We start from the raw sequence: 144179 nt of genomic DNA, 5'->3' as shown, positions 1-144179 counted from the left end.
TGTGTAGATTGTCATAGGGAAACACTGCCTAAACAATTCTGATCTTTGTAGTTACGGCCACATCCATGCATCTGAAAAACTTTCTAAAGTCTTAAATGTTTTTCTCAGTGCTAGTCTATAGCAGATTTCTTGACTGTTGAGTCCTTTATTATACATTACTTTATGTATCAGCTTTAAAAGTCAAAGTTACAGGATTAGATTCTTACTGCAAAACACCTGAAAAGAAACATTTCTCATTTCTATTTCTGTGCCTTTTTCAGTCAGGACCAGCAATCCTGTGATTGCCCACCCTCTCTGATGTTTCATTTAGATTTTGTTGCCTTCACTTTTTAAAGCATTTGTTTTACTTTTCATGTGCAGTATTCAGTATATCAATCATTTTGTTGCTTCCCTATTTTGCTCTGTGTAAATTAAGGTGTCTGTAGTTTCTACAGCAGTTTTGACCCAACATGTCATAATGCAAGAATAAGTTCTTTGTCTCTGAATTCTTCCAGTGGATGAGTAAATAATATGCATTGCGGAAGGAACACTAGTGTAGCATAGATGTGGGATTGACTTAAGTAGGACAATGAAGAATCAGTAGCATTGCCATCTGGCTCAAGCTTTTTGTTTAGATGTTTAGTTCATCATTAGTTGCAGTCTGCTAAGGTGGTCTTGGTGTTTTGGTTTTACCAAATCTATCTTCTGCCCTTGTTGCCTCCACTGAAGATCTTAGGAATTGCAATATTTGGACTTCTTAAGTGACTATTAATCCTATGATATGGTGCCTGGCAAGGGATATTGGATCCTGGTAAGGGAATGGGAGATGAATTTGGTCCACAGGATATGCTCTGCCAGGAAATTCTCTTATCTAAGTCCCACTGCAAGGAATGGAAGGGGCATGATGGCTCAACAGTTTAAAGACTCTGAGCATGTCAGCTGCAAAGCTGACAGTCCGGATTTGAGACCCGAGTGCCATGCAACGGGGTGAGCTCCCATTACTTGCACCAGCTCCTGCCCAGCCAGCAGTTTGAAAGCATGCAAATGTGTGAGTAGATAAATAGATAACACTTCGGCGGGAAGGTAACAGTGTTCTGTGCTCTTTGGCATAAAGTCATGCTGGCTACATGACCACAGAAGCATCTTCGGATAACGCAGGCTCCTTCAGTAAAAAAACAGAGATGAGCACCACCCTGTACAGCTGGACACAGGAGCGCAGTGGCTCACATGGTTAGGATGTTGGGTTGGAGATTAACAAGCCTGTGTTCGAGACCTGAGTGCTGCTGCATGACGGGGGGGAGCTCCCATCATTTGCTCCAGCTCCTTGACAGGGACATGAAAGGAGCCACCACAGGCGTCCCCCGACAGTGGTGATGTCACCATCTAATCCTTTCAACCCAGAAGCCCCTTAAAACAGTGCCTCCGACGTGAACTGAACCCTTTACTGCAAGGAATAAAGTGCTTCCACTTCTTCCTATAGGGCTGGGGTGATGAACCTATGGCATGCATGCCACAGGTGGCACGCAGAGCCTCTCTGTGGGACATGCACTGTTGCCCCAGTCCTAGGCCTTCAGCTGGGTTTTATAAAACCTTTTCACTTTAGGCCTCGGCTGCCGTGTGCAAAAAAAAAAGTTTCAATCAATCAATTTCAACTTCTCGTGGGGAAAAAAAGATCTCGCAAAGTTGGAATCAATTGAACTTTTTAGTCCCACCCAGTCTGCCATTACTACCGCAGCCACACCCACCCAATGGGCCACGCCCACCTAGCACCCAACGATACATAAGTGAGTTTTGGGTTGCAGTTTGGGCACTCGGTCTCTAAAAGGTTTGCCATCACTGCTATAGGACTCCTGCTGGATAATTCCTGATGGATTGTACTCAATTTTAATTGGCAGATATTATGTTGTTGTCCACCTCAGCTATCAAAATAGCTGTTCCAGTGTCAGCTATCTAATGCCCTATGCACCTAGATTTTCTTCCCAAGAAAATACTTTTCTCCAGTGTCCTTCTTCCAAGGCAGGCAGGAATAGTGCCTGGATAAATTTGCCCTGCTGGCAATTTCAGTGCTTGTTAATTTGCCTTTCCAGAATTTCCCTTGCAAGGGATTTCCCCCTCCTCTCTTGGAGCCCTGTTTCCTTAAAATATACACTCAGTGAACTCAGCACAGGCCAATCACTGGCAAGTAGCTGTACTGGGCAGACCTATGGGTTTATGGAGTAGTTTTAGAAAACATTAAAGAAGTGTGGCTACAAAAATGCAGAAAGGAAGAAGTCAATATTTATAGAAATGTCTTTTTTAAAAAAATTCCCTCAAGGGAGTGCCAAGTTTTATATCCCCCCCCTGCAAAGGGAGTTTTAATTAAGAGGAGGGAGTAAGCTGAGTGGTTTTTTTTAGGCAAACGGTGATGGCAGTCAGCCAGGTCTCCTGGATCTCTTTTGCTTTGTTGAACCAAGTGGAATATCATTACAGGAAGTTGCTTTAGGCCAAATCAGACTATTCATTTATCTAGCCTATTATAATCCACTTTGACTGTTGGAGGCTCTCCTGGGTCTCAGACATGGGTTTCCTCTGTCACCTGCTCCCTGTGCCGTTTAGATTTTAGACTTTTTTAAAAAAGAATCCCTCTTTTATTAGTTTTATAGATAACTCAAGATAGCAAACCTACCAAATATTATTTCCTCCTCCTCCTCCTTTCCCCACAACAACCGTTCTGCGAGGTGAATTGGGCTGAGAGAGTGATTGGCCCAAAGTCACCCAGCCACTTTCATGCCTCAGGCAGGACTAAAACATCCTTTCAAAAGGATGTCTGACACTAAATCTGGAATACAAGACAAGGCTGGGGCTTTTCCATTTTTCTTCTATATTTTTTTATTAAGGCTTTTAAACACAAAGGTAAAAATTGACAGAAACTAATACTAAGTAAGGCTTTAGATCTTGACAGGCCCAGGCCTAGCTTCATCTCAATGGCTGTTGAAAACTGTCATGCGGTTACAGTAAGTCTTCTAAGACTGAGATGTTTCATCCAAAAACCCAAGAAGAACTGAATGGTATCCTTTATTAGGATGATCAAAATTTTGAAATAGTACATTCATTAATGGAATGCAATGATCAACAGAGCTAAGGAGCCTTGTGGCATATCATATGTAGATCATAGGTAGAAGTGTTAAAATCCAAACCTCTTAAAAATTATATTAAAATAACCTGAACCTTATGCCAGAGAAGTGTTATGTGCACGTGTACAGTTCTTGCTGGTATTTCTTAATCCCTTCAGCTTCAGCCAAGCATAGGAAAAGCCATTCTTCACTTCCCACTGTATCTGTTCTGGCCTGAAGTTTCTTCTCACAGACACTGTATACAGCTGCAAAGAGTAGAACTCTGTCTAAACTCCATTAACTATGACTTCATTTCCTGTTTTAATTTCCTAATCCAAGTCTTACCCCTAACTCCCAACTATGCCATAATCCTAAAACTACCCAACATTCCCTGAAGGGTAAAGATCCTCCTTTCAGTAGACCTTTTCCCACCTAAATTGCTTTCTGTACGAACTATAGTGTGACTTGCCTTATCTGGTTTCTGTACTTCTGGCTCTGACTGTCCCTTGTGAGTTGAGATGTGCATTGTACCTTCTAAGTTCTCAGCTTCTTCAGATGGGATAAAGTCCAAACCACGCATAAGGCCTTTCCACTCCGTTTGAGTTGAAGGATGGTCATCCTTGGGACATCAGAAAACTATACTAGAATGAAATTAGCTGTTGCTGATTCCTGCTGCTTCTATTGGCTCTGTTTTCAGGCACTTGCAATGACTTCCATCCAAGTCTAACTTGCAGCTCTTCAACAGACAGCAAGGGGCAAACTGGTCCTTTAACCTTGGTATTACTAAGGACAATTGAAGGCTCTTTTCAGTCATGAATTGCTGGGAATGAAATGAAGGCATTTCTCTATTACTGTTTTTCTCCCTTTGCCACCTTTTTCCCCATTCCCCAGCCTCCCCTCCAAAACTGGTCTTCTCATCAGCAGATAATGTGAATCACTGTCTCACAACACTAGTTATCGAATCATGACCAGGTCAGTTTTGCTTTATTCTACACTCCTAAGATGTTAATTTAACCTTGATAAGTTATACATATACAAACAGGAAATGTGGAATATCTTTTTTTCTAAATGTGGGTGACTTCCTGGGATCTCTACAAATACATGGAATTATCTTGATTAGACTAGAATGTAATCAATTTCAGTACAAAGAAAAAATTCAAATAAGAAAATTACTCTGGAATAATACAGGCGGTTGCATTGTGTACAGTATGTTTATGTATCTGTGTATATGCTTGAAACTTAATTTTCAGACTATTGTTAAACACCTATACGAGCAGTCATGAAACAACTGATTTCCTTGGTCATTAACTAGAACATCAATCACAATGATCATACATGTTCAAACACTTAAAAAAATACTGTAATTGTAATGCCTTGCTTCATTTCTGCAGTTTACACCTTGGTATCCTCTAAAAAAAATCAGATTGCCCAAAGTTTTTATGTTTATACCATAAAATTAGTAGCTATAAAATGTTTTTATATAAAACAAAATAAAACTTCCCCACATCTATCTTTCTTAATAATTTTTGGTCTGATAAGCATATTTAGTAGCATTTCCCTGTCTGGTCAACTATTTAGTTCAAGTAACTTCGCAAGTGAGTGTGCAGGAGAGGAGCCAGGACAGGAAATAACAATGGCAGGATGTCTATCATGTCTTCCATCTGAAAACTAACTGTGCACATGCCTTTTGACACAGGGAAATCCATGCTCCACATGAAGACAGCTCTTAGATTTTCTATAGTAGCATACCTATAGGAAAATCAAACCTTTCTGAACCGTTTTCCAATTTTCTCCATGAATTTGTCTAGTAGGCATAACTAAGAAGCCCTCCCACATTTTCTTTTTCTGCTCATCTTACATATCTGGTCACTGATCAGGAAGTGGCGATGGCTGGGAAATCAGTTCTTAAATCCTGAACCCTGTACTTGGATTAGCCTAGCAGTCTCCCAAGTAAATTGTAGTAAAGGTGGTGTGCCTCGTTTTTTCTGCACATTTCTTTTAGGTTCCTTCACTCCTCTTTGGATGCATATACTGTACCAGAGAGTAAGCCAGTTCAGGAAGGCCCAAGGGGGAATAAAAGAGAAGAACTGCTGCTCCTGCAGCCACAGATGTCTTTGGAGAGGTCCCCTTCCCTACCGGGAGGCTGAAAGCAATACTGTACTGTAGTCCCACCTCCAGCAACAGACTGTCAAAAGAGGGTGGGAGGGCTCTTCTCTGGAAACTGCAGCTCCTTGGCCTTCCTGATGTCTGCTGGGATGACAGATTTCTGCAGGAGAGGTGACAGGAGGGGAAGGACACCAAACCAGAGCTTAGACCTGTCTCTTAGAAGACCTACACATTGGCACGTATAGGTGTTCCAGTGGATTCACCAGAAGCCAGGGTTATGTGTAATAAGTTAGAAAATGAGGTCTTCCCCGGGCTTTAAATGTTGACCTGTAGCAAAAAGAGCCAGGGAAGGCAGGTGCTGGGTTTCCTCTCCCAAGCCTTCCCTGGCCATTCAGGAATTTGGCACCCTACGTTTAGGTGAAATTTCTGCTGGCCATTTTGTCAATGAAGCCCATGATTCCGTGACAAAAAAAAAATAAGGTCATCTTTATTTTTTCCATTTTCTTGCTTCTGTATTTGCTCTGTTTGCACTCAGAGGAAAGATTCACATTTTAAATAATTCACTTTTTGAAGCATATATCTCTCACTCAGTGCTTTTTAATTGAGCAGTTTCCTTTTTTTGTATTTTTTTTAAAGTTTTACAAAGAAGAAAAAAGCTAACCCATACCAATAAAGAAGAAAGGAAAAAGAGATGTCTGCAGAGGTGCGGGATAAAAGAATAAAAAGAAATAGAAAAGAGAAGCTTCTAATTTCCTTTGCAGAAAATATAAGTAAAATTAGAAAATAAGTACTTAACTGAGCAAAAGTTAAATAGAGAAAATATTTGCATAAATTAGGGTGTTGCAAAATAAATGTATTTAGTACAGTAATGTTTTATTAATGCTGGGGCAATTTGTGCAAACATAATTTCAGATTGAACTCAGTTTTATTTTTAGAGACATAACCAGGATTTAACAGCAGCATAAAAATAAGGCCTATCTAATATGTTAATTCAAATTGCTGTAGATGTACAGATGCTAAGACCCATTGGATTTAATGGGTCTCGGAAACATATTTCAAAATCCTTCTGTACATGGCATAATTTAATAAATAATTCACATTGAATTAACAGATTTCCTATGGAGGAATAAAACTCACAACTAGGAAAGTAAGGTTAGAAATACTGAGATTTAAATAATAGAAGCAATGGCTAGAATGATACTCAGAAATCCTCTTAAAAATGTGTACGTAAGATTAGCTGTTCTGTTGCAGAAATTAACCCACAATATCAGAAAGCAATAAATATCAAGATATAATATCAAAATGTAACTTCCTTTTATTATGTTTTCCATCAAACAAACATGCTTTTCTGGTCCATGGTCCATTTCTCTTTTAGGAGAGCTACATTCTAGGACTGAAGAGCTGAAAGAAAAGAGATCTGATAGAGATCCAATCTCCCCCCCCCTCCTCCTCCTCCCGCCCCCCCGTCCCCCCTTAGCTATATGCATTTGTAGCAAACAGGTTAATCTAGCAGGAACAGCATCCAGCAACCATACCGGTATTTCCATTAACAATATCAAGAATATGGAACAGAGTAAATGGTCTCTAAACATGAATAAGCCTTTGATTGTGTGGATCATAACAAACTCTGGCAAGTCCTTAAAGAGATGGGCATACCAGACCATCTTATTTGTCTCTTGAGAAATCTATATGCGGGCCAAGAAGCAACAGTGAGAACTGGACACGGAACCACTGATTGGTTCAAAATTGGGAAAGGAGTCTGGCAAAGCTGTATACTGTCGCCTTGCCTATTTAACTTATATGCAGAGCACATCATGAGAAAGGCAGGGCTAGATGAATCAAAAGTTGAAATTAAGATTGCCGGAAGAAACATCAACAACCTAAGATATGCAGATGATACCACTCTAATGGCAGAAAGTGAAGAAGAACTAAAGAGCCTCTTGTTGCGGGTGAAGAAGGAGAGTGCAAAACTTGGGTTGAAACTAAACATTAAGAAAACCAAGATCATGGCATTGGCCCTCTCAATTCCTGGCAAATAGATGGGGAAGAAATGGAGGTAGTGACAGATTTTATTTTCCTGGGCTCCAAGATCACTGCAGATGGGGACTGTAGCCAAGAAATTAAAAGACGCTCCTTGGGAGGAAAGCCATGGCAAATCTAGACAGCACACTAAAAAGCAGAGACATCACCCTGTCAACAAAAGTGCGTATAATCAAGGCTATGGTCTTCCCAGTTGCAATGTAGGCAGTGAAAGCTGGACCATAAGAACTGAGGCCTTTGAACTATGGTGCTGGAGAAGACTCCTGCGAGTTCCTTGGACTGCAAGGCGATCAAACCGGTCAGTCCTAGAGGAAATTGACCCTAACTGCTCTTTAGAAGGCCAGATCCTGAAGCTAAAACTCAAATACTTTGGCCACCTAATGAGAAAGAAGGACTCACTGGAGAAGAGCCTAATGCTGGGAAAGATTGAGGGCAATAGAAGAAGGGGATGACAGAGAATGAGGTGGCTGGATGGAGTCACTGAAGCAGTAGGCGTGAGCCTAGATGGACTCCAGAAGGTGGTAGAGGACAGGAAGGCCTGGAGGAACATTGTCCATAGGGTCGCGATGGGTCAGACACGACTTCGCAACTAACAACAACAACAACAAACATGAATAATTTTACCACAACACGAATGCTATCAACTTACATCCAAATGCTTATAATAAACCTCATATGGGCAATCCTTGATTTTTATTTATAGAGAATCTTCCACAGGGGGACAAGACAATTTAGAGGTAACTGATATATAAATACATTGAATAATTAGATTTAAAGCCCAGCTTTCATTCAAAACTCCTATATCTCTTTTGTACCTTCATAACTACAGTTTCTACGTGGTAGGTGGGGCTGGGAGAGAATGACTAGCTCAAAGTCACCCAGTGAGTTTCCAAGATGGGTCTGAACCTCTGTTTCCCTGCCCCTAGTCTATCCCCTTAACTATGATGCCACCCTGCCTCTCATTGAATGAATGGGTGCACATTTAACCCTTGGATTCTTTATATTTTGCTGCCTTCCAGCAAATTCTTTGCACTTTGTTGGGTATCTAATGTGCAATTGCAATGATGCAGTTTTAGAAGTGCCTATCTAAACAATGAAAGAAGGAAATGCTTGCTACTGAACACAACAAGAATCACACTGGGATTCTAGTTAAAGACTGGGTCAGTTGATGTTTCCTGTCAGTAGACATTTGATGCAAAGAAAACCTAGGTTTTCTGTGGTTGATGAAACAAAATGCCCTCAGAATCCTTGATGCTTCATTTTTGGAAGATTTCTATTTGTAATAGGAAAACAGCAGATTATATAATGCACAAAGAGCTGTTGTGAAACCTTGCACTTCCAAGTCATTGGAAATAACCGATGAGGGTAAGACGCTTCAGACAAAGCATCTTCCCAAGCATTACGTGAAAAAAGCATATAAGATTTGACAACCTCCCTAGGCAATTTGTTACATTGCTGAATTGCTCATCCAAATGACAACTTCCCCCTACCTGCACCCATCCCCATCTGTTGGCATTAAGCTAAAGGTAGGCTTGAATTAGAATGGTTTGATCACCTTTTTTTTTCTTTTTCCAAAGAAGAAAATATCTTTGAAGAGGAATGTGTGCAGGCCAGAATTTATTTATTTTTTCTTTAAATGTTGTATCGTTGGAAACATATAACAAAAAATGGTACCGCATAATGTCTAGCCCTGTGTTTTTCAATCTTGGCGACTTCAATTCCCAAAATTCCCATGGTGGCTGGAGACTTCTGAGAGTTGAAGTCTACATATCTTTAAGTTGCCAAGGTTGAAAAACACTGGAGTAGTCATTTATCTTCTCTTGGCTTCTGTTCTGAATGTCCTAGTGGATAATCACTTAAATATGAGCCAGCAGTGTGCAGCAACAGCCAAAAAAGCCAACACAGTGCTAGGCTGCATTAACAGAGGGATAGAATCAAGATCACATGAAATGTTAGTACTGCTTTATAGTGTTTTGGTAAGAGCACACTTAGAATACTGCATCCAGTTTTAGTTACCCCAATATAAAAAAGATGTTGAGAATCTGGAAAAAGTGCAGAAAAGAACAACAAAGATGATTAGGGGGCTGGTTCCAGGAATTGGGTAGAGTCTAGAGAAAAGAAGGACCAGGGGTGACATGATAGCAGTGTTCCAATATGTGGGGGGGGGGGGGTCAACCTATTTTCTAAAGCACCAGAAGGCAGGACAAGAAGCAATGGATGGACACAAATCAAGGAGAGAAGCAACCTAGAACTAAGGAGAAATTTCCTAATGGTGAGTACAATTAACCAGTGGAATGGCTTGCTTTCAGAATTAGTGGATGCTCCATCACTGGAGGCTTTCAAAAAGAGACTGGACAGCCACTTGTCTGGAATGGTACGGGGTCTCCTACTTGATCAGGAGATTGGGCTAGAAGACCTCCAAGGTCCCTTCCAACTCTGTTATTCTGTATATTGTTTCTCTGACCCAGTTAAAATAATACTAACCCAAAAATAAGATTGTGGTGAAGATTTGGGAGTTGTAGAGGATCTGGAAAGAAACCTGGAGCTCATCTGATGCAATCCTCTGCTCGGGGCAAGAATATAAATTAGCAAGACCCGTGAACCCTGCGGAGTTTTCCAGAGTATTCAGTATATGCTGGGACTTCCTAATGGAAACTTAAAAGCAGTTTAAAAAGAATTCTGCTGGGCTTTCCTTGATGGATATATTTGTTTCTTTTGTTCCCCCTGTCATCCTTGGCGGTGGAAGTTTATGAAATAAAGGAACAGAGGAAGCTGCTCGCTAGAAGCACAATTTGGGGGATCACATACAGCAACACTTTCCCCTCTTTTTTGCAGTTTCACGAAAGGTGCGAAAAGTTGGGGATGGCCGTCGTTGATTTTAGCTGCACGTTTACCGCCAGGAAAGGGGAGCTGTTCTTCCTCCAGTGTCAAAATAACCCGTTGGCTGGGCCTCTGGCACCTTGACTTTGAAATGAGGGAGGCGGTTTGCCCTTCCGCCTGAGGCGGGTGCAGCAGACGATGTCTGGAGCTGGCTCCTAGTCTCCCGCGAGCAACTGCAGGCTCCTTTCAGTTCAAGGGCAGTTTCTGCTCCTGGCTGGGTTCCAGCAAGGCGGCTTCCCTATTGCTTCCACGAATACCCCATGCCCCGATAGTCAGGCCCAGGGAAACGGTGCCCAGTGCTGCAGCTCCCCAGCCTCTATTCCCCCCTCCTCCTCCTCCTCCTCCTCCTCCTCCTCCTCCTCCTCCTCCTCCTCCTCCTCCTCCTCCTCCTCCTCCTCCTCTCCAGGCTCCCTGGGATTAGGGGGCCTGCTTGAAACTGGGGCACAGAGTTGCTTTGCTTTCTTAAGCTCCTTACTCCCTTTCTAATTTGTTGCCGGGGCTGAATACATTCCCAGAGATGGCTGTCAGCAGAATGGCCAAATGCTAGGCAGGGGGGCTGGTCCCCTGCTGATTAATCCCGAGCGGGTCTCCTGAATCCCTGCTCTTAATTCAGGCCATGCTAAGCAGAGACCTCCCCCCCCCCTGCTCCACATGCTACAGGCAGAATTTTTCTCTGTGTATGCATGCAAATGAATTCCTTGCTGGCATATTAAAAGGAACAGCCGAAGTTCAGCAGAGCCTCAAAGCGGCAGCTCAGAAAGTCTGACACCTGAGAACGGATTCTTCCAATCAATGAGGAAGGTATGGGAGGGAATTGGGGAGCTGCTGGGGGCTCCCCCTCAAGTCTTTTGGAGCCAGGAAGAAGAGGTGGAGGAAGGACTGAAGCTCTATGGGGTGGCCGGCTTAAGGAAAACAGAGCAGGCAACTGAATGTTGTATATTATTCTGTGCTATTTGGGGATCAAAGGTTAAAGTGAAATTTGCTTCTTGCTTTATATGCAGGTTTTCCCCACTTCACACTCACTGGGGAGCGGGAGGGAGACAAGGTAGCCGTTCAAAACGATTTAGTGCTACTTGGAACACACATGAGCTGCACAGAGCTTAGATTATCCTGCAGCTCTTTTAGACACTCTTTTAGACACCAACAGTACAATCGTATAAATGGGCATACAAAGGCATTCTTGCAGACTCAGAAATTAAACTTCATTGAGATCAGTAGACTCCATTCCAGATAACTGGATAAAGGATTTCATCCTGAAACAGGTATGGGTCTTTTTCTCTCTCTTAGAAGCTTTTCCCCAAATAGCTTCCATTCTTTTAGTGTGCCGGAAAAACTTTAAAAGATTCCTCTAAATGGCAATGATTTGCCGAGTAAATTTTAGGCACGCTAAATGGTTGAGGACTTAGAGAGGGGTAAACAAGTTGTGTTGCTACAGATCTTGCTCAGCCCACAATGGCCTTGCCAGCACTGGGAATTGTAGTCCAGCAATTTTTAGAATGGACACAGGTCACCTATTCTTACTAAGAATTTGGTAGAAAACTACACTCCCCCACCCCAGCATTTGGTTGGGAGATGCATTATAATGGTATGTATGACAATGTACAGAATCTGCATGTTAGAACAAAAATAATTTGAAATGACACAAGAAGAACCTTTGAGCTCCAAGGAGATAGGAAATATTGATGGGAAAATTCTAAACTAATCACATTTGGGGGGGGGAGAAGGAATTATCAAATTCACTTTAAAGGCCACAGATAGAAACTATGGTTGTTATCTTTCTGGGAAATGCAAGTAAGAAATAGGGCACTCTGCTTCTCAAGTGTTTCCCTCAGACCCCAGATTCCTTCTTTGATTTTTTTATGAACTTCTATCACTTTCCCCAACATGGGGGGTGGCAAGGGGAAAGCAAGAAGTGTGGAAAACTGACATATATTTGACTGGTTCAGGAACATTTGAGACACAAAATGTTACAGCATCTTCAACTGAAAAAAAGGAGTGAGAAATGGAGGCGGAAAAGCAATTAGCTTCTTTGGGGGAGTAATTAGAGCTTGGAGGATGTGTATCATAAGGTTATTTTTGTTAACACCTTTTGTTGTTTGTTAACATTTTAGGAGGGAAGAAAAGAAGGATAGCTCTTCTCTTTGCCATTCTCCTCCCTCAAAAAAAAAATGTTAGGTATCAAATGCCGGGATTTTGAACTGGCCACCGAGGCCCACTCTGAACCCAGGGCAGAAGGCTTCAGGTGCATTGTGTGGGAGGGGTGAGGCTCCTGTTTTCCCTCTTCTCCATCTCCCACCTGAGCCTGAATGGCAGTTCACAAGATTCCTGCTGGGGGTTGAGGGGATACACTGCAAAGTTTTCTGGCTGCCACAGCTTATTACATCCCCTTACCGTTATCTTGCATATTTGGCCACAGGCTGCAAAAAGTTAAGAGAATTAAATTGCAGGGTGCGTGCCTGTGCGTGTGCGTGCGTGTTAATACAGGGTTTTGTTGCTGCAGCCTGGCTGTGTCTAGACAGCTGCTCTCCACCTACCCGCCCCCACATGCTATTCCTTCTCATTCATTTTCTGACGGGACTTCAGGTTACAAAGTGAACCCGCAGCTGGCCTGGAAAGACTGAAAGGCCATTGGCATCTCTTTCATCTATCTTTTGATTTTTCTCTTTGACCTTCTTTTCTTTCCTCTCCTATTCTCTCCTGCCTTCCCTCTTCTCTGAAGCAACACGTAAAAGGTCCTGGGTACTTTGCTCCTTCTAACAGTGTCTCATTTCCAGGTGTATGGTTAGTTCTTCCTTTTTTTTTTCAAAAGCAAGGTTTTAAAATAAAAAAATGCTGTCCTCAATCTTGTTGTGTTCTGTTCCCCCCCCCTTTTTTAAAATGGAGTCTAGATTATATGTTTTCTTTCTTTTCACAAAAACAATTGCTGAATTGGTCAGAGTGAACAATAGTGGCTTGCGTCGCGCTGACTCATAAGGCTAGATTTTGAGATAGTGTGTTGTATGAACTCACCTGTTACTTTTTTAATATATAGCTTAGCTTAGCATGTTGTACAAATCCAGCTAGTTGTGACCCACAAGGAAAGTTGATTAAGTTGAGCTGCACAGATTTTTTTTTCCATTTCCCGCTGCTGCATGATGTCCACCATTCTGGAGATTTGAAGTGGAGGGTCATCGTGATGCTGGTAACACTCAGCTCCCGCTCTCTTATCCCCCTGGATCAAAAGAAGCTGATTAGTTGCATGGAGGTACTGAGACAAACATAACAAAATAGTAAAATGTCAATATGGTAAATAACAACCTATAAACTAAGACACAACCATAATACCATCCTGATCTGGAGAGACTAAAATGTCTCCCTCAGCCCCTCCTTTTATAAAAGGCTAATGGATTTGGGGTTCCCCCTGATATCAAGGGGAGTGCTGTTCCAGAAAAGAGTTCAGTGACTGATCAAGCCTTACCTGGGGTCCCCGCAGAGCCATCCATCCCCTTAGGGATGTGACTCAGATGGAGCCTACTCTTCTGAAGGACAGGCAGAGACTGCTAGAAGAGGGCAGACTCATAGATATCTATGTTGGGAATTAGGTAAAGGTTGTAAAAATGACAAACAGAACCTTGAGCTCATCCAGAAACAAAATGCTCAACTAGTGCAGTGTATGAAAGAGTGGGGTTACATGGGGAAATGAGCAGTTAGGGGCTCAAGTGACTGTACTCTGGATCTGGTGCAGTTTTCTGATATCTTTCAAAGGTAGCCACCTGTAAGTGCTTTACAGTAATGTGAGCATAGGGACCAAGGCATGATTCACAGTGCAACTTATTTATGGGAAGACAAATGCTCTAGAAACCTGCTATCTCTTTAGACAGAAATTTTTAAAATGAACCTTTGAATGTTATTGTATGTTTTAGAAATGTACACTTGTAGGATTTATTGCTTGTGGTTTTAAGGTGCCTCTTATTGTTCTTTTGCAAACTCCCCAGAGTTCTCCAAGAGAAAGTGAAAAAGAGCCTCAGAAGAGCCCTGCTGGATCAGGCCATAATCCATCTAGTCCAAAACTCAGCGTCACGCTGTATTTTTGGGAAGTTACTAGTCTGGACTGCTAGTCAATGCAAGTACTACTTGGCTTACGCCCATAACTGGAACCAGAATTTCTGTTGGTAAGGGAGTCGTTGAGTGAGTCGAGGCTGATTTTATGACCTTTTTTCCATAAAGCAACTCACTAGTTATTAAGCGAATCACACAGTTGTTAAACAAATTCAGCTTTCCCCATTGAGTTTGCTTATTGAAAGCCAGCTAGGAAGGTTGCAGATGATGAGCACATGATCCTGCAACCATCATAAATACATTGCCAAGTGCCTGAATTTTGATCATGTGAACCTAGGAGAGCTTTGATGGTTGTAAATGCGACGACCAGTTGTAATCAATTTTTTCAGTGCAATTGTAACTTTGGAAGGTCATTAAGCAAATGGTTGTAAGTCGAGGACTGTAGCCCTCTTCTGTCACTTCTCAGCTACCAACATTTAAGACATTCAAATGAAAAATAAGTAATTGTACAAATCAAGACTGTTAGTGCAATGTGTAACAAACACCGATCACTGGTGTTTTTTATAACAAAATAGGGGTTTGAATTTCTGTCTCCCCATGTCTCTTCCATGGTGGTCGATAGTTTCCCACTATGAAATGTTTTCAGTGTTGTAACAATTAGAGTGAAATTTAGCTGGATTCCCCATAAGCACTTCTTTATCTCCCCATCAAGAGATACAGCAGGGACATGACGACTATGAATTTGATGGCAAACTTCTTGATCCAGGTTCAGAAGATTTGACTTTTCAAAATTTTTGTTTTTCCCATGTTAGTAGAACATTAAAATGTCCCAATAAGGAATCAGTAGCATCTAAGGGACCTAAACTCTTTTCTGTATAGTTTGATGGGTTATTTTCTGAGTGAGTTCACATATGTTAAGCCAGAGATCCCCAACCTTTTGGGCACCAGGGACCGGTTCTGTGGAGAGAGGTTTTTCCGCAGACCGGAGGATGCGTGGTTTTGTGTGCTGCCTGCATCCCGTGAATGGGCCTTTGCTTGTTTGTGTGTGCTGGTTGCTGGCATGCTGCAGCCTGGTACTGGTCCACATGGTTTATTTATTCAGGAAACCACAACGGCTGGTCTTATGTAATACGCTAAGCCACAGTCAGGAAACTGCATTGTAGCATAACCTATGAGTCCAATTATGAGTAGACAAATATCATCTGCTCTAATTGCTCCTGGGCAGGGAGATTTTCTGCAGGTAGAGCCCATGCTTCGCTTCTGAGCCATGGCTGCAGACTTTTCAGGATTTCTTGCACTTGTTCGATCAAGGGCCCTCTGCTCTGCACAGCAAGTATGGCCACTTTGGTTCTGAGGCTCTGCTCCCTGACCTTCAAAAGACTTGGCCTCCCTATTACAGAACTATGAGAATTGATAGGTCATCTTCTGTTCAAAAAAGAGTCATTTGAAAGCTCTATTTATTTGCATCACCCACCATATATATTTTTTTGCACTAATATTTTAGCCAAGCGTAAAGTGATTCCAACCTAGATTCAAAACTTGCATCACACTGTATGGCAGTTTCATTTCATTTCATTTCATTTATTATATTTGTATACCGCCCTTCTCCCGAAGGACTCAGGGCGGTGAACAGGGCACATAAAAAATACAGAATACAAAAATTAAAAAAGAATTAAATAAGAGCCCAAGCTAAAAACAGTAGAATAATAAAAATCCCCAATAAAAACCCCAGCACATCCCCCATCAGGCCAGGCCGGCTTGCTCAAATAGGTAGGTCTTCAGACCGCGTCGGAAGGAGCGGAGGTCAGGTGCCATCCGTAGCTCGACCGGCAGCTGATTCCATAAAGCCGGGGCGCCCACAGAGAAGGCCCTCCCCCTGGGGGCCACCAGACGACATTCTCTGACCGGTGGCACCCTGAGGAGGCCCTCTCTGTGGGAACGCACAGGGCGGAGGGAAGTTGACGCCGGCAGCAGGTGATCCCCGAGGTACTCCGGACCCATGCCATGTAGGGCCTTAAAAACCATTACCAAAACCTTGAACCTCACCCGGAAGACAACTGGTAACCAGTGCAGCTCGCGGAGCAAAGGTGTAACATGGGAGTACCGGGAAACTCCCAAGACAACTCTCGCGGCTGCATTCTGTACCAGCTGGAGCCTCCGAGTGGTCTTCAAGGGAAGCCCCATGTAGAGAGCGTTGCAGTAGTCCAGACAAGAGGTCACGAGCGCATGAGTGACCGTACACAGGGTATCCCGGTCTAGTTGATGTTACTTTTTAAATTTTGACTAAAGTAGAGGAGCCAGTGGAGATCCATCAGTCAGGCATCTACCACAAGCTCCTTGCAGGAGCTGGGGAAGAACCTCCTATTCTCAAAGACCTTAGAGCAATGGTGGCGAACTTATGGCACACGTGCCAGAGGCGGCTCTCAGAGCCCTCTTTGTGGGCACACATCATGCCCCAGAGATGGCAACCATCCCTCTTCAACCAGCTGCCCAAGGTTCCATGTGGCCGGATGCATCCCGGCATGGTTGGTTTCCCTCCCCGCCATCCCGTCCCTCCTGGCCTCGCATGCTCTCCTTTTCCTGGGCACAACTCACTGCACTGCCTACTCAGCTGTCAGCCAGCTGTCCAGCTCAGAGGCAGCTTCTCTGAACTGCTGGCGGTGGGCTGCAGAGCTCCAGAGTGCACCGGTCAAGGAGCCGGCAGGCTCTGGCTACTGACGGACATTGTCAGGCCCCATGCGCTCGCTGGCCTCTGTGTGCGGGGGCAGTGGTGTCAGGCAGCAGCTGCCTTGGCCCCTGCCTCGCCTTGCCCCGTGGCAATGGCACCCCCATCCTGCTTCACCTCACCTCGCAGTACGAGCCTCCTGCCCATCACCCCACCTACCAGAGACCCCATGGATGTCACCCAACCCTGTCCGGCCCCCTCGGGCGTCCCTCCCATGAGCAACATCAAGGTGACCATGCCCACTTTGGCCACACCCACTGTCTGCCATGACCACCACAGCCACGCCCACCCAGTGGGCCACATCCCACCTGGCCATTACTACCGCAGCCACGCCCACCCAATGGGCCACGCCCACCCAGCACCCAACGATAAATAAGTGGGTTTTGGGTTGCAGCTTGGGCACTCGGTCTCTACAAGGTTTGCCATCACTGCCTTAGAGAATTGTTGTTGCCAACCAGTATAAACAATGGAGCTTGCAATGTTTCAAATTCATGCAAATTTAGCATATGTCTGTTTAAGCAGCAACATGTTTTTCCTGACTAGAGATGCTGCTGCTACTGCTGTACAGTCTAAAGAAGAGACTCATTTGCTTCAAAAAGGCAAGGATAGGAGTCCCTGTATGTTCTAAAGCAGGGGTGTCAAACTTGCAACATCACGTGACATGTTGCGACGTATCGTGACTTTTTTCCATTGACGGCAATGGGGTAAGCACGGTTTTGCCATCACGCATCCAGCCCTCAGACTGGCAGTTTGACATCCCTATTCTAAAGCATGTTTTCTACACAATCTGGAGAGGTAATGTTGAGCTACTTAGACTAACTAGTTAACCTGGTGCAGTATAAGGGAGTTCTTAGGATACCTGCAACTGAGATAAGAGGAAGAAATATCTAAGATGTTGGAAGGCAGGACTTTACAGAGCTAGTGTAAAATTAACTTAACCTTAGTATTGGAGTAAATCTTGAAGTTCAAGATCTCGCCAAGACTCTTAAAGTTGCAACCATAAGAAGGGTCTCCAAAAATCAGACAGATTGATAAGAAAAGTCTCCTTCAAGATGAACTTGATTCTAACTACATGCAGTCTTCTTGGCCCACAATAGATACAGGCCAAAGAAAGCAGCTACAGGATCTAGCTCAATACCTACTTTCACAGCCAGAGGAAAGCAAAGTACCAGGCATCACTCCCTTTCATTCTGGCTCCACTACGTTACTCATCTGCATGAACTCTGTTGCTGAATCTTTGCCTATAACTATTAAAAGAAGCAACATCCCTAATTTGGGGAGTGGGGGCAGAATTGCCATGGCAGATCCAGAGGCCAGGATTCTGCAATCTGCTATTGACGCATTCACCTTGAGAGTTTCCAGTAAATCCGTACATCTTTACATGAACTTAAACTTCCTTCGACCATTTTTCCATTTAAGCCATTGAATGCTGAGGCTGGCAACTGCCATCTGTTGGCCAAACTGCGTAATACTGATGGGGAACAATGGCAAAGAGCTGGTCTTCATCACGCTCCATTGCCTTGTTGTGATTCAGTTGCTTTTGAATCTTTGTGACATGATGGATAACATTTTGTCAGATTGCTATTTGTGTTTTTAAAAGTTCACGTTTGTGATATCAATGGTGTTTGCCAGTCATCTTGTCTTCTGCTGGCTTCTTCTGTTGCCTTTACTTTTTTTCATCCATCACATCTTCTCCAAAGACTCTGCTTCCTGTATTATGTGTTCAAAATACTTAAGTTTTAGCTTCACTATTAGTTATTCCAGCGAGGTTCTGGTTTTATTACCTCTAGGATTGAATGATTAGTTCTGGCAGTCCAAGGTTCTTTCAACAATTTTCTCTTGCACTGCAATTCCTAGAATATACATTCTTCCTTGTTTACCCCTTTGGGTGATGCAACTATGACTTGTAAATGGGAAGGACATGGCCTTATCACTAGATACTTCTGTTGGCAACGTAATGCCTCTGCACTGAATACTTGGTGTACAACTCCATTTGAGTAAAACTTCTGTTTCATAGCTGCAGGATTCTAGATAAATGCTCCCAGCTCTTCTGAGCCCAGAAGAAGTGCTGATCAGCTGGACTGTTGCAGCATCTCCAGGGTCTTCTGATTTACATTCAGATGCTTGGCAACTGATTCATATTTATGACACTCACAGTGTCCCAGGTTCATGTGAAGTGACCAAAACCTACTGCAACCACCCAGCAGACTGGGGGAATAAAAACCAAACACACCCACCCCCACTGCCAATCCTCAACAGAAATCTTCACAACAATAAAAACCTCGGACAGGAGGAAGAGCGCCGCCGGGCAGGCAGGTGTCTTGCTTGGCTGTGGCTTGGGGGCACTTTTTCAGTGCCATTGTAACTTCGAACAGTGCCTAAGCGAACTGTTGTAAGCTGAGGACTACCTGTACTTCGTCACTTTTTCCTCTTTTTTTTTGGTCATCAAGTTTTTGACACCTTGCTAGGCGACTGGTGGTACTCAGTTGTTGCCATATCCTAAAAGTGGTACAGTGGGTGAAAAGGTTGAAAAGCCCTGTGCTAGATGACAGTCAAGATACTGTATACAGTACTGAAGGCTTAATATTTTGGCTGTCTAATGGATTTCTTCAGGTCAGATATGCTGGCCCTGCTTTTTACCATCAATTTTTATTTAAAATGCGAATAAGTAGTAAAAGGCAAATGAAGTGGTACCAAAGTAAAACATTGAACATGGGATGATTCTGGACAGTTACTTTTAAGAAAAAACTGGACAGCTACTTGTCTAGAACGGTACAGAGTCTCCTGCCTGAGCAGGGAGCTGGACTAAAAGATCTCCAAGATCCCTTCCAACTGTGTTATTCTGTTACAGTTGGTTATTATTTTTTAATTCTTACATAAAGTAGTTATTGAAAAAAGATAGTATTTTTTTAATGTTGAAAAAGCATTTGATGATTAAATACTACCTGGATGTTATCTATTTATTGTAGTCCAGCAGAAATGAGAATTCTTCAGGGGATGACTGTATGGATAGGTATCCACAGGGAGATGGAGAAAATGACAAAATGTTCATCATGTTGCCCTGATATAGCTCTGTGATGCAAGCAGAGAGGGGTTTTATGTAAACTAAATTTGCTTTACTTAAACCCTGTTTATCAGTGATTGTATGACCTCTGTAGATGCCATGCACTAAATAAATAAGCCGAGAAAGGCGGGATTTGTCTCATGATGACATCTCAGCAACATCTGTTTGCATGCTTTAGTATTATCTCTCAACTGTACATACTGCACATTTGGGAATCTGGAAAGGAGGGTGATAGAATGAATGAAGTCTGCTGGGGGTTTCATTCACTCAATAAAAGGACAGGAAAGACACCAGAAGGTACCATTTCAGGAAGGCATATAACTGTGATTGGATTTGCTATTGCCAGTGGGATTAAATTAGACTGATTAATGACAGGCATTTTTGTCATCTTCAGTAGATCTCTGCGCTTGGCTACATATCTAGTAAATTTCAGTTGCTTTGAGGTAGGCAGTAGAGAAGAGTTGCTTATTCCAGAACTCTAATTGCCAAGGATAAGGAATCAGATGTTGGCCTTAAATAAAGCTTTAGTCTTTCCTGAAATTCTTAGGATTTCTGGATTTTCAGTTCACAACTCTTAAGACACTGAACTTGTGCCCCATTTGGGTAACCAGCCTTCTAGCCCCATGTAGAAATCACAAATACAAAGGTTCTGTCCCAGTGTTACGCTGCCATTGGATAGGGCACACTGATAGGCAGGACTGACAAACCAGGCAGAAGTGGATTGAAGTTTGAACCAATTTCAAGGTATTTTACTCCTTCTAAGAAGTGCCTCCAGGACAGGGGTGCCCATCACACGGAGTAATCCTCTTTCTCCCACACTGCCCATCATTGTTCAGTTTTGTAAAATTTTTGGGAGGTGTAAGTGCAGGGCTGCCGCTGCCCACTTTCATTTTCCTGTAGCAGGACCGCTCCAACAGCCACGTCACTCACATTGGCTTATATAGGCATTGTCTTCATTGGGTCAGGTGCTTCAAAACTGGCTCGGCTGCAAACAAGCGCTTGAGCTTCTCAAATGTGGCTTGGCATTCCACTGATTACTTAAGTGGCTGACTAGGTTTGGGTTTGTCCCCCCGCCTTTTGTATTGAGTAAGTTCATAATGGGAAGAGCTATTTGGGCGAATGAAGGGATAAGTTGCCAGTAAAAAATTGCAAACCCTAGAAAGCTTTTTAGTTGCTTCCTGGGGCGGGGTGGCGCCCAATCCAACACAGCTCTGACTTTTTCAGGGTCCATCTCAATCCCTTCATGCAAGATGTGGTAGCCAAGATAGTCTATCTTACTTTGGTGGAACTCGCATTTAGAAAGTTTGGCGTACAGCTTGGCTGCTTGTAGTTTTTGGAGGACCACTCTCACGAGTTTCACATGCTCTACTTTGGTCTCAGTGTAGATTAAAATGTCACCATTTTATACATGCTCATGCAGGACCTCATTGATCAATTGCATAAACAGAGCTGGGGCTCCCTGCAATCCAAATGGCAGTACTTTGAATTGGAAACAAACCAGCGGGCAATTGAAAGCAGTTTTCCACTCATCCCCTTCTCTGATTCTCACAAAGTAATATGCCTCCCGCAAGTCCAGTTTGGTTAAGGTTTTTCCTTTGGAAAGGTGGGCCAGCATATCTTTCATCAGAGGTAGGGGGTACATTTTCTCCATGGATACCATGTTTAATCCTCTATAGTCCACAGATAGATCAAAGGTCCCATCTTTTTTTTCTTGGAACAGGACTGGGGCCACCAATTGTGGCTGTGCTGGCTGAACGAAGCCTTGGGCTAGTTTTTTAATTAATGAATAACCGGAGTTCTTCTGGGAATCATTGAGTATAGCTTCAGCTTTGGCAATTTGGCACCGGGCAGGATTTCTATAGTGCAGTCAGTAGATGTACAGGGGGGGGATTCATCCAAGCTCTTCTCATTAAACACTTCTTGGAGGTATCGATACTCTTTGGGGAATCCTTCCCTTGCATGACTGCCCCTGGTTCATGCTTTAGGATAGTCCCCTTAATAGGTTCCTTTCAGGTTTGGGAGGAACAGTTTATTTGAAACTTTAGCAGTCCTTTTATCCGGTTCACATAAGGGTTCCACTTTTTTAGCCAAGTAGCCCTAGAACTAGGGGTCTCTCCATCCTGGGTGCTACTAAGAAGCTCATAACTTCTGAATGCACCTCCATCTGCATTCCTATGGGTTCAGTGGCAAAAGTGGCTGGGATGCTCCCCACAACCAAACTGTCAAGTTGACAAAACACCACTGGGACTTTTAACTGCCTCAGTTGAATTTCCAGCTTCTTGACCAGTGCTGGATTTACTAAGCATCTGGTGCAACCCAAATCTGGCAGGGCTTTGAGGTTAGCCTTCAACCTGGACCCAGGGAAGCTCAGTTCTATAGAGACCATCACTGGTGTGATCGGGTCACTTATCAGGGTGCCAGAGTCAGTGTCCATGAACCCCTGGCTATCTTCTGGTGGGATTGGAGTTCCCTTGGCTCTTTTAGGTGAGGGGGGTGAACTCCATGACCTCCACTCTTTTCAGCGCCGTCTTTGGCCCGTGGTTGCACTTCAGTGGGTTTCCCCATGGGTTTTGGGCTGGTCTTCTTGGCTGGATGGCCAGTTTTGTATTCTGCGGCTTGATGCCCCTCTTGCCCACATTTGAAGTAGGCTGTCGATCTGGCTTGCGAAGATTGAGGTTTTTCCATTTCTTCTCTGGAGGGGATTTCTTCCAGGACCTTGCCGCACGGTATTTGTTACGGGCTTGGTCAATTTCCGCGTCTGCAGAAAGCACACACCAGCTGTACAAGGTCGCAGAGGCTCCTCTTGCCAGACAAGTATTGTATAGGTCATCGTTCAGCCCATCTTTGAAACAGCTGATGAGGATGTCAGTCTGGTCAGCATACCAGGTCGTGGAACTCTTCGTTGTACTCCACCAAGGCTCTGCGTCCTTGCCTCTCAGTTTTGAGGTGATCTCTGATTTTTTTGGTCATTGAAAAGGTCCTCAAACTGACAATGGAGAGCGGTCATAAAACGATCAAAGTTCCTCAACTCAGGATCATTTGCATTCTGCTCCTTCCAAAGCCAATGTAACACACTTCACTTTGGCACCTTTGTTAGGGATATCTGGTCTGTACTCCTGGATGTAGGTCAGGATGTGGGCCAGGAAGAACCCCAGTTGCTGGGAGTCCCCATCAAACTTCACATCCAATGGTGGGGCTTTTCTTCTTCGTGGGTTGCAGCAGCTCCAGTGCCCCGTGTGGTGGTTCTGGCACACACCCTTGTGTTGCTCCCAAAGTGCAGCTGCCCTGGCTGGTGTCGCTGAGACTCCCACCATGGTGTCTAGTGGTGAGGCTCTCCTGCCATCCTCCTCCTCCTCTCAAATTTGACAGGTATCCCCAGAGGCCGTCCTGGCTAGGGTCTTGTGCACCTTGAGGCTCTGGAATGCTTCCATCATGGTGCACGTGGCTTGCCTCATGAGGCAGTTGGCACTTTCTTCCTCTTCCAGCTCTTCCACAGCTCTGCTTGCCATTCGCATCATCAGCTGCCTTGGGTGAGAGTCACTCCTTTAGTTCTCCCTTCCCAGTTGTCCTTCTGCCTGACACCAATGGACCACCTGTGGTTTGATGAATCTCCCAGGCTGGTGACCTCTTCTGTCCATCTGGAGAGTTCCATCCTGGGGTTAGCCTTGGCAGGGGCTCCGCCCTCAGCATTCAGCTTCCTCTTGGTTGCTGCCTTGTGCAGACATTCCTTGCACAGTCCCCATGGTAGAGGTGGGTGCCTCTCCGGGATGACCACTATTGCAGATTCCACTTAATGTAAGGACCTGCCCCAACTGGCCCTCTCAGGAAAGGACAACTCTTGACACCATGTAGTTAAACAAAAGCACTTTTACTGAAAGACAGTGGTTGCAGTAAGGTCAAGCAGAATCTAACATTCCCGCACCAAGCACCAAGCTAATCTTCCCACTTTGAAACCCAACCCCCCCTGATCAGTCCACCAGCAGCCAATACAATGCTGCAAAGTTAATTTTGAGAACACTGAAGCATAGGACAGATATCAGGTCATCTTCAGGGTGCAATGGCCTTGGAGTCAGGTGGAACTGGCTGGAAGTCTGTTCTGTCTCCGAAGATGATCCCCTCCCCATCCCTTTTTGCATTACAGCAAAAGCAAAAGCATGCAAAGAATGCTGTCCCAAAGCGTCCTCCTTCCCCCTTCACCAGAATGGCCAGGCACCCAAAAAAGGGGACCTGACAAGGAATTAGCTTTCATTTTTTATATTGGATACATGATGTAATTCTTGTAAACTCTGATTTAATTATCTAATAGCAGCTCTATAAAGTATTTATTTGGTGGATGTCTCTAGGACTTGAAGAAATACAATGTTAATGTTAGAAGTGGGCTGCATAACTTCTTCAGATTGCTAACTTTACAAGTCATTTGAGAAACAAGGTGCTTGAATATTCTTTGTGAATTTATTTATTTTCCACTTAAGAAAATGTTGGCTACTATGTTGTGATGGAAGAAATGTCTTCATCATGGTTCAGTCCAAGCCAGCATATCCTTAGCAGATGGATGTTCAACAGTGCCTGAAGTTCTTCAGTATTGGAGTGTCCCTCCATTCCTTAGATACTTGGTTCTGTTTATAGAGTTGCTCATAGAACTGATTTAGCTTTTGTATTCAACAAGCTGCAGTAAATAAATGATATCATTACCATCTTAATTCATCGTTGCTGTGGATTAAATTTGCCTTTTGTTTCTCTTTGCAGGTTCTTCTGGGTCTTCCTGACCAGCTGTCTCTTGCATGCAAACCATCCTCTGGGGAGTTGGCATGACAAGCTTGAAGCCAAAGCATCAGTGGAATTGCAAAGGATGGGAGTAAGGCTCTAGAAGCAGCCCGGCTGTTTGCTAACTTCTCTCTCTGCCTGGATGTTTTGCATTTTTCTCCTTGCATCTGGTGGGAAGATCAATGACTAGCCAGCCTTAAAGAATCTGAAAGACTGATTCCTTCTCTTCTAGTCGGAAAAAGACTATAGAATCAGCAGGAATAATACCCTAGATTGGCAGTGCCAGTCAGAATAGTGAAACACAACATTTTTCTCTTGGGAATTCATGAGCAAGGAAATCAATTCCGTACTACAACCATTACCACTCCCTCATCCCTCAAAAACCAGACTACAATTGGCTACAATCATCTTCACAGAAGGCATGATGTATTAAATGTTAACTCTGAGAATTCCCACCAGAGGGAGGAGGGAGAAGCTTTTCCTTCCAATGTTTCAAAAAAAAAGGGAAAAACTAGATTAGCTGTAATTTTACATACCCCACAGCAGAGTTAATAATCAACTTGGTTCCCAGATTGTGCTGATGGAAAAGGCCTACAACTAAATGTTTTACACTACTTTAAAGCTTTAGAATGCTTTAAATAGTAGGGGAATATCCCTTGTATAATTGGGTAGGGGACTCTTTCTACAAGCAGAATTTATTTTTTAAAATGGCAATTTACTTTTTGTAGTTTGGAGACTTTTGTTAAATTTGTAGCATAGATTCATAGCATGGAAACATGCATCCAATCATAACAATTTTTCTTTTGTTAGTAGATTAACTCTCTTAAGTGAAAAGACATTGGCCAGAAATGGGTTAATACTTTTTCACATCTATCATATCCTGATCAGTATCATGACAGAAGCTGAAGTGAATCTATAGCGATTATCCCAGGATAATTAAAAATGAGTTTTTCCACACTAGGGATGTTAGTTTTCAGTCCTGTTTCAATTTATATATTTGTGTTCCCTGTGGTTATTTCCAACAACATTTTTAGGCAGGTATTCTAGAAAAACCCACAAATACATTGTACAAGCCTCAGCTTTCACCCTGATTTTAATTTTTTCATAGTGATTTGGCTATCCCTTCCTGCCCCACCACAATTCTCAGGAATTCTGTATCCTTTAAGAGACATCAAGAAGGAATTCAATACAGGTAGTCTTTGAATGAGAACCATTTGTTTAGTGACCGTTCAAAGTTACAACAGCACTGAAAAAAGTGACCAGTTTTCACATTTGATTGTTGTTGTGTCCCCATGGTCACATGATTAAAAATTCAGGCACTTGGTAGTTGGCATATATTACGGCAGTTGCCCTGTCCCAGGGTCATGTGATCACCATTTGTCACCTCCCTAGCCAGCTTCTGACAAGCAAAGTCAATGGGGGAAGCCAGATTTATTTAATACCACAGGATTCACTTATCAACTGCAGCAATTCATTTAACAACAGTAGCAAAATGGTCATAAAATGAGGCAAAACTCACTCAACGGAAATGTTGGGCTCAGTTATGGTTGTAAACTGAGGACTACCTGTAGTTGAAGACTTTCTTGAACTAGAGTATTGAAGATGAATCACATCAGCCAAAACAAAAACCAAAAACCAAACACATTTGTGTAGTAGGAGATATGTCTACAGCAGGGGTCTTCAAACTTGGCCCTTTTATAACTTGTGGACTTCAACTCCCAGAATTCCTCAGCCAGGCAACAGGAACTATTGTAATTATTATTATTTATTTATTTATTTATTAAAAGTTGTCCATTCCAGTCTTTTATACATTGGCACATGTAACAAATAGTGCTGGTGAGAATTCAAGTCAGCTCTAATCATTTTCTATATATAGTTCTTTGTATCTCATCATCATATCTGTCCCTCTTTTGCCACAAACTCTCCTGCTACTTATTTTTGCCATATTTATGCATTTTCCCACCCTCTTTCACCCTACTGCTCATACCACCATAACCACTTAACTACTAAACATTGTCCTTAACTAGAAAATCATTGCCATATTTAGACTAACATTGTGGGGTCCTTGGTGGTCTCTGAGCTTGGTTGTTTTCTTGGAGACGTTTAATTAGCCAACTAGGTAATATCATCAGTGCTAGAAGGGAGTATGTCCTCTGTTTATATGCAAGTTGCTTGCCCTTTCAGCATTGGTGAGAGTGTTGTTTTCTTCTTGCAGATTCCTAAAACGGGGTACAGTTTACTGCTTGATTATTCATCTGGTATTAATCCTGGCATTAGTTTCATTTTTCTGGGTGCTGATTGCTGATGAGGTGTTTTTAGTGTTTTTGTTAGTTTTTTTAGCCTTTTGAATGGTATGTTGTTTATCTCTATGTGTCCGTTGATGGCTGATTTGACATAAACCCCACCAGATGATAGTACTGAACAAGAGTGTGTACCTCTCTGCAGCCATCTAGTAGTTGTCCAGATTTTTATTCTCCAGCTCTGGTAACCCTTATTGAGAAAAGAATGGTGGATGAGTTCCATAGCTGTTCATTCCATTCTATATTATGCATTGTCTCCCTTTCATTCAAAACAGGGGGCAATAGAAAACCAACTGCTAGGTGAACCAATGGGCAAACTAAGATATTTTGACATTGATGCAGTAGTTCCTAATCAGAGGGAATAGTTCCAATCCAGCAAAATGTTAGTATTGCCATTAGTGCATTACCGTATCCATCCACCAGCCAGCGGCTGTTGGTTGGAAGGATGCACATTTGACAACAAGCCGATGATCAACTGTTCCTCAGTAGAAACAGCAGCTGTTGTTTCAGCTTTTCTGATTACACAGAGCAGCTTGCTTGGCACAAAAGGCACATATAAGTAGATTCAGTTATGATTTTTTTAGCGACTACTCTGCTTTAACTCCATTTTTTGTTTGTTGCTATGTGACAGACAAAGTCAGCAGGTGAAGGTGTTCACTACTGAACTTTGTGTATTAATTTTACCAGCTTAGCAGTATCTGTATTTGTGTTGCTTTATCTATTCTTTAGCTCTCCAAATCACAGAATCTCTGTCCAAAAATGGATTGAGCAGATAACTTTCCAATCTGCAAAGGAACAAGACATATGTTTACTAATTGGAGATACCACAATTATGCAAGAAGAATAAAAGGTAGTTTTCTCCTTTTTTATTTCACAGGATGGGGTACTGGTGCTAGGAGAGCCTTTCAACATCCTGCAAAATCCAGTGGGCTGAATTGGAATTCCCATTGTCTCATGGCTACAGATGATGGTATTGTGGTCCAAAAAATATTGAGGGCAGTGCACCAAGGATTTTGTGGGTAGTGTGGGAGAATGCTAAACAACTGCTTCACTGACATTCTTCTCTCTCTCTCTCTTTCTCTCCCCACAACTGATAAAAGTTCTCGGGGAACATTCAACGCTGTCGGTGAGTTTTGTCAGTGAGGTCAAACCATCGACTGTTGAGTGTACCCTGCGGCCTTTGCAGACACTGGAAGTGAAATCACTTCACTGAAGGACCACCACATTGCTGGAGTAAATTAGTGGCTTGCTCCCATCAGCATGTCACACTTCTGTGCCAGACTTTTCCAGTGTGACTTGTTTTGCCTCCTTGCAGCCCAGTGCAAACCGGCAAGCTTTAATCCTCCTTAACTCTCTCCCCCACCCACACTTTGCTGGGAAGGTTAAATTCTTTCTGGGAAACCATTGCTGGAAGAATCTTCTACCTACTGGGCAAAAGTCTCCAAAAGTAAAAAGTCACAATCAACATTCATTCTGTCGGTGGGTTGTTATGCTGGAGGAGAAGCTCACTGATCAGTGAATGCAACTGTGGCTGGAAAAAAACACTTGGCCAGCGGGTGGATTTCCCTTTTATTTCTACTCTGTCTAGTTTGCAATGTTTTAAGAGGACAGATCCTTTATACCATAACTGTTAGGGTTACTCAATTGTCTTTCATGAGGTTTGTTTTTTTTTTTTAAAAAGTATACAATGACACTTTTCTTGTGTGGCGTTTCTATCAGTCCTAATGACAAAATGTGGATTTTGATAGTTTAGAAATGTTTTATGGCCCCTCATCTTACATGTGAATTCTGGGAGGTTAGCAATAGAAAACAAAAGGGATATAATGAAATCTCTACTACTCAGATAAACATTAAAATAACATTAAAATAATCACAGGATGGAAACAGCAAAATTCAGTGTCACATACTAGTTAGATTGGAGTTATTTAGCATCCTGGCTCAATACTTTGAAGAAAAGCCATGTCTTTGTGACAGCCTTCTGGATCTCAGGGGAGGCTGTGACACAGGGCAGGCACCCTGGCAGACAAGGCACCATCCCTTTTTTCCTTTTTCAGACAGTGGCTGATAGAATGAACACCAAAATCCAGTCATCTCTTCCTCCCTCTCCACATTTTATTGCGTTTGCTCTATTAGAGGGGAAAACAATATAAAGTGCTGCTACCTTTCAATCTAAATATTTTTTTTATAAAAAACAACTTTTATTAAAAGATTGTACATAGTTAATGAAAAATACATCCAAAGAAAGGAAAAATATTTCAAAATAAAAGTGGAAAAGAAAGGAAACAGATGAATATAAAGATCAAAGAGAACAAAGAAAATAGAAAAAAGAAAAAATGAACAGAAAACACAAGTACACACACACACACCTATCTTCATGTTGGTAATTATACATAAAATTCTAATCAAGCCACACTCTCCCGAGAATTCATCATTTCCTTTCTTTCTGTAACCTTTCTCATCAGCAAACCATTAGTCACCAAATTATTTTCTTTCTTGCACAAAAAGTCCATAAGGGGTCTCCCAGTCATGGATGAATGTTAGCAATGACCTTTCTCTAACCAAAGAAGTCTTTTATGCAGACCCAACATTCACAAAGGCATCTTCTGTTAGCTGCTGTCAATCAGGAATGGGACTTCAATGAGACAAGTGATGATGGATTTATAGAATCCTGTGATCACAACAAAATTGCAACAAATATGTAAATCCCATTCATTTAGTGCAGACATGTCAAACACAAGGCCCGGGGGCCAGATCCGGCCTGTGAAGTGGTTTCATGCGGCCCACGAAGCCATCCTGGAAACAGTGAGGGAACGGCCCCCACTGCCTTGGCCCTGGCCCAGAGACTCTCCTTCTGCCAGAGACCCTCAGATCTGTCCCACTCCTGCCCAGGCCCCCATAGGCACCCTTGATGCGAACAATGTAGAGCTGGCCACGCCCACCCAGTAGGCCATACGCACTCTAGCCACGCCCACCCAGTAGGCCACACTCACCCAGTAGGCCACGTCCACCCAGGCCACACCCACCTGCCCCCCTGAGGGCAACCACAGTGCTGATGCGGCCCTCAATGAAATTGAGTTTGACACCCCTGATTTAGTGGAACCTATGTGAAGCTGGAGAGGAGAAACACAGGAGCCTTCCATCTAGTCACGTTTGTGTAGTTACTGAAGGATAGTGAATTCCCATAGGAGGGACCCACAGCCCTGGTTTTCTCAAAATACCCCAGCCCCGCGACTCCCTAGGGCCTAGGATGTTCAGTATGTGATCCTCAGCCATAAATCAAACTGACGACTTCATTAGTTGCACGAGAAATAAGTATACTACTTAATTTTTATGATTACATTTTAATCTATAAGGCTAGCAACAGTGATAGAAGTTTAAAAAGTTTATACCGGTAAAATTGGACCATCTAATTGGAAAGAAACAAAAAAGAGAACTGATACAACTTAAAACCATATTTAAATGGGAAAGATTAACTTGATTCTCCTTGCATAATGACTGAAATCGAGGTTTCTTTTTGAGAACAGCCACTTTCATTCACCAGTCAAAAAGGAGGAGGGGTGGAAATGTTGTTTCTTTTAAACTTTTTTCAAATGCCACAACTTTCAAAGCTCTGGTCCATCCAGGGCAGCTGCACTGATATAATCATTACAGCCCATTTCTTTCCCTTCTAGCCTCCTGGTGCTGATAAATCACTCCCACTGCATTCTCACAGCCTCCCTCTCTCATACTGTAACCCCCTTTTACAGAAAAGATTCGTGTCAGTAATTGCTTGGCACAGCTTTGAAAGGCAAGCAAGCAAGAAAACCCCTACTTCCTTTGGTTTGCATTCATTATGCTTTGACATCAAATGGGTGAGTTTGCTGGAAAAGGACTCAAAGGTGCTTTTTGATGACTACTCTCGGAGAAACTGTCATAATCCATTTATATTTCATTTCTAACTGTCTCTTCTGTGCAAAACCCAAATCTCACCTTTCCCTGGATTCTGCCATTCCCAAGGAGGAGGGAACAAGCATGGGACTTTATTACTTTCATTTCCTTAATTGTAACCTTTGTGTATTCCCCTGCCTGCTATCCATCACAATATAACCAATTACCAGGCATTCCCCTCTTGCGGACACCTAAGAAAGGGGGTGGAAAGTGAGGAAGGATTGTTTCTCCTATGAAATGTGAGGGGGTTGGAATGATCCTATTTGTCCCACGAGGGGCTTGCCACCTGGAGCTTGGCTGATAACGAACTGAGGAATAAACTGTGGGGTGGGGCTTGCTTGGGGACATTTAAAAATATCAATCTGTGAAGGGATTTCTCAGATCCTGTTTATTATGCCTGCTATCTCCTATTTCTTAGTAAAAGTTCCTGCTTGGATAACCTTATCTCCAACAGTCCTCCTTTCCTAAGATGTGGGCTGAAGTGGGTTTTGACATTAGACAGGATCTGCATTAAGAGTCAACCTGGAAGGAAGAACCTTACCAGGGGACTTTGCAAAAAATACAAGGAAGGAGGGAAGCCCCATGGAAAGGGAGCTTCCCCCCTCCCCGACTGAAATCCCACCAACTATCAGGAGCCTAAGCATCATATTCCTCCAGGGAAGAGGCGGTGGAGACGTGCAACCACAAACCACAAAGAGCCTTGTTGGAGCAGTGGACTAATGCCTCCTTAAGTAACACCAGCTGCCTGCAATTAGTGCAGGTTCGAGTCCCACCAGGCTCAAGGTTGACTCAGTCTTCCATCCTTCCAAGGTAGGTAAAATGAGGACCCAAATTGTTGGGGGCAATTAAGCTGACTTTGTAATAATGCCGCTTGGGGGGGGGGGCAAAAGCCCTAATAAGCAGGCATATACATAGAATGAAGGCTATTGCTAAGCACATTGATTTGTGCTTTAGATTGTAAGCCGCCCTGAGTCTTCGGAGAAGGGCGGGATATAAATGGGATTAAAACAAAAAACAAAAAAAACCTGCGGTGGTCGATGGGTGTTGGAAGGAAAAGTGGGAAAAGGCATCAAGGAAAGTGACCCTGAGATGGGGCGGCCACCAACCAGGATGGAAGCAAGAGATGGAGAGCTCCCTGCACGTCAGCAAAGAGGACGGGAGTTATGCACCACACGCAGATTGGATCCTAGAGAAAGCTATTGACCTGATGAAAAAAAACCTTGGGTCTCTAAGGGAGGAGAAACCTGAGCCCCGCGGCCGCACCAGCAGCTGGAGCTGCAGCTAGAGAGACAGTGGGGGGGATCCAGAACCTGTTAGCGCCGGGCCGTCCGCTGAACCCAGAGCTACCACCTCAGCAGCACCCAACCCCCACAGATGGGGATCAGGATGGGGAGCAATACCGCCAGAGGCAAAGGCACCGATCCATTCAAAGACTCACATCTCTGAAAGCAAAATTCAGGGGGGATCCGCCACACTTGGGGGTTTTCCTAACTCAAATCTTCAGTTATATGGAAGAATATGGACAGGACATCCCCAGCGACAAAGCCCGCATCTGCATTGTACAATCTGCCCTGGACAGACTGGCCGCAGACTGGGTGGTGAACCTGCATGACTCCAACGCCCAAGAACTCAACGACTACAACCGGTTCATGTCATCCTTGAGGAAGCGATTCGAGGATCCTTTGGCTGATCGCAAGGCCCGGGAGAGAATCAAAACAGTAAGGCAGGGCAGATGGCCGGTAGCTGAATATACACAAGAATTCTGGGCCATTGCCAACAAGCTGAACTGGCCAGAAGACATCCTCCTTAGCCATTTCAAAGACGGCCTAAACTATGACCTATATGATGGTTGCCTGCCTTGAGGGGACCCACACCACCTTGATGACTGGTACATCCTGGCAGAGAAGGCGGAGACAGACCTACTGAAGAGGCACCACCAAGGAAAACCATGGGGCCACCCGCTCCCCGAGCAGACGCGTGAGCCAGCAAAGCTACTGGCTATGGCTAAAAGGTCAACGGGCTGTTTCAAATGCGGGAGAGAGGGCCACTGCACCACAGAATGCCGCTTAAAAGCCCCTCAGTGCAAATCAGACCCATCACTTGGCCAGGAGATCAGGGAAGTCCCCAGCCAAACCAAAAAAACCTGCCATGAGGGAAATAGAGGCTGTAGAGTCCCCAACCCCTGCCAAGGAATGGGAGGAGACTTCAGCCTACACCACAGGGGTGGTGGACACCTCGGAGGATAGCTCAGAGGGCAAGTAAGTGGTAAGTGGATCCATTCCACCCATCCTTAAGACAGTGACTATATTAGCTTCCTCCATGCCTGAAGCCGTCAAAGTAAAAGCCCTAATAGACTCTGGCTGCACCCGCTGCCTCATTAGCCCAACACTAATCGCATATCCCCACAGGGCATCGAAATGGACCATGAGAAAGTAAGGGCAGTATTAGAATGGGTACCACCCCGCACAAGGAAGCAATTGCAAAGTTTCCTGGGGTTTGCAAACTTCTACCACCAATTCATCCCTTCATTTGCCCAAATAGCCCTGTCCCTCACAAACTTGTTGAAAACCAGAGGGGGGGCAGTGAAACCCAGCCAGCCCCTGAAGTGGACAATGGAATGTCAAGCAGCATTTGAGAGGCTAAAGAGGCTTTTTTCTGCCGAACCTGTACTGAGACACCCAGATCCCGATAAACCTTTCGTAATACAGGCAGATGCGAGCGATGTGACGGTGGGAGCTGTATTATTACAGGAAAATGATGAGGGGGCATTGCAACCGTGTGCATATACATCCAGGAAACTCATGGAGACAGAACAACGTTGGGCCGTGTGGGAAAAGGAGGTGTACGCTGTGAGGTGGTCATTACTTACATAGCGTCATTTCCTTGAAGGAAATAAAATTCCCTTCCAGGTCAGGACAAACCACAAAAATTTGGAAGCGCTAAAAACACCCAGGAAACTCACTCCTAAGCATGCCCGCTGGTCTCAACATTTTCACTGATTCCTTTTTACACTCAAAACACCGGGGGGGGGGGGGGAGAATTTCCTGGCGGATACATTATCTTGCATGCCCCAATATAATAGCACACAAGCCACTGACTCTAAACCACTTATGCCCAAACAACAACTGGCAGCACCAGTAACCACCAGGGCCCAAGCTAAAATAAAGCCGCAGGTGGATAGCCAAACTGGAATCGAATTCCGAAAATCTTTAGAAACTGATGAATGGTTCCAGAAAAATAAACGTGCACAAGCAAAGACGGACTACCCTGGGTGGGTGAGACGTTATACATACCTGCCACCCAGAGGATCAATTTCATGCAGTTGTGCCATGATACAAAATCAGCAGGACATTTTGGGTTTGTAAAAACTTTACATTTAACTAAAAGACAATTTTAGTGGCCATCCATGAAAAAGGACATAGAAAGCTACGTGGCCAGCTGCCAAACGTGCGCAACAGCTAAGAGGCTGCAGGGGAAGTCGCCTGGACTGTTACAACCAGTGGTGAACCCCTCAGCCCCCTGGAAAGAAATAGCCATGGATTTTATAGTGGAATTACCAGAAAGCAATGGGAACACTGTCATCTGGGGGGGTCACAGATTTGTTTTCCAAACAGGTACACTTTATCCCATGCCAAAAGATTCCCACCGCAAAAACCTTAGCGAAACTATTAGTGCAGCACATTTACAGACTGCATGGGGCACCCCAACGCATGATTTGTGATGGGAATGCAATTTACGTCAAAGTTTTGGAAGGAATTTTTATCCCTCTCAGGAACTACTCAGGGACTGACATCTAGTCACCATCAGGGAAACAGTCAATTGGAACGCAGGAACTCAGTACTGGAGCAATATTTAAGATGCTTTATTAATTTCCAGCAAACAAATTGGACGGACCTAATGCCTTTCACAGAAGTTGCTTACAGGCCGTACTCAGCCTGGCTGACAGGCCATACTGAGCATGTGGTCCTCAATGGAACTGCATCTACATGGAGGGAAGTGTGTAGTGGGGTGCCCCAGGGCTCTGTTCTAGGCCCAGTGCTCTTCAACATCTTCATCAACGATTTGGACAAGGGGATAGATGGGGAACTCATCAGATTTGCAGACGACACCAAGCTGGCAGGAACAGCCAACACTCCAGAAGACAGGCTTAAGATACAGGAGGATCTGGACAGACTTGAACACTGGGCGCTATCTAACAAAATGAAATTCAATGGTGAAAAAAGTAAGGTTCTACATTTAGGCAGGAAAAATCAAATGCACAGGTATAGTAGTCTATATAAGAGGAGAGGCTGGGGGAATATCCTTGGGCCATATGCTCAGGTACGTGCCTCAAGGAAGATCCTGCTTGAGACAGGACTCTATTCCCTGTCCAAGAAGTAGCTGTCAGTATTGTGAACACTGGGTGGCATGACCATAAGCAGCTTCTAAATATTTCTTAGCTTTAACTAAGAATCTTTCTATTCTTCTTTTTGAATTGTTTTTTCTCACTCTATTTTGCAGCACACTTCTAGCCCAGAAACAACTGTACTGCATATTTGATCTCTTCCCCATGGACTTTCAATAGTAGAATAGAATAGAGCTGGAAGGGACTTTGGAGGTCTTCTAGTCCAGCCCCCTGCTTGAGCAGGAGAACCTATATCATCTCAGACAGGTGGATGTCCAGTCTCTTCTTAAAAATCTCCAGTGATGGAGCACCCACAATTTCTGGGGCTAAGCTGTTCCACTGGTTGATTGTCCTCACTATCAGGAAATTTCTCCTTAGTTCCAGGTTGCTTCTCTCTTTGGTCAGTTTCCAACCATTGTTTCTCATCCTTCCCTCTGGTGCTTTGGTGAACAACCTGGGCCCCTCTGTCTTGTGGCAGCCTCTCAGATACTGGAACACTGCTATCATGTCTCCCCCAAGACTAGCCAGACCCAACCCAAATCCCAAAGCTGTTCTTCATATGTTTTAGTCTCCAGGCCCCTGATCATCTTAGTTGCTCTTCTTTGAATTTTTTTCCAGACTCTCAACATCTTTTTTGTCTGAAATATCCTATTGCTTTTCAGCTAACTGTGAGATAGTCTCTTCCAGGAGAGATTAACTTTGTTGATCTTTAGTTTAAATCATTCTTCCTTCATGTGCCACTAGATACTCCACCAACCCAGAGCATAATTCAGCCACCTTTAACACACACACACCCCAAAAAACACAACCCCAGCTATGTATTCATTTTTTCTCCAAATATATCTATTATGCTTGTGGCCAAACAGTTCAATTTTTGTTTCATCAGTCCAAAATGCTTCAGGTTTCCTTTTGAATAATTTAGATGCCATTTTTGTAATAATATCAGATAAAAGATATCTTTCTGACAACTCTCCATTTTTCTGGGCAATTCGCAGAGATTTTTCTTGGTTTTCCAGGTTTTTTTTCTTGATCTCAACAGTTATATGTAACTTACAGTTCTTGATAATCTTTCTCACATGGTCAACTGGAAGCATTCAGAGATTTGAATAACTTTTACCTGCTTTCTAAAAATGAATTAACTTCATTTTCAAATATTCAAAAAGCTGTTTAGAGGAGTTCACAGGAAACTACAGAAACAAACAAGATTTTATTTCTGATGTATTCTCCCCATTAGCAAACTAATGAATAGGGACTAAAGAACAGTTGAAACCACATAAAAGGAAGAATGGAAAGATTTATGCTCCTTGCAGACAGCTGGTCATTTGCATTCTTTTAGAGAGTCGTTAATGTTGACTGGAGGCTTATCTGTGCCTTCAGGGTCACCTGAGTAGTGCAGTTCCAAGAAGGTTCCAGACCTATTTGCACTACTCAAGGTCTCTGCCTCTCCAGAGCCACAGGGACAGAGATTATCAGTCAATGGTGTCTTTTTATATTTGCCACGCAGGATAGCCAATGGAAGCACATGGCACCATGCAAGCGAAAATGCTCTCCAATGGATTACTGTCCCCAACTGGTCAAGATAACTGGTGGGGGTAACAACATAGCTAATGGAATCTGGAGACAGAAACAAGGGAGTTTTTCAAAGTCCGCTTGCTTCTCTATGTCCTCTATCTTTGTTGCAGGGTTTGGTTTGCTTGGTCATAGTCCAACTTGAGTATTGAGGCTGGAGAAAAGCTTAATTTAGCAAGGTTGGACTCAATGGCCTTGATCCATGAAGAGGAGAATTTGTCTTGGAGGATTAATGATGCAAAGCCTTGAGGAAAAAAATTTTAGCCAAATATTGCTGAATAGCTCTTTTAGTGACATTCAAAGTTACAGCAGCACTGAAAAAAGTGACTTATGACCATTTTTCACACTTACGACTATTGCAGCCTCTCCATGGTCTCATGACTGAAATTCAGATGCTTGGCAACTGATTCATATTTGCAATGTCATGGGATCATGTGATCACATTTTATGACCTTTTAACAAGCAAAGACAATGGGGAAGCCAGATTGACTTAACAACCGTGTTACTAACTTAATAACTGCAATTCACTTAACTGTGATAAGGTCCTAGAATGGGGCAAAATTCACTTAACTGTCTCACTTAGCAACAGAAAAGTTGGGCTAATTGTGGTTCTAAGGACTACCTGTATACAAGTGGCTTTGGTGTTCTTGGTAGTTCCTTGATTGGGGTGATGCTTACTGATTGATTGTTGGGCTAGTCCTGGTATTAATCTCTTCTTATTTGGTATTGATTGCTGGCAGAGGTGTTTTGATATTTTTCTTTCCTTTTTTAGCTTTTGGATTGTCTTTTCTGTTGGTTTCTGTTTACTTAAGGATTCAAGAGAGCTTACACATTTACATGCACTGTATACGCAAGAGATGTGTATGTGTAAGTTTGTGTGTATGTAAATATAGGAGTGCCTATATTTACCTATAGCTCTATTTATACAGCTATAGCTGTATATATACGGTATTTTTTAAAAAAATATGTTCCATGCCAAAATTAGATTCTGCTTACTGTGGGATAATCCCCTTCCTATAACTGTTAACACTGTTGCAGGCAGGAGGAAAGAATCAAGCCACCTGCCTTTAAAAGGGGGGAGGAAATAAGTCAGATCCAGAAAACAAGCCCTTTCCTCATAACTAGTGGGCCTCTCTGGACTTTTGCAGCCCAAATAAAATAGCCATTAGCAGTGCAGCAGTACTCAGTACAATTTGGGAAATCTCCTGATCTAAAGATGGACAAAAGCCATCTTTTGCAAAGTTTTTGTAAAAGACATGTTTTTTTAAAAAATCTCTTCCTGGGCTAAGCTGATGGTCCTTGTTTTCGAAGGACTAATCATATCTTTCACACACACCTGCAAAAGGACATTTTGCACGTCTTGAGCTCCTGCTGCTGCTGCTAAGGCCCTTCCTCACCGGGGTGACTTACAAGGTCCTCCAGCATCCTAGAGCCGTCGCTGTAAAAGCCCGTTTGTCCCCCTTAACTGTACTGTGTTATCTTGGGCTGGAGCTCTCGGCCAGGAAGCAACGGGATTTTTTTCCCCCAAAGTCCCACCGCCTCTCTCTCCCTCCCTCCCTCCCTCCCTCTCTCCCTCCCTCTCTCTCTCTCTCTCTCTCTCTCCCGCCCCCCCCCCCACCACAACCCTTTCTTTTTCTTTGCGAAATCAGACTCCTGGCTCCAAGCCATTGTTGGGGGTGGCGACCGGCTGCTTCTGAGAAAGCCATTGGCTCCTCCAGGAGAAGCCCCGCGGCTCTCCCACTTTAAACCCGCGGGCGTCCGGGCGGAGGGCAGCGATGAGTCCGGCCGCTTTCCAACTCTGGAGGGATTATTTCCAGCTGGCCAAACTAGTGGAAGGCATGGGCCGATGCGAGCCCTCCGAAGGAGAAGAGGAAGAAGGAGAAGAAGAGCCCGGCCCGCAGGCGGCGGGATTCCCGCCGGACCAGCAGCGCCAACTTTTCCCGCGGCGGCAGCGGCAGCGGCAGCTGGTGGACAAGCCTCCCTGGGCCGCGGGCGGACGGGAGGAGCCCAGCTGTTCTTTTTGCAGGCGGAACGGGGAGTCGCGCTCCATCTACACCTCCCATCGGCTGAAGGACGAGGCCGGCCGCGTGCAGTGCCCCATCCTGAGAAGATACAAGTGTCCTCAGTGCGGGGCGTCGGAGGACTTCGCGCACACGCGGAGGTTTTGCCCTTTAACGAAGCAGGATTATATATCCGTGTACACGCGCTGCGTCAGGAACTCCACTGGGAAGAGGGGGAAAAAGGCAAGTCGCCGAAAACACCAGCCCTCGTTGTTTTCCCCCTCGATATATACTTTGCATATTATTATTTTTTTTAAAAAAAAAATCCTTTTCCCCCATCCCAGATTTGAAAGCGACCGGAATGTATCGGCGGCGGCTCTAATAGGCGAGTACAGGCGATTGCTTGTAACTACCGAAAGGACACAGATAACGGTCGGGGTTGTGTTTTTTTTTTCCCCCATACAGCAGTGCCAACCCTTAAGTGCTTTTGACGTTCAGCGGGATTAGGAATTTCTTCCTTTCTAGATTTAAATCGAAGAAGGACCGGGAATAGATACCCTTTGCCCGTTTTACCTCCGGGTGCCACGCTAAAGCCATGACTTTAGCGCAGCGTTTCCCAACCTTAGGAACTTGAAGATGCGTGGACTTCAACTCCCAGAATTCCCCAGCCAGCTATGCTGGCTGGGGAATTCTGGGAGTTGAAGTCCACGCATCTTCAAGTTCCTAAGGTTGGGAAACGCTGCTTTAGCGAGCTACCCATTTTACAACGCGCCCTCCAATTGCCGGTGGTTACCCAAAAGTTGATCTTGAGTTATAGTTTAGCGTAACAGGTGGAACGATTTAGTGGCTAATTCAACAAATTGGATCTGACTGATTTTTTATTGTTGTTGTTGTTTGTGGGAATCCCTATACTGATAACAACAGGGCCAGCAATGAGGAGGAAACGTGAATTCCTGAGTGGGGCAAAAAAAGAGTTTTGTGGGGGAGGTAGGAGAGGATCTGAGATCTAGTTAGCAACATGTTGACATTTCTTCAACTGTAGCCCAATCCTATACTGGGCCTGCTTTTTATCCCATAGAAGAGCCTGTAACTCTTACTATGATCTGCATGTTAAAAAGTACTAATAATTTAATTGTTTGAGAGGGAAATTCTACTTATTTCAGTAGGATCAAGAAGTTGGATGTAGAGATACAATAGTTTCCACTTGTCAAAGATTTTGCTAACATCTCTTTAAACCCACAAGGCGCAAACGTTTGTGTGCTGCAGCTCATTTCATCTGATGCAGGGGAGTAGTGTGTAGCAGGTAAAAGGATGAGGGGAAAATGGAAGGGAAGAACAGGGTAGTTATGCAAATGAAGATCATGTGAGACAGATCACAAATAATGGGTTTGTTCAGGCCTCCCATTAAGAAGTTTTAGGCTTTTCATCACTCCATTGTCATGGAAAAGCCACTTGGTTCCAGAACTGTTATTTTGAGATCTGTACTGGAATATCCTGGAAGGTTTTGTTATTCCTTTGTCCTTGTTTTTAGTCCTGATGTCAGATTTGTATCTCAGAATAGCACTGCTGGCAAATCACATTAGGAAAAAGCATATGAAATTGCTTGTAGCTTTGTTTAGGATGGTGTTGGGACCCATATGTTGGTGGCAGTGTCAACACAAGGGCAAGTAGATATCTGGATTTATTGCTATTTGATTCTCTTGGTGGCATCCTTGCCCTGTTATTTGTTACTTGTGAGAATTTTTTCTTCAGGTTGTCTATACAAGTATGGATATCAGGACTAGTGGCTGAGATAGCGCACTGCCGTTGTTCAGTGTGGCTTGTAGCGTATTAGTAGTGTATATGAATATGAATGTCATGTATATGAGTGCCTTGAGCGGTGAGCTGGAGGTGTTCAGTGGTAGATAGATAAATTTTAACAAAGTAAAAACTGTAACAGAAAATAGAATAAAGAAAAGTAGTGAGAAAAGAAAGATGATAAAGAATTGGTTTCTGATTTTCTTGAGACAGCAGTTATATGTTTTACCCTAAGATTAGATCATACTTTCCTTCTTTTCATAAACTCTTCTTTCTAATCTCCAAACCTATAAATTCCAAGTTTATACTTCTCTTTTTTTTAAGCAAAAAGGCCATGGCATAGAGGTTTCCAAACACTAATAAATGTATTTGTTGATCTCTCATTAATCAAGTTAATTTTGCCATTTCTGCTAATTCTGGCATTTTAACCAGCCATTCCTCTGTTTTAGGTAGTTCAGAGACTCCATTTTTGTCCATATAGCACTCTTTTGCAATATTCGTGTATAAAAATAATCTTCCTTAGCTCTTTTCTAATTGACTACCCATTACTCCCAAAATGAAGTGTTCTGGTTTCAGTTGAACGATGGTTTTTAAAATCCTATCATTGTGCATATTTTCACACATTTCTTTCTGGCATTTTTACAAGTCCACCAGTCATGATAAAAGGACCGTTTGTTCACATTTCCAACATATATTTGAAGTATTTTATACATTCTTAACAATTTTTCTGGAGTTGTTTACCAATGGAACATCATTTTATTAAGAAAAATCACAGGGCATATTTTTGTGGTCAGTAAACTGATGCCGTGGAAGCTGTTGGTTTAGATTGGGGAGGGCCAGGTTCAAACTTAGCAACTCAACTCAGAGAACCAATGGACTGAATCAGTGAACCCAGTCACTATCTCCCAGTCTAATTACTTTGCAAAATTATTGTGTAAGATACACCGGAGATAAATTACTTATATTGTTCAAATTAACCACTTTGAACGGGTAGCATTGTTTTTTTATGATTTCAAGATGCCAAAGCCAACTTGTCTAGTAAAAATTACTGGGACTTTGAGGATCTGCTCTTTTGCTTTGTGACTTTTAGGCAAAAGTCTGCAACCAGTAGTGTGATTGTTACAAACGGTTTTGAGGCAAGGAACTGATGAGAAAAAGCTTCTGGGTGTGGTTTGGATAGTGTTTACTTAATGAGAGTGATTCTGAAAAAGAAAAATGTGCATTTATCTAATTAGGTCCCTGCTAGGCAGTGTGAGTTTTCTGTGCTCTGGGGTAAAAAAGGTAAATATATAGTAAAACAATTCTTGGCATCTTAAGTTGTAATTTTAAGGCTGGCAGTTTATAGAGCCCCTTCATCTTTGCTACACAGTTAAACTCTTGGGGAAACTACTTTTTCATGGTATTAGATTATTCATTCTTTATGACTGTGTTGATCCTGTTTTGTGAAGAGAGAACCCCATGTCTTTTTCTTAAAACTACAATACAGGACCAATTTTTCTTCATATTTTGTTGGGCTGCCTCCAAACGTGGCATTCCATCATACGAGTCACAACTGGTAATCCACAAACCTCATTTGCTCAGTTAAATCTGCCCATGTTAACAAGCATTAATTATGCTTCCTTCTGGGTGAGGAAAGTGTTATTGAAATTAGTGATATGTATATTATTTCTTTCAGGTGTCACAATAGCACTTTTCTGAAGAGTAGAGAGACTGTAGGACTAATCATTCATGTGAAGTCACCGGTGCTCAGAAATCAATTTATAAGCAACTTGGAAAGAGATGCGGAAAGGACTAGGTAACAAATCTGATACAAGCAATACACCCAGGACCAGCATATCTGATATCAAGAAACCTTTGTTTTTCCTCCACCTGCCTTTACATTTTGTTACAACTGTTTGATTGAGTTGCAAGATATTTTATATGATGTCTTCAGTCTACTCTTCTGCATTCAACTAACATGGATGTTGTTTGTTTAAGGTTCCTCATGTTTATTATTTATTTTCTCTGTGTTTATAATTGTTTATACTTGTTTTACAAGTTATTTTGTGAACCAGTGTTTTGGTTTTAAATTTATATAGTTATTGTTTCTGTATGCATACAGAATATTTTTCTTACTTTGGTATAAAAAGTAGCTATTATTTTTCCATGATGGTGGAATTAAAAATACATAAATCCATAAAAAGATTTGTGTAGGAAACAGGAAATTTGGCAAAATAAAATGGCCAAGTTAAAGAGTAACTGTTTCAGTTGGAGACATCTAGATTTGTGCTCATCTTTGGCCTTGAAATCAGTATTATTTTAAAATGTTCTACTTTGTTTGACTTGTGCCCAAATAAAGGATTCAGATTTCCGTACAGCTCCCAAAAAGTGAATATAGCTTGCTTTCCACAATTTTGCACTGTCTAGATTTCTAGTAATCTACCTGATGATATGGAATTATGGCAATTGTAAAGCTAATATATTTGGATGGAATCATGCTGCACAAGGCTTTTCTAACTTATTAATAAACTATTAAATAGTTAAACCAAAATGTTGTACACAGTATCTGTAGTATTTTGTAGTGTGACTGAGGTTTTTTACTTTTATTTAAAAAGTAACAGATACGCTATTCTTCTGCATGAAGAAATCATGGGAGAGAGTTAACACTCAAATAATGCTGTATCTTAAGAGATGGGAGAACTGGGAAAGTTTTATTTCAGGATATTAGCTTTAATTCTTCTCAGTTGAGATAATCAAGTAGATGCTGAAACAAAGGTTAAATTTACTTAGATTTATTTTCTTGAAATGAAAAATAACATAATGGTTGGAAAATAAAAACCATGCCTCCTGATAGGCTGACATAGCTAAGGAAACCTATCAAATAGTAGAGCAAACATTCTTATAAATATTGAGGGAATAACAGAATCTACACATTATAATTCTCTCTTCTTTTTCACTGTACAAGCCATACTTGTCATATTGTTAATGCTGTGGGATAGGAGCCTCCCATGTTGTTTGTTTCTCCGAGACTTCAGTCTCTTGAAGGAATCCAGATCTCTGTGTGTACTCATGATCAACCGGCTGGAAAGAAGGTAACAATCAAATTATAAATTCTCACTGTTGTACAGACATAAAAAAAAACAGAGTCTGAAATTCAATGCTCCATTTAATCATTAGGCCAGAATATGTCTTTCTTCAGTTATCTAAATTCCTAACCATTACCATGTTTTTTTTAAAAAAAGCAGACATCCATATAGTTAACTTTTATTTCAGGAAACTTCATGCTAGTTTAATTAAAAGTGAACATACATAAGTAAGGTAGTTGTCTTGAATCTGGTGATTGTTAATTTCTAAATATTGTGTTTATGTTACAGCTTAACTCTTGACTTGGTTTTTTCTGCATAAAATGATCTTCCAAATGCTTTTGGTTTTATATAGTGACAAGCACTACTGTTACTTGGTTATCTTTTATACTTTCCTCCAATAGAAGATGGAGGGAATGACATTTATCAAAATACTGTCTGATCTTATGTTTCCATTTTATCTATTGCAATTATTTATATTAGAAATAGTGGCCATTTCGGTCTCACCAAGGAGTATCCTAAATATATTAATGCTCAGATATTGAAAACACAATACAAGCAATCTTTGATATAAATCAGGAAGAGTCTGATACATCTTTTCAGACTAACATTTTAATAAAAGGAATAAGTTTTTTGTGAACTAAGGCTCATTTCACCAGATGCTAAACTGGTGTAAAATTTAAAGGGAGAGGAAGACAGTGATTTTACAAATGCAGATACCATGATTGCAAGTACTGGTATCTTATCAGTTAGCAATTATAATGGGTTTAAAAACCCATTGTTTGTTGCCACCCTCTGATATATGTGTTTAATATGGGGAGACGAAATAAAAGATTTGTGAGCAACAGGAAGTCATAGGTTTGTTGCGGGGTCTCCTGCTGTTATCACTTCTTGGTGTTTATGAGAACCCACTTCAGGTTTGATGGCTTTCTTTACACAAGCATAATCTGCCACCTAGTACCTGAGAAAGGGCAGTGTCATTGCCCAATATGAGTTGTATGTTTTAGTGGCTTGAGCTGCAAGTTATAAGTGACAATCAGTGGTGTTATGCATTCTGATTTTTAATTCCCTCCCTGGGAATTAGTTTCTCTACTGATTTGTCTGGTGAGAAGTTCAATTTTCTGAGTGCAAGCTGTTGTTTATGCAACCTGTTATTCGTATTTCTGAATGGTTGCTAAGCGAGGCAGTTAGTAGGCAAGGATATCTAGATCAAGAATGGAAAATCTGAAAGTGATAAATTCAAAATATTTTATAAAAAGAACCTGTCTCTTTCATGCTATGGGTATTATGAAGATGGCTACCTATTATATTTAAACTTTTCATGTGTTTTGTAACAAAGAAATATATTCTTACTTGAGATTAGACAGTTCTTTAATTAGTCCATAAACAACCTCTGTTGCATCTTCCTGTTTGGATGGATCACAAATCATCTTCATTTCCTCTCTGATTTTTTTTTAATATGACAAAAGAATTAGGGCATTAGATCAATGGCATATCAGTGGTTTTTCAACTGTAAAAATGCCCTTAAATGTCAAGTGACTACCAGGCATCATAGTTTTTAAATTCATTTTTCAATATATTTTAGAGCAGGAGACTCCAATCCCCGGGTTGTGGACTGGCACCGGGCTGTGGCATGCCAGAAACGGGGCCGTGCAAACAAGCGAAGCCCCATCCATAGGATGCAGGCAGCATGCAAAACCTCCGGTGCACGAAAAAACCTCTCCACGGAACCAGTCCCTAATGCCCAAAAGGTTGGGGGCTGCTGTTTTAGAGTACATTTTAATGTTAAATATGTTTTTTAGCAAGTACTTTTAGCACCAAATCTTAGATATCTTATTCATAAAACTTTCTGCCCCAAAATGCCCTAATATAGGACAAAGGAGCAGTATAAAGCTGCCAAACATTGTTACGTTATTACACTCAATGTGGACATCCTTTTGAGAATAAGCATGTTTTAATTCTGTATTTTGTTCTTTTGCTTTTTTTTTCTTTAACAGTCTGCTGAAAGCACAAAAAAGAGTAGATAAAAATGGAATGTTAGCATAACTTTTTACTTAAATACAGGTAAACGTGTGTGTCTGTGTGTATATACAAAATGCAGACCTTTCAATTTAATCAGACCATGTGGAATGTAAAATAAAACTCACATTAGGAAACCGACATACCTGATACTATTTGCATGTATTTCAGTAGAATCAGGGGGTGAGATTTTATTTTCTCCTTGTTTCCTTGTGATGTACTGATTACTTTTGTCCTCGAAACAAGTCTGTAAATCATTCAGAACACATGTCTGAAACGGAAAGAAATGCAAAGATACAGTGGTATTCTACATAACAAAAAGCTTACTTGGAGGTAATGGTGTCATTTTCATTTTTATTCTGCTAGTAATCAATCTCATTGAGATTATGTGTAGGAATTTTTAAAGATCTTTTCCAGTTAGCTTTGAGATTAAGCTGTTTGGGAAGGATCTGTTATGTGGCAAGGGAACAAACCTTGTTCATTTTCAGGGTAATTTTGCTAGCAAGCTTTTCTTCTTCACTATTTCCAGAATTCATGACACTTTCATTTTCTTTTTCTCCCATCCTCCTCCTATTGCTACCCCCTTATAAAGGAAGAGGAGGAAAATAACTATAGAAAGCCATCTCTTAATTCAACTTATTAGAAATGGATTAAAATAAAAGAGAAAAAGACTTCTGTTTTCCACCCAGATGTGCCACCAAGAAAGCACACAGTACAACTAAGAAATGAGAGAATAAGGGAAAGAAGCCGAATGTTTCTGAAAAGAAAAAAAAGGGGGGGGGAGCTTGGATTAAACCAAGGAACTAAATGGAAACTGGGATTTGACCTATCATCTCAGCAATTAATTCCAGCACTTTTTACATTCAAAACATTTAAAATTACATAACATGTAAAAAAAATTGCACCTCAATCTTAATGAAACTACTGCACTTTATAAATGATATCCCCAGCTTTCAGGGTTCAACTTCAAAGACCCTTTTAGTTTTTAAATGACAAGAATTTAATATATATAATATATAATAAGAGTATATAAAGCTTGTCCAGACTTGCTTTGCAGAGTGAGAGAGGCAGCGTATAAATTTAATAAATAAAATACAAGACCATTGCTTTCCAAATCAATATGAGATTGACTTTTAATTGTGAAGGAGTTAAACACCATTAATAATATTAATCAATTTTTAAGGCCTCATCTGTTCTGTGCAATTAATAGCACTTTTTAAATTTTTTAGTCATTAGTAAGTCAGCTTACTTTCTGTGATTGAAATTCGACACCATGACTTTCCAGGATGCCTTCCAACTGAGTGTCGGGCAAAGACTCCAGATCCAGAGAAAAGGATTGTGGGCAAGGAGAATATGCTTGAACTACCATGTCAAGACCATTTGGTGCACTGATGCTGGAATCTGGCCCATGTGCAGCAAAAGACCCTTGCATTTTTGACTGAGCATTAGCTTCCTTACTGGGGTAACCGAACATCTGTGGTGGAAGAATCTCTACAGAGGGAAGGCTGCTTTCCACCTGGTCAGGTGTGCTCCCATTTCCTTCACATTGAGCTGATTCTTCATCTGCCATATAGATATTGCTGGAAAAGAAGGCATTTTTTTTTGGATTTGCCTCTGCCTTGGAAACCTTGATCACTGTTTTCTCAGCAACATTTCTGCTCGGCAATGCATTCATAATATTGTCCTTAATCAAATTATTTCCACTGAGTTCTGATTGCTGCATATTTAACACCAAATGTTCAGAACAAATTGCATTCTCTTTCTGGATCAGCAGAGTAGGAACATTTGGTTCAGTCGGGTTATAAATGCTCTCCTTCGTGCCAGCAGTATCCTCCAATGGAATTGTTCTGCTTTTGGGTAGAACATCCTCGTTAGACTGTGGGGAAATCAGATTGCCTTTTAAAATGATCTGGTCACAAATTGGTTCAGAATGATCCACTCCCTTTTCTAAATAAGGATCAACAGGCTGAACATATGGAAAGCCTTTCCCAGAAATACCTTGGTTTTTGATGTTATTTTGCTCTGCATGAATTGTCTCTTTTCTACAAGAGTCTATGCTTCTAATGCCTTTCTCTACAGGTTTGCCATTTGTTTCGAAGTTCTGCTGATCAGATGCTTTTTTAATCAGTACAGATTTATAGGCTCCAGGTGCAGAAATTTCAAAATTGCTACATCTACAGTTGTCATTTTGTTCTTCAGCTTTTCCACTTTTATCTGAAAGTCTCTCTGTTTCATTGGCATCTGCATTTCTCTGTTTACTTGCACTAATTGTACATGGAGAACTGTTCAATTTTCCTGATGTAGGAACGAATATATCTGTAATAACTGGGAGTTGAATCATACTGGTCACCTTTTGGGTTTGGCTATCCATGCACTCAGAATAATGTGAATCTTTCCCGTTTCCATTATTACTCCAGCTAGGGTCATCTACTTCATCTGTTTTCAAGATAATCTGCATCGATTTACCTTGTTGCACATTTGCGTCTGAACTATCGAGACGCTCTGCTTCATTTTGGCCACTTTTAATATGGTCAATATTCCTATTTTCTGGCAACATGCTTACATTCATCTGTTTTGCCGGTTGGCATTTAAGTGCCTCTATAGGGAGAGCTTTCTTTTCAGAATTATTCACATCATTATTACTTGGTACACAGAGAGAAAAAGAAACTTGCTTTTGTGACATTTCTTCTTCACAGTTGCTTGCTTGGGAATTTGGTTCAATCCCTGCTTCTCGTTGAGAATCAGATAATTCTGATACGGTATCATTATTGTTTATTTTTCTAGTCCCATGTTTATCTTTTATTTTTATATCTAATCTTTCCTTTATTTTGTCACAATGAGGGATTATTTGATCTCTATCACTCTCCATTTTTCTCATTGATAATTCTGCAGATGTAACTGGGTCCTGGATAGTATTTACTGCTGTTCTAGATACATTTTTATCCACGTGTTGATCCTTTCAAAAGGCAAAAAAAAGTAGACAAAAAAGAAGTGCAAATATTTAGCATATTCTGGATATATTTTTTTCCTCACCTCATAAAAATATATTTGTTTAATTATCCAATATTTCTATTTTGATCCTTGTCACTACCTCCAAGTTTTCTTCTAATATCAGTGAATATAAATTCATCATATAGCTATAAAAACACTGTAACAAAGTCTTTATTTTTGGATTAATTTTATTGTATTCCTATTCACTTGGGTGCATGTTGCTCCTTATTTTATGACCTGCCCAGAGTCAACGTCAGGAGTCATCAAAATCAAATACATAAAATTATGCTAGCATATTCCAAGTGAGATTTATTGTAAAAAGGCCTTTAAATAAAAATATTTTAATAAGACTTTGAATAAAAATATTTTAATATCATGCTTAACATTAACAAGAAAATGCTTAGCTTTAGAAATGCATCTGCAAGACGTCACTATTGCACAAATAAATAATTGCAAATAGCAGCAAAAATATAATCTTAGTTGTATTTCATTGCTTTTAAAATATTTCTGTTTTATCTAACCACAAGCACTTTTTATGGTGGCAAATATATATTACATTATATATCTATTACATTGTAAACAAACAGAAAGTTTGTTGCTAATATTGGGCTCATACCTCTTTTGTCAAAATTGCTGTAGTTTCCTCAAAATTTCTTTCTTGCCTTTTAATCAATGATTTTTTTGACTTTGTAAATGTTGGTACGAGCTTCCTATTCTATAATAAAAAAAATGAGAGTTGTATCCTCAACAACTTTTAAATTTAACAAAGTATTCAATGTGTCCTAGTAAAACTTCATACACCTGAAGTTTTTGCTTAACGGGTTAAGCTAGAAAAATACACCATGGAAAAGCCATAGTGGTTCTGTGACTAGTTGGTTCTGCGATTGGTTCTGTAATTCAGCAAAATGTTTTTCTGTCAGAAAGAGAAACAGTTTTTTATTTCACCTTCCTTCCTCCTATGCATCACTGCGCTAGTTTCCCTGTTATGGTTCTCCTCTCTGCTCACCCTCCGGAGTACATTTCCATAGTACACAGGAAGTAAAAATTAAGTTAACATTAAAATAATGTAAGACAACCCTGACAATCCCACATTTCACCCAAATACCTTTAACTACCTCCCAAAAGGCTATTAATGGGACCAACCTAGCTTCTATGAAGAAGCCATTTCAGAAGGCTGGGGCAAAGAGAAGCACCTGGGCTTTGGGCCTCAACTTCCCAGGAATGGGGCATTATCAACAAATTATTCTGGTAGAGATGCCTCAGATGTGACAAATCCAATTAAAGGAGGTGATCTCTGAGGTATCCCAAAACAGTACTTTGAATTATACTTGGAAAGCTACTATTAAGACCCCAAGCTTAGGCTTCTTCAGAACTGATGTCATATGGTTATACCACTGAGCACTGGAAAATACATAGGCCACTACATTCTGGACCAACAGCAGCTTCTGAGTGGTCTTAAGAGGCAGCCCATTTAGAGAGTGTTGCAGTAATGGTGATGTGCAGTGATGAGGGCATAAGTCACTGTAGCAAGGTGTTCCCGCTCAAGAAGATCTGCAATTGGCATATCAGTTGGACCTGGACAAAAAGACTCCTAGCAATGGAGACTCCTGCTCTTCCAACAGTAGTTATGAGTCCAGCAGTGGTACTCCCTCAAGAGATACCCCCAGACTAAATAGAATATATGTGATGTTCAAGTATAAACAATTTGATAAAGATTTGAGAGGCAACGTTCTCTGGCAACATATGTCATCTTATTAGAAAATCACAACTAGAAATTACAATAAAATTCCCAGCAGCAGGAAAAAAAGACAGTGAAGGTGGAGTGCAAGACAGCCAAAAGTACAAAATGAGGGGAAGATAAGTGGAAGGGGAAGAGTTGAAGTAAGTGCTGTAAATGTTGGCAGCTCAGATGTTGTAATTGGTGGGCTGCCAAGTGCCTAAAAATTTGACCATGGCAGCAATGGAGGTGGAGGCGCTGCAAGGGCCATAATCTCAAGGACTGGTTGTAACTACTATTTGTTAGTGCCATCATCATTTTAAATAATCACTGAACAAATAAATTGTACTTAAGGAAAGATTACTGGGAAAATTTGGAAGATGGTAACCTGCAGGTAAAAAGACAATATAAATTGCAATTACACTATGAAATATATACTAAGATGTTGTTTTTGCATTGAAATTGGAATGTACTTACTTGTGAAGAAGGTATTGCAACCTTACTGTAATCTAGCTCTTTACATTCAGAACAAGCCTTAAGTAACTTCTCAGAGCTGGAAAGAAAAAATAAATTCAGATTTAGAAACAACAAATTACTAATTTAAATCTACCCCAAAGAAGGATCCTGCAATAGGGAAAAGATGGCTTCCACCTTCCAATAAATGAACTTTATACTCGGCAATTGCAACGAAGCAAGAAGGACAAATCTCTCCCTCCATATTCACATTCTGTTTTATTATATTTGTACATTACAGTCACATAGATTCATTTTCCCCTTGATTAAAGAGCATTTGCATTATAAATTCATTCCATGGGAAAAAATCCTGAGATAATTATCATTAATAGATAGTGTCATGCCCGTTTGCACATTTTTAGTTGCCAGTTGTCCCAAGCTGCATGTATTTAATTAATGTCCAGCCTCCTGTGGTCTGTAGCTTCCCACATTTTCCATTCCTTAATTAAATCCCAAGGAAGAAAATTGTGACAGACCTCCCTGGACATTTTCACTAAGACAGTGTCTCATTTCCAAGGGATTACTGCAGAGTACCTCCTTCCACTTCATAAAATAAATCTATCCAGTTTCATCCTCCATACAATTGTTTAGGAATAAGCCATTTGTATCAAGTTCAATTTAAAACCTTGTACACACTTTGTGATATTTTAATGGTTTCTCCCAAATTCTGATATGTAATAGCAAAAACATTATAATTTCTATGTTTCTATTGAGAAAAAAATTAAAACTTCACTGTGCTGCTGCAATATAACAAACTTAAGAGTTATGAGTTTATCATCTCCATTATTGACTTGCACTTCTGGTATGCATGTAATGAATTATTTTGTCTTTCATATACTCAAGAGAACCAATTGTTTATAAACAATTGCAAGCATTTATATAAGAATGTCTGATTAACTCTTTACCTACTTTATGAGAAAGCAGTTATTCTGCCAATTTTTTCAAGCTAGAGTGATATTTAAAGAGAAATGAGGACACTCAAATGACTGGCATCTGGTGAGCACATTTAAAGCAGTGTGCATTAAAAAGCAAAACAAAAAAGAACAATGAGGAATTAATCTACTGCTTGGTAAGCTAGAAAAAAGTGGAATAGACAACATCGCCACCAGATGGATTTGTAGCTGGCTGACAATCCGTACTCAATGAGTAGTCTTCAATGGCACTACATCCACATGGAGAGAAGTAAGCAATGGGGTGCCACAAGGCTCCGTCTTAGGCCCAGTACTCTTCAACATCTTCATAAATGACTTAGATGAGGGAATTGAAGGGGATCTCATCAAATTTGCAGATGACACCTAACTGGCAGGAGTAGCCAACACCCCAGAAGACGAGCTCAGAATTCAAAAATATCTTGACAAACTGGAACAATGGGCCCTATCCAACAAAATGAGTTTTAATGTGGAGAAAAGCAAAGTTTTACATTTAGGCAGGAAAAATCAAAGGTACAAGTAGATTGGGCAAGACCTGGCTCAAAAAACAGTAACTGTGAGAGGGACCTTGGAGTCCTAAAGGACGATCACTTGACTATGAGCCAGCAGTGTGCAGCAGCAGCCAAACAAGCTAATACAATCCTGGGTTGTATAAACAGAAGCATACAATCACGTTCACGCGAAGTATTACTGCAGCTTTATAAAACCCTAGTAAGACCACGCCTGGAATACTGCAGCCAATTTTGGTCACCGTGCTACAAAAAAGATGTTGAGACCTTGGAAAAAGTTCACAGAAGAGCAACTATGACCCAAGCCCTGGAGACTAAAACATATGAAGAAAGGCTGCATGACTTGGGTTTGGCTAGTCTAAAGAAAAGAAGAAATAGGGGAGACATGATAGCAGTATTCCAGTATTTGGAAGGCTGCCACAAAGAAGAGGGGTTCACGTTATTCTCCAAAGCACCAGAGGGCAAGACAAGAAGCAACGGATGGAAACTAACCAAAGAGCAAAGCAACCTAAAACTAAGGAGAAATTTTCTAACAGTTAGAACAATTAATCAGTGGAACAACCTGCCTCCAGAAGTTTTGAATGCTCCAATACTGAAGTTTTTAAGAGACTGGACAGCCATTTGTCTGAAATGGTATAGGGTTTCCTGCCTGAGCAAAGGGTTGGAGTAGATGACCTGTAAGGTCCCTTCCAACGTCGTCTTCTTCTTCTTCTTCTTCTTCTTCTTCTTCTTCTTATTATTATTATTATTATTATTATTATTATTATTATTATTATTATTATTATTATTATTTTATTATCAGTAGTAGTAGTAGTAGTAAGTAGTAGTAGTACTGATCAAGGAGAGAAGCAACCTGGAATTGAGGAGAAAGTTCCTGACAGTGAAGACAATTAACCAGTGGAACAGCTCACCTTCAGAAATCATGGGCGCTCCATCACTGGAGGTTTTTAAGAAGAGACCAGACAATCACCTGTCTGAGATGATATAGGTTCTCCTGCTTGAGCAGGGGGCTGGACTACAAGACCTCCAAGGTCCCTTCCAGCTCTATTCTATTCTAATGCATACATTGAAGAGGGAAATGGAAAATGTCAAGATAAATTGTGCTTAGTATATTGTGTATGCAATGCATATTATGTGGGACTAGAAAGGGATATGAGGCATAGCAGTACTGGATTAAACAATTAGGATACAAATGGGAAGGGAACCAGTTGCATACATTGCTCTGGCTAGCAAAGAAACGTGTACTACAATTGTTTCATTTCCTGCGAACAGGCATTTAGGTCGTCATGGACATCTCTACTACTTGAGAACTGAGAATTAGGAGGACTTTACCAGCATTTTGAATCCCTCTTCAACCTGTCCCAATACTGTTGAGACATCTAGCTTTGGGACCATGGCGGTTTATGTAATTTTCTCAACAGCTAACGCTAGTATTCAATACTATCACTGGGTGAGAACTGATGAAAGTATATTTTATCATTAAGAGAAGATTGCAGCATGGAAAAGAGGAAGACATGATAAGAATGAATTCTGGTATGTAGATATCGCTTAAATCATCCAAGCAACAAGAACTAGATGACTCATGGAATTTAAAAGGGTGGCTGAAGAAGATAGTTAAATAATGACAACAGCAGCATTAGGGTTATTAATAAACCAAGTGACTCCAGGTAAAAATGATGCGTTGAACCGAGACTCACAAGATGAAAGTGTAGTGGACCATCCTATCAACAACATGAGAAACCAAATTCCCTGGGCCTCTTTCTTCTTCTTGGAAGTAGCTACAGCAAGTTTGGTTGCAGCATGTACTCCAAAAAGTTGTCAAGAAGAGGCTTCTAAAAATGAAACTACAGATCTCATGTCTAGGCAAAGTTTACTGATGGTGCAGACTGCTTTGTAAATTGTTGATTATTTAACAGAAATAAAAGTGAAAGTAGATTCACTGAAAGAGCCACTTGATGTATTTACTCAGTCTTATCATAATAAATTAACTCTGTTTCTATTGGGGGGAAAAATCTAGTTTAAAACCTCACTGTGCTGCTCCAATATAATAAATTTATGAGTTATGGGATTATCATCTCCATTATTAGTTTGTATTTTTGATATGTGTGTGTTTTGTAATAAATTCTACTTCAGTTTCTGAATCCAAAAATAATCAAGTCGCTGTAACCCAAGTAAAAATTCAATAAGCTGAATCTACTGTGAAAAGGGAACAAACTGACGAGATTTACCTATAAATCATCCTTAATAGACTCAATAGCAGACAGTGGGATTCAAAGAAAGCAATACTCATTCCCTAAGTTGGTTACTTCAGTGTCATTACTACGCAACTAACATACATTTGGTGGGGTGGCTTTCTAATAAGATGGGCTTTAAGTGAAATGAGAACCACAGTGGCTGTGGCTGCTGCTGCCGCCGCCAATTGCAAAAATAAGAAACCAGCTCTGTTTTCTGGAGAAGCTTAATCAGATAAGCAACTTCAGACAGAAAGAGGAGGGGAAGATTGCAGTTGAATTTATAGAAGCATAATTAGTTGGCACCTTTGGAGCCTTGTCAAACTGTGAACGGGAAGATTTATTGAAAGAGTCAGAGCAGTAGGTTCTCAACCTTTTCTTCACCCTTTAAATACCTTTTAATGGCTTTCAGAGATTTTGCTCTGCAGTTAACCAGATGTGAAACACTGCAGCTTAAGATGGCCTCTAGGCAATAGTTTGATTTGTGCTGCTCTACCAGCTTCCCTGACTGAGTGAGCTGTTGTTGAATTGTTAACAGTTCAGTAAGGTTAACAGTTAACAGCGAATCAAAGCGGTGGAATACCCAAAGCCACTGATTCTCAAACTTTTCTTCATCACAGACCCCCTTTAAATACCTTTTCTGGCCATGGATCATGGCTACAGATCCCCAAGACTTAAGATTTAAATCATAGCATTACTTCAAGTCTTTGCAGACCCGCTTTGATGACATCCCAGCCCCCCAAGGGTCCGCGGACCATAGACTGAGAACCACTGGGTTAGAGGATCTTATGCAAACTTTAAGCACAGTGTATAATAGCAATAGCATTTAGACTTCTATACCACCCCATAGTGCTTTACAGTCCTCTCTAAGCGGTTTACAGAGTCAGCATATGGTCCCCCAACAATCTGGGTCCTCATTTTACCAATCTCGGAAGGATGGAAGGATGGGTCAACCTTGAGCCTGGTGAGACTCAAACTGTGAAACTGCCAAACTGCTGGCAGCTGGCAGTCAGCCGAGGTAGCCTGCAGTGCTGCATTCTAACCACTACACCACTATATAAAATGGGTGCCCCACTAATTATTGACTTGGTCTTTGTGCCCTATATAAAAGTTTGCAATGCCACAGTTGGCATTAGAGGAACCACTGGATATAACCACCCTCACCCCCCCATCAATATTTCCCTGGCAGTGTTTACAGCAATAAGTTTGCCTGTCCAAACTAAATGAATGATATTTAGCTAATATTCCCTATCCTTCATTTTCTGGAACATTGCAGGGTGGAAATCCAGAAGCAGAGCTTTATAATTGCTGACATATATCTCCAGCTATGACATCCCCCCCCCGCGCAAGAAATATGTTTTTTACTTTCTTGCCACACTGCAACAGTGACTGGTGAGCCTTTTGTGCTAAATGAACATTTCAACCACAGGAATAATCATTATCTTTGTTAGAGGGGAATCAATCAAATCCCTTTATTCAGTAATAATGGATAAAAGAATAAGGGGTTCTAGATGGTGATCCACAAGGGCAGGAGCAGTGTTATCTGAGAGCTCAAACTAGAAGTAACAGAACAGAATAACAGAGTTGGAAGGGACCTTGGAGGTCTTCTAATCCAAATCCCTGCTCAAGCAGGAGACCCTGTATCATTTCTGACAAATGGCTGTCCAATCTTTTTTTAAAAGCCTCCAGTGATGGAGCACCCACAACTTCTGAAGGCAGGTTCCATTGGTTAATTGTTCTGTCAGGAAGTTTCTCCTTAGTTCTAGGTTGCTTCTCTCCTTGACTAGTTTCCATCCGTTGCTTCTTGTCCTGCCTTCAGGTGCTTTGGAGAATAGCTTGACTCCCTCTTCTTTGTGGCAGCCCCTGAGATATTGGAACATTGCTATCACGTCACCCCACGTCCTTCTCTTCATTAAACTACACATACCCAATTCCAGCAGCCGTTCCTTATATGTTTTAGCCTCCAGTCCCCTAATCATCTTCGTTGCTCTTCTCTCTACTCTTTCTAGAGTTTCAACATCTGTTTTACCTTGTGGTGACCAGGGCTTTTTTTCTAAAAAAAAAAAAAAAGGTGCGGGAACTCTCATCTTGTTAATTTTTTATTTATATAATTTTATTTATATATTTATATAATTTTATTTATATATTTATTTATTCATCTGTGAAAACCCATGTTCACATTCGCTTGAAGAAATAGGAATGGTATTCAGAGTCCGTATCAAATGCAACAGTTTTTCTGGATATGTCTTTTCGAGAATGTATTCGCGGAATCCACAAATCATTTCTCTTTCATTTAGTTGCAGTCTGATTGATGTGTTTCTAATTTCCACTTCTCCAAATGTCAGTTGAGTATTAACATCTTCAGGCCAATTTTTTTGATCAAGTACGCAAGACCAATACACCAACTCATCGTCTTTGCTATCAAGTAATCTTTTTTCAATTGACTCTTTCAATTTTGTATAAAATATACTTGGGTCAATGGGAGGATTCCTTTTTTAAATCTCTTTTGTGAAATAAAACTCCACAAAAGCGAAGATCACTTACAGCAGCAACAGCACATTTACAATAGGGCCCAAAGTTCTGTCTTCTTTCTTCAAAAACTTGTACCAGTATTTTTATTTTCTTATTTGCCTTATAGAAGTCGATGTTGCAGTCCTGTAGATCCAAACTTAAATCTGACAATTCTTGGAGAGCGTCACACATCAATCCTAGGTCCAATAAAAATTCTGTAGATGCTATTTTTCTTTTCAAGCCATCATAAGTGCATTTATCATTTTTATCTCTTGTAGGATCATGCATTTCTTGTTCAAAATGATACACAAGGGATTTAAAATTATTCCATACTGCCAAAACTGTACGCAAACTAGATGACACCCATCAGTTACTTAAAATTCTTCCAATTTTCAGCAGCTCAGTCCCCAGTAATTTTGCACATGAATGCAACTCTCTGCTATTCTTTGGTGAAGCATGGTATATCATACAGTTTATCAATAAATGATTGGAATCTATTTATTCCTGAAGTTTCTTGGCAGCATCACTTACTGATAATTCTAGTCTGTGATTAGCACAATGCCAAACTATAATAGAAGGAAAACGTTCTGACACCAATTTTTTCACTCCACTTTTACATCCCATCATCACAACGGCGCCATCGCATGCCAGATGTCCAATGTATCAAAAGTAGCACCATGGGAGATAGAACAGTAATTCAGGTCAAAATAGCCAAGATAAGAGAATACTATCCACTTTTGACAAGTTCAAATGTCCAGGATCAGATGATTTACATCCCAGGGGACTGAAGGAACTGGCAAGATGTGATCTCAGAACCATTGAATGCGATCTTTCAGAGTTCCTGAAATACAGAGCAACTACCAGAGGAGTGGAAAAGTGCTGATGTGGTTCCAGTCTTCAAAAAGGAGAAAAAAGTAGATTCAGGAAACTACAGATCAATCATCTTGACATTGATGCCTGGGAAAATCCTGGTGAAGATAATCTAGCAGCAGATTTGTGAGCAACTAGAAATGAACAAGGTAGTTACTAGAAACCAATACGGTTTTGTTAAAACAGATTATACCAAACAAATCTTATTCTCTTCTTTGATAAAGTGACTAAATTAGTGGATTGAGGAAATGTTGTAGATATAGTATACTTAGATTTCAGTAAGGCATATGATAAAGTAAACCACATCCTACCTCTTGGTAAGATATAACAATATGGAGTAGAAAGGACGCAAACAGATTTACAATTGGCTGACCAACTACACTCAGTATGTGGTTGTCAGTGGAACTATATCCACATGGAGAGAAACATGCCCTGGGGTACCTCAAGGGTCTGTCATGGGCCAGTGCTCTTCAACATAAATGACCTAGATGAGGGGATTGAACGGCATTCATCAAATTTACAGATAACTCCAATCTGTGGAGAATTGCTAATACTTTGGAAGAGAGACTTAAGATTCAGAAGGATCTTGCCAAATGTAAGTATTGAGCCCTATCCAACAAGATGCAGTATCCTGCACTTAGGCAGAAAAAAACAAATGCACAGGGACAAAATAGACAGTATCTGGCTCAACAATAGTGCCTGTGAGAGGGAGCTAGGTGTACTGGTGAACTACAGCTTAAGTATGAGTCAGCAGCATACTGCAGCTGCCAAAAAAAGCCAATACAGCCCTAGGCTGCATGAAAAAAGAGACAGTATTAAGATTACAGGAAGTTATAGTACCACTGAATACACTAGTAAGGCAACACTTGGAATACTGCACCCAGGTCTGGGATATAAAAAAGATGCGGACCCTAGAAAGAGTGCAGAACAGAACAACAAAGATGATATTGGGTCTGGAGGTCAAATTGTAAGCTAAGCCTAATGAAGAGAAGGATTAGGGGGTAACATAGAAGCCTTTTTCCAATACTTGAAGGGCTGTTCCAAAGAAGAGGGGATGTGGTACCAACCACATCAGTGAATTAGCTATATTCACTGTCTTGCTAGAATCCAGTCTGTATCTGACAGGAGTTTGACTGCCATCATAACTGTCCACTAGAATGCAGTTTATTGAACAAGCATATCTAAAAGATATCTGAAAGAGTCTATCTAGATGTCTATGGAGATTCTCAGTCATTCAGTTCAGTTCAGTCTATTCAGATAGACTGTCCCAAAGGTGCTTTTTCAAAAGGCAACTGAACTTGAAAAAGCACCTTTGGGACAGTCTATCTAGACCAATCTTCCCCTTAGTGCCTTATTTTTCATATGTATTTGGATAAGCTGGCTGAAAATTCAGGAGTTATAGTCCTAAAACATCTCCAGAGCATCTGGTTGGGACACTATTTTGGAATTAGATATACACAGAAGCACTCTTATTTCTTAAAAAGTAGGGGAGAAGATGTATTACTATTGTATGTTAACAACGATTCATATACTTAAAAAAAAATAAGATTGTTACCTTAGCTCCCGATCTTCTTCCAAATTTTCTTTATATTCTTCAGATACTTCTGGTATAGAGAGAGAATGACTAGTTTGAGAAGCTTGGGTTAACATTTCTAGATTACTTTCTCTTGTCAAATGCATTTTCTTTCTAGTATTCTTCTTTGGCTTAGAAATGCCTTGCTCCTTCTTTTCTTCTTTTGAGAGAGAGTAAAAATAATATCAATAAACTGTAATGTATAAGAAACACAGCTGTTTAATAAATGCACTTACCAAATGAAAGTGAATTGATTGAATTACAAATATTATATACAATATGATGCATACTGTATACAATTCCTATTAATATAGGAATTAAATTAAATGTTCCATGTGGAACATCATTCCTACTGGAAATGATGAGATTGGCCCCCACTTTAACACTCTTTCACAAGGCCCCAAAGAACTGGTTTTGCAATGGGTCTGGGGACCCCAGAGTGGGACGGAGCCCATCAAATGTCTAATTTGATTGTTGCCAAGGGAGTGGGGGTTATTGCTTTTTTATTGCTTTTATGATTTATGTTTATTATTTTGTTGCTTTGCATGTATACTGGGAGCTTCTTTATCTGAGACAAATTCCTTGTGTGTGTAATCACACTTGGCCAAATAAAATATTCTATTCAATATATTGGGGTTTTATCCTTGTAAACCATCCAGAGTCACTGAGAGTAAGTTGGACAGCCATGGTTTTCTTAAAATAAATTTTAAATTTTTCATAAAACAATAAGCAAATAAACAAATAGCCTATGCTCAATTTATTAAAGCATAGACCAGGGATCTTCAAACTTGGCCCTTTTATGATTTGTGGACTTCAGCTCCCAAATTCCTCAGCCAGCATGCCTGGCATAGAGTAGACTATCAACATCATTTCTAAAAATGACAGGCATTGGATAGTACTGAATCACTGCATCTTTGGACAAATCCTTTAATTTTTCCTGTTAGGGAAATAATTGAAAATAATTACTTTTTTAGTAATTTATAATATATTTGCATTTGGAATATTCTGTTGTTCTAGTTGCTGTATTTGAGAAAGGATATAAAGATATAATAAACCTGAAAAAAATACAGAAGAGGGCAAACCAAATGATGGGGGGGGCATGAGATTTATAAAATCATGCTAGCATGGAGAAAGTGGGTCAAGGCAAGGGAAGGGAAGTACTGTATGTGTCTGAGTGAATATATTATTATGTATGGACTGCTCAGCAATATTTTTTTATGGAATCTGAATTTAAAAGTATTTTGATATGCTATGCATGTTGTCTAAACTGCAAGATGGATGGCAAATAAATTTGATAAACAATAAACAAATAAATGTTTTCTTGAAAATTATTGCACTGTATTTCAAAGTGGATTGATTCCCAAGTAATAGTGCATCAGATTGCAGAGTAACTAACTCATTGTAGAACAAAGTTTTTACTGAATATATCTATCTATATCTATCTATCTATCTATCTATCTATCTATCTATCTATCTATCTATCTATCCACACACACACACACACTGTAGGTTAGGATACATTGCAAATTAACATTTTTAGTTGTGATGTAGAAGAGTCAATATCTGCCCCAATAAGATTAGTTGTGGCAATACAAAAACTGATACCCACTGTTTAACATTGTAGGTGTACTTTTAAAATCACAAACACACACACACACACACACACACATTGCTGGAATATAGAAGTACAAAGAAAAAACAATTATATCTTTAAGCAAAGCAGACTTGTGAAAAACTATCTATACTTAGCAGAAAGATACTTCACTGCCTTATCATAGATTTCCATATATTTAGCTTAGTATGTTGGATGAACCCAACCATTGTGATTTATCAAGTTATAACTTATTGACTTAGCATAGAAGTGGACAACCTCTGTCCTATATGTGCTTCCATCATTCCTGCTGCAACTTGGAATGTTTTGTTGCTAAACAATTTGATTCCAATAATGAATGCCTTAATATTTAATCTGAATATTTTATGGCCTCCCCCCCCCCAGTACTTAAACTGAAGGATGTAGGAAGCTATATTGTAGCATCCAGTCAGGTATAAAAGACTTTAAGAAGATATAAATAAAATAATACAAAAGAAAAATATTTTTATGTTTCTGTCACCTGAAGTCTGAGTGTTTCTTCTTTTACTCATTTTGAGGAGGCTTGGCAAATTGAAAAGGAAGTTTGAGCAGTGGTGACAGATTTCTGTTTTTTAAAAAAAACATTTCTCTATTGGACATTTTATCACATTTCATGTTATTTTGAAAACTGAACTTGAAACATTTTAACAAACATTTTGAGGGTGAAGCTTCATTCTCTGAGCTTGTAGGTTCATTCTCCAACCTACAAGCTTGAAGAACAAACCTTCACCCTCATCCTACAACCAAGCTACAGATATTCACCACTATTGCATAAACATTTTGGTTTACATTTTTCATGCTTCAGTATTAAAGTTTGAGCTAAACAATTCTGGTACGTCACTTTTCTATTCAAACCTGAAATTAATCTTCTTAGCTTACTTTTTTCCCTGAGGGAGTGAGGAAGAAGTTAAGTAGGAATAACCACCACCACCACCACCACCACCCTGATAAATGAAAATAAGACTTTCTGCTGGTCTAAACTGTTTACCAGCTTAATGGGATCTACTGTATTTTCTGGAAAAAAAGTGAAACATCTAAAATGTATGCATGTTTCCTTCAAATTCTCAGTTCATTTTTTAAAATGTCCGTTGTTTATAGAGTTATGGCTTATTAGAGAGATTATGTAAAGGACTCCTAATACAATAAAACTGGTGGTGTAACCAAGCATGACGCAGTGAAAAATATGTGGCTACAAGTCTACTGATGTAGATGAGATAATTAGATGTGGACTGAAATGTTGGAGAATTTTTTCTTATTTTGTTCTTTCCACATAAAACCACTGGTAGTGAAAAATGATATCCTATTAGAGAACACTTGATATTATTCACGTCTTCCCAGGCGTTAAGCGTGTAATTTTTTTAAAATTTTTGTATTCAAGAATAACATTTATATTTGCAGCCCGCTTAAGAAAGCATTTTTTTTAAAGTTCATTAACATTCATCTCATCAATTATTATTAAAGTAGGATTTTGTCTTTAGAACCAATATATTTGAAAATGACTGTATTGGGCTGTTATGTGCTTGGGGTATTATGTGGAGACAGATTTTGTTTCTTGAAAGACAAGGGATTCAAAAATTACACTCTTTCCACGCAGCTATTTGCCCAGGAGTATTTATAAATTACTATGCGAGTAACTGATCCCACACGCGTCCAGGAGCCTAAAGAACACCAGCTACTTAAACCGACGAAACTTTTTCCCGCCAAATCAAAGCATGCCGTTTTCAACAGCGTCTTAAAGTAACCGCGTTCAGCCTCGATTAGCAATGGCTCCTCCTAGTATATTCCTTAACGCCACGCCCCTGGATAGAAATCCTGCCTGCTCCACTTAGATCGGCAGGAAGATAAACGTATCTGTAGCCCGACTTCCCAATCGGAATATTCAACACGAACCCTCTTTAATAAGGACAATTATGTGCGATTATTTTTTTTTCTCCTCTTGCAGCAAGAAACAGTTGGAAGGCAACATTTCGATTTTCAGAAATGATCTAGTTCAGGGGTAGGCAACCTCGGCTCTTTTATGACTCATGGACTTCAACTCCCAGAATTCCTGAGTCAGCATAGCTGACTCAGGAATTCTGGGAGTTGAAGTCCATGAGTCATAAAAGAGCCGAGGTTGCCTACCCCTGATCTAGTTTGTTCCGCTGCGTCCAGCTTAAATCTGGAACTCTTCGAGAATGTCGGGTGCTTTAAGTCCTTAATTTACTGTGCCATTTTTAAGCTTTGAGCAACCTATTGCTGCCAAAAATAATGCAGTGATACGCCCGGGGCTCTTTTTTTTTTTTGGACCCTTTTAACGCGATAATCCGCCAACAGCTCAACAATCGGCAACTGCATTAAAGAGAAAAAAAGAGCTACGATCGCAGACGGCTGCCAATCAGCAAAAGACTGGAGGTACCGTAAAGCAGGGAAGGCATTGCCGTGACCATCAAGGCAAGGGAGCCGTAAAAGCAAGCGCGGTGTCGCGGGAGGCTTCAGGAGAGAAAGCAGGAAGTGAGTGACTTTTAATACAAAGGGGGGTGACATTGCCCCCCTTCCCCGTTGCATTACATGTTGCGCGCGCGGGGTGGGGAGGGGGGGGAAAGAGATCGCTGCATGAAAGTTTATGGGGGGGGGAGAGAAGGGAACCCGCAAATCAAGATAATCCTGTTAAACCTTGTTATTCATTTCCTTGTTATTTGTGCAAGTGTCCTGTAAGCCAGAACGGTATTGTGATTCCTATATTACGGAAAGAGAAAACCGGAGTTTCCGTTGAAGAACTAGGGCAGGGGTAGGCAACCTTGGCTCTTTTATGACTCGTGGACTTCAACTCCCAGAATTCCTGAGCCAGCCATGCTGTCTCAGGAATTCTGGGAGTTGAAGTCCACGAGTCATAAAAGAGCCAAGGTTGCCTACCCCTGAACTAGGGGTACTCTACTTCTTGTCCTGATTTGTGGTAGAGATAGGCCAAATTGGACGCCCTTACTTGAGAATAAGCTCCCAATGCAAACAGAATTCGGTGGGCCTTTTTCTGATTAACATTTCAGCTGATGAGCCTCAGTATTCCACAATAGGGAACAATATGGGCTGACTTCACCGCCCTGAGTCCTTCGGGAGAAGGGCGGTATACAAATTAAATTATTAAATTAAATTAAATTAACAAGGACAAGAATACCACACCGAGTACATAAGTAGCAAGGTAATTCCTATTAAGTGTTAAATGCTATCTGTTATTGTTAAATTTAGTTGTAGAACTAATTCTACAGTTTTAGCATAGACTGTTGGAAAGATGGTCTCATGTATGTTTTCTGGAAAGTCATTCTGGAATTTATTTGTAAGGATGGCTGGGACATTGAGTTTAGTAATATATGTGTACAGTGTCCCTTTTCCATAGCACAACCAAGAAAACAAAGGACTGTCCTTTATAGAAAAGGACATATTATGATTTATTACCTAGTGATCATAAGTGTTGTTAAAATTGATAGTCTTCACAACTCACATCAGATACTCTTAGAAATAAACTCCCATGGATTTCAACAGCATGTCGACAAAAGAATTTGGGAGATATTGGGGTGTGGTGGGAAGAAGTAGGTGCTTCTTGATTTAAATGTTAGTCATTATAGATGGCAACACCTAGGCATCCTTGGCTGTTTCTGAAAAAGCTAAGACATTTGTACCTGGTTAGTACTTGGGTGGAATAACACCAGGAACCATGATCTTCTTGACTGAAATACAAAGAAAATTGGAAGAGAGGAATGGCAAAATGCTTTTATGCTGTTGCCGAGAAAACTGCATGGATCTGTCTATTTACAGTACTAATTGTGAGTTAGACTGAGCTCAAAGCAGTCTTTATACTTCATTTTACAAGGTATTAATTTAACTGTCTCCTGCTGTATGAAGTCTATGTGGAGAAGGAAGTGAGTGCTGAAAACAAAGAGGAGATGGATGATGGGAAGGTGAGAAACAGAGACGAGAACTTATGAAAGGCTTTCTAAATATCTTTAGATCCATCTGTCTAATGCTATCTTGCACTTACTGAGGGCATAGTAAAGGAAAATGAAGAAGAACAAGAAGCCGCCACCACCTTCACGAGGAGGCAAGGGGACTGCTGCAGCCAGACAAGTAAGTCATTATACATTTCTTCTAACCTTTGACATGTGGAATCTTTAGGAAGCTCCTGGCACTTGGTTCTGTCACCATCCCTGGGGCTTTGGTGATAGTGGGGAGCTTTTACAATTGTAAGGATGGGTTCTGCCTGTGATCATGCCTTTTTGTTTTACTTTGATTGTGGATGGTTGTTATATAGTTGTATATTAGTTTTTATTGGATTGTGTTTTTTTTAACTTGTTGCGAGCTGCCAGAGTTGCTTAAATGAGATGGGCAGACGTATAAATTGAATAAATAATAATTCCAAAACAATTGGCGCACCATTTGAACACCATTGGCACTGACCAGAAGGCGGCTTTACATCCTGAAGTACATTTAATATTATTGAAAAACAATGTGTACTTATCCTTGGTCCTTGGGAAGGACTCAATAGGTGGGCAAAAATGCCAAATGCAACTTAAACATCCGGCTGACTGCAAGATACCATAATATCTCTTCCAAATCCCTGCTCTCCTATTTTTGTTGCCTATAGGTCAAATCTTCTCTCTCAGGAAACTTTATAGCAGGGGTGTCAAACTGTCAGCCTGCAGGCCAGTTGCATCATACGGAGGCCACGCCCACCCCAGCTCCGGCAATGCAAAAAAAGTTGCAATACGTCATGTCATGTGATGCAGCAAGTTTGACACCCATGTTTTATTTCAATAACATAGGAAATACTGCAGTGCTCATCACTGCCAATTGAAAGTGACATATGCTTTATATTATGAGTTTGGAAAATATGATCTAGTATTTCCTTAAATTGTCCAGCAGAAATCCAAGCATTGATTTCTGCTGTTCCTTGTGCAGGAAGAGATGGCATATTTTATGAAATCTCATACATATCAAACAAGATTCCTAAATTCCTAATCCTAACACAGTGTGACTCTATTGACTCTTAAATGACAGCTTAAATGACAAATAAAGCTTAAATCCCAATACAGCTATGCTTGGAGTTAGTTAAAAAAGCACCACAATATAGTATTTCTTTTTCTTAGGTCCTGAAAAGTTGTTGGAAAAAATCTTAAAATATATTGATGCTGATATTAAATGTCACAGGCCTTTTAATTTAGAGCAGACCTGCCTGAGTTGTAAATGGAAAAGACAATTGATATATTAAAAATAATCAATTAAAAAAGTTTGCTCAGATCAGCTGTTCAGCAGCTACAGTACCAGAGTAACAGCAGTGATTGAGCTGGCAGTGTCAATAAGGTCTGGAGGCATTGGAGACACTCAGCAGCGTACCTTTTGAGACAGGGTGGCTCCTAATGACTACCATTATTATTACAAAAAAATCTTTTGTTGGGACAGTTTTTTACCCAACTTCCCCACATTAACATCTGCAATTTTATGCATATAAACAATAACTACAAAGTTTTCATTAAACCCATCTTTTTTTTTGTACAGCATCCAGCTTTATTAAAAAAACGTTATTAAGATATTTGCTCTCTCACAGAGATGCTAGTTATTTTAGAGATCCTATACCAGATCAAGGGACGCAGTGGCTTAGTGGGTTAGGACACTGAGCTTGTCAATCAGAAGGTCGGCAGTTTGGCGGGTCGAATCCCGAGTGCCTGTTACTAGCCCCAGCTTCTGCCAACCTAGCAGTTCGAAAGCACGTAAAAAGGCAAGTAGAAAAATAGGGACCACTCCGGTGGGAAGGTAACAGGTTCCGTGCGCCTTTGGCGTCTAGTCATGCCGGCCACATGACCACGGAGACGTCCTCGGACAAGTGCTGGCTCTTCGGCTTTGAAACGGAGATGAGCACCGGCCCCTAGAGTTGGAAACGATTAGCACGCATGTGCGGGGGAACCTTTACCTTTATACCAGATCAAGCCATTTTGTTCCCAAAGAAGCCAACTGAGTGCTAGATGGAAGGACTGAGTATATACTCTTTAGCAACTGGTATTTCCTATAGCAGATGAATTAAGCATAATGTTTAATAACTGTTGACAATCTTATGCATGAACTGACCTGTAAGAAAAGTTGGCTACTGATAAGGCTACATTTTGGGATAATGAATTTCACAGTTTAACTCTGTTCTAGATAACAAATTATTTTCTTTTATATGTCCTCAATATCCTTCCCTTGAAATATGAACTAATATTTCCTTATAATAAAATCAGCACCATAAGAATTTATCCATGAAGCAACCTCTAACTTGGTTGAATCCTATTATACAGATGGGTTTGCTTTTGGATTTCTCTCCTGAAAACATGATGGCTGGCGACGGAGAGGATAATCAAGAACTGGAAGCTGAATTGCTGGCCATTGTTGGAGGCCAACCGGATCCCAAAGAAAAGCGAAATGGAAAAAGTAAGTGGACTCTACAGTTATATGAGGTTGTTATGACTTAAAAGTAGTGATTTATGAGGTCTACGAAGTGGATATATGCAAGTTTTTTTAAAATTGCTGCTGGTTTGTTGCATCTTTCTGGAATTTCATTATTAGTATTTTTGTGCTGGTCTCTTCCAAACCAGCTCGAGGTGGCCTACAACAGAAATAAAGATCAGAACAATAAATTGTAAGTAATACAATCTTGAGCTGATTTCACTTTACACCCTCTACACTTAGGACTGCACCGCCACTCATCCCAGCAATATTATTGTTAAATTTGCAGATGATACAACAGTGGTGGGGCTTATCTCCAAGAGGGATGAGTCTGCCTACCGGGATGAGGTGGAGCAGTTGCTCTTGTGGTGCAGAGACAATAATTTGGTTCTCAACACCACTAAGACCAAGGAGCTTATTGCAGGAGGAATAGATCAGACATTTAGCCCCTGATCATCAGCGGAGACTGTGTGGAGCAAGTGGCCAGCTTTAGGTTTCTGGATGTTACCATAAAGGAGGACCTGACCTGGAGTGCTCATGGTATAGCATTGGTTAAGAAGGCCCAACAGAGATTATTTTGGGTCAAGAAGGCCTAGAGGATTATTGGCTGCCCTCTTCTCTCCTCCCCCCCCCCCGGATGAACTGTACAGTTCCCATTGTCTTAGGAAAGCTCAAAATATTCTTAAAGACTCATCTCAACCCGGAGATTCTTTTTTTGAACTATTACCATCTGGCAGATGGTAAAAAAAACCAAAGACAAATAGGCTGAAAAATAGTTTTTATCGCAGAGCTGTAACCATTTAAATACCACTGTATAGTGCAACATTGAAGTGCAATACTAGGGGCAGTGCAATGGCGAATAGAATGTGAACGATGTGTGTATATAATGTATTCTTATTTGTGGTTTTACTTGTGTGTAGTGTGCACAGCACTTAATTTCGTTTTGAGTGACACAATGACAGTAAAGATATTCTATTCACGGCACACGAGAGCGACTGCTGGTTGATGCTGCTACTTTTTCTTTCTTAGCTCCTTTGCCAATGGAAGCTATTGAAAAAATGGCTGCCCTCTGTATGAAGGACTTTGATGAAGAGGTTGGGGTAGAAGAGGAAGATTTAGAAGATGATGATGAACTAATGGTAACAATACCTTGCGATCTAGTAACACCCGGTCAAATGAAAAAAATGTAGTTTGGAACACGATTTAATAACATCTAGGTGCTATGTTATATCGTCAAGAAGCATGCTCTGTAGAGGCAGAAACAAAAATTCTCTTGTTTAAATATCATATGTAGCTTTAACAATATTTAACAATATATTTGCCTGATTTGCAGGCTGAACTAACAGAAGTACTTGAAGAAGATGGCAAGGCCTCAGATGCTGTGGTATCCACTGCCACTAAGGTGCATATTTTCATATCATCTTGGCTTTGTTGTTCTTGCTTACTTTTAAGTTGCAACTCCAAAAAAAAATGTCCCAAAAGGTTCTTTTTCTAAACAGCAACTAGACTTTCTCGGGGGGTTTTCCTTTGAAAATATTTCACTTCTCATCCAAAAAGCTTCTTCAGTTCTAATTAATGAAGTTTCTTGGGTGAGAAGTGAAATATTTTCAAAGGGAAAAAAACCCCAAGAAAGTCCAGTTGCCTTTTAGGAAAAAAAACCTTTGGGACAATCGTGACTGCATGATTAAGAATCTTCATAGAAAATGAGGAAAAAATGTGTTTTATTTTGTACATGCATCACATGAGTTGATCATGAACAGACACCTCTGTGAGATCTTTGATGTAAGTCATCCACGGCTCCCATCTTTCAGAGATCTTATTAAATAATGTTCTTCTCCATCCAGATTTCTTCCAGGCACAGTACTACAAGATCTTGACAGCATTGCTTGGCTAGCCAAGGCTGACATGTACGACTGAGTATCAGTATATCAATGACGCCTGATCCCGAACTGATGGTCAACCTCTCACAGATATTACACAACCTCATGTAGATATTAAACAAGAGGACCAAGGGCATTGGGTCTTGCAGTACTCCAGAAATCAGGGACTCAAACTCTTTCCCCCTCCCCAACACTGACCTTTCACAGAGGAAAGAGGAGAACCACCATAACACTTTGCTTCCCACCCCTATTCTCTGCAGATAGACAGAAAGGATATTGTGCCTGATAATACGGAAGACTGCTGTGCGAACAAGGAGTGCCAGGATTACTGCACCACTCCTGTCCTGGCTCCACTCTTAAGTTATCCTGCCATATCTACAGTAGGCCATGGCCTGAATCATGACTGAGAGAAGTTCCGACAGTCTGTTTCTCCCAGGCCCTGTGTAGCTGCAACCTGACCATCTTCTCAACAGCCTTCCCTCAAAAGGAGAGGTTGAGGATTGGATAAAAAATGTCTAGGATAATTAGAGCTAGTGATGCACTCTTGAGAAGGGGGATGCAATACAGGTAGTCCTCGACTTACAACCATTTGTTCAATGACCATTGAACGATGACCAGAATTACGATGGTGCTGAACAAATGGTGGTTATGACCAGCCGTTCCAACACTTCTCTGGTTATATGATTGCATCTGGGCACTTGGCAACCAGCTCACACTCACATATGTTTGCGGTGCTTTCTGTGCCTTCCTGGCACCTCCCTTGCCACTCTCATGCAGCCTCCCCAGCCCTTGCACCGTTGCATATGGTTGCACACCCTCGCCGTGTTTTTCACGCACCCCATTGCGCCCTCTCCCATCCAGCAGCAGCCCCTTGCCTGCCTGCTTGAAAGCCACCATGGGCTTGCAATTTCCTGCCGGCGTTACCACTGATTCGGTTGTGGGAAGCTGACAGGAAGTTGCCTCACTTAATGACTATGGGATTTGGTTAACAATGACGAACAGAACTGCAGGGATTGTCATCACTAAGAAATGCAGTCACATTCCAGTGCCAGTTGCCGGCATAAGTCAAGGACTCCTGTATTGCCTCTTTCAAGGCTTATGGATCATTCTTCCCCCAAGGAAGTGGATTCTATCTTATGGATCCAATGCCCTGTGACCTCCCTAATCTTGCTAGCTAAGAGGGGAGAGATCTAATAAAAGTGGCTGAGTTAGCACCTGAAACTCCTGTTTACTCAAGAATAACAGGATCAAATCCTTCCAACTAATGAAGCTGACCCTGCTCCATCTGCCCACAATCACACATCTAACACCCTCCCCAAATTCCTAAAAGTCTTGCTGTCAGGCCTCCCAGTCGGCACACTACTCCTCCAGACGCCATCTTAAATGTACTTATGCAGCAATCTTTCCAGCAGCCATATAAAATCCATAGTAATAAATTTTGCCCTAGCTTTTTTCCTCATGTCTAGAAAATGTATGTAACAAAACCCAGGAACAATAAATCATATGTCCCAAGGCAAAGACTATAACAGTAATTTGAATTAAAGCAATAAGAATACCAGAAGTAAAAAGCTCATCTAAAAGGCAATCTGAAGGCATGTTTGAGCAGTTCTGCAAATTTCTGGGTAGACAAAAATAAACTACAAAGGGAGAACAGCATTTTTTTTTGAAGAGTGTATAGTTTTGATTCCAAGTTAGTACCCTGTCCTGTTGTTTTTTTCCCCCAGGAATATGATTTTCCTTCTCTTTTATATTGCTGTTTATGGTTTATTGCTGGAGGGGGAAGGACATGAGCATATGAACATAACCTGGGACTCCTGGGTTTGACCTCAGATGTACACTATGCCAGAGTAACTCTTCTGCAGTTGAACTAATGTTGGTTTTCAGTAAGAAATAAGGTTTGGTGTTCTGCTTTGCCAGGAACACAGTGCTCCAGCTGCTTCCAGCACATCTGAATCCATTTTGCTGGAAAGACTGGCTATGTACAAGGTTGCAATTGCTAATGCAAAAGAAGCTGGGGAAAATTCCAAAATGCGTCGCTATGAAAGAGGCCTCAAAGTAAGTCACTGAATATTTGCTGGGATAGATGTATTAGATCTTTAGTGTTTCTTAATAACATTAATAGGAAGCTTGTGCTGGAAAGTACTTTCACGCCTAATACTTTGTGTTGTGAAAGTACTTCCATTGGAAGCCATCTTTAATCGTCATCATTTTGTGTTTCATTGCCTAGCAGTACGAGGATGTCTTTTTTTTTTTAGTGCCAGCTTTGAGAGTGGCAAGTGAATGTCAGCTCTATACAGGATACTAGAGTACAGTAGTGATACGGTTAGTTATTGGGATCTTACCTGATCTAAGAATTAAAACCTCTACAGACCTTGGCAAGATGCAGAACTTATGGAAAGACCTGGGTAACGTTTACAAGAATCTTGGAGGTACTAACAAAGCTATAGCAGATATGGCCAGAGGGAGGAAACCCAAGATAAAGATGAAACTTTGACAGATATGGAAAGTATCACTTGAATAGCTGATAAATGAAATGGGAAATGTTTTTTTCTTAACTTCAGTGGTAAATAATCATTGTTTCCCATGAGGATTTTATAATGTTCCAGTCATTCCTGTCTTGAAGATTCTTTTGGGTGGGTAAAGGATGTGAGTGTTACAAACCTTGTCCTTTGACTGGGGGCATACTCAATTTAAGGATGAACCTGCAAGGTGCTGTTATTATATGAAGTTTTTTCCCCCCAGACTCTAGAAAACCTACTGATCTCTGTAAGGAAAGGCAAAAAGATCGATGAAGATGAGATTCCTCCACCAGTAGCTACAGGAAAGAGTAGTAATTGCCAGCAGGCTGCTTCTTTGAAGACCACTCCAACCTCACAACCCTCCACACCAGAAGAAAGTGAAGTGTTAACCAATCACTTTACTCCAGAGCCACCAGCTGCAGCCCTTGAACAATCACCATCTAAATCATCCCCTGGGTCACAACTTCCTCCCAAAGTTCCACCACCAAAATTTCCAAAGCCAAAGATTTCTTCAACAACTGATCCACCCCTCAAATCCTCAGAAACACTACTGGAAACATCTGCCCCAACAGCATCTTCCCTTTCGTCAGGTTGGTACTGAATATGACCCAACTTACGGTGACCAAGAGAGGAAAGGTGTGATTTGTATGGAGAAATAGGATTTTCTGCAGTGGAAATGGATCCTAAAGTTCAGTTTAGCTTTGTATCAGACCCCGTCCGACGAATCACCCAAAGATTGAAACCGGAACGGGAGCTGGTTCTTCCAAGCTGTGTTTATTATCCGCATAAACGTTCGCTCAAAGACAAATGAAGTCAGCGTTGACTTTACAGCACAGTCAACGCTGTTAAATAACCGACAAGGCTAACTCCCACCACCACACCCTTAATTACACCACCACGCCCCCACCCTACTTAAACCCCACCTCCCATGGTTCCCTCCTTTTGGCTCCCGTCCCACCACCAATGCAGCCGGTAAGTCACCCCCCAGCCTAAACCTCCCTCCTTTTCCCCAGAGTTCTGCCTTGACTCTTCATTCCCTTCACCACCCCAGACCGCCGCGAGCTGCTCGCTAAACCCCTTCCCGGCCCACCGGTTGTCTCCATCACCCCCTGACCCACCCAGGCACCCATTCTTGCCCTGCGGCTCGGGCGCTGGGCAGCCACCGCCTCGTTCTTCGTACAGCCCCTTCCCGGCCTGTAAGCAGCTTCTGGAGCCCGGCTGGCTGGTCCGCGGCCTCCCCAGCTGACAGGCGGCCCGCCGCTGCGCCGTTCCTCTCGCTGTCCCAGTCCCCGATCCGTTGGAGTTGCGTGGGCGTGGCCATCCGTCTCTGGAACCCGGCAGCATGGTGACGAGACAAGGAGGCCTGCGAACGGCCCTGCGGCCTGGTAAGTTGCTCCGGGCGGTTACCGGGTCGCTGGGGAGGGCCGCGTGCTGACCCGGCCCTCCGGATGACGACGGGCGACGGCGGGAGGCTTTGGGGCCTGGGGGTTTGCTGCGGCGTGTTGGGGGTTTGCTTCCGGCGTGCTGGGGAGGGCCGAATGCCGTCCTGGCCCTCCGGGAGACGACGGTCGCCGGCGGGGGGCTTCGGGGCCTGACGGGGTGCTCTGCGGGAGCCTGGCAGCCTGGTGGGTCACCCCGCGGCCCGTCCGAATGTCGGGCGCGCTCGGCCCGACATGCCGCCCCCCCTACCAAGGGTCCTCCTGCAGATGTAGAAAGCAGGGTTATAGCATCATTCACTGTGCACACACCCCCATGACCCCCACCCCCCGGCCTGCCAGGGTGGGCTCGGTGGAATGCCCGGATCAAACGTGGAGCATGGACATCCTCCCGCGACACCCACGTCGCCTCCTCCACCGGGTACCCCTTCCACCGAAGGAGATATTGTAGGGCGCCCCTCCGCACTCTGGAGTCCAAGACCTCCTGCACCTCATATTGGTCGGCGTGAACCGGTCCGGGACCCCCCTCCCCTGCTGCCGCGGTAGCCGCTGGAGCAGGTTTCAGCAGGCTACTATGGAACACCGGGTGGACCTTACCCAAAAACTTAGACAACCGCAGCCGCACCGTTACCGGGTTTACCACCTGCACCACCCGGAACGGCCCGAGGTATTTGGGTCCTAGCTTACGGCACGGGACCTGTAACCGTAAATACTTGGTGGACAAGTAAACCAGGTCCCCCACCCGCGGTGTAGCGAAGGGTTTTCGTTTTTTGTCCGCCTGTGCTTTGGTCGCCACGGCGGACCGATCCAACGCTTCCTTCGCTGCCCCCCAGGCAGCCGTGATTTGACGCATCCAGTCAAGCGGTGAGCACGAAGACGCCTCTTCCTGAGGGCATTCACTGAAGGGAACGAACTCGTGACCAGTGACCACCCGATATGGAGAGAAGCCAGTACTACTGTGAACTGCGTTATTGTATGCGACTTCAGCAAGCGCTATCAGGTCTACCCAGTCCGTCTGCCGGAAAGAAACATAGCTCCGTAAGTAGCGTTCAACAGCAGCGTTGGCTCGTTCTGCAGCCCCGTTGGTGCTGGGATGATAGGCGGTACTCAATCCCTGGGACGAGCCAATATGACGCAGGAACTCTCTCCAAAACCGGGCTGTGAATTGCACCCCTCTATCCGAAATCACACGCCGCGGCACTCCATGCAGTCGGTATACTTGCGTGAGGAACAACCAAGCTAAGCGACGGGCTGATGGTAACCCCTTACACGGGACAAAGTGTGCCTGTTTAGAAAACAGGTCAACCACTGTCCAGATAACGGTGTGACCCTTACTCTCCGGGAGGTCCACAACGAAGTCCATGGCGACGTCCTGCCAAGGCCGGGTTGGGTCAGCTACCTGTTGCAACAACCCCAAAGGCTTCCCAACTTGGGGCTTTGTAGTGGCACAAATATGGCAACGCCGTACGTACTGCTCGATGTCACTTTTCATGCGAGGCCACCAGAATTGACGACGTGCCAGATGTAAGGTTTTCACAAACCCGAAATGTCCCGCCTGTTTGGCGTCGTGACACCCATGCAGAACGCGTGGCCGCACGGTTTCGGGCACATACAGTCGTGTTCCATGCCACGCTAAACCGTCCCGCATAGTCAATAGTCCCGGGTTACTCCGCAACCAGGCATCCTCCTGCAATGTCCTTTGGATGGCCTGGTTCAAATTCTCCCCCGATACCTGTCTAGCACTCTCCGAACCAATCCCCTCGGTTGCCAGTGTCGGGATGAGTGCCTGCACCACCTCCTCCCTCTTGCTGTCAAACTGAGGCATGCGCGACAAGGCATCTGCCAGAAAGTTCCGACCCCCCGGCACATACTTCAGCACAAAACGGAAGCGACGGAAGTATAAGGCCCATCGGACATGTTTAGGCGACAAGCGACGAGGAGTTTGTAGGGCTTCCAGGTTTTTATGGTCCGTCCACAGTTCGAACGGACGGGAGGCCCCCTCCAGAAGATGTCGCCAGGTTTCCAAAGCCCAACGGACCGCATACGCCTCCTTCTCCCACACCGCCCAGGCCCGTTCGGTGGGAGTCAGTTTCTTAGAGGCATAAGCACACGGCTGCAGGACCCCAGCACTGTTCCGCTGAAGGAGGACGGCCCCAAGAGCAACATCGCTCGCATCCGCCTGTACAACATAAGCCAGCTTGGGGTCAGGATGTCTCAGAACGGGCTCTTTAGCAAAGATGGACTTCAGTTCCTCGAACGCCCGCTGACACGCGATGGACCACTCCAATTTCAACCCCGGACGCGGCCGTGTCTTCAACTGTCGTGTGCGCAGTAGATCTGTTAACGGCAGGGCGATAGCTGCGAAACGTGGGATGAATTGTCTATAGAAGCTGGCAAAGCCAAGGAAACTTTGCAACTGTCGCCGAGTCTGCGGAGCCTGCCACTGTTGAATGGCCTGTACCTTTTTAGGGTCCATCTCCACCCCCGCCGCCGATATACGATACCCAAGGTAGTCCAGCTGGGCCTTATGGAACTCACACTTGGACAGTTTAACATAGAGCTGCGCTTCCAGCAGTCTTGACAACACCTGCCGCACAAGGAGCACATGCTCCTCCAATGTGTCCGAGTAAATCAGGATGTCGTCTAAGTATACCAAAACACCCCGATACAGGAACTCATGCAGGACCTGATTGATCAATTGCATGAACACAGCGGGAGCTCCCTGTAGGCCAAATGGCATCACGCGGAACTGAAAACTGCCAAGAGGACAATTAAATGCGGTCTTCCATTCGTCCCCGGCTTTGATCCTCACCCGGTAATAGGCTTCCCTGAGGTCCAACTTGGTGAATACCCGGCCTGTCGCCAAATGGGCCAGCATGTCCTTCATCAAAGGAAGGGGATAGAGGTGCTCCACGCACACCGCATTAACCCCCCGGTAGTCCACACACAAACGCAAGCCCCCATCCTTTTTTTCACGAAAAAGAACTGGCGCCGCCACCCGGGATCGTGCTGGTTGAATAAATCCTCTTTCCAAGTTCTTATCTATGTACCGCCGTAACTCCTGCATCTCTTTTGGAGACATGGCGTACATACGGGGCTTAGGTAGTCTGGCCCCAGGTTCGAACTCAATAGCACAATCCGTCGGCCGATGGGGTGGTAACGAATCGCACTCCCGCTCATCGAAGACGTCCATTAAATCCGAGTAGTCCCGGGGTACGTGCACCTTCGAATCATCCGTGACCCCGCAAACCTTCTCCCGCGTCCCCGTGTCCTCCGGCCCCAGGAAGGAATGGTGGAGAGGGGGCTCGGGGCCCAGACCCACCCGAAGATGACGACTACCCCCCTCCCACCAAATCGTGGGGCCCCATTTATCAAGCCACGTAAGGCCCAGAATAAGAGCTGACTTACTATCAGACCCCGTCCGACGAATCACCCAAAGATTGAAACCGGAACGGGAGCTGGTTCTTCCAAGCTGTGTTTATTATCCGCATAAACGTTCGCTCAAAGACAAATGAAGTCAGCGTTGACTTTACAGCACAGTCAACGCTGTTAAATAACCGACAAGGCTACCTCCCACCACCACACCCTTAATTACACCACCACGCCCCCACCCTACTTAAACCCCACCTCCCATGGTTCCCTCCTTTTGGCTCCCGTCCCACCACCAATGCAGCCGGTAAGTTACCCCCCAGCCTAAACCTCCCTCCTTTTCCCCAGAGTTCTGCCTTGCCTCTTCATTCCCTTCACCACCCCAGACCGCCGCGAGCTGCTCGCTAAACCCCTTCCCGGCCCACCGGTTGTCTCCATCACCCCCTGACCCACCCAGGCACCCATTCTTGCCCTGCGGCTCGGGCGCTGGGCAGCCACCGCCTCGTTCTTCGTACAGCCCCTTCCCGGCCTGTAAGCAGCTTCTGGAGCCCGGCTGGCTGGTCCGCGGCCTCCCCAGCTGACAGGCGGCCCGCCGCTGCGCCGTTCCTCTCGCTGTCCCAGTCCCCGATCCGTTGGAGTTGCGTGGGCGTGGCCATCCGTCTCTGGAACCCGGCAGCATGGTGACGAGACAAGGAGGCCTGCGAACGGCCCTGCGGCCTGGTAAGTTGCTCCGGGCGGTTACCGGGTCGCTGGGGAGGGCCGCGTGCTGACCCGGCCCTCCGGATGACGACGGGCGACGGCGGGAGGCTTTGGGGCCTGGGGGTTTGCTGCGGCGTGCTGGGGGTTTGCTTCCGGCGTGCTGGGGAGGGCCGAATGCCGTCCTGGCCCTCCGGGAGACGACGGTCGCCGGCGGGGGGCTTCGGGGCCTGACGGGGTGCTCTGCGGGAGCCTGGCAGCCTGGTGGGTCACCCCGCGGCCCGTCCGAATGTCGGGCGCGCTCGGCCCGACACTTTGATTCTGGATCCAGTACTGTTTTTAAGGAGTTAGGTATAAGGTAGTTCAAAGGACTAAAATGCCACAAGAAAGTGACAAGCTTTCTAGCTCTCCAAAATCTCTGTCATCTCAGCCCAAAAACTAGGAAAGGAGAAAAAGCAATAGAGAAACCTGTCAATTTTACCGGGTATCATGACTGTGAGGTCGATATGTCAACTGTCCCACTCAGTCATCTAGTAAAGAAAGAGATGCAGCCATGACACCATAGCAGATTCTCCAGGTTGGAAATTCCAGACTGACAAATTGAATTATACAGAAGAGCTGTAAGAAGAAGGGAGATTTAGGTATAATCCCGTTGATGCTCATTCGGTCATGAATATAAAACAGAAATAAATCTGTAAAGGAAAATTAGAATACAGAATAATTACAATAAGATGTTTTGCAGGACTTAGAGATCTCTGGATTAATATTTATACAAGCTAAGTACTTGTAATAGATATATAGGAGAGCTCTCTCTCTCTCTCTCTCTCTCTCTCTCTCTCTCTCTCTCTCTCTCTCTCTCTCTCTCTCTCTCTCTCTCTCTCTCTCTCATGTCTAGCTGTATTACTTTACTTTAGGACCATTATCCATTATTCGTGTTAGGGTCTTTTCTGTTAATGTTCAGCACCTTAATGTCTGAGATTTAGATTTGATTTAATCTTCCTTGCATCGTTTTGAATTGCCTTGAACCTAATTTAGCATTAATTTTGTGTATAGCTAGGATTCTTCAGTTAGTTGCACCAGGCTAGGTGTAGCCAAGATACAACATGCTTTTTATTCGTTGACTAGGTCTGCTAAAAGCAAGTGAAAGGATTAAAAAGGATAGAATCAAAGCAAGCTTTATTTTTGTTCTTCTCAGATCCCATGCATTTGATGTCTCGTGTTTGATACAAACCACTTAAAAAAATCTGTTGCCAATCATAAACCTTTGAAGTTGGGCCAGAGCATAAATCACAGTAAAACCTTGTGCTAATATTTTCTTGTGGCAGGGTATAGCCTTAGCAGAACCACTGAGATCCGAAGAATAGCTTATGTACTCATGGCATATTCTTAAGCCACTATTCCTCTTGGCAAGTTGCTTTTGAAACAGAGGTGATTTTTGAAAAGCCTCTGACATAGTTCATGATGGGCTGTCAATCAAATGCGGTGGGAATAGAGACATACAGTTCTTGGAACAAATCACTGAGGGTCTCTTACTCAGATCTCTTCATCTGATCACTTTGATAGGGAAGGTAGCATTGTAATCGCCACTAGTTTCTGATCCGTTGTATCAGATCTGTATTTTATGCAGCTTTTCTCACACCAAGTATAAACTTGTATGCCACAGTACAAGTAGATAAGTAAATTGCGAATACATGTATCGTAATAGTGACTTGTGCAAATATTTATATATTTCTTGATTAAAGTATAGAAGCTGGAAAGCATAATAACATGTCTCTCACACAAGTAATTTTTGACTCTTCGCATCAGCCCCAGAAGTTTTCCAAAAAGTGCTTTCTTTCCTATGGCTGAGCAGTCACCCAGCTGATTTTGAGTCTACGTTGGGACTAGAATTCACAATCTTCAAGTTTCTAACTCCATGTCTTAACTTTTACACCGAACTGGCTCTACACTTAGATGCTTACAATTATAAGCTGATTAGTCACTGATAACTGACTCAATCAATATTTTTATTTCACATGCAGTGAAAGAAAAAAATTAGAAAAAGTAAAAGGATATAAAAAGCAGTTATTTCTAACTGTTTTTATGGTTTTAACTGATGTTGTTCACCACCCAGTGTCAATTGGATTGAGATGGGCGATTACAGAGATTGAATGAATAAATAAATTGGATAGCTACCTTTAATTTTTCCTCCCCTTTTTTCCCTCCTCCCTGCATGCTTTATTAATTTAAAGATGGAAAATTCTGTGAAGGTTTTTATAATGGTTTTATTAAACATTGTATTTAAGCAGATATAAACTAATGCAGACTACAAAAAATAAAAGAAAATAAAAAGAAAAAATAGTGCAAAAAAGAATACCCAAAAGAAAAAAAGAAAAGGAAAATAGGAATAAGAAAGAGAAGAAATATCTAAAGAAGTGACTTCCTCCATACAATCAGGATAAACAATTTTATTGCTTTCTGTAAAAATACAACAATCTCTTCATCCTCTATCTCATCCCTTACCTATAAACAAATCCTTAAAACCTTGTCATTCAGTGAGCAAAAGTCCATGAAGGAAAATTTTATAAAGTTACCTATGATCACGGACCTTGTATAACCTGAAATTCAACACATGTTAATTCAACTTTTTTTGGGCTGGAGGAGTTGGATGCTCCTTCACGTGAGGCAAACTCTGGGGTCGTGCCAGTGTGGCTCTAATTGGGCCCCATACATTCTGCTCCCTCCTTGCCCATCTCATGATCTATATTTTTATTGTGATTAGATACAATATTTCTTAGGATTTTTAATGTAAGCCACCCAGAGTTGCTTCGTATCAAGATGGGTGACAAACAGATTTAATCATCAAACGAACTGCAAGGCTGAGAAAGGCCTGCTTGCCTGCCGGGCCTTCCCCACTCTGTGAGCCTTGCGGTTCATGCAGTGTGGGGAGCTTGAATCGGACTCCTACTGGACCGCGACTCAGGAGCCTGGAGTTTTGAAGCACCAGAATTAGTATTTGGGGGTAACTTAATTTTTTGTGAGCTCAGGTTATCTTCTGTGCAGAGTAGAAGTGCATGCACATACATGTACTTGTTCAATAGAGTGCATGCACATACATGCGCCCTTAAGTGGGTACATAGATTGCGACAGCATCTCTCTTTGTCCTCAGATGCTCCAAACTCCAGCACTCAAGCTGTCCTGCAAGCCAGAATACGGGAATATAAACTGGCCGCCCTGCATTCTAAGCAAGAAGGCGACATGGAAATGGCCACCAAATATTACCGCCTGGCAAAGGTAGGTGTGTTATACCCTGCTGGATAGTTTAAGTATACAGTGAATTAGACTTTAATGTGGCTTGCTTGGCTTGGCATAACATGGGAATCCAGCTGCAATATTTTATAATCCATGTGTGAGCCAGTCAGGACTTGATGAATAAAGTATAATTTTACAGAAAGATATAAACCAGACCAATATATGGGACATGAACAAAAGCAAGAATCTGTATAGATTGGGTTTTGGTCTGTATTCTGGGATGGCTCATATTCAGGTATATCCCTTGATTCTGATGTCTGTGAAGATTCTCAGTCATCCAGGTCACGGTCGTGCTTTTTCAGGAGGCAACTGGACTTTCTTGTTTTTCTTTGGAGACGTTTCGCTTCTCATCCAAGAAGCTTCTTCAGCTCTGATGGGATGGTGGGAAATGGAAGCATTTATACTCCTTGCAGACAGCTGGTCATTTGCATTCCTTTAAAGAGTCATTGAGGCCATTTTGGAGGTCCTCAGGGTCACCTGAGTAGTGCGAATGTGTGTGGAGCTTTCTTGGCTGCAGGATGTTTTCTGCCCTGTGTCCCTTCATTGTTGAAGACAGGCACAGGCTGTTGGGGATGAATCTGTCTTGTCTGCATCTCAAACCGAAGCGCAAATTTGATTCCGATTTGAGTCACTTAGGGCTGACATCCCTAAAATTAGAAGGATGCCTTTGCCCGAATTATCCGGTTTTTATGGCAACCATGCAAAAGCAGCCATTCAGATAAGAGCTTATGTAGTATTTTGGCTTAGAGAAAGTCTGTGTCTCTAGCCTCTGAACCGTAATTCTACTTTCATATTTTCCCCTTTGGATAACAAGGATCTGTCTGGTGGGCTGGTAGTACAGATAACAGAGATAATGAATGAGGAATGTTTCTGCCTCGTGAAGCCAGGAAAAATTACTTGATGGAGAAACTGTAGGTAGGATATAAAGCAACTGCTGTATTTCCTCTCTTTCTTGGCAACTTCTCTGATCCACCTTCTTATGAAGTGGTTGGCAAGATTCAGATGATAGGTTTCATGCTTTTTTCATCTAAAATTCAAGTGTGAAATTTAATTGTTCAGTTACAGTAGTTTTTTATCCAGGTATACAGGCAATCCTCGATGGGAATTTCTTTTGTAAATTGGGGCGATCATAAAGCGACTTATCATGTAACCGGATATGATTTTATTACCATTTTTACTGCAGTCTTTAAGCAAATCCAGCTTCTCCAATGGAAGACGTTTTTTGCTGGAAACCAGTGTAAAAGGATGCAGAGCCTAATGACCTGACCCAAATTGCAATTATATGATCATAGGAGGTGGTGCAGTGGCATAAATGGAACAACTATAGGTCATAAAGCACATTTTCTGAGGCCATCATAACTTTGAACTGTTGTTAAATGAGGAGTTGTAAGCCAAGGATGATGTGTATAGAAGAACAAATACTTAATTGCTTGTATTCCATGTTTTTCAGAGTTTTGAACCTATTTTAGGTTCTCTTGTTAAAGGAGAAGCTGTGGATCTCAGCAATCTGCCGCCCCCTCCAGGTGAGAATGGAAAATAGGCTGTATTTGTCTTAGGCATTATCTTTGTTGAGAATTTGAATATATTGATCAGGGGTCTTCAAACTTGACCCTTTTATGACTTGTGGACTTCAACTCCCAAAATTCCTCAGCCAGGCACGCTGGCTGAGGAATTCTGGGAGTTGGAGTCCACAAGTCATAAAAGGGCCAAGTTTGAAGACCCCCAATATAAATCATGCACCAGAAAGTCAAATCAGATGGCAGTGAAGATAGTAAGTCTTGTTTGTTTTAGAGTTTCACTATCAAATGCCTGCGTTGCAACATGAAATGCCAGTCAGACTACCAGATGAAAGTAAGCGGAAGCTTATTGATTTGTTCCTTAATCCAAAGTATGGAATAATGCCCAAACAAGATATCAGTTATCATAATAGCTAGACATTCTAAAGCTGACACGCAGATCTTTACCAAAACTCTGGAATAATCCTTGAGTGACAAATGTTTTCCATCTAGATATAGGCAGGGAAGTTGATATGGCTCCTAATTTCTCAGCAGCCTTCGGGACATAAAATATTTTCAGCGGAAATAAATATTAGGGAATTCAGTAGCCTTGCTTTTAATTAGGATATGTTTCTGATCTCCACAAAGGTTCTGTGACACAGTAAGGCATGCAGAATTGCAATAGTCTGCATGACAGGTGTTTGGGACTTGTAAAGACAAGATGAATGTCTAATGGAATTTGATTCTTCTTTGTGGCTTCTGTGTTGTCCTAGCCATGATCAATGAAAGAAGGACAATTTTAGTTTTGCAATCTGTTTTAGCTTGATACCAATTCTTATGTCATCATTTCAGGTTCTTATAAAGGAGAATATCTGTAGCTCATGGTTGACATGGAGGGTCTTTGGTGTTCTCTGAGCTTGCTTGTTTTCTTGCAGACATTTCATTACCCAAACTAGGTAACATCAGACCAAAAATCAAGTAAACGTTACCCCAGTCAAGAAACTGCCAAAGAAGCCAACAACAAACAGCCCAACCAAAGAATCTCTAAGACCACCTCCAGCAACACTGACAGGGCAAGCCACTAGAATATAAACTGACAGCAAACAGCACTCCTTACTAGCATTGATGAGGTTACCTAATTTGGGTAATGAAACGTCTGCAAGAAAACAAGCAAGCTCGGAGAGCACCAAAGACACCCCTCATTTCAGGCTAAGAATCCAAACTCTGCTTTTGTTTCTAACTTTGGCAGATATAAATGAAACTGACTCTAATGTTGAACTGCTTGGTCTACTGCTTCAGTGCAATTTTAGGGGATGTTGTGGTAGAAGGGGAAGTATTAAAGGTATAGGGATATCACTTTGTAGTGTCTGCTTAGTGATGAGAACTGAGAATTCTCAGCTGGAGAAAGATGATGGAATCCTCAAGATTCATGTCCAGCTCAGAACTTTTATTTATCTGCAGAGTTTCATGTCCCGACTTTTATTTGAATGATCTAAAGTCATTACATAGCTTGTAATAAAGCAGATTCTCAAGTCAGATAATTTCAGAAATTCTATCCAAGGGCAGAGACCACAGTGTCCTTCCTTACATTCTACCATATCGAGCAACTGCGTTGGAACAGAAAGCATTGTTAATCTATATTTGAATGGATCGGTATGCTTTGAGTGCCTGAGTTAGGACTTGGGCTGGGAGGAAGAGGTAAATTAGGGGCTGTGGTGAAATGTAATCAAGAATCGCAGGAGGGAGGGGCTGTTTCCTAGAGGGTGAGAGACAGTGGAGCTTGGAACGCCTGGTAGACAGGAAGAGAGCAGGGTTGGACCCAGCCTAGCAATTCACAGAGTATGCCTACAGTTATTGCAGGTAATTGCTTTAGTCTGGCAAGATTCCTATGTGTAGATGAACAACAATAAGAAAAGCTACTCAGAAAAATTCTTCATGTAGTTCTTGGTTCTTTGAGTCTGACAGAGTCAGGCTCAAATGTTATAATTGCATCTTCTTTCCTGAGCTGAAATGCAGAGTCTTTTGTTAGTTAGCTTGGTTATCTGATTTCCACAGATCAGTTACCCAAGGAGAAGTTATCTTCACCTGTACAACAGAGTCTGGTGGCAACAGCAACACCACTTGCTCAAGCGGTAAATCATCCAACCCAAGGAGTCTCAAAGATAGCAGGTGGGAACTCCAAAACACTTTTCTTTTTTCTGTTTCTTGATAATAGTACTTCTTTATTTATTATTTCAGTTTGTATGACTGCCCATTCGAATTCATTTAGGTATCTAACAACAGTTAAAAATACCATAAAACAACAGAATACAATAGAAATATTATATATGTGTGTGTGTGTGTGTATGTATGTGTATACGTATACACACACACACACACACAGACAGACACACAATCCACAACTGAAGTAACAACCAAACCAATCAGCAACAAATCAACAAAACCTTTGCATGGGCTCTGCAACATGGCTGAATCCCTCAGCTCAATGAGCCAACCATGTCTTTAAGGCTGCACAGAAAGCCATCAGGGTCAGGACCAACCTAAACTCAGGGAGGAGGGGGATGTTGACCCAAAGGGTGGGCACTAAAAGAAAAGTAATATTCCTGGGTCCCACCATATGGCACTTCCTAATAAATGGGATTGGGACCATGCCTTTTCTGCCATATCTGACAATCGGGGAGGTGGTCCCTGAAATAACTTGGCTGCGTGCCATAAAGGACTTTATAGGTCTAGCCCAGTAGGATAAGAGACTGTGGCCATGTCCTCTCAGAATAGCTCGCCCTCTGTCACCCCAACCAAGAGCTCTTGTGGTGCATCCTTAATCCCCCAGAAAACCCACCCTCCCACAACTCATACTAGCTAGCTCCCTGTGCAGTTCAGAGAGTTTGCAGTTCAATTTGACATATGAGTGAAGGGACACGTACTGCTGCTGCTTTTTCCTTCTGTGGTTAGCTTGGTGACTTTCCTTCAAAAAGACATCTTGCTTCAGGGTACAGTCTGGACCTCTCAGACTTGATGATGTTTCAAATTCAGTTCTTCCAGAATTAGCATATCTCAGACTAGGTAGTATTGGGTTTCTCATTCAAATGATGACGAAATGGAAAAATAATAGAGAAAGTTCAAAGAGCAAAATTCTTAGTTACCTCGCTTGATTTGCCTGTGAAAAGGGTGGAAAACTTTCTAAGCCTATTGTATTACGTTCCCTCTGTGTCTTAATAAGACCAGCAGTGTCCCGTCACAGGACAACTATTTTATATGAAAGATATGGTTCTTTAGTTAAACCTTCCTTTGAGTCCCTGTGAATAGAGGTAAGGGATGTTTGTGCTTTTAATATTTAATATTTCTTCTAGGGAGGTACGCTCGGTCATGTGACCTTCCACCCTCAGTCCGAAGTGACCATCTTGGGTTTCGTACCTAGCAATCTAACCAAGCTCTTGTCTGCATATCTTCCTGGGTTCCTGAAGGCCTCAAGCTTTTATAAGATATGTGATAGATCCTTTTCTACCAGCGTGCTAACTGGAATTCTACCTTTGATTTCCAGAGAGGCCAGCACCCCCGCGAGATATGATGGAGGCCTTGCAGCAAAGGATGGACAGGTACAAGGCGGCGGCAACCCAGGCAAAGAGCAAAGGAGAGGACAGGAAGGCCAGAATGCATGAACGGATTGTGAAGGTGAAGTGGCTGCACATTGTGACTTTGGATGTTCCTTTGCTGCACCATGTTTTGGAGCAGAAGCCTCAGGGCGTAACTGGGAAGAGCCAGTAAAGCAGAACTGGAAATTCTAGAATGTGCTCTGCTTTTTCCTATTGTCTCCCTGTGGAAAGATACGGTGGAATTATAGGTTCTATTAATTGCACAGATACTGCAACCATGCAAGACTCAGGTTTTGCTGAAAGGAGGAGCTAGTGGAGATTAAAGCAGCTTGATGCTTTTGTTAATATGCAGTATCTTAAATCGGCATATAATGTTAGTGTCAAATGTACCACTTGGTTGCTCTTTAGAAAAACGATCACTAGTGGGCTACTCTCAGAACAGTTAGAGTTTTCTCTCCACTTCCCCACCCCCATTTCTTCTGCTTTTTATTTCTTTATGGAAAAAGGAAGGCTCCATACTTTCTGCTTCTTGAAAAAGGAATTTCAGCCTGAATTCCTTCAGAAATTCACCACTACATGTTAACAAGACAGGTCTTTGAACAAAGCAATCTATTTATATATTTTTAAAAAGTACACATTCCAGAGGGAATTGCAGAATAGCTTCACAGTATTCAAGTGACATGAATTAAAGAGCCCCAGTGTCAGCTCATCAAAGAGCATTCTATTCTACGGTACTTGTATTTGATGTGCAATAGAAAGATTTCAGATTATAACCTCTTGGCGTTGTTGGCATTGACAATAGCAGCAAAGCAAGCCAGGCCTTCTAATGAACACATCTTATAGCAGCCTTCTCCAACAACATACAAGGTGTATTGGGCTATAAATCCCATTTGTCATTGCCAGAATACTAGGAGTTATATGGAGTATATCAAGATTGCTGTTATATTCTTTCTTAGCAGTATTGACTGAACGATTATTTGAGAATATTCTTGAGGTTCCTGTTGAAGATATAACTGGAACTATAAATACTTGTATTTGTAGTTTTTTGTTGTTGTTTTTTTAGTTTAGAGTTATGTGTAGTTTGTGTTCTGTTCTTTTTTTTTTGATTCATGTTGTCCGATGTAGCACCTTGGTCCTGGGGAAACGTTGTTTCGTTTCACTGTGTACTGTATTGTATATTGTTGGAATGACAATAAAGTCGTCTACTACTACTACTACTACTACTACTACTACTATAGCAACTACTTGGACAGAACCAATCTTGTTATACAAAGACCATGTTCTTGAAGCTTGTAGCTTGTTGATTTTTTTTATTCTCCCAGCAATATCAAGAGGCTATCAGAGCTCATAAAGCAGGGAAACCCGTGGAGTTTGCTGACCTTCCTGTGCCACCAGGTATTTAATTTCCAATTCTGCTAGTTATGTTGTTTGCTTCAGGGTTTTTCTAGGCTTTCAGTATCCTTAGGAAAGCATATCCAGGAGTATGGCAAGTAACGGAGCAGATTACATCTCTTCCCTCTGCAGGTAGCCTTTTCCCTTTTGAAAACTCCTCTGCATAACATTCTACCTACAAATAAAGAAGGGCACATTAAAGAGAGTTTTAAGCTTTACCCACTCCTGGCTATGCAAGAATCTTTTTATAAACAGCATGTGAGAGTTTTATTTTCAGCCTGAAGTATGTCAGTTCATTTCAGGTTTTGCTCTGCTTGATTAAATCAGATTTGTGTTCATAGGGCTGCTAATCAAGACCGCTTGGTCTTGCCATTGGCCTCTGTGAGTGAGTGGAGACTGCTTCCTAAAACACTTTTAGAGAAGCTTCTTTGCCGTTCATAATTTTCTACAGGTAGTCCTTGAGTTACAACCATTTGTTCGGTGACTGTGACGGCACTGAATGAAGGGACTAACAAACAGTCCTTGAAATTCCAGCCATTGCAGCGCCCTCATGGTCAGGCAAAGAAAATTCGGGCATTTGGCAACCAGCTTGCACTTATGATCGGTTGCAGCATCCTGCAGTCACATGATTCCTGACCTCTGCCAGCTTCCTAAAAGCAAAGTCAGTGGGCAAGCCCGGCAGTGCAGATCACTAGTCTCTTGGAAACATCTTCACCCCACCACTTGCCTTTCTTTGCTTGCTCACACTACATCTTCCTTCCCCCTGGCTCGCACCCGGCCTCCCTGTGCTCTGTCTCTCTTCCTCTCTCATACACTCACACCCTTCACCTTTCCCCAGCCTCCCTGCGCTCACATATGTGCCTGCATCACCCCTCTCAACTCACATGTAGCTTACACCGGACCTCCCCTACCTTCTGTGGTACCCTCATGCCTCTTACTCCTTCCGCTTCGAACCCATGTTGTGGTAGTCTTGGGGACTATCTGCACTTGGAGAATTGGTGATCCACCAGAACCCAGTGTTGTAATTCATAGTTTACAAGGTAGCGATAGAATGCAATATATTATTGCATCCGGCCCACAGCATGCTTACAGAGGCATCCCCTTGATCTGACAGGAAGAAAAGGACCTGTTTGTTAAATTCTGTCCTCACAGTAGCATAATGCGATAACCCAAAATTCTGACTTTACCAGTGCCAACCTAATGCCATCCCACAGTGTTGAATTTTCAGTTTTCATTATTTATTTATCAACTTTAGAGACCTCTCAGAGCGACTCTGGCTAACAATAACAATACTGGTTGGAAATGTTGGCAAATGTAAGACGACATATCTGAAGGGGTCTCAGGTCGGGAAAGGATTTCTTAGGTTTTTCAAAGCAACCAATGCCAAAATAGCTTCCATTCATAACCAAAAAGGCTGTGATCTCAGTTGTGCTCCTTTGTAGCACAAAATCTTCAGTTCTGTGGATGGCATCTTGGAAATCCAATTGTAGTTTGTGGCACTCTGAGTAGATCAAACTCTGTAGTTTTATTTAAATACATGAAGAAATTGATTCCTTACTAATTAGTGAGTGAATGACTGCCAAGCAGCCAAGAATGACATCAGGCAGCTGGCAATGACACCATATTTAAATGAACTATCATTTCACCTTTAGCGTTTTGTCATCTTTGGCAGGTTTCCCTCCTATCCAAGGAATGGAATCTTTGCCAGGAGATCAGAGTTTGGGAGGGATCCTTGAAACAGCGATGAAACTAGCAAACGAGGATGAAGATGCAGAAGAGACAAAAAAGGTTGGACTAAGTACTAGGCAAGATCTTAAATGCTTTCCTCCAACAACACGTGTGTGCCATGGTTGACAGAACTGGGTATAAATTGGGAACAGCTAGAAACCCTAATCAGACCAAGTATATATTTTCACCTATTTGTAGCTGCCACCTTCTCTGGGTGGAATTGATTATATTGTTTCCCTTTTTATTTTAAATTGCGTAACCAACCCAATCACTTCTTAAGCTACCTGCAGCAATTGCACCTTATGCTATAAAAGGTAAAGGTTCCCCCGCACATGCATGCTAGTCGTTTCCGACTAGGGGCCGGTGCTCATCTCCGTTTCAAAGCCGAAGAGCCAGCGCTTGTCCGAGGACGTCTCCGTGGTCATGTGGCCGGCATGACTAGACGCCAAAGGCGCACGGAATGCTGTTACCTTCCCACCGTAGCAGTCCCTATTTTTCTACTTGCATTTTTATGTGCTTTCGAACTGCTAGGTTGGCAGAAGCTGGGACGAGTAACAGGCGTTCACTCTGTTACGCGGCACTCGGGATTCGACCTGCCAAACTGCCGACCTTCTGATCGACAAGCTCAGCGTCCTAACCCACTGAGCCACCACGTCCCTTATGCTATAAAAAAAGCCAAAGTGCTACATAGACCAGTCCCATGGCAGCCCTTTATGTCTGCTTTGGTTGGCATTGTTTTATCAGGAGTGCCAGCAGCATGTTGCAGTTCCTGCCACCTCTTGCTGGGGGCAGTCTGGGAGGAATGGAGCCTCTGTATCACAGGATGACTTTCAAAGTTGAGTTGCTACAGAGAAGGCCCCTTTTCTTCTGTGGGTGACAAATGAACTTGCAAGAGACAAAGAAGAAAAAGTTTCCTCTAATTATCTTACTGTGCAGAGGTGGGAAGAAGTTTAATCAAAATGATCTAAGTTTCTCCTTAGCCAGAGCCAAAGACCATCTTGATTGGAAACATTATGCCATACTGTACTTCTTACTGTGTTGCACAACTACGGTAAGAGCAAAGCTAGATATGGGAAAATATGTTCCTTCATCTCCTACTCAGGAGTGCTAAATTAATTTCATACACATTTGGCAAGTAAATGTGAGAAGAAGACAGCTTCACTATGTGTCTGCTAATTTTCACTCTTGCATTTACAGTATATAGACAGAATCTTACAGAACTATAATGTTAAACTCTAGGTATGGAGAAAAACTGACATTCCCAAAAATATATATATATGGGTATAGGTATGTAGGTCTTGGCGTATTCGGGTCTTTTCCTGTGTAGGATTGAGGGTGTCTTGGTGACGTTTCGACGAGGTCCCACTTGTCATCTTCAGGCTGGTGTCTTCAGTTTCGTGCTTCGCTCCGCAAGCACGAAACCGAAGACACCAGCCTGAAGATGATGAGTGGGAATTCGTCGAAACGTCACCAAGACACCCTCAATCCTACACGGGAAAAGACCCAGCTTCTGCCAACCTAGCAGTTCGAAAGCACATAAAAATGCAAGTAGAAAAATAGGGACCACTACGGTGGGAAGGTAACAGCGTTCCGTGCGCCTTTGGCGTCTAGTCATGCCGGCCACATGACCACGGAGACGTCCTCGGACAAGTGCTTATAAAATGATAAAAATTAGTGTGTTAAAAATAACAAATATTTTAAAATGATATAGTGTGAGAGTCAATGAAAATGAGGTACATATGGTTATGTGAAAGAGAGTCTTGCACCTTTAAAGATAACTGAATTTGATGCACTTTGTATGTTAGCAAACAGTGATTTGAAATTTAGCAACTAAAGGGAGCAAAACCCACCACAAATACCACGGAGGTAACATAAGTATGTATGTATGTTTTCCTAGCAAAGGTGTGACTTTGTGTTTTTGGCTAATTATGAAAAAGTCGGGAGGAACGAGGTTTATTTTTGAACGTGGGATTACTTGAATAGAGGAGGATGTGTGATTTGAAATTGCAAGAGTAGACAGGTGATAGAAACCAATAAATAGAAAGTTTAAAAGCAAATCTGAAAAGCTTTTAGAGAACAGTTCTTATGAATTAGAGTTGAAAACTATCCAGAAATTCTGTGAAGTGAGATATGACTGGGGAAGGCAGCTAAGTGAAATGCAGCGAGTGGGGTCTTCAACTCTCCTACCCACCACCAGGGAAAGTGGTCTCGGGGGAGGAGGAGCAATCTATTGCTGAAGGCTGACTGTCTCCTGCTCCTTCCCTCAACCTCATACAGTATATATTGAGGGATTCTTGACATCCTAACACAGCATGTGTACACTTGTGCTACTTGAAGCAAACCTAGTAGGAACCTAGGCACCGTGCCATTTTCCACTTTGCCCTTCAGGGCCAGACCTATTCCAATAACAAGGACTCACCAAAAAGGCTCTTGCAAAAGATCAGTATTCTGCTCGGCCTAAATGGTCATAACTGAGGGTTCTCCTCTGTCTTCCTGAGAGCTGGGATGGCTATCTTTCTCTTAAAATAGCACTTTGATATAGGGCCTTTTTTTAAAAAAAAGCAAATAATTATGGTTCGCACGGTTGAGAAAAGTAGAAGGGGAGGACAACAGATAAAAGTGGACAGAGTGGGTCAAAGAAATGCCAAGACTACTCTTTGAAGAAATTCAAATTATGACTATGGCAAACATTTGTGCAGGTAACAGGAGACAGATCTGTCTTGCTGACACCTAACTAATTTGTATGCATATATTAATTAAACCCAAATATTTGAAGAATAATTATTGTTCTTTTTTGCAGTTCAGCTGATAAGAGGATCATGTCATTTGTGTAATCTAGATTGTAGCATGGAAGACCACGTCACTAGAGTGGGTAACCTAGTGCCCTGTTCAGAGGTTTGGGGTTCAAATGATCCTCAGGCCTGGCCATTAAGAAGGTGGTCTGTTCTGGATGAAGTAGTCTTCCTTCTAAAGGAACAGATGTGTGGTTTGGGAAGTGTCCTTAATGCCAGTCTGTCACTGTAGGCACAGGTAACCGTATTGGTAAGAAGGATCTGTACCGCTTCAGCTAATGCACCACTATGACCCAACCTGGATCAGATTAGCTTTGATCAGAGATTCATACCATAATATAATCTTGACTGAATTCCCACTCATCCTTTGGCGATCTTTGGAAATGCTCCGGAAGGTACAGCAAGGGCATTGTAAATAGGATAATAGGGACCAAATAATTTTGGTCTTGGAAATGCTGTCCTAGATCACTGTGATTTACTGGGCTACATTTAAAATGTTGATCAAGATTGACAGATCCCAGCACCATCCATCTCAAGCATTGAGACCAGACAGGAAGGCTCTGCCTCTGGCCTATTAGAGAGTTTGGCTTTCAGTAGAGCGACCAAGAACAGAACCTTCTCAATGACAGCACCCCAATTACGCAACTTCTGAGGAGTGTTTCTTTGCCCCACCCCCACCCCAATTTATCCCTTTTAACATATAATCAGCTACTCCAGGATCTGGGTATCTTTTAGATTGCCTGATAGTCTGCGTTCCTTGTTTCTTATAATGAACTTATTTTAATTTTTTTGTAATATTTATTGCTTTAAAACCTCATTTGTTTTATTGGGATGGTTTCATCTCTGAGAGGAAGAACGTTATAGAAATAATGTTCAAAAGAAGACTGAAATAAATTTTAATACTATCTTGACATACTAGAGAAAAAGATTAAAAATAATAGAATGAAATGTAATTGAGAGAAATACAAACTCTGTACATACGAGGGTCAGAAATGAAGTGCACGCGTGTAGATGGGAAATGCCAGGTTTGGCAATAGTATTTTTGAAAAAGAATTTGGAATAATTAAGATAATTAATAATGAAGAGGCAAACATCCTGTTGTGGGAGTTCCTGGAGGTTTCTAAATAAGAGATTGGACAGCCATTTATCTGGAATGATATAAGGTCTCCTATTTATGTAGGGGGTTGTACTGGAACACCGCCAAGGTCCCTTCCAACTCTTATTCTGTAATCTGGATGGGGGGGGGAATGCACTTTAGAAGTCAGAGAAAGTAATTGTTTCATTTTGTTCTGCACAGGTCAGACCCACTTGGAGTATTCTGGCTAGTTCTGAGTACCATACCTAGGAAGAGAAAATGAGAGCAAGGATGATCAGGACTGGGCACTAGATCCTGAAGAGAGATTTAAGAGAGATTTAATTTCTCAAGAAATTTCTCCCATATTTGGCTACTGGTGCAACTCTCCAGCTACATGTTACTTCCTTGATAGGTTTCTCCCTGCTTTCTCCCATGCAGTATGAAATTATACCTTTGCTTTTGTCATGAAAGTGATAATTTCCCTCCTGCATATTTGTGTATCACTTCTGCCCAAGAACAGGTATCTAAATGCTTTAGCTAGATAGCTAGGATGACCTTCACCATTGGGTGTTCTTGTTGGGAGTATATCTTCTTGGTGTACACATTCTTCACTCATTCCTCCCAGAAACACACACACACACTTACACACCCATCACACTGGGGCAACATAGCAAGACCTGAGAAAGGGACAGATTTACAAATATTCAAAATCATCTGAGTATATGTCTTCTCTGTACATACGAGGGTCAGAAATGAAGTGCACGCGTGTAGATGGGAAATGCCAGGTTTGGCAATAGTATTTTTGAAAAAGAATTTGGAATAATTAAGATAATTAATAATGAAGAGGCAAACATCCTGTTGTGGGAGTTCCTGGAGGTTTCTAAATAAGAGATTGGACAGCCATTTATCTGGAATGATATAGGTCCCTTCCAAGGTCCTTTCCAACTCTTATTCTGTAATCTGGATGGGGGGGAATGCACTTTAGAAGTCAGAGAAAGTAATTGTTTCATTTTGTTCTGCACAGGTCAGACCCACTTGGAGTATTCTGGCTAGTTCTGAGTACCATACCTAGGAAGAGAAAATGAGAGCAAGGATGATCAGGACTGGGCACTAGATCCTGAAGAGAGATTTAAGTGTATGTTTAGGGTGTATGCTGAGTATGTTTTTAGCCTTGGGGGGAAAAAGATGATTGGGGGGATTTTTTTGCACTTTTCAAATATCTGAAAGGATGTGACAGAGTAGTCAAAGCTCTCGTTCCTGCATGGAATAATGAGTTATAGAAAAGCAGATCTCAGCTGAATGTTAAAATAAAAAAATGGGGTATGAGCAGTTTGATAGTGGAACCAATTACCTGGAGAATTAGTGGGTTCCTTTTCAGTGGATGTGTTCCAGCAGAGATTAGACAGCCATCTATTGAGGATGTTTTAATTTGGATTCTTGAACTGAGCAGGTGGTTGGCCTTGCTGATCTAAATTGCCCTTTTGCAGTTCTAGGATTCTGTGATTTTATTGCAGTAATACACTTTTCAATAGACACCACTGAAAGCATCTGCCATACCTCCAGTACCGTTTGGACTTTTTAAACTGTTGAATATACCATTGTATATTCAATCAAAATGAATTGGTCTGAGCCATCAGGGCAGTTTTTGGTGCTGAATCACCTAAGGAACTACTTCATAGACGTGATCCTTGCTCTTTCAGCCTGACACCTCTCCACCGTCGTGCAAGCCAGCCCCTTCAGTGCAGACGAAGCTGCCCCATCAGCCAGGCTCACAAGCTGCCTCTTCAGCTTCAAAGCCAGCACCCACTGGTAAAAGTGCCCCAAAGGTGATTGCAAAAGGTAAGTGTGTGTTTTATTTTACTCGTTTCCTTTTTCTTCTGCATCATCTTGCCACTGGTGTCCTCAAGCCAGTCAGTAATGTAAAATGGTGGCTTGCATTCTGTGGAGTCCATAAAGATTGTGAGTCAGACAGGGAAGAAGAAAGCAGACAAATTCAAGTATCTGTTCTGTTGCACTTTTCGCTGATGATCAAGTGGTTGACTAGGATGGACAGAATTTCTCAAGAAATTTCTCCCATATTTGGCTACTGGTGCAACTCTCCAGCTACATGTTACTTCCTTGATAGGTTTCACCCTGCTTTCTCCCATGCAGTATGAAATTATACCTTTGCTTTTGTCACGAAAGTGATAATTTCCCTCCTGCATATTTGTGTATCACTTCTGCCCAAGAACAGGTATCTAAATGCGTTAGCTAGATAGCTAGGATGACCTTCACCATTGGGTGTTCTTGTTGGGAGTATATCTTCTTGGTGTACACATTCTTCACTCATTCCTCCCAGAAACACACACACACACTTACACACCCATCACACTGGGGCAACATAGCAAGACCTGAGAAAGGGACAGATTTACAAATATTCAAAATCATCTGAGTATATGTCTTCTCATACCACCAGCGCTGTTGTTAAATGGCAATTGTTTTGCACAGAACATGACCAAATTAGTGCATGGATTGTACGACGAGTTTCCCACATCCACATGGAAAATTTCCTTTCTTGTGTTTAGCAATTACTCTGAATAGTATTTCGTCCCTGCAGCTCAACAGCAGCTGACATTCTTAGAAAACCGGAAGAAGCAGTTGAAACAGGCAGCTCTCCGAGCAAAGCAGCAGAATGACATTGAGGGGGCCAAGCTGTTGCTATGTCAGGCCAAAGGGTTGGACCCCATGATTGAGGCATCACAAAGCGGACTCCCAGTCGACATAAGTAAGGCAAGTTGTTTTCTGTCCATCTAGGGAGGGAGAATGTCCCTTGACTTGTAGATGAGCTGTCTGGTGACATCCCACTTCTTTAGCCTAATCTTCTTTCAAGCATGAAGCAATTTTGATGGCAGAAATTGGAGTATCTGGCTTATGAGACTTCCAAGAGAACTTCATTTAAAATGAGTTGGCAACTTTTTCAGTTCAAGGAAATGCCTGAAATCTGATGATATTTTAATGATCTCATGCAAGAATATTGTAATCTTAGAAGGTTTTGGCCAATTGAATGTTTTCAATCTGAGTGCCTGAAGCCAGGATTTTACTCTATTTTGCCCTTTTTGATTTTAAAGAAATGAAGGGGGGCTGTTAAAATCTTCATTTCAATTTAGGCATGGCCTGAGCTTTCAAATGTACAAACAGAGGTCATGTTTGTAAAAAAACGATCATACCAATAGAATCTGGGCCAGAGCAAAACAAATGGATCTGACCCAGCAGGGCAGTTCTTATGTCAGGCATGGAAACTGAGTCAGATTGGAGGACTGGCCCCTTCACCTCCATGGATATGCCAGATAATGTTAGGGGCAGGGCTTTCAGAAGGAAAGCTTCATCTCTAGCCAGAAGCTGCACCCCCAAGGCTTTTTTGTTTTGTTTAGTACCATTACTCTCAAATCCTCCTGCAGAGAGGGCTTGGCTTTCTCTTTGAAGGGGCAGAATGGAGCCTGGGCAAAGTTGAGCTGATCCTCTTAGTGCTGATTGGTTTTAATTCTGTCCTGTGTTTCCCCCTTGAGGTGTGAAAAATGCCAAACAGGTTTAGGGGAATGTTTAGGGGACATTGGGAGTTTCACCTGAAGCCCGACAGGTGGATCAGAGGCTGGGATTTGAGCCCATTGTACTCCCTATATTACATTCCTCTGGTGCCTTGTCAGAAAAGGGCCTCCAGCTAGGCATGTTTTTTATATATATAAAAGTTTTATTATTATTTTTTAAATTACACTCTTTAGTGCTTAGTAAACAACATGTTTTCTAGGTCCAAATATTTAACATTAACTTCTTCAATATAAATCTGTTCAATACTACGCAATCCAGTATCCCTGATTCTCGTTTCTTCTCCATATTTTTTCCATTTTCCCTTCATTACACCATTACAATTTTTGGTACTGTTAATGTATACAGAGGTAGATATAAGCATCTTCATCATATTTTATTAATATCATACAAATAATATCGATTCATAAATAAATAATGCCAATTCATTAATCAATATCCTGTTTTTTGTGCTCTTGTTAAAGTTTGATTTCCCATCAGTATTTGAAATATCTATCAGTTATGATTTTCTCAATATTAATTACATTTTTATAGCTGAAAGTTTATTCAAATCAATCCTCCTCTTATCTTCATATTTCCCATATCAAAAAAGAGAAAAAAATGCTATCTTAATTCTAAATCATAGTTTTCATTATAAAAGTCTAATTATATCTAAGGGTCTTCCGTTCTTTTATACAAATAAGTATTTAAACATGCCCCCTCTAAAAGGTCAAATCTTCTGTTTTTTTAAAATCGGACTCTTGCTTTTTTTTCTTTGCCAAGTCACTTTCCAAGCCAGGGCAATTAGATCACCCAGGAATTTTCTTTCTATTTTTGTAAAAATTCCTTGGCATGAGGAAGAAAATTTAGGTAGGGTATTTTTAGGCGGGAATTCCATCCGTTTATATTCCTTAAACAACTCCCAGTTCCTTTCTCCCTCCATTTCTCTTTTCATTCCCTCTTTCCCAAGTTGTGACATTTCCCTTAACGGCTCTATATTCCCTTTTTACATACTTTTCCTTGCCATCAGATACCCCTTATAAACCTAAGGGGTTAAAGGTTTTTTGCATTTTCATTGTTATAGCTAAGTCTTGCATTATTTTGTTTGCATATAGTCATTTATATTTCTTTTGTTTTATCTTTCCATCTCTAAATCCATTTCCTCTCTTTTGTCTTCTGATTTCTGGATTATTTATTCATACGTTGTAGTTGTTATCTGGGACCTTTCTAGTTGTAGATTTAATTTGGAGATTTGCTCATTTATATTGTCTAAATTGCTTTTAGTCTCATTATGATTTATTTTTATGTCCTCTTTGCATTCAACAATTGTTTGGTGAATTAGTTGGAACATAGAATATATTTCTTTCTAAAAGGTGTTTGTTTTTTCTTGAGGCATCATTCCTGGAGATAGATTTTCTGGTCTTTAAATGTATCCTTTATAATGCAATAGATTCCAAAGTATAGGTTTAGTTCTGAAAGCAATATTTTATAGTAATCCATTGTCTCAAGTATTCCAAAAATTGTCAGTCAGGCAAGGTAATCCACAATGTTCGAAGTGTTCGAAATGTTCAACCTCTCTGCAAACAGTTCAAAAGGCTCTCCCAGCCAGGTATAGTCAAAGGTCAAAGTTTTCTTTCTCTCCCACTAGCTCTTGAAGTTAAAAGTCCAAGCTCAGTAAGTATTTATAATCCAAGAAGGTCAGGATGATAAGTATGCCAAAATATTTTCCTTTATTGCCAGCTTTTCCCCCAAGGTAGGAATCACCAAGCAAAGCAAATTATGGTGCTATACACAAATCCACCACTAGATGTCATTCAATGTCCATTTTCCACTCTTAAAACAAAGGATTGATTTCTTATACTTCGCCTCAATTTTTTTTAAGAGAAAATCTTAACAGTTATCTCGGTTCTCAAATTTATCAAAACTGTAGCTTTATGTTTCTTCTACTTCAATATTGTATGTTTCTGTCCCCCATAAAATTAAAACGCTGCTTCCATTTACATTCAGAAGTTTTTAGCTTCTTGGGATCCTTTCCCAGGAAATTCAGTTGTAAAATAGTAAAGAAAGGATCAGTATTCTCACCCAGTTGCAAACATGCTGTTTACAATGTATTAAATAGTGCTTTTTTCCCCCTTCGGTTGTCAGCAGCTAATGGCCGGCCACAGGAATGTAGCTGGTCTTTTCCCTGCCGATTTGGAGGGCTTTCCTTGGATCGAACTGAAAGACCACCACCTCTCTGTGATCAAGAAGGCACCTCTCCTCTTCATCGCCTCTTCGGGGGGATTTTAGGCCTTTTTCTGGGCCCCCAGCAGGGCAAAATTGGGCACGGAAGGCAGAGCCCTGCCTTCCTGTGTCCCGTTCCGCGACACAAACCAGAAGTCCCAGCTAGGCATTTTTTTAAAGTCTCTGGCTGGTGCAGAATATTTATGCAGATCTCCTCAGGATAAATCCCTGAAGTATAGCAGTTCATCTGTATGCTTTCCTCCATGACCTAGAAAAGCCTATATCATTTTTTGTAGAGATTGATTTGGCTTAAGTAAAACAGAGCTACGATATGATTTCCCCTTGCTGGGATACAAAAGGAGGCATCCATGAAGGCATAGTATTTTAGAAGTGATTAATTCCAATGTTTGCTTTCTCCTTTTCTTCATTTAGGTGCCCTCGGCTCCCATGAACAAGGAAGAATTCATGCTTGTGCAGCGTGGTGGGGCCAACATTTCCCCAGCAACAGCTGCCCGATACACTGAGCTTGTGAAGCTAATGAGACAGCAGCATGAGGTAATAAAAGCCAGGCTGAAAGAGATGTCTCATCTTCTAAGAGATGAGACAGAATCCCGAAGAGATTCTAACTTTCCCTTACTATGTATATAGTTCTTCCTGAACCCTGGAATTGTAGTTCTTTCATTCTTCATCCAAACCATTTTTCTGATTGTTCATTTTGGATCTTGGGCAGAAATGATGGCAGTAGTCTAAAGGCCCTCTCTCTAAATGTGATGGACTTCAACTCCTAAGTTATTCAGGGAGCTAGCCTTTGGTTATAATCCAGTACATCTGGAGAAGGGTCTAGCCTCTTTGGATGACAATCTGATTTTGGCTATTTTTTATAGGAGGCAAATTTTAATGGTAGCAGCCACATTTGTTATTTACCTGTCTTCTCAGTATGCATGTGTGTGTACATTTTTGCGGTGGGAAGTGAGAATTTCATCCAAAGGGATGTGTGGAATTAGGTGAGAAAACATCTCTGCATTCTTCAAGCAGTTTTTCTCTCACCAAACTCATTTTTGGTATAAACTGTGTTCAGGTAAAGAGTTAGGTGGTAGACTGGGAGTGGGTGGAATTGCTTGCCTACTTGCTATTTTTGTTTCAAAAATCCTCTTTCACATATGGAGCAGATGTCTGGGCCAAACTGAACTTGGTCTCTTAGGTTGTTTACCATCCCAAAAGATATTAAACAAGTTATTGTTTAAGGAAATAATTTATCTGGAGGAGGTTCAGTGGTTTTTAAAATAGAAATTTTTAAAAAAAACACTGCCCAAAGACATTCACTTGATTCTCATTTCATTGCTGTTTGGTTACATCCAATTTTTTAATGAACCAATTTCAGCAGGATTGTCTGTTAGTAAGAGCTACTTTGAGTACTTGTATAAGCTTATGTTGTCACTAACAGAGATCTCATGTAGCAACTTGGACTTCTGTTGACCCCTTTTCGATTGCCTTTGATTTTCCCAAGTATTAGCAATTACTCCAAAGACTGTTCTCTTCAAACTGTGTGTCCAAAATATCAAGCTTTAGCTTCCTTATTAGTTTTCCAGTGAGAAGTCTTGTTTTTCTTTATGTAGAATTAAATTTGGATTCTTCTTGTGATCCAAGGTATTCTCAACATTTTTCTCCAGTACCATAATTCAGAGACATCTATTCTTTCTCCAGCTTTTAAAGTCAAGTGTTAACAGTATTTATAATTTTTCTGAATTTTGCCTAGATCTGTGATATTGTTTCTCACTAGCACAAGCAGTCCACACTTAATGGTAGTAATTGGACAGGCAACTCTATGCTAAGTGACGTGATCAGAAAGCATGCTATCAGGTGACTGCATCAACCTACTACAGCAGTTGCAATAGTTTTGCTTGGCACAGTTAAGCAAATCCTGCGTGGCCATTAGATGTGACATCACATGATTGCCATTTATGATCTCCTGCTGGCTTCCCCATTGACTTTGCTTGTCAAAGCCAATACCAGTACTATTTGTATTTCCCCTCTGCTCTTCCCTAGTCACTTGTTGAATACCTCCCATCTTGAAGTACCATGCCAACATAGTGTTCTTGTCATTTCCCATTCCACTGGATTGTATTTAGTCTGTTCCCCCATCTGTGATGCACCCATCATGGGTCACCCTTCTTTAGGATCCACGCCCAGCAATAGAGCATCATTGGGATGTGCAAGCCCCTTCAGCACTATGAGGTAGCAGTTCCTGAAATACTATTTGTGATCTTATGCTTTGAAAATATAAATGTTCAGCTCATGATGTCTAACAATTTTCAAAGTGGTTGGTTTTTATGTTCTACATCCTGTGTTGTTAGCTTGCTGTGCATATAAGGATGCCAATTCATTGAATTCCACTTAGGGCGAATAAATTGCAGCAGTGAGATAGGCCAACCGAAGGTGAAACAAGAACAAAATTCAGGACAGTATTTCTTTATCTCCTCGCCCCCTCCCCCATAGTTTCTGACCCAATAGTCATTTGATTCCATGGTTTGCAATGTTCTGAACTCACAGAGTTATCTAGAGTTTACTTTAGATTTTCTTGGTCTCTTTCTGAACTCGTCAGTCCTCTCCTCAGCTACGTGTCCTATTTGTTTGCTTCATTCCACAGCTGTGCTTTGTATCATACTGTTTTTTATATCATCCATACATTTTGATATGTAAAGCTTAGGCATGCATTGTGTTTTCTTCCTTGTTGATAGTGTAATGCTTTTTCCTTTAAGTTGTTTAGCAGAAAGCTAAGATGGTGAGGGAAAGGTGGAAATAATCTATTTGCCAGTTCTGTGCCCTCTTTGGTGCACTGTGCTCTGCAGAAAATGGTGATGGTCCAGTAATCTCCAGCTAAAGAGATCTAGCTCCCATGCCTCAGATTGGAGCGGGTCACATACGTGTCTGTTGATCTTCCCAAAGATTCAGTTCTGACAGCCAGCAGCAACTGTGAATAGGTTGTCCACAAGGCCCGAGAAAGAGTTAACTACAGCCACTGGATGGGGGATGGATTCCCCAACCTTATAAAATTCAATAAAAAACTTTACAAAAAATACGTTCCTGGATTCTGTGAGGAAAGAGGCTGCAGACTCTTGCGTAAGAGTTGGGCTTATTAAAGGAAAGAATATGAGTGTTGCCTGAGGGATTTTGAATGGAGAGGAGGCAGCCAAATCTATCACATGTTTGTCTGCTCCTCATGTGGCTTCCTTTTTGTTCCAGATGTGCATCAATTACTCAAAGCAGTTCACTCATTTAGGGAACATCACAGAAACCATCAAGTAAGTATATCAGTAACCTTACCAATATGCTTCTCTGATGTTACTGTTACATGATCTTCATGTTGGCTAGACATATCCTTGTAATGAATATTCCTTTGGGGAGTTAAGCCATTGAATACATTTCCTTTGGATTTAAGAAAACAACCTGAAGCAAATTATAGAGTAATTAGAGATAACAGTAAGCCTTTTGCATTAGGAAAAGCTTCAACTTCTTGGAAAAAATAACCAGTAATCAGGAGAGGCCAAGTCAGACAAGAAGCATGTTTACATGCCATAGGTTCACTCCCAGCATCTCTCAAATCATGCTGGAAAATATTACTGTTTCAAACCTTAGAAAGCCACTCCCAGTTGCTGTGGACACTAAGGAGATGTAGTTTCTAAATCAAAAGTAATAATTAGAAAACAGTGGTAAGTGATGAAATTATCTTCTTTGCTCCAGAACAGGAGAATATAACTAAATCTTCCAGCAGTCAGGTATCCATATGCACCAGATCTAAAGCATCACATCTCTGTGTGTCCCATCTTTTTCTCCTCTAAAGGTCCATTTTTGTATTTAGCTTTTATGGTATGATTCATGGTTCATGTGCCTAATGTGTTACTTGGTATTTGGTAAAATTTGCATTCGGTAGGCAGATCTGGAACCAATACTGATGCAAAACACTCTGGTTTGCATGGAATGTTCCACTTTCCCCATGCAGTTCTCAAAACACAACTTGTTCCCAGACGTCAAGATCCACTGCCAATTGGCTGTGGCTGGAGAAGTTCCAGTTTTATTCACTGTTTGCAAATAATACTGCTTCAGTTTGCTGGGGTCAAAATTAACTATTTTAGCCTGAATTCTTCGGGCTTTTTCACATTCTTTGGCAGCTATCAAAAACCCAGAGTTTCTATAGAAAATGCATTGAGATGAAAAGGATGGGATTACAGGAATTCCAGCAACTGAACTGCTCTCAACTAATACCACTATATCCCTGTTTATATTATTTACTTTATTTGTACATGTTTGCTTTATTTGTATTCTGACCATTCTTGAAGGCCTTTTATGAATAAGTCCTCAGTGATGTCTCATTAACACAAAGAGTTTCTGATTTCCTTTGTGTGATCCAGTACAAGTTTCTTCTTTGGTAATGGGGAAACCTGCAGCTTTTTGTTTACGTAATGATCCCGAGAACTTTTATCAGTCTGGGTCCAGGATCAGGGTTGCTAGTTTGCTAAAAGCCATATTTTAGTTGGGATCTATAGTTACCTAGTCTTGTTTCTGATATAGCCTATCTACTGCTGTGATATATTCAATGTATTCCTGCTTTTATAGCTCAACCATCCACAGTTTTAGATGATTGCTTTGTTGTAATATGTTATTTATTTAATAAGTAATTTTATATGCTGCCCATCTCACTGTTGAAGCAACTCTGGAGCACTTGCAAAATGATAATGGTAATATAGTCTTCAGATTTACACAGTGCAATTCATTGTGTAAATTGGCTGTTAACGTGTCATCCAGATGAGCATATGAAAGATGTCTGGTTAAATTTCATGAATCAGATATAAACTAGATATTTGTTTTGGTCTTCCCCTCTCCAGATTTGAGAAGATGGCTGAAGACTGCAAAAAAGACATGGAGATATTAAAACGAGCACATGCCAAAGGATTACCACTTCCAAAATATCATTATGAGCAGCGGACCCACAGTGTGATCAAGTGTGTGAGCTTGTCATGATTACGGCAATTTGTCCCTGCTCGATGCCAAATGCTTTTCCGTTACTTTCCTCATCAAAAGTGGTTTCAGGTTTTGGATGTCCTGGTTCAGTTTCTTTCTGAGTCCCAACAATTAACAATCCAGAAAAGAACAACCCAATCTTCATAAGAAGAATCTTGCCACAATTTAATGTTCGGTAGTGTCAGCAGGGTAGGGTTTGATAGTGAGTAAGAACTATCTGTTCTGTACCAGCCTGCTACCGGCCCTGCAGCAAAAGCAGGGACGACCCCTTTACAAACGGCAAGAGGCTGGAATAAAGCCTGCCAAATATATTCACATAAAACAAGAGCAAGACAAGACTCCAACCATAAAACACGAGCTAAGAAGCAGGAACAATCCAAGCGGTTGCCTTCAGCAAACCAGCCCTCCCACACATTCCCCTTATATAGAGTTCAGGGCGTGGCTTCTCTGTGCCTCCTTCCGAGGTGCCCCATTGCCTTCCTCTGTTTACTCCTACTTGACTGCCTCCTGCGTCGGGCGTCCTTGAACAGGGCCAGCTGTGGGTCATCTTCATCCACGCTGTCAGGCTCACACAGCTGGGTCTCCACCAGATGGGAGGGGCCTGGCTGGGGGCTCTGCGGAGCCTCAAAGCCATCATCAGCAAGTTCTTCAACACCCCCCTCCTCCTCCTCCTCTGAGTCATCCGACCCAACTGCCGAACCCACAGGCTGACCCTGAATCACAACACTATCCCCAGATTGACGTGGGGTAGAAATGGCCCCAACATGAATTTGGTATATTGCCAAATTGACCAGTGGTATTTTAATCGAAGCATTGAGATAATACTATTGAAGGTTGCAAGAAGCCCATCATGATTCAAATTGATTTTGTGAATTATTTTTCTGACCTGAATGAGTTATGCCAGCCTTGACGTGGGCCTGGGGATTTAGAACAACAACCCCAGATCCTTATAGTGGGGATTATAATCATTTTGCTGGCATAGGGCTTGTCTGGTACTGTGGAAGGGGTTGGAAGGCACAACAATAAAATATCTTTTTAAATTGTTTAGAATTTATTTTTACTCTTGATAAATCCTGTATGCATTTTTAATGACTGCTCAGCCTTCCTTATGCTGGCCTATGAAGAAGACACAGAGATTGGGGCCTTATTATGATAGATGGCACTGGATTTTCCTTTTCCCCCCTAGGTTTCTTTTAGGGATAATAGACATCCCTCGTCAGGAGACTGTTCATTTAAATAGATCTAGCTCAGTGTCTTTAGCACCTACAACAAAAATAGAAAGCAAAGGGGTTTTCATGGCAAAAGAGCTAAAAAGGATTTCAAGTGTGCAGCTGTTGTACAAGAAAAAGAAAAAAATCTATTAATGTCAATCATTAAACCAACTGAAAATACAGGTAGTCCTCAACTTACAACAATTAGTGACCGTTTTTCACACTTAAGAGCACTGCAGCATCCTCATGGAGGGGAGGGTGGGGGGATTGTGGCAGAGATGCCATGTGGATTGGGGAGGTTTAGGAAGGGAGTGTGAGGATGTGAAGGAGGGTGTGCAGAGATGCACGAATGTTAGGTAAGGAAGTATTTCTGAACTGATGACCCAATGAGTTGTCTCATATGACTAAAACTATTGACTGCCCCATCCCATTCTTTTTTTTTCTTTTCTTTTTTTCAGGATCTTTCCAGAATTAAACAGCAGTGATATGATTCTTTCAATAGTGAAAGGTGTTAACCTCCCAGCTCCTCCAGGTAATCCATAAAACGAGCCCGGTTTTCGAGACTATCAAAACTAAGTGGGGGAACTCCCTACTTTTGCTGCCATCCTTTTTAAGGATGTTGAAATGGCTGGCCTCTGCCTTCATGTATTCTGTAAAATGCCCCTCGGTCTTTTTCTGTGTTATTATTCTCCTGGCTTTCTACGAGTGGCAGAAGCTGAAATATTCACACCAGTATTCATCCTCATCATTGGTACAATTGTTGATTCTTGGCTGTTCCCAGCAGATTGACAAGATGGATGCTTAAAAAGCATGGTTTTGTCTCTCTCGCCTTTTTTTCAACAATGTGGTTTTCTTTAAGAGCTGATTTTGTTCCAAAAGAAAGATCAGAAAAATAAACAGTTTTTAAAAAGACAATTTAGCAATAAACATATAAAAGGATTGGGTTATCTCATGTCAGTTACTATTGCAGTTGGTTTACTGCAATAGATAGAATATGTAGTCAAAAAGTACATGATTTTGTTGATTCCTGAACAAATCTGTTGCTAGCATCATCGAGCAAAATAATGACCTGAAAGGGCATCCTCCACCAATTATGTCCAATGGACTAGACTCCATTCATGCTGACTTGCAGGTTACCAAAGGCCGAGCTTCTCTTCTAGAGACCACCCCTGGTGTGCAAAAATATTTCTGACTCTATTTCTGTTTCAGACCTTAGTCTAAATTTGTTTGCCTTCATTGGCAGATAATCATGTTTGTGGTTTGAAATGAATGTTTAATAGCTGCCATCACGCAAGATTGTGCTTTGTGAAGATTTATTTTTAGCTTTCAGATGTCTGTCCCCCCAAAAAACAAACCTTGACTATTATTTGCCATATTCCTGTTACCTTTTTTTCAGGCATATCTCCTGATGATTTGGATGCTTTTGTGCGCTTTGAGTTTCCCTATCCTAGTGCGGTAAGTTAGTGCAGGTTTAAAAGCTACTGTTTCCTCTACATCAGACATGTCAAACTCGCAATGTCACATGACGTCATGCAACGTATCGGGACGGTTTTGCCATTGCTGGCAATGGGGTGGGCACAGCTTCCGCATAATGCATCTGGCCCGCGGGCCGGCAGTTTGACACCCCTGCTCTACATGGAAGTTATCTGAGCATCCACTAAATTCAAAGACAGTACCCAAGATAGTATCCATAGATCATATCCGTAGCCTTTTTGAGCCTATGTAAACATTAAGAAAGTGTCATTATGGTCAAAAGACTATTGTAGGTGATGAGTGTCAAGAAAGATGTAGAATGTTATAGTAGCCATGGTGACTGATGCATTAACAATCCTGTTCTTGGGAAGTGAAATAAACTCTTGATCTATTTATAATGATCTCTCATAATATATCTCAGCAGGTGGCAGCATATGACTGATCTTGTTTGTCTTTGGAAGCTAAGCAGGGTCAGGCCTGATTAGTACTGTATATGGCTGCACAGGAGAAACCCTATTTAGATTGTAGGCTAGACTGCAAAGTCAGAATAGTATCCTGTAAGAAGACAGTGGCAAATTAATTCCATATTGCTCCCAAGAAAACCCCACAAACTCATTACACATTAAGGTTGACATGAAGAGATGTTACCTTTGCTGATATGTTACACAGATAGAAAAAATAGATACAAAGAATAAAACTGCTTGTGTCAGTTATCAGAGACTTTAAGTTAATTCTCAAAGAAGTAGTTATTGCCTTTCACATTTCTGTGTTTTCTAGGAGGAAGCTCAGAAAGACAAGACTGGCGTAATCAAAAACTCCAACTGTCCTGGTAAACCTCTGTGTTGAAAATCGAGAGTGCAAATTTTATTTTTCCAGGTTTAGATTAAAAGTGCATTGGCAGATAGTATTTGGAAATGCAATAAGTTTTCACATTTTTTTTCTTAAAGCTGTGGTGTATAATCCTTTATCATCCTCAACTGTATTTTTAATCCCCCTCCATAGCAACCCAGGTTAGATATGTGTGATTTATTTGGGTTAAAGAGGAAAGTTAAAAATAACCCTCCTTCACAGACTTCATTTATTTCCCTCTTAAGGATGTGACTCCAAAGGCTTTGACATAGTGTGTTCTTGAGCAGTAACAATCCCACGCTTTTAACTGAAGGAGGTGCTACAGATAAAATATTGGTAATATTGGGAACTAGTGCTGGTCTGTCTTTGATGAGATTTAATTATGACGATTGGATGGTCAGATTCTTCATCTTCTACATTATCACCTGTCCCTTTCCTGTCTCAGGTACCAAGATTGACTGCAAGATCTGAGAAAGAAATGAAGATGCCAGATTAGGAATATAATAATAATAATAATAATAATTTTATTTGTATACCGCCCTTCTCCCGAAGGACTCAGGGCGGTGAACAGGGCAATAAATACTAAAATACAAGAATACAAAAATTAAAAAGAGATTAAACAAGGTGCCCAAAAGCTAACAGCAGTAAGTTAAAATACATTAAAACAATAATAAAACCCAAACCCATCACCCATCAGGCCAGGCCGGCTTGTTTGAACAAGTAGGTCTTTAGATCGCGTCGGAAGGAGCGAAGGTCGGGCGCCATCCGGAGCTCAACCGGTAAGCGGTTCCACAAATCCGGCGCGCCCACAGAGAAGGACCTCCCCCTGGGGGCCACCAGACGACATTCTCTGACCGGTGGCACCCTGAGGAGGCCCTCTCTGTGGGAGCGCACAGGGCGGAAGTTGACGCCGGCAGCAGGTGATCCCTAAGGTACTCCGGACCCAAGCCATGTTGGGCTTTAAAGACCATTACCAGCACCTTGAATCTCACCCGGAAGACAACTGGGAGCCAATGCAGCTCACGGAGCAGAGGTGTAACATGGGAGTATCGGGAGACTCCCAACACAACTCTCGCGGCTGCATTCTGCACCAGTTGGAGCCTCCGAGTGGTCCTCAAGGGCAGCCCCATGTAGAGAGCGTTGCAGTAGTCTAAATGAGAGGTCACGAGCGCATGAGTGACCGTACGCAAGGCATCCCGGTCTAGATAGGGCCGCAACTGGCGCACCAGGCGAACCTGGGCGAAGGCCCCCCTAGTCACAGTTAATATATGGTCTTCTAAAGAAAGCTGTGAGTCTAGGAGGACTCCCAAGTTGCAAGCCCTATCTACGGGGGGTAATAACTCACCCCCCATAGAAAGAGATGGAATATTCTGAATATCCCGATATGCCGGTACGCACAGCCACTCAGTCTTGTCAGGGTTGAGTCGAAGCCTGTTCCTCCCCATCCAGACCCGAACCGCCTCCAGGCAACGGGACATCACGTCGAGGGCATCACTGGGGTGGTTTGGGGTCGAAATAAGCTGTATGCTGATGATACCCAACTCCAAAACCACGAATGATCTCACCCAGCGGTTTCATGTAGATGTTGAACAGGAGAGGCGAGAGGACCGACCCCTGAGGAACTCCACAAGCGAGAGGCCTCGAGGTCGACCTCTGCCCCCCTGCCAACACCGACTGCGAGCATCCCAGGAGATAGGAGGAGAACCACTGAAGAACCGTGCCTCCCACTCCCAGTCCCCTGAGACGCCACAGCAGGATACCATGGTCGATGGTATCGAAAGCCGCTGAGAGGTCTAATAGGACTAGGACCAAGGAATATCCCCTGTCCCGAGCCCTCCAGAGATCATTCACCAGAGCGACCAATGCCATCTCCGTGCTGTACCCGGGCCTGAAACCCGATTGGTACGGGTCTAGATAATCCGCTTCATCCAGGACCAGAGGGAGCTGATGCGCCACCACACTCTCAACAACCTTCGCAAGAAAGCGAAGGTTGGAGACCGGACGAAAGTTATTTAACACAGCTGGGTCCAAGGCAGGCTTCTTGAGGAGAGGTCTCACCACCGCCTCCTTCAAGGCGGCGGGGAAACTACCCTCACTCAAAGAAGCAGATATAACCGCCTGGAACCAGTTTCGTGTCCCCTCCCGAGCAGCATAAACCAGCCAGGAAGGGCACGGGTCCAATAAGCATGTGGTGGAGCTCAGCCTCCCCATAATCCTGTCCACTTCCTCCGGAGTCACAGGATCGAACTCCTCCCAGATAACATTGACAAGACCACCCGTGTCCTGATCGTCAATCACTGGGAGTATATACACATGTATGTACGCACCCACACAAGCCCCTTTCCTCCCCCCAAAAGGAAGAAAGAGACAGAAACAGGGGAAGGGACAGAAAGCCATAATCACTAGAGAAGTTTAATAATCTGAAATGTCCACTTATGGAAGGAATAAAGCTGCAAGTGATCAGAATGCTGATGGTTCACACCCTAGAGAGATAGTAAGATTTTGTGGACTGAATCCTCAAGAACCTGCCACTACAGGTCCTTCAATTGGCTTCAGAACATATTAGCTTCTTTCTCTGAAACTGTTCTTACCTGGAGAATCCTTCTGCAGATATTGTTTATTGGCTGAAAGTTGAGAAGATGTGATCAATAGAAATTTGAAGACAAAGGAGGGGGCTGTTGGTTCTGAGTGATTCAGGAAAGGCTGTTGGAGCATTATTACTGGCATGGACTTGCTAGGATTGCAACAGAATCTTTCTTGATAGACAGGGCTAGAAGCCAGAAAGCATAAAGAATTTTGGAGAAACTGGAATAGAGAGTGGGAGATAGTTGTCAAGCTTTGCCTGCATTTCTTGGAATTTGCTGACTGTTATCTTTGGGAATGTATTTCCTGCAAAGGAACAACTAAAAAAATATTCCATGACTAAGTCTTCTCTTTGCTTTTCTGTCAGTTCCTGCTCCCAGTTCAGAATATTAGAATTCAAATTTCCTAAAAGATTTTTTTTTTTTATTGAAAAGTTTTAAAAATACAGTTTTCCTTTAAAAAACCCCCTTCCCCCTCCCTACCTCCCCTCCCTACCTCCCCCCTTCCCCCCCCTCCCCCCCTCCCTCCTCCCCCCCCACCTCCCCCTAACCCCCCTCCCCCCCCGGACTTCCCAGAGCTAAATACAAGGTATATATATATAAAAAGGCAATCATAAACAACCATATACTAACAACTATAAATTCTAAAATCCATCACTCTCTAACTTATATAGGATCAAACAAAACTTAGCATTATTAAATATATATAGAAGACAAAATAAAAAAAGAAAAAAGAAAACGAAAGAAGACTTATTCAAATGCTAGATAAAACTTCTTGACCCTATACTTATTCTGGATAAACTCAATCCATTTTCTCCATTCCATAATATAATGTTCTTGCGAGTAATCTTTCAAATAGGCCGAAATCTTCGCCATCTCTGCCAAGTCGGAAACCTTTAAAATCCACTCTTGTATAGTCGGCAGTTCCTCTTTCTTCCAATATTGACCTATCAAAAGTCTTGCTGCCGTAACTAAATTCAACATCAACTTAAAGTCCACAACTGTAGCGTCAACAATTATTCCCAACAAAAAAAATTGCGGACAAAACTTTATCCTCCGTTTAAAAATCTTCTGCATATTCCACCAGACTTTTATCCAAAAAGCCTTGACCTTTTTACATGTCCACCATATGTGAAAATATGTTGCCTCTTCATCACCACACCTCCAACATTTAGGCTGATAATTCGGATACATACTTGCAAGCTTTTTAGGATCTAGATGCCATCTATAAAACATTTTGTAAAAGTTCTCTCTTAAACTTTGAGCTTGAGTGAATTTTACATTCCTTACCCAGATCTTTTCCCACGTGTCCATTGTAATAACTTCCTGAATGTTTTGGGCCCACTTTATCATACAATCCTTAACAAGCTCTGTTTCTGAATCGATCTCTATCAATGCAAGATATATCCGTTTAATATGTGCTGGTCCTTGATTTCTAATTTGCTTTATCAAATTTTCATCAGTCGTTGCAAATCCATTTTTTTGGTCTTCTTTCCACCTGGCCTGTAACTGAATATATTGAAACCAAGTCTGAACAACCTTCTCTTCTCGCAAGAAACTATATGATTTCAAGCACCATATATTCCTTTCCAAACTTAAAATTTCCTTGTAAGTAGTCTCATCATGTTTGAATTTTCTAAAAGATTTGAGACCAGTTTCCTAAAAGATTTGAGATAAAAAATTTCCTAAAAGATTTGAGACCAGTTTATTTGAAGGATCATTTCCTCCCATATTCACTTACCTCTGTGCATTTATCGAGAGAAGAGGGGGTATTTTTACTGCCTAAGACTCAGTTATAATTGTCTTCCTGAAAAAGACACTCAACTGGTATTTTTATATCAAACAAAGGCTTCTCTGTTTTCTCACGTTTTTTAACTTTTCCATTTTAAATATGCGTTGATTCTTTTTTGAACCTTACACATGTATTGCTAATTTTACTTTGATTATTAAAAGTCCACAGGCACTGGCTTCAGAAAACCTACCCAACTGTCTGTATGCCAATTTTATAATTCCCCAGAGGTTTTCATCAGGTTACATTAAAAAACAAACTAGGACTACTATTTTTTCTGCCCCTTCCTTTTGGATAACGTAGTCTATTGAACAATTCAGACGTAGAGTTTAGGAGCCTTGGTGGAGCAGTGGGCTAATGCCTCCTTAAGTAACACCAGCTGCCTGCAATTAGTGCAGGTTCGAGTCCCACCAGGCTCAAGGTTGACTCAGCCTTCCATCCTTCCGAGGTAGGTAAAATGAGGACCCAGATTGTTGGGGGCAATAAGCTGAGTTTGTAATAATGCCGCTTGGGGGGGGGTGAAAGCCCTAATAAGCAGGCATATACATAGAATGAAGGCTATTGCTAAGCACATTGATTTGTGCTTAGATTGTAAGCCGCCCTGAATCTTCGGAGAAGGGCGGGATATAAATGGGATTTTTAAAAAAATCTGTCTCACAAACTAACACAACTGCATCATTGGGTCGTTGATTTAGATATGTTCAGTTCCTTTTTTGAGTGGAGGGGAAGAGAAAAAACACTTGAATTGAGGTCTGTAAAGCTTTCAGCCTACCAGGTAACGCAGACCTTCCCCTAGGCTTCTTATAGACCTTGCTAAAGTTGCTATAGATTTGCATCTCAACCCAGCTAATCTTTAGGTTTGCCATTTTGCTTTTGCAGAGTTCCAAGAGAAGTTCAAACTGTACATTAATCGGAGCCATCGAGGATTCAAGAGAGCCATTCAGTCCAAAGGGATCAAATTTGAAGTTGTCCATAAAGGGTAAGCAAGATGCATCTCAATGCCAATAGACAGCTTTGAAATCAGAAATCTAGTAGTAACTTCTCCAATTAACAGACTTTATTCTAAGGTAGAAAATTTGGTGCTCTTTGGTGACGAAGTCAGCTACAGGTCATAAAATCTCATGCCTTTTAATAAAATCTGGAAAATAATGTGCTTGGTGTTTTGGTTACTCCTCCTTGGAAGATCAGTCTGTAAAAACGAAACAGCTAACGATTGGTTTTCACAGGTGAAGTGTTAGTACCGCTTTATAAGACCTTGGTAAGACCACACTTGGAACACTGCATTCAGTTTTGGTCACCACAATATAAAAAAGATGTTGAGATTCTGGAAAGAGTTCAGAGAAGATCAACAAAGGACTGGGGTGACATGATAGCAGTCTTCCAATATTTGAGGGACTGCCACGAAAAAGAGGGGGTTAACGTATTTTCCAAAGCACCTGAAGGCAGGACAAGAAGCAATGGATGGAAACTAACTCAGAAAAGAAGCAACCTAGAACTAAGGAGAAAATTCCTCTCAGAATAATCAACTAGTGGAACAGTGTGCCTTTATAGGTTGTGGATGCTCCATCACCAAAGACTTTTGATAAGAGACTGGACAACCATTGTCTGAAATGGTATAGGGTCTCCTGCTTAAGTGGGAAATTGGACTAGAAGACCTCCAACATCCCTTCCAATTCTGATGTTCTATATTTGCAGAGCTGCTTTAAATGCCAATTACTTTCTGTGAACAAAGGAGAATGGCATCTATGTAAAAAGCATGGCACATCTAAGCCCGTAAGCTTAATTAGATTTTACATCAAAATCTGTTAAGGGGATGGTTATCTGTCTTCAAATCAGCACTGACTCCTGGTGACTGCCTGGACTAGTCCCTGGAATTTTCTTGGTAACTGTTTTGGAAATGGTTTGTCCTTGCCTCCTTCCGTCCTGCGAAGGTTGTTGAGAGTGTGGTGGCACATCAGCTCCCTCTGGTCCTGGATGAAGCGGATTATCTAGACCCGTACCAATCGGGTTTCAGGCCCGGGCACAGCACGGAGACGGCATTGGTCGCGCTGGTGAATGATCTCTGGAGGGCTCGGGACAGGGGACATTCCTCTGTTCTAGTCCTATTAGACCTCTCAGCGGCTTTCGATACCATCGACCATGGTATCTTGCTGCGGCGTCTCAGGGGATTGGGAGTGGGAGGCACGGTTTTACAGTGGTTCTCCTCCTATCTCCAGGGACGTTCGCAGTCGGTGTTGGCAGGAGGGCAGAGGTCGACCGCGAGGTCTCTCGTTTGTGGAGTTCCTCAGGGGTCGGTCCTCTCGCCTTTCCTGTTCAACATCTATATGAAACCGCTGGGTGAGATCATTCGTGGTTTTGGAGTTGGGTATCATCATTATGCTGATGATACCCAGCTTTTCTTTTCGACCCCAAACCACCCCAGTGATGCCCTCAACGTGATGTCCCGTTGCCTGGAGGCGGTTCGGGTCTGGATGGGGAGGAACAGACTTCAACTCAACCCCGACAAGACTGAGTGGCTTTGCATACCTTCATCCCGGGTTTATTCGGACATTCCACCTCTTGCTATGGGGGGTGAACTATTACCCCCCGTAGATAGGGCTCGCAACTTGGGAGTCCTCCTAGATTCACGGCTCACCTTGGAAGACCATATAGGAGCTGTGACTAGGGGGGCTTTCGCCCAGGTTCGCCTGGTGCGCCAGTTGCGGCCCTATCTAAGCCGGGATGATTTATGCACGGTCACTCATGCGCTCGTGACCTCTCGTCTGGACTACTGCAACGCTCTCTACATGGGGCTGCCCTTGAGGACCACCCGGAAGCTCCAACTGGTACAGAATGCAGCCGCGAGAGTTGTGTTGGGAGTCTCCCGATACTCCCACGTTACACCTTTGCTCCGTGAGCTGCATTGGTTACCAGTTGCCTTCCGGGTGAGATTCAAGGTACTAGTAATGGTGTTCAAAGCCCTACATGGCAGGGGGCCAGGGTACCTCAGGGAACACCTGCTGCCGGCATCAACCTCCATGCGCCCTGTGCGTTCCCACAGAGAGGGCCTCCTCAGGGTGCCACCGATCAGAGAATGTCGATTGGTGGCCCCCAGGGGGAGATCCTTCTCTGTGGGCGCTCTGGAACTATGGAATCAGTTACCGGTAGAGCTCCGGATGGCGCCCGATCTTCGCTCCTTTCGTCGCGATCTCAAGACGTTTTTGTTTGTACAAGCCGGCCTAGCCTGATGGGGGATTGGTGGTTTTTTTTTTATTCTTGTATTCTTAATATTATCTTTGGGGTTTTATAATTGTAATATATTAATTGTTTTAAAATCGGGCAATTATTTAATTTTCTTTTAATATTTGTAACTTTGTATTTTATTCTTGCCCTGTGAACCGCCCTGAGTCCTCAGGGAGAAGGGCGGTATAGAAATATTATTAAATTAAAAATTAAAAATTAAATTCCCAGGGCTGAGAAAGAGAGACTGACCTAAAGTCACCCAGCTGGATTTGTGCCTCAGGCAGGACTACAACTCTTGGTCTCTTAGCCTGGTGCCTTAACCACTACACCAAACTGGCGCTACTCAAGGGGGTAAATCTTCTAAAAGATACAAAGTCTGGATTAGGGCTTTGAGTGATAATGTGGATTTGACTGTTATGAATCATTTAAAAAAACCATCATTTAAACAACTCATAGCCAATAAGGCAGGGTTATTTTGAAGAGGCTCTGCGGTATTTTTTTTTTAAATGGAATGAAGGGTGGGATTAATTATTGCTGTTTCTCTACAGGGGGCTGTTCAAAAATGACCGTGTGGTGGGAACAGCTCAATTGAAGTTGGAAGCCCTGGAAACCAAGTGTGAGCTTCGGGAGATTTTGGAAGTATGTTTTCTCTTTTTGTGAAATGTTGAGGGACAGTATCCCTGAAAATCTGGGCCTTGTGGCCTAACTAGGTAGAATGCTAGGTAGAATAGATTGCTTTTGCTTGACCTCTCAGTTCTAATGCAAGGCTTGCTGAAAAGATGAGTATTTTTTTATACAATGCATAATTAAACTTTGGGATTTGCTATCATATGATATGGTGCTTGCTTCCAGCTTAGCTAGCTTCGAAAAAAGGTTGGATTTATTCACAGAAGCCATAGGGATCAGTGGCTGTTAGCCTTGCTGGCAGCCTGATGGTGAAGCCATTTGCTGGGAAACTTATGCAGTTGGTTGGCCACTGTGAGAACAGACTGCTGGACTAGATGGGCTGGAGGTCTGATCCAATAGTCTAGTGTTTATGTTTTTATGCTGCTTTTTTAACTTTTGACGTAAGCATCGTTCTTTAGCCTTTTGTGCTAGAGATCAAAGGATTTTTTTACTGTCAATTGTTTATTGCCTGCTTTCTGTTGGTCAAAAGTTTTAAAAACTGAATTGATTAAATTTCTTATTTGTATTCTATTTTTAACTACCTTTAAGTTATTTTATTTCAGTTTCCATGGAAGAAGCTGTTTTAATCTATTCCAGGCAAAAAGTAGGCCCTATGTCCGTGGTGGCGAACCTATGGCACGCGTGCCACAGGTGGCACGCAGAGCCCTCTCTGTGGGCACGCGCACCGTCGCCCCAGTCCTAGGTCTTCAGCTGGGTTTTATAAAACCTTTTCGTTTTAGGCCTCCGCTGCCGTGTGCCCAAAAAAAGAAGGTTCAATCAATCAATTTCAACTTTTTGCGGGAAAAAAAAAAGATCTCGCAAAGTTGGAATTGATTGAACTTTTTAGTCCCATCCAGTCTGCTGTTACCACCACAGCCACGCCCACCCAATGGGCCACGCCCACCCAATGGGCCACACCCACCCGGCACCTGACGATACATAAGTGAGTTTGGGGTTGCAGCTTGGGCACTCGGTCTCTAAAAAGTTCACCATCACTGCCCTATGTCATTGTGAAGACTGACCCATTTAAAATAAGTCTACTTGTCTTCACTGTGCCTAAAATTTCTCTGTGCTTCCAACTTTTGTTACTTGATTTAACTTTGTGTAGCATAGTATGTAATATAGTAGACAAGGAGAGGATACATAATTGTAGGTATCTAATGGGTTTCAGGGCCTTAAACTAGCCTCTGATGAGGAAGGGTAGTTCCCTGAGTGCCATCATGGTGCAGAAGAATGAGTAAAGTTTTAAATTAGGACATGTGACCCTGGTTCTAGTCCACCTGCAGCCATGAATACTTCCTGATTGACTTTGGGCCAGTCATAGTCACTCAGTTGAGCTTACTTTACTGTAGAGGATTGTTGTGGGAATAACATGAAGGAAAGTTTCCAAGTAAGTCTCCTTGAACTCCTGGAGAAAAATGGGATAGTATAAAAAAGAACTGGTGTCCCGTTGTATATTAAGATAGCAAATGTTTTCCCATCCGTAATGAGAATAATCATTCATTCCTTAACTGGGGTTGGAAAAATACTGTAGACTGAATGGTTTTAAGATGCAAGTTTAAATAATGTGGACTCACTTGGACTCTGATTTCATATGGAGGTGATAAAATGTATCTCAGAGCCTCACAGCTGCTTTTGAAGAAGCCATCGTATTTGTTACCACCAATCTTTCCCTGTTCTTCTTTCTAGCTTTTGGATGGTCGACGGCCGACAGGAGGCAGGTTAGAAGTGATTGTTCGCCTCAGAGAACCATTGACATCCCAGCAGCTGGAGACCACAACGGAGAAGTGGCTGGTCATTGATCCTCTCACTGGGCCCCCAGTAAGACCTGAACCACTCTCTGCATTCTAGAGGCTTTTTTCAGGGACAACAAAGCCTCCATTTTATGGCTTTGCATAGAATTCTAGCCCGGTCTGAGCTTTTTTATAGCTGAGATTCCTGTCTGTGCAATTCCATTTTCTAGCTGCACATCCCGAGGCCAAAGTTCAGGCCGGGTCTTCAAAAAGAGAAGTATATTGAAAGCTTTATATTCACGGGGTCCCTCTTGAGACTTCAAGGCCTGCAACCCTTATGGCTCTTAAGAGGCTGGTTTCCTTATACCTCAGGGGCAGCTTGTGGGGTGTGAAGGGCACAGATTGCATCCAATCCTGTGCATTCTACAGATATAAGGGGGAAAATGCACCAAGATATCCTAAAGTGTAGTGTGCATAGACCTGGCAAATGTGTGAGAGTTGGCTTGCATAAATTATTTTGTAATAGTTAATTACTTTGGATTATTGTATTTCAATTTTCCAAGTATTGGATGTGTTAGGAGATATCCAAGAGGGCATTGAAGCTTGTGCTTGTCCCTTGAGATGTCACCAGACCTTATTTCACACCATTTCATCTCTATCTTCACAACCCATCAGAGCCATAAACTTACTCCTTCGTCTTTCAAATAAAAATTGAAATAATAGGAACCTAAATTCCATATCCAGAACCACATATTCTATCTTTATCTGCACTGCTGTAGAATCTTTAACATATATATAACTATTTTCAGTTTAGGCTAATGGCTCATGTCATCTTGAGACACCTGAATGAAAATGACCATCTCTGCAAGAGGACCTAATAGACTCTTTTTTCTTCATGTAGGCTGCCTTTCCCAAACCTAAGCCAGCAGAAGCTCCTGTGAAAGCTACATGCAGTAGGTAGGTATGTTCTCTAACTATGCTAAGGTCTTCAGGATTCAAATATCTACACACAGTGACCTGTGGGGGTATCTTCTATCCTTGTAACCCTACTCCTTGATCTTGTGGACATTGTTCAGCACATGAAATTGAATACAAGGTTTGAGAGTTCAAATGAAAAGACTAAACAGGTCCAAGATGGCCACTTCAGAGGGAGCTTCTGAGTATCATTCAAGGTAATAGAATGGAAAGTAGGATAAGATAGATAAGATAACCTTTATTGTCATTTTTTACTATGAGCACACTGGCCCATATTAAAAATGAAATTCTGTTGCCTGCTCTCAAAAGAAACTATATATCTACCAATACACATACATAACACACATAGACATGTGCTACATACATACACACACACACACACCATTATATACACACACACACACACACAAATATATACATATAAAAGGTAAAGGTAAAGGTTCCCCCGCACATGCGTGCTAGTCGTTTCCGACTCTAGGGGCCGGTGCTCATCTCCGTTTCAAAGCCGAAGAGCCAGCGCTTGTCCGAGGACGTCTCCGTGGTCATGTGGCCGGCATGACTAGACGCCAAAGGCGCACGGAACGCTGTTACCTTCCCACCGTAGTGGTCCCTATTTTTCTACTTGCATTTTTACGTGCTTTCGAACTGCTAGGTTGGCAAAAGCTGGGACGAGTAACAGGCGCTCACTCTGTTACGCGGCACTCGGGATTCGACCCGCCAAACTGCCGACCTTCCGATCGACAAGCTCAGCGTCCTAACCCACTGAGCCACCGCGTCCCTATATACATATATACATACACAAATATATACATACATACATACATACATATATATGTCCCTAATAACTCTAAAAATACCAATCCCAGGCATATTTGTGCAATGGTATAAAATCCTTGAACTCTGGGATAATTGTAAAACAGCTGTTTATAAAATCAACCATTTATAAAATCTAAAAATCGACTGTCTTAGCTTTCACTGAGCCACTGTCAGCGTCATCAGAGTAGGTATTAGGGGGTGGGGAGTTTGCTTATAAACCCAAGTGACTTCGCGCCCTACTCATTGATCATGTGATGGGCCCGCCTGTTCTAATTGACCGTAGTTGCTCTAGTTGTCCCGCAACTCCCTGTTCACGTTTTAATCCTATCGCCCTCTTTCTTCCCATTGTTTCTTTCTCCACTTGTTTTGTTCCACTTGCTCCAGTCATTGCTGTCTCTCCTCGCTGTGTCTTATCCCCTAATGCAGGGGTGTCCAAACTTTTTTCAAAGAGGGCCAGATTGGATGAAGTGAACATGCTGGAGGGCCGAACATTTTTCCGAACATTCTTTGAACAATTACAATTAAATGCAAATGAATTATTTTATGCCAAGTTAATTGCAAATGGCATACTTTTCATTTTATAACATTAAGATCAACTGACAGCTGAGTTTTCACAATGTATTTTATGTGCAAAACAAGAGGCTTGACAGAACAGTGGAGCCTAAGGGGAGATATACAGGCGCCCTGCCCCCTCCGCTCTCATTCACTCACCTTTGCTTGGAAAAGTTTCTCTCTCAGTCTCATTCACTCATGTTTTGTTTGCAAAAGCTACTCTCTCGCTCTCTCATTCCCTCACTCTTGCTCCAAAAAGCCTCTTTCATGCTCTCATTCACTCACACTGCTCAATAAATGTTTCTCTCTCGCTCTCATTCACTCACCAACTCAAAAGGCCAGCCGCGGCGCCTCCATTGACTTCCATGGGGACGCTTGGCAATTAAAACCACTCCCGCTACTGCTGCTAACTTTTTCACTTGCTGCTTGGTTCCGATTTAACCTGCAGAAACCAATCCCTGAGCCAGCCCCCATGGCAGCAGCGAGCCCCAAGGAGCGGGGCGGCCCAGTGTGCTCGCCGAGACGCTGGAGCGAGATTGCCCCCAACAATCTGAACACGAGATCGGCATTTCTCAGCCCGCGCTGATCTCGCGCTCCTTACAATCTCCCTCTCTTTGTTTCAGTTTGCTTTCTACATTTGGGATGAAGACTCGAGGTTCGGCATTTCTCCACGCCCGCTGATCAGCGCATGCAGAGAAATGCCCATTCCCTCTCCTGAGCCATCCCAGTTACTTCCCTGGAGCACCTCCATATCTTGCAAGGGTGCAAAGGGAATCCGCGTTTCTGTGCGCTCTCTGATCAGCACGTGGGGAGAAACGCCCATTCCCTCTGCTGAGCCATCCCAGTTGCTTGCATTGCAGAAGGCAAGTATTTGGGATGAAGACTCGAGATTCGGCGTTTCTCAGCCCGTGCTGATCTCGCCCTCCTTACAGTCTCCCTCTCTTTGTTTCAGCTTGCTTTCTGCATTTGGGACAAAGACTGGAGACTCGAGAGAGGGAGATTGTAAGGAGCGCGAGATCAACACTTTCTGCATTTGGGACAAAGACTCGAGATTTGGCGTTTCTCCACCCGCACTAATCTCGCGCTCCTTACAGTCTCCCTCTCTCGAGTCTTCATCCCAAATGCAGAAAGCAAGCTGAAACAAAGAGAGGGAGACTGTAAGGAGGGCGAGATCAGCGCGGGCAGAGAAATGCCGAATCTCGTGTCTTCGTTCCAAATGATTGCCTTCCACAATGCAAGCAACTGGGATGGCTCAGCAGAGGGAATGGGCATTTCTCCGCACGCAGGAGAGGTTTGTTAGGGAGCCAGTGGTCCGGCGTTGTTTACCTCCTTCCTGTGTGTGTGTGTCAGACCTGTGGGGAACAGCTGGTAGAGGTGGCCGTCCGGCGTTCCCCCCCTCCTGTGTGTGTGTGTCGGGCCCACAGAGAGATGCAAATACCAGACTGCCACCACCTCTACCAGCCATTCCCCACAGGTCCGAGACCACACACACACACACACAAAACGAGAGGGGGAAAAATGCCGGACTGCTGCCTCCCTACCAGCCGTTCCCCGCGGGTCCAACACACACACACACACACATACAAATGAGAGGGGGGGGGAAATGCCAGACTGCCACCTCCCTACCAGCCTCCCTACCAGCCATTCCCCGCAGGTCCGACACACACATACACAAACGAGAGGGGGGAAAATGCCGGACTGCCGCCTCCCTACCAGCTGTTCCCCGCGGGTCCAACACACACAGACACACACACACACACACAGAGAGAGAGAGAGAGAAGGAGGAAAAGAAGGAGGGGATCTGGCAGTACCCAAGACTCCATATGCTGCTCAGAAACACCCTCTCACGGCCCTCCCTCCTGTGGCAGACAGTCTTCTGCTTGCCACCCTCAATCAGAAGGGAGGGCCGTGGGAGGGCCGCATTTACACAGAGCAGGGAGGGCTGTTAGAGGGCCGTATTAAACCACCCCCCGGGCCGCAAATGGCCCCCGGGCCGGACTTTGGACATGCCTGCCCTAATGTGTATGCTAATCCTGGGGGTTCTTCTCTCTTTTTTTTCATCTTCCACGCCCGCCTTTCTTGCAACTGGCTCTCTAGTGTTGTTGCCGGTCTATCCTCCTAAGTACCTGCTTCAGTTAAACCTCCCAAGAAAGCAGAACTCTTGAAACTTGCATTGTTTCAACAGGAACTTTTATTGGAAGATATTGACAGCAGAATAGAAGGCAAGAAGATTTCCCGCATGAAATGTTACATTAAAAGGACCCTTTCAAACCCCACCCCAACTGTCTATCTGGCCAGTTCAAATAAGGAAGTACACAGCAGAACATAGGTCCCCCTCCCCCCCTTAAAATGGCAGAACTCGAAATTGAAAGTATAGGAAAGCAAGGAAAATGTATAGAGATACTGACATGCTGCCCCCCCCAAAATGAAAGATCCACCTGGAGAAAGATAAAATAATAAGGGAAGAAAATGAAACACAGTGGTTAGTCGGGTTTATCGGGATAGCGGGCATGAAACCGTTGTAGCAATCTAGGGGCTCTGACATGTTTTTTATGTACCCACTTATTCTGAGAGGCTGGGAGGTCCTTCCATGCTATCAGGCATTGGGTGGACCCATGATGTTTTCTGAAATTTCTTTAATTTCAAAGTGTTGTTCTTCTTCCACCATAATAAGCTGTGTTAGGGGAGACCCGGCTGGCCTTAAGGGTGAGCTCATTTCTCGTTTTAGTAGACTACAATGAAATACCGGCTGAACCTGTCTTAATGTTTTGGGGAGTTCAAGCTCTACTGTAACTGGGTTAATGATGCGTTTGATAGAGAATGGTCCCACAAACGTTGGTCCTAACTCAGTGGTGGCAAATCTATGGCACACGTGCCAAAGGCAACACTCAGAGTGTGTGGGCACGCACAGGTCCATTAGGCTGTCGCTGCTGCCCAGAGTAGCAGCCCCACCCAGCACAAAGGAGGTGAAGCGGCCAGTTAGCAAGCTCGAGTAGAGGTGGTAGAGCACGCCTACACCCAGCAAGCCAAAGGCCATCCCGAGCAGGGAAACCCGGATCCCCATCGGTGCCATGGCCCCCCAGTCCCAGCCAGGATTGCGTGCCTCCCCCCATCTATGCTGGGCCTCCTGCCCAATGCTCCACCCACCAGAGACCCCCTGGATCTCTCCCAACCCTGCCAAGCCCCCACAGCCATCCCCCCCATGAACAACATCGAGGTGGCCATGCCCACCCCAGCCATGCCCACCAAGTCTGCTGTGACAACTGCAGCCATGCCCACCCAGTGGGCCACGCTCCCATGCCCCCCCTGAGGGCACCACAATGCTGATGCGACCCTGGCACTCTGCGATAAATAAGTGGGTTTGGGGTTGTGGTTTGGGCACTCGGTCTCTAAAAGGTTTTCCATCACTGTCCTAATTTCTTTGAAGGTTGCATAAACTGCAGAAACCTGGTGGAGAGATATACCCTGTCCCCCACCCTAAAAGACTTGGGCTCCACCCACTTTTTGTCTGCCTGCACTTTATAAGCTTCTCTAGCCTCGTCTAGGGCTTTTCTGACCACTGGCCAGGTATTTTGTATTGTGTAATGCATTCCTTTAGGGAAGGGATGGTGGGTTCATTGGCAGTTCAGGCATCGGATTGAAGCTCTGTCCTGTCGCCACCTGGAATGGTGTGTAGCCAGCACTGGAGTGCACTGCATTGTTGTAGGTTACCTCAGCGAAAGGTAGCAGGTCAGTCCAATTGTCTTGTTCATAGTTTATAAAGCATCTCAGATATTGTTCTAGTATTGAGTTCATTTGTTCTGTCCCCCCATTCGTTTGCGGATGATGACTAGATAACAGGCCCTGATCTGTACCCAATAGGTCCAAAACGGCTCTCCAGAACTTTGAGGTGAACTGGTTTCCCCCCCCCCCATCTGATATTATGCACTGTGGGGCTCCATGTAACCGATAGATGTGTTCAACAAACATCTTAGCCAAGGCTTTAGCAGTTGGGATTTTTTGGCAAAGTATAAAATGGACTTGTTTGGAGAATAAATCTGTCACTACCCAAATGACAGTGTTTCCAGCACTCTCCAGTAGTTCTACGATAAAATCTATAGAAATCTCTCTCCAGGGTACTGAAGGGTTCGCCACCACTTGCAAAAGGCATTTCCCCTTGCCTCTGTTTTGCTGCTGCGGGGCAACTGGGTCATTAAATGAGTGCGATGTCAGGTAAGGAGCATGGAGTTCCTCAGGAAGAGGTAGGGGAGACACCGGGAGACTCCGTTCAGGAACTTAATCCTTCCTGCTGAAATCCAAACAGGATTTTCAGCCCTTAAGCAAAGAAACATATGTGAGCAGCCTGCACTGGGCCTCATTCACCCCACCCTTACCTTACTGTGCTGCCCCTCTGCTCAGCTTTCATCTCCCTCTCATCTCTGGGGGCAAGAAGAAAGAGCAGCCTGTACAGAGACTTCAGCTCCCCTTCACTGCACAGAAGGGAAGGTTCAGGAAAGGAGCTCAAATATTTGGGAATTGAGCATTCCTATACCCCACAAAGCAGTATTTTGCTCTTCTCTGGAAAGAGAAAAACATTATGCTTAAGCAAGCATTTTTAAGCAGTCTTAAGAGGAGAGATACATGCTAAATAACTACATCAGAGTCCACCTGGGGTATTTTGATGCCTGCAGTAGAAATATCTTTTCCCACAGAAGAGATGGGGAGACTGCTCACACAATTTGCTTTCTGAGAAGCTTATGAAATAGAATATCCTGGTGGACTGTGCACATGGAATAGCTTGGTTTGCCTCCCATCCTGTTGCTTTTTAAATGATACCCCAGATCAGTTAATTCCTCCATGATATCTGTGAGTAATTTGAAACAAATCTTTCTTTGAGAAAATGGAAAGACCTTTCCCAACCTGCCAGCTTTCACATGTTAAACGTATATCAAATCTGTAAGGAAACAGTGAACAAAAGTCCCCACCAGGGACAATTTCCTAAATAATTGAAATATTTGGATGTGGACAGTGATGCTGATTCTTCCCTTAATTCCATCTGGCTGAGACTTTTTGATGAGCTGGTGTAATTTTCCTTGGAAAGTATGCTTTCTCCAAAAGTAGTAGTAATGGCCTTTAGTTTCTGTTTTGTAGGCCTTGTACTGTGTTTCGGTGATGGGCCAATTTTGAGGTAATGCTGTATTTTGTTTTTCCCTCCAGCAAGCTGATCTCTTCTCTGCAAAGCTTCAATGTATTAGCTTTTGACAAGGAGAGGCTGGAGAAGAAGGTCAGTGATGTGGATCTTGGTTTATGTGTGTGCATGTGCACAGACACATGCAGGGAAGGGGTGAGGCAATCACATTGCACAACCTCGGTATACACTGTGCTTCGCTTCGCTTTAATTTATTGAGCCTTGGTGGAGCAGTGGGCTAATTCCTCCTTAAGTAACACCAGCTGCCTGCAATTAGTGCAGGTTCTCATCCCACCAGGCTCAAGGTTGACTCAGCCTTCCATCCTTCTGAGGTCGGTAAAATGAGGACCCAGATTGTTGGGGGCAATAAGCTGACTTTGTAATAATGCCGCTTGGGGTGTGTGTGTGAAAGCCCTAATAAGCAGGCATATACATAGAATGAAGGCTACTGCTAAGCTTGTAAGCCGCCCTGAGTCTTTGGACAAGGGCGGGATATAAATGGAATTAAAAAAATAATTTACACCAAAAAGCAGGCCCCCAATTTTCCGTGCTTCAGATTAAATCATTTCTAGGAAGTGAGGGAGAAAGAAAGGAAGATGCATTCATGCATGCATACATACATATATAGGTTCACATACATAGGTTCACAGCAAGGGGGCTTCTTTTCAGTTGATTTTATCTTTTTATAAACATTTCATCTTTTTATAAGCATAGGTATTATAATATTTGTTTCACATAAATAGCCCTAATATTACCAAACATTTCCATGTTTTGCTTTTGTTCTTCTTACATTATGTGAGTTTGGCCATGTAAGCAGTTTTACGTTTTTCGATTCTTTAGTAAACATACACCTTGTATGATGTAAACTAAATTTCAATAGCACAGTAGACAGATATGTAAAAGGAAGTAGGAAACATACAACAAATGGTGTATAGGTCACGAAAATTCTCTGGTTTTGGTTCTGAGCATCTTTTTTCATTGATCCAGAAAAATAAAGGTCATGAGAATCTTCCAGAGTAGAATTGCAAACCAAATATTAATTGCAGTGCACATCTACACACATAGCCAGAACCCTTGTTCTTGTATAGCATGGCACTGAGAACAGCATTAGCCACAGCTGGAGAGAGAGAAAGAAAGATGGACATTTATGTTCTGCCCATTTTTGCTGTGAGATGTTTTTGTTTGCTGCTGCTTCATAATCTATGTTTTATTTTATTTTCAAAGTAAGAAAAATATAACTAGCTTTTAGTTTAGCTTTATGAAACAAGATCCTTCCTAAGATCTTATTTTGAAAAAACCTTGTGCCAAACTAAAAGAGAAGATGTAAGTGCTTTGTTCAAGGCCTCTAGTCTAGTGCTCAGTGTCTATAAGTCTCCCCCATGGCACCTGTTCAAGAGAGTAGTTCAGAAATGCTCTGAGGTTGGAAAAAAAAAGACATTTCTGTTGGCTGATTACTCAACCTGTTTGACAATTAACTTGCTAGAATTAACTTGCTTAGAATGTCTCTTGTTGTATATTTTGCACTCTCCAATCATTTTGTTAGGGATTTACAAAAACCTCACTTGTTAACAGATAGTGGCATACAATCAAGCTGGTCAGCCTCCACCCAGTGATCTGGTAGACCAACATCAAAGCATAATTCAGAAGATCAACTGGCAAAAGTCCCAGCTACAGCATGGAGGAGCTGCAGTCATGAAAGGTATTTTGATAGGAAGGCTCAGCTGTGAAATCTCGTCTCTCCTCTGGACTGACCTTGGTACACCAATCAGCCTTAAGGCATCCAAGTGACAGTTCCTGACCATGTTTGATCTTCATTCTACAGAATATCTGACTCGATTGGAGCAGTACCACCAATGGTATACAGAGGCAGCCAGGCGCCTTGGAAATGACGGAAACCGGGTATGGAGTGATTTTGTAGCATGGTGGTCGGGTGAGGGAAGCAGACCCATTTTCAAGCCTCTGAGCTTGGTTTACAATGGAGGGCCACATTTAAAAGCGCATGGAATCTGTGTCGATACTAGGGCAGTTTTAACACAGGCCTCAGCTAAAATGCTGTCTGCTCTACTGTTTGGCAGGAGGCAGCGAAGGATGCTCTTTACAAGCGCAATCTGGTTGAGAGGGAGGTGAGTAGTGCCCGATTGATTCTTCTTTTCCCTGCCCAGTTGGTCAGAACACATTAAGTCAAGCCTGGAACCTTTTCCATCTTTTGTCATGGGTTCCCCTTTGGGGGTCCCTTCTTTCTTTTGGGCGGGTACAAATGGTTTCCCTGAAGGATTTTAACTTGTACAATTTTACTGAATACTAGTATTGCAGAAAGTGTTCTACAAATCAGGTGTTCCCCATCTTGGCAACCTTAAGACATGTGGACTTCAGCTCCCAGAATTCCCCAGCCAGCATGGCTGGCTAGGGAATTCTGGGAGTTGAAGTCTACATGTTTCTAAGTTGTCAAGATTGGGAAACCTTGCTACAGATGATAAGACCATTTCCCAGGTCCTCATTGTTGGTGCTTTTTCGTATTTTTTGAGGGAGATTATTTAAATGATTGCCAGTTTCTACAGATATTTCTCAGGTGATTTTGTTATCAAACATTAGGCCGGTGGCTGCTAAGGAGACAGTCTTACAATCTCAGCGTGTCCTCCCTGGATTTTTTTTTATTTTTATTTTTATACCAGCTTTTGATCAGCCTTGGGAAAAATTGTATGTTAGTGGTCTTTGTTTCTTATATTTTTTTATCCTGCCTGTATTATTTTTATAAATAACTCAAGATGGCACAAACACACCTAATACTCTTTCCACCTCCTATTTTCCCCACAACAACTCTGTGAGGTAGTTTGGGCTGAGCGAGAATGACTGGGTTACAGTCATCCCTTGCATGATGAGGTGGGACTAGAACTCACAGCCTTCTGGATTCAAGCTAATGCCTTAACCACTAGACCAAACTGGTTCTTGTGAACGCCATAAATGTATTACTTATACTTTTGTCTTTTCTTGGAAACATTGATGTACCTGTATGTTTTTGTCTTTCAGCTGCAAAAGTTTCAGAAATGAAGCTAAAGCACTTAAATTATCTATCCAAGCAACAATGCTTTCAAGCATGGTCTTTTCACTGTTACAGGTGAAGGCTAGTGGAAAGACCAAAATGCAGAGGCTGTATGCTGATGGATCAATAATGCCACAAGTTGATTCTTGATTAATTGACTTTGCAGAAAACACTTCCTATGTTTCACCATAAGTACATTATAACCCCAATGACCTGAAGAGAGACAATCCATGTGACAGGTGCCTTATAGCTATATCCACCACTCCTTCCTCCTTTTGCACTAAGCGTTTTGCACATGCCACTTGAGCTGTTTTTTTTTAACCCCTTCTCAGTGGTCAAGGAGACTCTTGTGTGTGAAGTCTTTATGCCCAGGCCCATGGGATTTGTTTTAAAATCTACCTTGTAGACCGGTTGAGTTAGAAGACCCGTTCACCTGGTATCCTTTTTCCACTGACCAGGGTATTTAATAGTTGTAGAGGTGTAGTGTAGATATCAATTGCAGTGATGGAAAGATTCCAGAACATCCCAAATTAACTGAGTTGGCCCAGTTTGGAATTTGGCACTTTCAGTACAGTTAACGGTTATTCCAGAAGCCATATAGTCTGCATTCATTTCCTAGTTTCCCTTAGAGCTACATCCACCACTCTGCTCTCTTTTGCACCAGGCATTTAGCACACTCTTTTTTGAGCTTTGGTTTTCTGACCCTTATTGGTACATACCAACAGCTGAATAATTCACTTTTGACTCAGCTAATCACTTTTCAGTGGTTTTCAGTGATCAAAGAGATCTAGTTCAGATTCCTCGTGTGCAGTCTTGCATGCCATCTATACCTGCCTTGTATGCCAGTTGAAGGTCCTACATATGTGGTATCCTTCTCTACTGAGAGCTAATTAGTCTGCTCCTTAAACAATCTCTAATGTGGAGAAGTATGTAGCCACAAGACTCATACTTTTTGACACTTTCTCGTTTTTAACTTGCCTTGGAGGGACCGAGAGACGAAGCATCTATGAGACTGCTAAATTAGATGGTTCCTTTTTTAATGTATAGAGAGTAGCAGAGCAGCCTTTCTTCTAGGGAAGGAATAACTGTTCAGTTCTGGGGCACAAACAGCTTACAGAACTCATTCATGGTACTCTTATGCAGGTTAGATTTCCTTCTCATAATATATGTAATTGTACTATTTTTGTTGAATGGAAAATGGTGTCTGATAACCCCTGCTTCCTGATACATTATAGAGAGAGACTGCGTCACTTAGCTCCTTTTTCCCTACCCAAAGACAGGAGAAAGGCTACTGAAACCTGTTGGGCTGCTTTTCTTGTATAATCCATTTTGGCAGATGGAAATGTGATCTTTCCTAGTTCTTTTTTCTGTAAGATTGAGTATAAGAAATTAACTCAGGATTGCTGCTGCTGCTGCTCAGGATGAAATGAGGGAATGAACTGTGGGTTTTATCCAGGTGGTCTTCCCTGCCTCTGCCTACATACCTTTTAAAACCAAATTTTAGTTTATTGTAAAGATAATAAAAGGAAAACAAATGTATTATATATCCTTTTCTCTCCTGACCCATTGTCACAATCTCATTTTTATAAAAGTGCCTGTCTCTGAAATTATTGTTCAGCCAGAGTCTTTCAGAATTAATGTTAAAAGCAAAGGCTGCAAATCCGTGTTATGGCTTTATTTTATGTATAGGATGACATAAATATATAACATTTTTAAGGGAGGGAGGGGAGAAACTGTGCTCAAAACAAAAACTCTTTCATGTACCAGTAATAAATTCTCCAAACTTCCTTTTAATCTGGATTCTGTTTATGTGTCTACTCAACAGTAAAATGCCATTCTCATGGAATCTTCCATCTATTTTATCACTCTCTTTTTTCCCCCAGCCATCTCTAAATAAAAACAGTTTAATCTGCTAAGCTAACACAAGTTTAGCTTGTGAAGCCATTTGATATTAAAATAATTTAGTTTCTATGGCTTCATCCTTGATACAGGGATGATGTCTTTGATCTCAATTAAAGCTATATTTTCCATAGAAAAATACAAGCTTTATGACTTTAGTCCTGTTATGATGGACCCTCGGTTGGAACATAGAATAATAGGGTTGGAAAGGACTTGGAGGTCTTCTAGTTCAACCTTCTACTCACACAGGAAATCCTATACTATTTTGGACAAATGGCAGTCCAGTCTCTTCTTGAAAACTTCCAATAATGGAGCACCCATGACTTCTGGAAGCAAGTTCTAGAGGCAAGGTTTTTGAACGTTACCTCAAGTCTATTCAAACAGTCATAAATGTGGGAGATCAAAATGCTGGCTATTAATTCTGTGTGATGGTGAATAGCCTAGCTATCACTTCTGTCATCTCCTTTGCAAATGGAATTTGACAGATGGGGAAGAAAACCTTGGAATTTGCAACTTTTTAGCTCCTTGCAGCAGCTGGGCTGTTAGATTAGAAATACATACGAGAAGTGATGCAGAAGAAGCAACTGTGGGGAAGTGCTCCACTGAATATTTTATGTCCTAGCCAATATGGCAAGTGAGTGCAGGAGGAGGCACTAAATTCTTCCGGGTATGATTGTCACTTTAGTTCCAGGAAAGCTTAAGCCAAGCCAAATGTAGATCCATTGGCAATCAGCATTCCAGTTTTGCTCCCAAGAAAAGCAGCTCGCTTGCACTGGCTTTGTTGTATTTGGCTGACTGAAACCGGGAGAGTAAGCACTATACAGCAAAATCTCCTTCAGATGTTAGGTTGGTTAGATTCATCAAAAGACCTAAGGAAGTAGAGTAGTGCAGAGAATTCCAGATGGTAATCTGCAGACGAAAGAGATACAATCAGCTGGATTTGATGTCCAGAAAGTTTGGCTGTATTTATACTTGCAATATGGGATCTTATGCACATGCAGAAGCAGCACTGACAGCAATACTACACAGGTTGAACTGCGTTGTTGATTGGGAAAAGACTAGGGTGGGAAGGGAAAGCTCAAGGCAATAAAAATTGCCAAACAAACCTCCTTGGGTAATGAGATCCTCATCCAAGGATCCAATCCAAGCGGGATTATCCACCCTATTTTTGTAGAATCTGGCATCATTTTAGTGCTAGGCGAAAACATTAAAAAATTCACTGCAGCTTCTGCGGATGTTCAGTTTGCTGCACTATGTGAATGTTTATAAAACACTGGATTTAACACATACAGTTTTTGGGAAACTTAAAAAGCAATGTACAACTGATTAAGTCAACCACCCATCTATTTGCAATTAGGTTGTATCAAATTGCAGGTGGCATTTTACATCATACTATTCCTACATGAAAGCCAGCTTGGTATAATCTAGAAACCAGGAGACCCTGAGTTCTAGTTCACCTTAAGCACAAAACTAACTGGGTTACCTTTGACCAGGCACTTTCACAGCCCTAGGAAAGAGGCAATGGCAAACACTTTTGAAATCTTGCGAAGAAAACAGCAGGGATTTGTCCAGGCAATTAACCGGGATTCAACACTGACTTGAAGGCACTCTCCCCGTGTCATTTTTTTATATGTATAGGTAGCCCTTAACTTATGACCATAAGTTGTCATGAATTTATGACCTTTTTTGCAGCAATCGTTAGCGAATGCCAGAATCATTAAACAAGTGTGGCAGTCATTAAATAAATTCATTTTATCCAATGGGCTTTATGTGTGTACTTTCCAGTGCTTTCTGGAAGTACTGTCAAAAACCAGCAAGAATTGTAGTGCTATAAATACAAGCCAGCTGCCAAGCATCCCAAATGCAGTCATGTCACCAGGAGGAGGTGCAATTGTCAGAACTCTGGAAGCAAACCATAAGTAAGTTTTTGTGAGTGATGCCCTTGACGTGATGTCCCGGTGCCTGGAGGCGGTGCGGATCTGGATGGGAAAGAACAGGCTCAGGCTGAACCCCTCCAAGACTGAGTGGCTGTGGATACTGGCATCTCGTATTGTCCAACAGGTTCCATCTCTTCTGATGGGGGGGAGCTATTGCCCCCCTCAGAAAGGGCCCGCAACTTGGGTGTCCTGGATTCACGGCTTAATTTGGAAGATCATCTAACTGCCGTGACCAGGGGGGGCTTTTGCACAGGTTCACCTGGTACGCCAGTTGCGCCCCTTTTTGGACCGAGATGCCCTATGCACAGTCACCCATGCCCTTGTCACCTCTCGCCTGGATTACTGCAATGCTCTTTACATGGGGCTGCCCTTGAAGTGCACCCAGAGGCTTCAACTGGTGCAAAATGCGGCCGCCCGGGTGCTTATGGGAGTATCTCGATACTCCCATGTTACACCACTCCTGCGCAAGCTGCACTGGCTTCCGGTTGCCCTCCAGGTGCGATTCAAGGTGCTGATAATCACCTTTAAAGCCCTACATGGCTTAGGCCCGGGGTACTTGCGAGACCACCTGCTGCCAATGTCAACCTCCCATCGCCCGGTCCGCTCCCACAGAGTCGGCCTCCTCAGGGTGCCGTCGGCCAGGCAATGCCGGCTGGCGACCCCCAGGGAGAGAGCCTTCTCTGTGGGCGCGCCGACCCTCTGGAACGAACTGTCCCCAGAGCTGCGGATGGCCCCTGACCTTCGGTCCTTCCGCCGTGACCTAAAGACCTGGTTATTCCAACAAGCGGGCCTGGACTGATCATAGTTTTTAAATTTGGTTTTTTATTGGTTTAAATTGTTTTTATTTCTTATATTGTTTAATCCTTTTTTAATTTTTGTATTTATATCTTTTAACTTTTTATTGTTGTGAGCCGCCCTGAGTCCTCAGGGAGAAGGGCAGCATATAAATTTAATAAATCTAACCTAAACCTAACCTAGTTGTTAAGGAAGAACTGCCTGTACACATTTCCTTTAAGGCAACTACCATAGTAGGGAACAGCACCAATTTCACTTGTACTTGCTGAGCGATGAAGATGAAAGCTACTTTGTATGTTCACATGAATCTCACTGAACTTTGTAGTCCAACTTTCAAGCATGCATTCATTGCCCCACAGATGATTTTCTATATATATTTTTCCTGTAAACTCTTGCATTATTCAGCTCTTCTACATCTGAAAACTTAAGGAATAATATATTTTATTAATGTTTTTATATAATTAAGTCACTTACCAGAAATTTCTGATTCTGAAGAATATATACAGTAGGGTGAATGTAAACTTATAAGTTAGGTTCACGGAAAGCTCTAAATCTAACCTCTTCCAGGCTGCCTTCCTAGGTGCCCATCTGAGTCTGGGCCTGGTGTCCAGCTTGCAGGAGAGAGGTGCTGATAGGCTCTGGGTTGCCTGCCAGGTCTACTACTTCCAGGAATTTCAGGTCTGCAAATGCCTCTTCCGACACATTGGCTGCCAATAATCGATTGGATCTGCAAAACGAGGTGGGCAGAGTAACGTCACAAGAAATTGGAGCCTGACCTTTTTGTTTCTTCAAAGATTTTTTGGAGGGAATTCCAAAGGAGGCTATTTACATTTAAAATACAGACCATTTGTTTTGCTTAAAGTTGTTTTAAAGATGAAGAGTAACACATATTTATAAACCTAAACTCACAATTTATGAGCTGTAAGCATATAATATTCAGACTACAGTAGTTAGGTATTTGTTCTTCTATAAAAGGCAGTTAGTTGGTCTTTCATTTACCTGAGAGAGATGACCCGTATGTTGGGTGTTGTCAGGAAAGTCTCAGCCATAATGAGAATAATTCTATTGTGTTGCAAGTATAGATATTCCAGTGATTCTGGAAGGTCTGGTGGAACGTATAACAACTCATTAAAACTCAGATCCAGGAGCTGAAAAAGAAAAACCCACTAAATAATTGGGTTTGGGTGTCATTTACTATGGCAATAATTGGAGATAAAAGAAGCTTTCCTCCATAAAACTAGCTAATCTGTAATTTCTGCAGACTTTTATAATGCACTTTGTAAAGCAGCTTTTCCTTTTGTCTGTCCTGAACCCATAATAATGCAAATTTACTAGATGACAGGAAGTTACTTATTTGCAAATTCAAATTTAATTTTGCATGTAGGTATCTACATTTGTTTCAACTTGATTTTGGATGTCAATTCTCAGTTTGCTTTACTTACACATAGGAGTTTATTCTGAAAAGCTCTACCATACTGCTGTCCTAAAAGGACATTTTTTAGCCACAAGAATATATATTGCGCAGTCAACCTCCCTCCCTGTTCCTTCTTGCCTCACCTTGAGCCCATGCAGCTCATGCCAAGTGCCTGGAGAAATACTGCTGATCTTCAGCCGGTTGTGTGCCAGATGCAGCTCTTTAAGCATGGTGAGGTTAACTAACCGTTCTGGAGAAAGAGCATTGAGCTGGTTCTTTTGAAGGTTGAGGACTTGAAGACTGTTGGGCAGCCCAGCTGGGAGCAGCGTGAGTCTATTGCCAGAGATGTCCAGAGTTTCTAGGAGCCTAAGCTTACGGAAGGCCAGGCGGTGGATGTGGGCACTATAAAGCCGGTTGTAACTGAGATTGAGCTCAGTCAAAGCATACGTGGCTGCAAAGTCATTCAAGCCAATGCGTGCAATCTGGTTGTGCAGTAGCATCAAGGATCGGACACGTCGCGGAAGTCCAGGTGGGATTCCATCTAGCTGATTATTGTACAAATGGAGTGTGTGCAGGGAGCGCAAGTGGGCAAAGGCCTCTGGGTGCATCCCTGAAGTAGTCAAAGCATTGCTTTGCAATAGGAGATACTGCAGGCCTCGCACGCGGCTAAGACGCTCAGGCGGTAGTCCCTTCAAGTGGTTTCGACCCAAATGTAGTATTACTATGTTGGCAGGAAGACCAGCAGGCACCTCTGTCAAGTTGTTATTGGAAAGATCCAGATATTCGAGTCTCTTCAGCTTGCTATAGAGATATAGGATGCTTGATAAAAAGCCTAGAAAGTCTTCCAATGGCCCCTACTCCAGCAAGTCGTCTACTCAACATCCAGAAGCCCTGATTTCAAATTACAGTGCTCTGCCACAGCCAATTTCACTTTTTACCATTCTTACCTGAAGGTGGAATGGCCCAGGCCTTCACTGGATAGATTATTGTTCTGCAGGTAAAGCTCCCGGAGGTGCCCCTGTCTGTTCAAGGCCCCTTTAGGGATACGAGAAATGTGATTATTCTGAAAAAGGAAGCCTTGTGGTCAAGGAAATGCTCCACTCTCATTCCCCCAACAATCTAGAATGGGGCTATAGATGAGAGTGGCCCGAAAGCTCTCATGGTATTACTCTCATGCAGAAGCAGAATAAATAGGAAATGAACATCCATAGCTGGATTGTGATAACTAATCACAAATCTGGCATTTTTCTCAGAACCTCCTTGGCTTTTCAGGCAGTTTATATTAGAGAAATCAATTTTAACCTATTTCCAAGACTGATTCTGGCTGCGCAGAGCCCATATTCTTGAATATATTTGTTCATAATTTAAACTTAGAGAACATGGAAGAATGCACCTGTTTTTCATGCCCATTTTCCTATGATCAAGTAATACAGTTTATCTACTAGCGGTAGAAAGAGTACAGGTAGTCTTCGATTTACAACCACAATTGAGCCCCAAATTTCTGTTGCTAAGTGAGACATTTGTTAAGTGAATTTTGCCTCATTTTATGACCTTTTTTTGCCTCATTTGTTAAGTGAATCACTGAAGTTGTTAAGTTGGCTTCCCCATTGACTTTGCTTGTCAGAAGGTTGCAAAAGGTGATCACGTGACCCCGGGACCCTGCAACCGTCATAAGTATGAGTCAGTTGCCAAGCGTCTGAATTTTGATCATGTAATCATGTGAGGATGCCACAATGATCATAAGTGTGAAAAATGGCATTCTGAAGTAATAACATTTCAAGAGCAGTTTCCATGATTCTGTAGGTTTCGTACGTTAGCCCATAACAGTGTTTCCTAAAAAGAATTAACTCTGATTGTCAGTTAACATTTCTATTTAACACAGGAGACAAGATCTGACAAGGAATTTGCAACATACAAAAGATTGTGAACATATGTGTTATGCCACTTTCCAACCCGTTCCAGGTGCTCCACTATGGAGGATGGCCTGGGTTTGTACAATTGACAATTGAGAAACAATTTAAAAACTGAGTTTAATACAATAGATTGCATTGTTTCTGCTAATGGCGCACTCTCTTACAGCTTTCCAGTTCATATTGTTCCAGCCAACCTTTTTGTTCCTACCCTGACAGGATAGGAGATAGCTACAGACCTGCAAATGGAGGCGAACAACACCAGAGGGCAAATTCTGGGGCACATAGGTGAGCCGATTGTTGGAAAGGATCAGGGTGCTGACAGCATCTGAGCCATTGAAAGCATCAAAGGACAGACCAGTGTTGTTCAAATAATTGTTGTGCAGATAAACAGACCTGAATGGGAAACAAAATGCAAAGAACACATTAAAATTGGCCTAGACCAATATCAGAGTCCTAGAGATACGTTGGCACTAAAATATCTTGATGGGATAGAAATAAAAGATAGGACTTGTAGGGCATATTCTCCTCCTCTGAATACAGGTAATTCTCAATTTACAACAGTTTGTTTCGTGACTGTTCAAAGTTACAATGGCACTGAAAAAGTGACTTATGACCACTTTTCACATGTCCGTTGCAGCATCCCCATGGTCATGTGATTTACATTCAGATGCTTGGCAACTGACTCATTTATGACAGTTGCAGTGTCCCGGGGATCATGTGATCGCCTTTTGTGACCTTCTGACAAGCAAAGTCAATGGGGAAGCCAGATTCACTTACCAACTATGTTACTAAGTTAACAAGTGCAGTGATTCACTTAACAAATGCAGCAAGAAAGGTGGTAAAATGGGGCAAAATTCACTTAACAAATGTCTCACTTAGCAACATAAATTTTGTCTCAATTATGGTTCTAAGTTGAGGACTACCTGTATTCCACTTTCCCAACAAGCAACAATGGCCAGCGAAGAGCCCAGGGACTACATGCCCTTACGCTATTTGTTCTGTTCTCTGCCATGCCTACAGGGTTTCTCTGTGTGCCTCTCTGTGAGGAAGAATTTCAACCTTCCCTGCTTAGTAATTCAGGTCAGGCCTTTTGCTGTTACCTGAATAGAGGGTGTGATTTACATTGGCATTATTCCCCCCCACCCCCTACCCCAGGGTGCCATTCTTGTTATGTAGTTTTACAGGGAGTTGGCCAGCACCTTGTAGTGCTGGCTTTACTTTTAACAAAATGTGGGGATTTTTTTTCCTTAGCTTTACCTGAGACCAGGTTTATGCCCAAAGGTGAGTGGAAAGACCCACGTCAGGTGGTTGGCAGCAAGGTCCACAATGCGTAGTGTGTGGGGTAGGAACTGTGGTGCCACGGATAGCTGGAAAAGAAATGTGAAGATAGCTACTGAAAGAAGATTTTCTCATTTTACGCATACAGTTGGAACATGGAAAATGGGAAACATGAACCAGGAAAAACCCAAAACGGTCAAAATGGAAATAAGGCATACTAAAACGAATGCTTTAATAATATGAACTTAGGTGGATTGGGATCATGGAAGCATGATTTAGGACACGAAAGCATACGAAGGAATCAAGTAGCCACAATATTCAAAAAGGACTTAGGGTTAGAAACTAAGTTAAATGCAGTTTTGTGAAGAGAATGCTTTATCACTAACCCCGGCTTCAAGCAACATAAAACACAACAAAACCAACCATATGGAGAAATGGAGAAATATAATCCAGTCTAGGTTCAGGTTGTGCATGAGTAATAAACTATTGATGTTAATATACGGGTTAGACTTTGAACGTTAATTCCCTAGATATACCAGATTTTAACCGGTGGACAAATTAAGTGAAAGAGACTCTAAAGTGCTAAGAGAGATCACTGAGTAAGCAAACAGTGGAAATTAACAGGTGTCTGTCAAGGCAGTTTAAAGGAGATTCACTAAAATTTTCATTTAAATCAAGAGTCAAGTACTTAACTAAAATAGGATTCTAAAAAGAAAAAATGAAATAAAAACATTTTTACTGGCAATACTTGCTAAGAAGAAAAAAATGAAACTGAACAGTATGCAACTGATTTGCAATGTTTGCCACAGGTCTTCTTGCCTGGAAATAACTGGAGATTAATTTGCAGCACAGTGGAAGCAAACTTAATATGAAAACAAAGAAAGAAGCAAGGGCAGAAGGCAATAGTATCAATCAGAAGGAAGAGGATTAGAGGTCTGGAAATCTAATTATTGGACCTTTTGAAGATAAAACAGGTTCTGAATAAACTTTTCCTTCAAACGATGGAGAAAGCACCAATTGTTCTTGACATGCTGTTAACCGGTAGGAAAGGCTCAAGTAAGAAAAAAAGAGAAATTTAAATTGAGCATGCTCAAATACATACCTTGGACTTCAAAAAAGCAAATGTTAATAAACTCAAATATACGCTGGAGAAGCTACTGAGAAAAACAGCTTAAGAATGGTAGGAGTTCCTAAAGAAGGAAGAATCACTTATTTTGTGAGATGGGTGGCTACATCAATTGAATAAATACCAAAAGCACAAGTGCAAATAATTCCAATAATGTGGAAAACTAGTTAGGCTTCAAAAAAAGAGAGAAAAACACAGAAAGAGCAAAAGAACATAAGAGCAAGATTTGCCTTTTTTATTGATGACAAGCCTTTGATTATATATCATAAACATGAAATATATTAAAGATAATAGACATGCCAAAACATCTAATTATTTTTTTTTGAGAAACCTTTACAAGGAATAAGCTCTTATTGTACTTTAAAAATGCTGAATTCTATCTAGTTCCTTCTTTTTGTACTTTTATTCTATTTTTAATAAAGAGCTTTTAGGGTGTTACCACTGTTCTATATCTTCTTGTATACTGGCTGTAAATAAAATAACAAAGAATTATTGCAGGAAATGAATTCAGTCATGAGGTTACCCTCAGTGGTGTTAGATGGGAAGTACAGTAGGACTAAATGCAGGCCCATTCTTACCAATTCTTAACAAAAATAAGGGTGAAGCAACTTTTCTACTCACAGTGCAGAACCCTATTATTCCTTAATAGAGTTGCTGAGTTTCTATTTGCCAGAGTTTCTGCAAGAAGGCATAAAAAGTCTTGGACTGATAACATCATGATTTATGTTTTTATTTTTATTTTCTTTACTCCTAATTTATCATTCATGCAGTTTTAGTGCATTTCATTGAAATCTCATTCTTTGGTTTTCAAATCCTAATTTTGTAGGTTTCATATTAACTTTCCACTGTCGTATTTGGTTATTGCTTCTGAATTTGGATAGGGTTTTTTTAATTTTGCTTTTTTAATTTTATTTTATCCTTGGATTTGAGAGTTAAAGCTAATATTCTAGCACAGAGCATGCCAAAACATTTATGGGATAGTTAGCCTGGCTGTAATCCCTTGCTTGGGATTTGAGTTTGGAGAGAAGACTATTATTGAAGGGTTAGGAAAAAAGATTGAGCAAATAGTCTGAAAATTAAAGATAATTTGATGGGATCTTCTACAAGGGATATCAAACTGCCGGCCCATGGGCCGGATGCGTCATGGCAAAACCGTGCCCACCCCATTGCCGGCAATGGAAAAAAGTCATGATACGTCGCAACACGTCGGGTAACGTTACGAGTTTGACACCCCTGTTCTACAAGAATATTTTCTTCTGAATTGATTCAGCAATTTGAAAATCCAAATAAACCTAAAAAATCCAGTTCAAATTTAGAAATCTAAATAGGAAGGGAGGTGTTCCATTTTAGCATAAATCATTTTTTATTTTTATTTTTTTATTTTAATTCCATTTATATCCCGCCCTTCTCCGAAGACTCAGGGCGGCTTACAAGCTTAGCAGTAGCCTTCATTCTATGTATATGCCTGCTTATTCTTAATGTCTATTCTTAATTATTTTTTTTGAGCAGCCAAGAAAGTTATATATTTCTGGAAGAAAAAAAAACTGGATCAAGATTGATGCCTAGTGGCTATGTAGAGATAACCATGCACTCCTCTTGGCAATAATATGGAAGTGGATTGCCACTGCCTTCATCTAGTTTTTTTTTTCTCAATCTAGCCTACAAGCCTGGTATCTCTTGGTGGTCTCTGATCCTAGTACTAACCAAGTCAAACCCTGCTTACTTTTAAAAACCAGCCAGATTAGGCCAGATGAGGTAAAGTAATGGTCATAGATGGTGACGATGGTCCAGCGGTCTACCCTGAGTTCTTTGGAAGAAAAGTGGGCAAAAAATATAATAAAAATATATCATAAATGATTCCTTATTTTAAACAATCCTAGTTCTTATCCATTAACCATTTGATTTTTATATAGAAATCTCGGAGCCTAATTATTTCATCTCGTGGTTCCTTAATTTAGCATTTCTTATCTTCTTTGCTGATGTTTGTGTTTTTCTGTGTTTGTGCAAGTAAAAACCCACATCACTACATTGTATGCCCTTATTAATCTAAACATGCTCACCTTGTTATTGGCCAGATAGATGTACTGAAGTGACTGCAGTGGCTCAAAGGCTTCATCCGGAAGACCTTTAAAATGGGACAGACTAGAATAAGATCTACATTTGGGATCTTGCCTAAGTTGCTGTGTCAGATTTGTTACCCCATGCAAGACCTCTCAGTATCCACTCATCTACTTGGTATTCACCTCTCGCTACCCACTTATGCCATGCTCAGAAAGTGAAAAAAGACTGGTTTGCAGTCTCCTGCTGATTCAGTCAGCTTTGATTGGGACTGAGCTGCTATTTATCAGTCCTTCCACACAGAGCACCCACCCACCCCCACACCCCCACACACTCCTGCAAAATATATTTGAGTTCTATCCTGCCTTTTGTAGGAGCTAAAGCAGCATATTGTATGTAGCATTCCCTCCTGTTTTTTTCCTTAACCACCCTGTAAGATGAGGTTAGACTGAGAGGGAGTGACTGGCCCACAGTCACCCAATGAACATCCCTGGTTGAGGGTAGACTGGCCTTATTCTAACCAGTTCAACTTTTTAACCCTCTGTTCAATAGAAGAAAAGGAAGTGATACTTTACATTTGAAAGAGCCCTTCTACCCACCAAGCCCTCTACACTTAAAGGGAACAATGATCCTAAGCCAATTAAGGATTAACTACTGTTTGTGTACATTAAACTCAAGGACCTCCTGAAACACTTGGGAATACCAAGGAATGCTTGCTTACCATCAGAGGTGACCAGATTGTCATGGAGATTGAGGGTTCTTAGGTTGATGAGACGGGATAGTTCATGGTAGGGTAGCTCTTGCAATTGGTTATTCTACAGAAGGAAGAACAACACTGTATAACAAAAGGGTAGCAAGGCATCCATACCACCAGGTGTCTTCTTTCTCTGAACACCTGAGAAACACCTGAGTTTTCTGAGAACTATTATTTTACCCCACAGAGCAAAGCTCATTATCTGCCCCATATGTAACAAGGTAACATCACCTGCAGTGAAAGATGCTGGATTTCTGTAGAGATATTGCTGGGGAAAATGTGCAGGTCAAGGCCACCACAATCCACTGTCTCCTCTGTTGGGCAGGTGCATTGAGCTGGACAACCAGACACATTCTGGGCAGGATCCCCACGGGGCTGGGATGTTGACAGTGACAGGTCATCGTCTTCATCCTCATCCTCCTCATAGTTTTTCAGCAGAAAGCTATAAGGTATACTTGCCAGGAGTAGTAATAGATGACCACTGCACAGCTGCTGGGGCAGAAGAGGGAGCTAATCAATGGTGCTCTGTATAATATCATAACATGCTTTTCTCTCAATGCTTCTCCTGTCTGAGCAGGCCAGGAAACACCCCTCCCCCCTCTCCTCCCAAATCTGTCCCTCCGGGAATGTAGACAGAGGTCCTTCATAGTACTGAATGCCTTGCTAATTGAAATTGGGTTTTTGTCTCTCCCACAGGGTATTGAGTAAATGATTTTTTTAAAAAAAAAAATAGCGGCTGACAGGCAGGATAGGACAAACAGAGGCTTGCGCTAAATGTTTGGGTAAAGTTCATGAGCACATGGAACAGTATCAAAAGTGTTAGGAATGGGCTTATGCAAGATTTTCATTAATGTGGCATGGAAAAAGCTTTTATTGACTAACTATTGGGGAAGGGGGAGCAAAAACCCACACAGTAGACCTTACAAGGATGAATGTCAAGCAAAAATTAAAGGCCAAAAAAATTTCAACAGAGAAATCATCTAGACTAGAGTACTACATTTGTAAATGTGTAAATGACAGGGAGGGAGAGAGAAGAAAGTATGTTGATGTTCCAGGGGCTTCTATGACAGGTGCCACAGTGCAGTGGACAAATATTAGGGGGGGGACTGTATAATCTTGTTGAAAGCAGGAACCAATCAACATTACCCATTTAGACACTGCTTTCCTGAGGAAAAGTAATCCAAGATAGCATTTCTGGTCCCAGCTCCTAAAGTGTCTGCTTTCTGTTTCTTTTTTCTTTAGTTTTTTTTTTGGGGGGGGGGAGAGAAGGAATTCTTCCACTGCCTTTTAGCATCTTTACGACAGTTTCAATTTTCATAGGCAGAGTTTCTTCCATAGGGTGTTATAGAAATAGAATTAAATAAATTATAAATATACGAAAGAAAACGTTCCAAATAGCTGTTTGAATTTCTGCCTGATATACAGTAGCTGTTCGACAGTAACAAGAAGAACTGCGAAGAATTTTCACGCTAGTCAGAGAGATTCCCCGTTTTCTTGCTACATCCACAAATCGCACCTGAACGCTTGACGCTCCTTTTAATTCGAAACGACCCGTTTCCCCGAGGTAACAATTTCGAATACCATTCCCACTTTTATCAGTCGGCATTGCGTGATAGAAAATGGGAAATCCTTTACGGTGCTTTACACTTTGAACAAAAATGATTATCAAACGTAGCTCGTCCCATTTAGAAGAGTCTCTAACCGCACTTCTGAGCTGTCACGCGAGGGAGGCAACCCCTCTGAATTAAGGATCCTAATGAACCGCATCTCCGCCCTCCCATTCAAGCACTTGTGACCTGTCTTCCTCCTCCTCCTCCTCCTCCTCCTCCTCCTCCTCCTCCTCCTCCTCCTCCTCCTCCTCCTCCTCCTCCTCCAGTTCAGCCCCAGATGGGTGCGTCGGAGCGCAGACCGTGCCAGGCCCCCGCTACGGCTCCGGTCGTTGCCATCCAAAGCCCTTACAGGCGTCTCTGTCGTGCAGCTGCCGGGCGCCTGGCTCCCGGGCACCGCGCGGTAAGAAACCTCCCGGGCCACCTTCGTTCACGCTTGCTCGCTCACCATCGCCCTGTTTGGCCGGAGCGTCTCTCCTCCGAAGGATGCCACGGATCCCCGATGGGGTCTAGACCCGCGCAGGGCGGTACCTCTTGCCCCGCGGGCCCTGCGCGACCTCCTTCCTTCTCTTTCCGAAGCCGAGTTGTTTTGCCTCCCGGCGGCTTACTGGGGAATCCCCCGAGAGCGCGGGAAAGAAGCTCTCCTCCCTTTTCTTCCCCTAAGACGGACGGACGGACGGACCGAGCTGCTCCCGCCGTGCAGCTTGCCGCTTCTGCGGGCGACGGGGAGGGCGAGGGAGAAGAACGCGGTATTTCTTGCTCTCTGTTTTTCATCCGATCAAAGTCAAGAAGGAGGGGCTGTGATTGCATAATGTTCGCTTAGCCCAAGGAGGCTGGGGGACTGCCAGCCAGGCGCAACTCTTCGGCAACCGATCGGCTGCGATTCGCCTGCTGCTGCGCGCCTCCTCTGTTTTCTCTGGTGCGGTGGAAAGTTTCTCCGCAATTGTTCTTATTGGGCATAATTACAGATACTACTGTTGTGGACACCAAGTTGATGCTGAACTTAATTACGGCAGCAAGACTTTTAGTAGGTCAATATTGGAAGAAGGAGGAACTGCCGACTATAGAAGAATGGACTCTAAAAGTTTCTGACCTGGCGGAAATGGCAAAGATTTCGGCTTATTTGAAAGACCATTCGCAACAACGTTATATTATGGAGTGGAAAAAGTGGATTGATTATATCCAGAACAAATATGGGACCAAAAAGTTTCATTTAGCATTTGTATAAGTTTTTTTATGTGATATTAGTATTGCTTGTAGTCATTTCATATGAGCTAGAGTGCGATAGACTTAATAGTTTATTGTTGTTAACATATGGTTGTTTATGATTGTTTCTACTTTTATACCTTGTATTTAGCTCTGGGAAGCCGGGGAGGGGGGAAGGGGGGGAGGGGGGGAGGGTTAGGGAGGGTTGGGAAGGGTTGGGTGGGGGGAGGGGGGGAGGGATTGTTAAAGATAAAATGTATTGTAAAACTTTTCAATTAAAAAAAAAGAAAGTTTCAGCTACGGCCGCAAAAAACGCCCAAGGCATCTCTTCAACTCTTCCTCTGATAGGTGTACAGAATGCAGTACATCCTTTGTTT

The 144179-nt window shown here is 42.2% G+C and overlaps 3 protein-coding genes and 1 long non-coding RNA gene across 5 annotated transcripts; 3 read left to right on the top strand and 1 right to left on the bottom strand.

Moving 5' to 3' along the window:
- Positions 1-24758: 24758 nt before the first annotated feature.
- Positions 24759-28174, top strand: LOC308664387. Its single transcript, XR_014025662.1, has 3 exons — positions 24759-24779; positions 27866-27958; positions 28089-28174. It is a non-coding gene; the product is annotated as an uncharacterized lncRNA (long non-coding RNA).
- Positions 28175-38643: 10469 nt separating this feature from the next.
- NANOS3 (nanos C2HC-type zinc finger 3) lies at positions 38644-39218 on the top strand (the record flags this gene model as incomplete). Its single annotated transcript, XM_081316194.1, is given in 2 exon segments — positions 38644-39183; positions 39186-39218. Coding segments are annotated over 2 exon segments (573 nt in total).
- Positions 39219-63367: 24149 nt separating this feature from the next.
- Positions 63368-143045, top strand: CC2D1A (coiled-coil and C2 domain containing 1A). Its single transcript, XM_081320339.1, has 32 exons — positions 63368-63710; positions 65202-65318; positions 67523-67655; positions 68700-68809; positions 69004-69072; positions 71468-71605; positions 72293-72659; positions 80719-80843; positions 82312-82384; positions 84413-84526; positions 85899-86029; positions 87273-87345; positions 89015-89130; positions 94638-94776; positions 95534-95706; positions 99154-99276; positions 101965-102023; positions 103605-103721; positions 105410-105483; positions 106348-106406; positions 107202-107253; positions 112524-112623; positions 115415-115505; positions 117222-117353; positions 118167-118222; positions 124805-124871; positions 126348-126474; positions 126598-126674; positions 126851-126898; positions 135940-136058; positions 142415-142553; positions 142866-143045. Exons 2-31 carry the CDS (start codon positions 65253-65255, stop codon positions 142515-142517), a joined length of 3231 nt encoding a protein of 1076 aa, XP_081176465.1. The 5' UTR covers positions 63368-63710; positions 65202-65252; the 3' UTR covers positions 142518-142553; positions 142866-143045.
- Positions 129574-143282, bottom strand: PODNL1 (podocan like 1). Of its 2 annotated transcripts, none has more exons than XR_014025470.1 (11): positions 143045-143282; positions 141221-141478; positions 140957-141050; positions 140238-140302; positions 137031-137140; positions 136010-136166; positions 134808-134923; positions 134004-134661; positions 133446-133594; positions 132921-133173; positions 129574-130623 (listed from the first exon to the last, which is right to left on the bottom strand). XR_014025470.1 is itself a non-coding variant. In XM_081320340.1 (11 exons), the coding sequence occupies exons 1-10, from the start codon at positions 143045-143047 to the stop codon at positions 133023-133025; spliced, it is 1761 nt and encodes a 586-aa protein (XP_081176466.1). In that variant the 5' UTR covers positions 143048-143282; the 3' UTR covers positions 129574-130623; positions 133005-133022. The 2 variants fall into 2 exon arrangements, 1 of the variants encoding a protein (XP_081176466.1); XM_081320340.1 differs by having other exon boundaries at positions 133005-133173.
- Between the last annotated feature and the right edge of the window lie 897 nt (positions 143283-144179).

Source organism: Vipera berus (genome assembly GCF_964194415.1).
Source record: "Vipera berus genome assembly, chromosome: 2".
In the NCBI taxonomy this organism is placed as follows: Eukaryota; Metazoa; Chordata; class Lepidosauria; order Squamata; family Viperidae; genus Vipera; species Vipera berus.
Note: the sequence above shows the minus strand (reverse complement) of the source record. Positions and strands in the feature narration are given on the sequence as shown.

What these genes read in the sequence shown, in the direction of transcription:
- CC2D1A (XM_081320339.1), top strand. Translation starts at nt 65,253, where the DNA reads ATGAAGAAGAACAAGAAGCCGCCACCACCTTCACGAGGAGGCAAGGGG. An exon ending in GCTATGAAAGAGGCCTCAAA is followed by an intron (nt 71,606 to 72,292) that starts GTAAGTCACTGA and finishes TTTTCCCCCCAG; the next exon opens with ACTCTAGAAAACCTACTGAT. An exon ending in AGGAGTCTCAAAGATAGCAG is followed by an intron (nt 84,527 to 85,898) that starts GTGGGAACTCCA and finishes TTTGATTTCCAG; the next exon opens with AGAGGCCAGCACCCCCGCGA.
- PODNL1 (XM_081320340.1), bottom strand. An exon ending in TCCAGCATCTTTCACTGCAG is followed by an intron (nt 141,051 to 141,220) that starts GTGATGTTACCT and finishes TTCCTTCTGTAG; the next exon opens with AATAACCAATTGCAAGAGCT. An exon ending in CAATCTGGTCACCTCTGATG is followed by an intron (nt 140,303 to 140,956) that starts GTAAGCAAGCAT and finishes CCCATTTTAAAG; the next exon opens with GTCTTCCGGATGAAGCCTTT.